Genomic DNA, 120450 nt, shown 5'->3' with positions numbered 1-120450 from the left:
AGCACAGATGGCAGTGTCGTGTGTTTATTTTCTTCATGATGTTGTAGGTTTAGGTCGCAAGAGTGTTGCTTTGAGCTCATCGCTGCGAATCCACGGAGAATCGTAGTTCATTTACAGATTTCAAAATGGTGCCAAAAGACGAGAGATGACGACTCGTTGCAGTAAAAGATTGTTTACAAAAAAAAAAGTAAAAAAAAACCCTGAAAATATATTATAAGGCTAAAAGTTTCCTCTGGATCAGATGATGATAAAATAAGATTTGTAAATATTGATAGTTTCTATCAAATTCTGTATCATTTCATGATGTACTGTACTTCTGAAATATTGGGACCTGAGGCAATTTTGTTTTATTTTGTATGGTTTTTGTGTTTGCTTTCATTTCTCAGCTGTATAAAATAAAGACCATACTGTGAGGAGACGTGTGTGTGTGTGTGTGTCAGTGCCTGCAATCACACACTTTCCATCGAAGAGGTATAAATTATGAAACTCCATTTCAACAAATTATCAGTGTTTAACCTTTAGGAAGTTGTTTGGTCACCTTAAGCTAATATTAGATACATGGATTTATTTTTATTTTTTTGCTCTGTGTGGTTTGAAATTATTTTTTTTTATAAATTAAAAATATTATTCATTTTTTTTTACAAATTGGCCATGTAGCAGCAACAGTCTAAATTGGTGGTAATTAAAATGAATCATTACATTTATATCAGCACTGAAAACAGTGCTGCTTAACATTTCTGTGGAAACATTTTTTGTCCAGATTTTTAAAGAACAGGAAGTTCAAAAGAACAGCATTTATTTGAAACATTAATATTTGTAACATCTTTATTGTCACTTTGATCAATTGAATGTATCCTTTCTGAATAAAAGTGTCACTTTCTTTTTTTCTCACCCCATATATTAAACTACAAAAAAGTTGGGGTTTCACAGTTTTTAAATATTAAATGTTACAAAATATGAAACGGAACAATCAGAAAATCTGCATATTAGAATGAATTCTGAAGATCATGTGACACGGAAGACTGTAAATCTAGCTTTATGTCACGGGAATAAACAACATTTTAAAATATAAAACAATTGTTTTAAATTGTAATATTTGGACATTTTACAGTATTTTTCAAATAAATGTAGCCTTGGTGATTATTCCAAACACTAGAAAAAAACATTTACACACAGGTGTAATAATTATTAAAGTTTTATTGCTTTATTAAAACTATTACAAATTCAGAAAAGCAATTGTGAAGTGCATTGTGAAGTGCACGCCTAAAAAAATACATACTTTTGCAAAGGAATGTGTTGAAAACACCGTCTGGGTAAATATTCAAATGTAGAGAAGTGCTGCTCTTTAAGATCTTTCTGTCTTGCGTCTCTTCGAGGGCTTTTCATCGGCCGTCTTCCTCTTCCCTGGCTTCTGATTGGCCACTGTGTGGGTTGCATCCATCAGACTGAGCTCCTGTAATAATGAGGGCTGAATCTGATTGGCCACGGCCCAGGCCCATAAACACTGCTCCACCCTGTGAGGAGTCCAGTCCCGCTGGCCGTCCACTGAAACCACAAACATCAGGGTCGGATCACGAGGAAGAGTGCTTTAAGCTAAACGTGCATCTTAAATGTCTTACCTTTATTAAGCCGGGACGATTTGTTCAGGATTTTCTGGAGGAAAAGTGCATAATGTTTGGCTGTGTACTCGACCGGTCTGAGCTCAGCGATGCTCTCCACTGCTTCATCAGCCATGAAGGCCACTTCGCCCGGAGCTCCGGCCACCAACACGGCTGATAGAGACCATTTGGATGCATGTTAATGCAGTCAGTGCATGCATGCATGATCTGATGGGTGTGTGTGTGTGTGTGTGTGTGTACCTGATGCCGTCGCTGGCCCGACACCTTTGAGTTTGCACAGCTCAGTAATCGCCGCTTGGACGTCAGGCATCAAACCAAAAGCTTTGCTGGTCGAGCTTTGAACCGCCTCCTCGCTGTTTGAGCCAATCAGCTGCTGCAAACGAGGCCTGAACTTCCCCTTCTGGGAGAGAGTATCCATCATCAGTCATCGGAGAGAGAAACGCACTCGTGCACGCAGCTGAACCGATGTCATAACCGCATGCAACCAACTGAGCAACTCGCCTGTTTCCAGCATCATGATTCTTGTTAATTACGCAGGGTGTGTGAATCTATGTCTGTTGTGCTTACAGTCAGTTTCCACTCCATGATCTTGACGAGCTCAGCGTGTGTGAGGGAACGCTCGGATCGAGCGGAGATCGCTGCAGGCAGCTCCTCCTGAAACCTGACAGAAGACAGAGACTGCCATTAAGATACTCTGCATCTAGAATTATATTCTATTCTGATGCAACTAAAATAATAAACATGAAAAAACATGCAAATCTTTTTATTTTCTTTTTCATCTGTCAGTTCATCTGAGTATTTAAATTGTGGCCCATATCAAATACAGGGCAATGCTAGAAAAGCTCTATTTAAGGTTGTGTCAAATTACATGTTAGATGCTAGTTGTGATAAATAGGCAAAAATATATTAATTAAAATTAAATGAATACATTTATATAATTTAAAAGTATTTTAATGTTATAATTTCATTTGTTATTTTAAATATATATATTTTGGTCATTTTATTTACATTTATATGATTATTAATACATTAATATTAAAATGTAAATACAATAATGAACATAAAATGTGTTTGAGAGCCAGTGCTAGTGAAGCTGCATTTTCAGTTGCTTTGAATTGCAAGTTAAAGCTAATTATGAGTAGGCAAAAATTATTATGTAAAAATATCTAGTTAAATGTATATAATTTATGATTTAAAAATATTTCACATTTGATAATTATTTTAAATGCATGTTTTAGTTTTATAGTGTTTAGTTGTGTTATATAAATAATATGATCTGTAATTATTTTAAATGCATATACTTTACTATTTAGATTTGCAAATTTATGATTATTAGTATTTGAATTAAAATTCAATTCTTTTTTGTGATGCAAGTACTATAATGAACATAAAAATTTAATTCAGCAAAATGCTAAATTAAAATTAAATTAATGCATTTATATAATGTAAAAGTATTTTAATGTTATAATTTAATTTATTATTCTAAATATATATTTTGGTCATTTATATTTACATTTGTACGATTATTAATTTATAAATTAATATTACATTCTGATAAAAATACAATAATGAACATAAAATGTGTTTTAGAGCCAGTGCTAGTGAAGCTGCATTTACGGTTGTGTCAAATTGCAAGTTAAAGATAATTATGAGTAGGCAAAAATTATTCATTAAAACAATCTAATTACATTTATTTAAATTTATGATTTGACAATATTTCAAATTTTATAATTATTTTAAATGCATGTTTTAGTTGTATAATGTTTAGTTAGTTTATTTAAATTGCAAATTTATGATTATTAGTAGGGGTGCTCCGATCATAGTTATGCGCATCTCGTCAGTAAAGCTTGCTCTCTAATCAGCGGTAAATTCCATCAGGTGCCTGATTTCACATAGAGCAGCTGTTACTACACAGAGCCTTTGTTAACGGAGAAGATGCACAAATAAACGCTGAAAATGAACATGGATTTGAGCAGCTTCTTGGTTAACAACGGCTCTGTGTAGTAACAGCTGCTCTATGTGAAATCATGCACCTGAGGGAATTTACTACTGATTAGAGAACCTGCTTTACTGACGAGATGCACATAACGATCGGGGACCCCTAATTATTAGTATATTAATTAATATTTAATTATTTTTGTGATGCAACTAATATAATGAATATAAAAACAAAATTCAGCAAAATGCTAAATTAAAATGATGAAATTATTAAAATAATTTCACATTAATTAATTTGATAATTATTAGTTTTAAAGTATTTATATGATTCTTAAAATAAAAATACATTTTTATGTGTGGATTTGTAAGTACTCAAACCATTTGTCCAGTTGCAAGAGTTTTCCGGCGTTTTTCCCCTTCACGGCTGCCTTTGCTTCCAGCACACTCCAGTATTTGGCATGTAGTGCCCTCCATACAGCTGGATCCTCACAGTGATACAGTCTCTCCTTCACAGACATGACTGTTAGAGAGAGAGAGAGAGATTACAACACTTAAGAACAACTTAATAAAGCAAGCGTAATAGCTGCACCAGAATGTGTTATGATAAATAACTTCTTCCGTGAACTCTCAAGAGCGTTGTTAACAGATCTCACTGCGCGCCACGCGAGTCATGCGACGGGAGGTGACGTCAGCCGCGAACGTAAACAACAATTCTACATCCGCTTCTCCTGAAAGGACACGTTTGTTTTTAAAAGGGTAAGTTTAGCGTGGTTATTTCACTAATTTCTAAACTCATATTACAGTTGAACATTCATGCTCGGAAACCAAGCATGGACTCGTGCTGCACCGAACTGTTTTAAAGCAGGTTTGATGTGGCACGTGACTGAAACGCTAATTTACAGCACATATAATATTCCAGGCATAAGATGATACATCTGTAATATCAACGTGTTTGCAAAATAATACATGCATTTGAATAATCTCAAAGCACCTTTGGGCAAGTATACATATGTTGAATATGTATTACATGTATTGGTCTTTCTGTGCGTTACAGTAAGAGACTAAACACTGCGCTCATGTTATTAATGCTAATAAGGAAATTATATTTATAAATCGATATTGGAGTGAAGTTGAAGGCCGACACAAAAGTGGTGTAAAGCGTACCTGAAAACCATACTTGAGTGAAAAACAGTATTTTACTTGTACTGAAAATATGTTCAAAGATGCACTTGAGCATATATAAAATATGCTCAGGGTTGCCTTGTCTTATTTATTTTCTAAAACCAAATTAAAACTGAAGAAAAAATCTTCAGTATAATAGATTAATAAAATAAAGTAATTTATTTATTGCCGAATTTTCTTATTGACCTTTTACAATAATATCAGGTTGTGCTGTCAAACGATTAACCGCGATTAATCTAATCCAAAATAAAAGTTTTTGTTTATGTAATATATGCATGTGTATTGTGTTAATTTATTATGCATATCTAAATACAAACACATCCAGTATATGTTTTGAAAATATTTACATATGTATATACATTTATATATTTATATGATTACATTTTATATTATATATAAATATATTTAATATATAAACATAAAATATTTTCTTAAATATATACACATAAATGTTTTAATTTATATAAACATGATAAATATGCACAGTTCACACTCATATATCATGTAGACAAAAACGTTTATTTTGCATGCGATTAATCAATATTAATCGTTTGACAGCACTAACACAGGATAATAATACATGACAATAGTAAAAAATAAATATGTTAAGTAAAATTACAATTAAAAGCATTCTTGACATTGTTAAGATACTCGCGTTCATATAAAGTAACCTTGTTGAAAAGTGAAAGGACAAAATGCTCGAGAATTACTACTTTCAGTGCCATATCACTGTAGAAATAGTTAGGTGCCATGCAACAATGCAATGTGTAATCGCAACACTCGTTAAAAATGTAGTGAAGTAGAGTAAAAGCTGCTAATATCTTTGATACACGTAAAATTACAGAGCATCCAAAAAGATACTCAAGTACAGTAATTACATTTACTCAAAATACCTCTGTTACATGCACTGTAATAATAAATATAATAATAACAATAATATATATTACTTGTATGTCTACATTGTATCTGTTTGTTTATCTATAGACATAATAATAATAATATCTGATAATTATAATAAACTATCACTTTTACGTTTCACGTAATTTTTATTTAATTGTATTTATTTATTTTTTGCTTGCATGTTTTCTAATGATTACTGATATGGATTCTCTGCTGTCTTGTTTCTGTTTTGCAGGTCGGTGTGTAATCTCGTGTGAAGATGTTAAAGGCGATCACGTGAACGAGGTGCAATTTTTATTTGGAAACACAGACGGTGAGATGAAAAAAAAACAAAAACACAAACAAACAAGAATCGTGTTGCAAACGCAGTAATATTCCCTTAGAAAGTTTGTACAGTATCTTACCTGTTCAAATACGATCTATAGTGAATCCTATGATTATTTATATCTAATGTTATTGTGAACGTGTTTGCCGTTTCTGGCCTGTTTTCCCCACAGGTAAAAGACTCTAGACGTAAAGCGTAAGTCTGAACATCTCGCTTTATTCTTGTATGTTTTTGCATATATTGTTTGTGATATAAATGCTCATAACATTGCCACCATGAGAAGTTGATCTGAATGAATCTGTCCTCCATCTGCTGGCCCGAGGAGGACCTGCAGCAGCATCTCTCTCCTGCTCTCATCTTTCTCCTGATTTTGCAGCTTGAGATGGAGAAGATGACCAGGGTCAGCACCGTCAGTGGTCATACCATGTTTTGTCACCTGGATGCACCTGCCAACGCCATCAGTGTGTGTCGGGATGCTACGCAGGTGAAAATGAGATGAACATTATATTCATGACACATGCCAAAGTGGCCAATTAGATTTTTCTACTTCTGTTATGGTTCACATGGCAAAAGTATATATATATATATATATATATATATATATATATATATATATATATATGTATATGTGTATATATATATATGTATATATATATATATATATATATATATATATATATATATATATATATATATATATATATATGTATATGTATATGTGTATATATATATATATGTATATATATATATATATATATATATATATATATATATATATATATATATATATATATATATGTATATGTGTGTGTGTATATATATATATATATATATATATATATATATATATATATATATATATATATATATATATATATATATATATATTATAATTTAACAATCTTTACATTTTTATAATTTGTGAATAAATTAACTTATTATTATTTTAAATGTATATATTTTGGTAATTTATATTTCTAATTTATTTTATTATTGATATTTAATTCAATATTCAGTCTGTCAATGACTAATATCAATACATTATAATTAAAACAATTATTGTCAATAATATTTATATTTAAAATACTGTTTTTAGCTACAGTTTATATGTGATTAATCACAATTTGTTTCTGGTGGTGTTTACTCGGTGAAATATTTTAATTTGTATAATTTATTATATTTTTATTTATTTTTTATGTTTATGTATTTTAATTATTTATATTTGGAATTTATATGATTATTGATATTTAAGTAAATTATCAATCTGTCAATGGCTAATATCAATAAATAGCAATTACAAAATTCATTGTCAATAATATTTATATTTAAAATACTGTTTTTAGCTACAGTTAATATGTGATTAATCACAACTTGTTTCTGGTGGTGTTTGTTGGGTGAAATATTTTAATTTATACTTTTTTTATTATTATTATTATTATTTGAAATGTATATGATGATTAATATGTAATTAAATATTCAGTCTGTCAGTGACTACCATTAATATCAATAATTAATTCAATTATTATTTACACTTTTATTAACACTTCTTAATACAGTGAATAATTATATATTACAAATTATTCATAATTGGAATGCATTTTAAGAATACTTTTCCCATCAACTGGTCAAAATGCACAACACTGCTGTATGCTGCATGAAAGACTCTGTGTGCTCTGATGTAAACAAGCACATATGAGAAGCACATGGAGGAACACATTACAGACACGCTGAATGAAAGCACATTCACTCTCTGACAGCAGATGGCGCTAAACTGCAGAAATGCAGCCCTTACCCTGGAAACCCCATAAATAAAGCAGCAGCTACTTTCTAAAATGTATTTAAATAGCCATTCAGATTTGTGGATTTGCTATGTTATTCATCACAGCGCCAAATACTTACATATTTAGTCTTTATAGGCTATTTATTTTAAAAATTTTATATATTTTAATCTGGACTACAATATGACCAAGATATTGTTTGAAAGTGTTTTGATTCTTTAAATTGTCCATCACACATTACATCAGGGCTTCATTAGTTAACATTAGTTAATTCATTAGTTAACATAAACTGCAAATGAATAATTCTTCTGAACATTCATTAATCTTAAGTATTCGGATATTTAATAACACGTTGTTAAAATCGAAAGTTGCAACTGTGTTGTTTAATGAGCTAACACGTATATTTTAACAAAGATTAGTAACTTTTGTAGCAAATGTAGCTATTGTGAATGTTAATGCATTAACTTAAGTTAACTAATGAGATTTTACTGTAAAGTGATACCTATACTTCTTTTACATCTTTGTAAAACTTTTAACTTTATGTATTTTTCTGTATTGCTTTATTGTACTTAAATGTACAGTTATTTTTGTAATAAGAAAAAAGTTATTTAACCTGTTATACTGTATTATGACCATGTCTAATGTCACTAAATGTCAATACTGTATGAGCAATTAATGGCAACATGAAAATTGTATACCGGCATATCCCTAATCACGTTATGTTTCAGGTGGTGGTTGCCGGGCGAAATATCTTCAAGATATACGGTCTGGAGGAAGACGGTTTCACTGAGCGGCTGAACCTGCGTGTGGGCCGCAAACCCTCGCTGAACTTCAGCTGTGCGGACGTCATGTGGCATCAGATGGAGGAGAACCTGCTGGCCACCGCCGCCACTAACGGAGCCGTGGTGACGTGGAACCTGGCCCGGTCCTGCCGTAACAAACAAGAGCAGCTGTTCACCGAACACAAGCGCACGGTCAACAAAGTCTGTTTTCACCCCACTGAGGTCTACATGCTGCTGTCTGGCTCTCAGGACGGGTTCATGAAGTGCTTCGACCTGCGCAAGAAGGAGAGCGTCAGCACCTTTTCTGGTATGTGCATCTCTGACGTTATCATGACCTCATTCACATCCACACATCTGGAGCGCTTTAGACACTCAGTCTGAGGATTTCGAAATACACCATGTGAACAGCAGTGTTTGTGCAGGTCAGTCCGAGAGCGTGAGAGATGTGCAGTTCAGTATTAAGGATTATTTCACGTTCGCCGCATCATTCGAGAATGGAAACGTGCAGCTGTGGGACATTCGTAGACCGGACCGTTACGAGAGGATGTTCACCGCACACACAGGACCCGTCTTCTGCTGTGACTGGCATCCTGAGGACAGGTGTGTGCACACACAGCTAAACTAATAATAATAATAAAACTGTTGTATAAAATTTCACATGCACAATGTGCTTTACAGGTCAGCACAATCAAAATACAAAACAATGATAAATTAAATAAAAATAGGAAGATAAAATGAGAAGGAATTAAAAATAATAATAATACAATAATAATGACTTAAGGGAACAATAAAAAAGAAAAAAAAGAAATATAATAATATGAGCTCAGAATTTAATAAGAATTAGTATACTATTATAATTTTTATTATAGTATAATTCTAAATAATGACTTAAGAAAAAAGTGAAAGCTGAAAATTAAAAAAGGACGATAAATGAAAATAAAAATAAAAGTGACTTTAAAAACTTAATAAATGTGAACCTTTTTAAAAGAAATAGAATATTATAAATATTACAATAGAATATTACTATTATAATAGAAATTCACTATTATAATAGTAATAATAATTTTAGTTGTAAAATTCCAATCGTAAACATTCACTTAAAGTATACATTTAAAAAAGGAAAATAAAATGAGTTCTATAATAATTTTATAAGAATAATAGAATAATTTATAAATTATTATTATGAGAAGAGCATATCTAAAGAAACATAAAAAAAAGGAGAAAATGAGACTGAAATAATTGTTGTTGTTTTTTTATTCTAAATAATGAGTGAAGAAACTTTAAAAGTCCAAATTAAAAAAAGGAAGATGAAATAAGAAGAAGTAATACAAATAGTAAAATTCTAAATAATTTTATCTACTAATTAATACTCAAATATAACTTTTTTTTTTTTGTTGCCTAATTTTAGTTGGCAAAAGTCTCCACACTTTTTATCCTTCTGGATTTTAACCTCAACCCGTCTGGCTCTGTTTTTGTGTATATAACGTCTTGCAGGGGTTGGCTGGCCACAGGCGGACGTGACAAGATGGTGAAAGTCTGGGACATGTCGACCAACCGCGTGAAGGAGATCTACTGCGTTCAGACCATAGCGTCGGTGGCCAGGGTCAAGTGGCGTCCGGAGCGCAGATATCACCTGGCCACCTGCTCCATGATGGTGGACCACAACATCTACGTGTGGGACGTCCGCCGGCCGTTCATCCCCTTCGCAACCTTCGAGGAGCACAAAGACGTGACCACGGGAATCGTGTGGCGGCACCAGCACGACCCTTACTACCTGCTGTCGGGGTCCAAGGACAGTACGCTGTACCAGCACATGTTTAAAGATGCCAGCAGACCCGTCGACCGCGCCAATCCGGAGGGACTCTGCTTCGGGCTGTTCGGGGACCTGGCGTTCGCTGCTAAAGAGAGTCTGATGAGCGGTGAGCGATCGAACCACGCTGGTTTCCATGCAATTTGACAAAAACCGACACTGAACACCAAAATGCATGCATGAAATCTCTAGCTTGTTAGAGATATGTGATAAAAATTATAATTCCCATCGGTTTTTATTGTGTTAGAAGTCAATTTGAGCCACATATTTTATCTGCACAGACACAAAATATTTTTCTTTTTTAATTATAGTGGCTATTTGCATCTTAGTGCAAATACTACATGTAAGTATAAATAATGTCTAACATTAAAAGTATTCAGTGTAAGTAGCATTTATTGTTATTTTCACATCGTCTTTCAAAAGCATGATTTAGGAGACGAGTCTCGAGTCTTACATTTCTAATTTATATCTGAATGTTTGACAAGCTACAGTAAAGGTTTACGGTATCTGACCACTCTTTTGTGTTGACCTTTGGCAAATTGCATGGAAATCAGTTTTTCTACAGCCTTTCCAAAACACATCTGTGTGTTAAACATTGCATGCACGTCCATGACTCTTAGTGAGAAACATTTACCACATTTCTAGAAGAAATGATTATTTAAGCAGTAGTTTAAAATCGAGTGTTGGTCAAATGGACCATCAAAATGTTTCTTGATGTTGGTTTCTTATCAGAACATTGTCTTTCTACATAGGTCCCTCTTCTGCAGGAGACGTGGGGCGTAAGACCTACCCGGGGGGCGATCGGAGGTACCCCATCTTCTTCTTTAAGAAGCCGGATGTGAGGGAGCAGTTTGCACAGGTGTCGAGCGCGCTCAGTGTGTTTGAGAGTGAAGCGGGCAGCAGTGTGGGGATGGACTGGTTCATTAACACCGCACAGAGTTACCTGCTGAGCGGGAAACCCTTCGCCGAACTCTGTGAGCACAACGCTCAAGTCGCCAAGAGACTCAACAGACCGCAGGTACAGATGGATTTTAATGGGGCTCTTCTGTATTTTCAACTTTTTTTTTTGTCTTCTTTGACATGCAATATTTTCTTAAAGTCCTCCCTGAGATTTTAAATTAATATTTCAGCGATTGCATGTTCATAGATATTTTTTTTTTAAAAAGACTTAAAAAAAATAATATTCCTGATATGCAAGTTATCTAACTCAGATAAATAAATAATAAATATATTTTTTAATTAACAAATAAAAAAATAAAATTAAAATACAGATGAATTTTTATTTTTAAAAAGTGTAGGAATTTTTATTTTTTTAATTGCATGATTATTTTGATCGATTGATAATTAATTCTGATCTTTTCATTAGTTCACAAACCTGCAGTTTCCTCACAAACCCTAATTTAATTCAGTTTTTGTGTCATACAGGAATCAACCACATGGACGATGCTGCGAATCATGTTTTCAGAGCCGGCTAATCCGTCCTTATCTAGCAATCACAATCTGAATAAATCAGGAAACCTCCCGCTCGTCAACAGGTACTGATAATGTCAGCTGATTTTGGGGATTTCTGACTCCTCTCGTCTAATATACTCTTCATCAGAGCTCAGTTCTGTGTCTTTGTCTGTTTCCTGTACTGCAGCTTCAGTATGAAGGAGATGAGCGCTGCTCTCAATGAGAGAAACAAAGAAAACAGACAAGACAACCTCCACAGCCTGGAGACCAACCTCAACAACAACGACGGTGAGACACACACATATAAACAACAGCTGCATCCTGATCGATGAGAAACTGATGAGAGACCGGTAAAGAGACGGTCAGCTGATTGTTTACAGAGCAAACTTTGAGCTTGCTCTCTCCTCATGAAGCATTGCCTTTTATCAAAAAACCTTTCGTTTACCAGAGAAACTTTGCATTTGCTTTTAAAATCTTTGCATTTGCCAGAGAGACTTTGTTTTCACTCATAAAACCTTTGCGTTTCCCTAATAAACGTTGTGTTTAACTGCAAAACCTTTGCGTTATTCTAAGTAACCTTGCACTTGCTTTAGAAAAACTTTGCTTTGCCTTGCAAAATTTCTGCCTTTCCCAGAGAAACTTTGCTTTCACTTGAAAGATCTCAGCTTTTTCCCAAACTTTGCATTTCCCTGAGAAACTTACATTAGCTTTAAAAATGTGTTTTACCCCAGAAGCTTTGATTGCTTGCAAAACGTTTGAATTTTTCCAAAAACACTTTGCATTTCATCGCGAACCTTTGTGTCATTCATAAAACTGTTGCCTTTTCCAGTTGCATTAACTGAGAAACGTTGCATTGTTCACAAAACCATTCTGTTTGCCCATTACACCTCCCTTGCAGAGTTTCTCAGGAAAATGCAAAAATAAAAATCCTTTCATCATTCAGCTTCATTGAGTTCCAAACATATATGATTGACATTAAGTCATGGATTCAATTTCAGTTTGTTCCTCTAGAAAACCAATAGTATGACTTCAGAAGACATAGACTCCTTCTATAGTGCTTTTTCAACTTGGAGCAATTTGGACATTCTGCTAAACATCTCCTTTTATGTTCCATACAGATTGGGAATGACCTGTAAATGATGACACAATTGTGATTTTATTTTTATTTTTTTCGGTGAATGAACCCTTTAAATGGCTCACTGTTGTAATACAGACGGATAATAATGTATGTATATATGTGACCCTGGAGCACACAAAACCAGTCTTAAGTCTCCGGGGTATATTTGTTGCAATAACCAAAATTACACTGTATGGGGCAAAATTATACATTTTACTTTCATGCTAAAAATCATTGTGATATTAAGTGAAGATTATTTTCCATGAAAATATTTAGTCAATTTCCAACTGTAAATATATCAAAACTTAATTTTTTATTAGTAATATGCATTGCTAATAATTCATTTGGACAACTTTAAAGATTATTTTCTCAATGTTTAGATTTTTTTGCATCCCTCAGATTCCAGATTTTCAAATAGTTGCATCTCAGACAAATATCGTCCGATCCTAACAAACCATGCATCAATGGAAAGCTTCTTTATTCAAAATCTAAATTTTCAAAATTGACACTTCTGACTGGTTTTGTGGTCCAGGGTCTCGTATGTAGTAATTGTGCTTCACTCCTCCTCAGCTGTCAGTCCAGATTTTTAGCTGCCAGGAAACTGCAACACTGGATAAAGAGTGTGTTTCTGTGTGCAGAGAACGAGGAGACGGAGGGCAGCGAGGGTCAGGCGGAGTATCTGTTTGGAGACGCTGAACTGGATGACGATGATCTCTACAGCATGGAGCACGACAACCATGCAGGTTGGTCAGCACATCCAAACACATCTCACAGGTGTATGTGTAAAAAACCCAATGGTAAGCCTCCGTTCTCTCTCCAGCGGAGGAACCCGAGTACCTGCTCCCTCAGGAGGCGTTCCCGTTACGCCACGAGATCATGGACCACCCCTCGGCCCCGGAGCCGGTGCAGGAGAGGCCCGAGTCGCCTCACGTGAGCGGGAGCGAGACCGAGAACACGTGCCTGACTTCCACGGAGTCCTTCAGTCTCATTTCCGTCTCGCAGCTCTTGTTCTCGCCTCACCTGCCGCCCAAGTTCTTCTGCCCCATCGTGAAGGAGATGCTGTGTTTCTACGCCGAGCAGGGCGACGTGCAGATGGCCGTGTCTGTGCTGATCGTACTGGGCGACCGCATCCGCAAGGAGATCGACGAGCTCACACAGGTGAGAAATACCGCCCCGCTTTGACAGGAAGTCTAGGTTTTTTATGTGATGTTTTAATCTGTGTGTTTGTGTGTTTTAGGAGCACTGGTACATGTCCTACATCGACCTCTTGCAGCGCTTCGAGCTGTGGAACGTCAGTAACGAGGTGATCAAACTGAGCACGTGCGGCCCCATCATGTGTCTGAATCAAACCTCCACCACCTTACACATCAACTGCAGCAACTGCAAGCGACCAATGAGCAACAAGGGCTGGATCTGTGACAGGTGCGACCTCCAATCCCTGACTCTTACCTTGTTTTTCTATGAGTTTCAGTCCTTTATCTAATGTAGCCTTTAGCATTAGAGCGTATACATCTGTTACTGTGTTTAAAGGACATTTTAAAGGTGTATTTGTTTTTTATTTTGTAATGTTTATGAAAATGTTTATAAACATGCCTCATAAATAACTACAGGGAATATATTTTTATTATAATTTTTAAGTTGAAATAATAATTCATTATTAATTTATTAGAAGTTATTTGTTTCGATATAATTTATTCATATTAATTTATCTTAAAAATATCATTTGGAAAACAAATGTAAAAGTGTCTATATATATATATATATATATATATATATATATATAATACACACACACACACACACACAATTTGGGTCCACTAAATAAAATTATTATATTTTATTTTAAATTCTTATTCTATATAAATAATAAATATGCTGACTAAATTATACTACATTTATTATGACCATTTTAATGTATGTACTATTATATCATTTATTATATTCTATACATATTTATTTAATTAAATGTATTGTAAATTTAAATATTATAATTTGGAGAAATTGCTAAAGTTTTAGAGAATTTTACACACTTTGGGAGCATTTTATAAATAAATATAATTAATATTTAATTAGAAATTTTAATTATAAATATTTATTATAATATACAAAAAATAATTATAATGTATTATGAATTCAATTATTAAATAAATATATGAATAAAATTTAAATAAAAAATATTACATTTGACACTTTAGGTCCACTTTATAAATTAATAAAATTAATATAATGAAAAAATTATATATATATGTGTGTGTGTGTGTTTTAAAAATATTTAAAATATATTTATGTGTGTGTGTGTGTGTGTATGTATGTATATGTGTATATATATATATATATATATATATGAAAAATATTAACATTTACATTTATTCATTTAGCAGACGCTTTTATCCAAAGTGACTTTGAATGTATTATAAATTAATATATAAATTTTTTTTTTACTAATATATTACTTAACTATTTTTTACAGTTACAATATAATTTAGAAAAAATTTACAAAATTGATTGGTTGATTGATTATTTTGTGCATGTGTTTGAATCTTCCACAGGTGCCACCAGTGTGCGAGTGTGTGTGCAGTGTGTCATCACGTGGTCAAAGGCTTGTTTGTGTGGTGTCAGGGCTGCAGTCACGGAGGACACCTGGAGCATGTGATGGAGTGGCTGAAACAGTCCAAACACTGTCCGGCCGGCTGCGGACACCTGTGCGAATACACCTGACACACACACACACACTCTAGCAGAGGACCAGTCAGGCTGCTACCTATGAGGGACAATAAGTATAACTAATGTTTAGATGATAATCAAACACAAAGGGAATCTGTATCTTTAGCACATATGATTGTGAGCTAAAAAACAATCAGCCAACTTTTTTAAGTTTTTGGAGATTTTGTTTTATAAATATAATCCAATGTGTATAACTGTAGCTGAGATGCACTTGGCTTTGGGAATATGATTTATTCACCTTAAAAATACGCTGGAAAACTGTGTAAATGAAGAACACGTTGGATTGAAATCAGATTTATTTTACCGGAAAAACTGGTGTTTGCCAATAAAGCCAGTCTTTACTAATCATCTGTGTGAGTTTGTGAACATGAAGACACAGAAACACTTTAAAAGTGACCTTTTTGGAAGAAATAAATTAGTATTTATTTTTTAAAAGTGGCATAATGTCATTTACCCGTATTATAAAAATATAAGTGCAAGCATTTCTCAAAAAGAAGGTTTGAAATGTTGAAACCAATAGATGTAGACCTGAGCGTTGAGGTTTCTCAACACGTGTGAGCTGAACTTGAGGAGAACTGACTGAACAATCACCTAAACACTGTCTGAACAAAACGCATCACTCAAACACAACTATTAAAAAGATTCAAACGTTCACCGATGCTCCAGAAGGAAACAAGATGCATTAAGAGCTGGGGGGTGAAATGAAATGTAATTTTTTTTTCTATTTAGTTCTGCCCTTCGTAAGCAACAGAAGATACTTGTATGTTTCCCGTAACACAAATCGAGTACAATTTACCTTGATCTTCAAATTCCAAAAGTTTTTTTTAAACTGAAGAATCTGCAGGACCTTAAAGATTTTTCTGAAGAACAGTTCTCAGTTTAACTGTTCAGATCAAACAAGGGACTCATGAACAACCATCACAAAACAGAAAGACAGTTGTGGATCATCAGGTAACAGAACACAGTATTAAGAACCCAAGGGTTCCCAAACTTTTCAATGGGGTTATTTCAATAATTTCAAAAAATGTTGTGTTGTGGACTAAATGTAAACATCTTTTATGTACAATATCTCACTAAGGACAGTTCTAAATAAAAAGATCTCTCTTGTTTTGTTCAAATTATTCACATTTTCACAGATTCCGCAAGGGGTTTCGCATGCCACTGTATCTTTCTATCTATCTATCTATCTATCTATCTATCTATCTATCTATCTATCTATCTATCTATCTATCTATCTATCTATCTATCTCTTTAAACACTCTGTTTAAAACATGTCAAAAGCGGTTAGTGGGAGACGTGCACGAACAGTAGATTATTCCATCTGACCCAGTGCTTTAAGTGGCCCAAAAGAGGTGCCGGTACTCTATTATAGCCAATTGTTTTATTTTATTTTATTTTCTGTTTTTTTTTTTTTTTTTTTTTGATGAATCTCGAGGTAACCACAACTATGTTGAAGGGGTTTTATATACAGCAGTCAACATATAAATCCTTTTATTAGTTTGTGGATTTGCTTGAGCAGAAAAGAACTACTGAACATAAATAAAATGTGCAAAAGCATTTTGAAAAAATACCCTTAGAAAGAGCTACTGCATTACTTCGTTCAAACTTCCAAACTGACTCAAATGATTCGCGAACCCGCTACGAACTCCCGAACTGACTCAAATGATTCGCGTTCCCCGAACTGACTCAAATGATTCGCGAACCCGCTACGAACTCCCGAACTGACTCAAATGATTCGCGAACCCGCTACGAACTCCCGAACTGATTCAAATGATTCGCGTTCCCCGAACTGACTCAAATGATTCGCGAACCCGCTACGAACTCCCGAACTGACTCAAATGATTCGCGAACCCGCTACGAACTCCCGAACTGATTCAAATGATTCGCGTTCCCCGAACTGACTCAAATGATTCGCGAACCCGCTACGAACTCCCGAACTGACTCAAATGATTCGCGAACCCGCTACGAACTCCCGAACTGACTCAAATGATTCGCGAACCCGCTACGAACTCCCGAACTGATTCAAATGATTCGCGTTTCCCGAACTGACTCAAATGATTCGCGAACCCGCTACGAACTCTCGAATTGATTCAAATGATCCGCAAAGCCACTCCGAACTCCCGAACTCACTCAATTGATTTGCGATCCCCAAACTGTTTCAAATGATTCGCGAACCCGCTACGAACTTCCAAACTGACTCAAATGATTCGCGAGCCCGCTACGAACTCCCGAACTGATTCAAATGATTCGCGTTCCCCGAACTGATTCAAATGATTCGCGAACCCGCTACGAACTCTCGAATTGATTCAAATGATCCGCAAAGCCGCTCCGAACTCCCAAACTAACTCAAATGATTTGCAATCCCCAAACTGTTTCAAATGATTCGAGCTCCATACTCCGAACTGGAAAGAATTAGGAAGCGTGCATTGTGAAGGGCGTTCTGAAAAGCGGCAGCACAGGCAAAGGATTAAAACCTCTATTAAAACAGATTTCCAAATGAACATACCAGTACGCTAACGTTCTGGGCGCACGGAGAGGTGGCGGTACGTTCAAGAGCTATATTTGGAAGTGCCGGTACTGAGTACCGGCCCACTTAACGCACTGATCTGACCTAAACTTTTCAAACTGATAAATCAATGTTTTTTTCATAAGTTGCAACATCAGCAGCAACTCAAAGGACGTTTTGTAATCCAGCCGGGGCGTGTTGTTAAATGTGTTGTTGGAAGTTGTAGTCTTTTGTCTGCTTCTCATTATACAGTTCAAACGGCTAGTGAACAATATAAGACTGCATATCCCATGAGCCACTGCGGCATTGATATCTTAAGTGCCTGACGACATCAAACAGCAACAAGCTTGTTGATAAAATAAAATAAAAAATGCTACACATAATAAAATATCTAAAAATAAAATGCTTGTTTTGTCTTAGAGCATTAACTTGAGGTGAATATAATGTACTTCAGTTATTTGAGAAATAAACTGGCATTTCTTATACAATAATTTTAAATTTGTTACCATAGCAAATCTTAAAGACAAGCTTCATATACACAATTTATGTGTATATTTTAATAAATCATCTGTATTAGTCTGTATAGATCTATAAATCCCATAAATAACATAAAAATGGTTGCATTCACTTTATTTTTATTTTTTCCCCATAAGTGTTTATGATTGCAACACTTTGAACATTACAAAAAGTGAAATCTAGCAATATTGTATGCTTAATAAAATGCAAAGAGAATGTATGGCAAAATTGTGCAATATAAGTATAGTATGTAATAATTGACATCACATCTCCTGCTGGTTGATGTTACCGTGTCGAGTCATAAGTTGAAGTTCGAGTGAAACTCTTCATGTGTTTCAGTGAAAAGAAAAGATTTTGTGTCTCCATCAGTGTTTGTGTGTTCATTTGTCCTTGAAGAGTGTGTGTGTCTTGAGATTTGTCTGTTTTGTTTGTGGGTTGTGTTTTTCAGACACACTGGTGAGCCGGGCGGAGGTCACAGCTGTGGAAAGAGACAGCAATTTTATAAGAATTGTGTAAGCAACTTTTGTCAGAATATTGTAGGGCAGGGGTTTTCAAAATGGGGTCTGTGAGAAAGTTTTTTTTTTGGGGGGGGGGGGGGGGGTATAAAAAAATGTAACGTCTAACCAAATAAATAAACAAATAAAATAATTAAATATAAATACAAATTAATTCAAACTTATAATAAATAAAATAATTATTATTATTTAAAAATATATATAATAATAAGTTTTAAAATAAAAAATATTTAAATAAATAAAACTACTATAATGGACAGGGTAATAAAAAATATAATGTAACAATTTAAACTAAATATTTCAGAAATAATATACAAATTTTAATAATAATTATTATCACAGTATTATTTAAAACTTATACAAGAAAATATATAGCTTCCCTCTTAATTTAAAGGCACATAGAAAATAAAATAAAAATTGTATATATATACTGTATATGACATCATATACTATATACTGACTTGTATGAGTTTGAACAAACCTTTAGAGTGCGGCTCGCTTTTTCCCCTAAATGGACGCATATATGTAGATAGAACAGAAGGTGAGGTTTCTTTTGCCCAGAATGTGTTTAACCTAAAAAGATGTTGTATTTGTTTTGTTGTCTTACTAACACTGTTAACTCAAGGTTTTTTGAGTTCTCAGGCCAAGCTCAAGCTGTTCAATGCACCGATCCAACTCTCAACTCAGCAGCTCATCAGTTATAAAGTCAAATTATTTATTTTTCTTTGTCACAGTTTATACATATAAACACAACACATCCATATTCCATCACCTGTTTTCTTCTTCTTGTGTTTTTTTAGCATAGGCAGGAGTGCCAGCTGTTTGTGCTGCTGTTTTAGTGTTCTCACCACTCCAGCCATCAGTTTTTCTCATTTTCAAGTATTCTGGAAAGTATGATCAAACAATGCATTTCCAAAGCATTTATCTGCCCCCTAGACTGCATATTACTAAGCCACAGAGTACAATGAAATATCAAAGTCTACAAAATGACACGTACATTCAATACATTATGCTGGAATTGTTTTGTTGGGCAATCTTACCTGGTTTCCAGTTGATTTTTTCTGCAATAGCTGAAGCTTCAATATTCTGATATCACAAATACACAGGTAGTCTGCTCTTTTATATGAATAAACAAAGCTGATCACATGTCAAGTTTCCAGAATTAGTACACTACTTCTGCTCGATATGTTGGATTTTCAGATATAATTACAGATTTTTAGCTATGCATGTGTGAATAACCAATGTGTGTGCACTAAACAAAGGATTCCGCCGATAATACATTTAAAGTTTCCTACTGCAGTGCAATAAAATGTGCCCTCCTTTGGCAATGGTGACACAAAGACTGCATTAAAAATATTGGATCTACGAAAGCAACGATTGTTGCAATGCAATAATATACCAAATTCACTGGCTATTATTAAAAAGGACGGTTGTTTTTACATGGTTATGAAATCGGCACCAAACTGGTTCAGGGCTACAAATGGAAGGAGTTTAAAAGCTTCTAACACGGATGTTTTAAGAATATTGTTGATTAAATGTTCATATAACGCCATTTGAAATTTATAAACGGTTTTAGTCTGATTCATCGCAGAAACAGACCAAACAGCCTTTTACAATTACATCAAACCCGCGCAAAAATTATTATAAATAGTAAATATGAAGAATAGTAAATTCTGAACCTCGCTCATCCAGCCAATGAGATTCGACGTGGGCGTGACTTAGTCCGCGCAAAAACGTCACTGACTGTATAAATACAGGGCAGTTCGTTCTGTGCGTGACTGACGTAACGTTCGTTGTTGTGGGTTTGACGGATTAATCGAAACAAAAAAATCGTAAGTATCATTAACGGGTTGCTCTTGTACCAACAAAAAATATTTAAGCCTTTTGTGTCGTTTTTACAAAACATTTGATAATACAGAGAACATCTTCAGTCGGCGTTTTGTGTTTGGATTCGTAAACGGCAGTTTTAGATCTTTTTATGTCGCGGTAGCAACAAGCTAAGCTAGAGAGCTCATATTTAACGTTACTTCTGCTTTACTTCAGAAGTTCGTTCACGGGTTTTAAATCTAATAATTTGTTTTTAACACGTAGTCTCTCAAAAATGTCTCTTTTTACATTTTATTGAATCACTTTCAGGCGACAGATATTGAGTTGTCGGTGTAGACAAAGACAAGGCTGTAATTGGTTCTCTTCGGCGCCATGTTCAACAGAAAGACAGGAACGTGCCTGGGTCTCATCCCGAGATGGTGGACTTCTCTCAGGCGTTTACCGGGTGTTTCTGGTCGATTTTCCCGTAATTGAATGGAACGTGGCTTCTATGTAGTACTAGTGGCTGAATGGGTGACTGAAAGTCGCTGCCTTTGAGGTTTTTTGCCTTCAAGGCTATGTGTGTGTGTGTGTGTGTGTGTGTGTGTGTGTTGAATGGGACTCCGTTATGTGTGTGTGACCCAGTGTCCCACTGTGATCAGGTTACTGATTCGCTTTTCTATTTGCTTCTGTAAGTTACACGTGTGACTTTGTATGCACTTTAATGCTTAAAAATGTTTATAGAATTTACATTGTCTTTACTTTTTTTTTTTTTTTTTTTTTAGGTTTCCGTTTAGATTTAATCTCCTAAATGTTGTAAGCCACTTATTTAGGATATTGTCATGGTTTCTCAAACACTAAATGTAACTGTTATTGGAGCGCGACAGACGCTGGAGTTTTGTCGCGGATGACGTCATGTCGCACGGAATTCCCCCGCGGCTGTTTTTGTTTCTCATCGGTTTTTGTTTCTCTTTAGGCTTCATTAGAGTGCCATGGCACGTACTAAACAGACCGCCCGTAAATCCACCGGTGGTAAAGCCCCCAGGAAGCAGCTGGCCACCAAGGCTGCCAGGAAGAGTGCGCCCTCCACCGGTGGAGTAAAGAAGCCCCACAGATACCGGTGAGAAACACTGAACACGTGTAGTAGGTTTGTTTTCGTGAGCATTCTGCTCAAATTCATTATATGCATGAGATTATATTCAGCTTATACACTAATGTATATACATTATGACTTGGTTTAAAAATGTATACATGCAGTAAATGCAAGAGATAGTGTGCATATAAATTTTATATTTACACAAATGTGCCAGATAAATGAACTGAATATATAATTACTGTATTGTTAAATGTGTTTCTCGTACACGCTATCTTTCTACATGATTTAGTAACATTTATCTACAGTATGCGATACCTGCAGTATATACAAAATATACTGCAAATAGAACACTTTATATTTACAAGAAATTGTGTGTATGCTGAACTTACATTAAGATTGTTTATACTATGTTTATTTTACATGTACTCAGTATATACAGTATAATGAACATTACATGGTGCATATGCTGAATATTGTGGATGCTTTATATTTAGTATATGCATTGTGTAGACACTGCATCATTTCTAAACATTGTCTGTTCAGTGTATAGATGGAGTTATTTTTATATGCATTTAGTATATTCAAAGTACAATGTTATATGCACTTGTTAAATAAACAACAATGTACTTTCTCAATAACGTGAGTCAATTTTTAATCTTTTGCTTGGTTTCCCCCTTAGCCCTGGAACTGTGGCTCTTCGTGAGATCCGCCGGTATCAGAAGTCCACAGAGTTGCTGATCCGCAAGCTTCCTTTCCAGCGTCTGGTTCGTGAGATCGCTCAAGACTTCAAGACTGACTTGCGTTTCCAGAGCGCAGCTATCGGCGCCTTGCAGGTGTGTTTTCTAGTTCTGGCTTGTGTAGATCATCTACACTTTCTGTTTGTTGGTCACTTGTAATGTTTTCTCATTCTGATTTGTAGGAGGCAAGCGAAGCATACCTGGTGGGTCTGTTTGAGGACACTAACTTGTGCGCCATCCACGCCAAACGTGTCACCATTATGCCCAAAGACATCCAGTTGGCCCGACGAATCCGGGGAGAGCGAGCTTAAACTCTTTACTATATACTCAACTTTTTTGTGTGTGTGGAGGAATATATGGGGGTGGGGTTTGATGTGTGGGAGGGGCATCAGGGTTCTTACACTTTGACTATAAATGCCGGTGTAGTTTAAGTTTATTTTTTGTAATTTTTTTTGGTAGTTGAGGTAAGGGAGGGGTATCTTGTGGTTGATTAGTGGGTGGGGTGGGCGGGCGGGCGGGCATCAGAACATTCCGGGAGCTCCTCAGGGTTTTAAAGTTTGTATTTTAGACTTTCATATGCCTCTGGCTAGTCTGCATGATTCATGGGTTAGAATGTGTGTCCATTTTATTTCGATCATTATATTGGGTTTCTCTTCTGTTGTGGCCATTTGGTTGTAAATAAACTTAACACTACCTCAATGTTTCTTGCGGTGTTCATTTTGTCCTCAGGAGGGTTTAAGATGCCATGATGTTTTAACTCTAAGCTGTAAATGGAGTCTTTCCAACACAAACTACTTTATATACAAAGTGTTCTAGATCCTAATAATGACTAAATTCAGTGGCTTGTTGATTCAGAAAAAATCAATACAAGAGCAAACTATCATGTTTTTAATGAGCAGTGCAAAGTACTTCACCCATTTTTAGTTTGACTTTCAGAAGTAATAAAACTTTTCACAGTCTGTTTTTAAACCATAACTTTTACCTGACCTCTTATGTAATGCTAAAATGAGTTTAAATTGATGCTCGAGCTGTAAAATAGTGTTCAACAATAGTTCCCTGATGATATTTATAAACTAGCAGACACCCCACAACTACAATTCAGAATTTTCTACATTATGCTTTCAATGCAATGCTGCTGACCTTACAATCTCCGATTTAAGTCCAGCTGCAGATGATCCATTTCAATACAAAACGCTTTAAAGAGCACAGAGTGTGGACAGTCATTTGGATGATCCTCAGCTTGGAGAGAAAGTTTACTTCTGAACTATAAATAAACATTACAAATCGAAAATGTCCCTTTTAAGCCACTATGATGGTTTGTTTTTGATGCCGACGTCCTCCTGCTCCTCATCGGACAGCAGTCCTGGTAGATGTTCATAGAGGTTTTTCTCCAGAGACTCATCGATCTCGCTCTCTTTCCTGAACATGCACCAGACGAGGAAGCCCACTCCAATGATGCTGATGGGCAGAACTTTCCACCAGGGACGCTGGTATGTGCTGCCCATTGTACGGTCCACTCTCCAGGTTCGGTGGCTGGCTTTGCTGGTTGAGAACTGGATGGGTTTGGATGCTTCATCATCATCTGGAGGTTTTCCGGGCTTTGCATTAAGCGGTGATGTCATGGACAGCATCCTTCTGACACATGGTCTACAGAGATAACAGATTAAATTTAAAATGCCATAAACAACATTACAGAATATCAGGAATAAATGCAATGCTTCTTTATGGCTAAATTTTTTTTTTATTAAAATATGAGTTGCACAGAGATCCCTCTAGCCAAGGTCATCTGACAATTTAAGAGATCATAAAAGAGTGTTTAAAGAAAAATCGGTCAGAAATCTGTTCAAAAACAATTTCAGTTCATTAAAGATTTGTTTTAATTAATGTAGAATACAAAACAATATAGTTTCTTAAATTCTACTGAGGCTATATATAATCTATACAAGGAAAAAATATTAACTTGCCTTAAATTTGCGTGTCTTCGGCTTGTAAAAACACTGTGACCTAAAGAAAACCGTGATAAATGCACGCAGATTTGTGACATCTTGAGGGTTTGTTCATAACAGTCGTTAGTCTCTCAGGTCATATAACGAGTACCACTCTAAACTCTGTCCGGGAGGACAACTACAAACGAATTGTAGTTCCGCTTTGCTATGTAGTCGTTTAAAATAAAATAGCTTGTCTGATCAATCCATATATATTTTAGAGTGGCACGTTATAATACAAATGTTGTTAAAATGGGATTGTATGCAGAAATAGACCTGAACTTTGAACAAAACAACAAAAATTAACCGTTTTTTTGTGCTTGTATGAATTTGTTACTTATACATTTTCATTCATTCAATAAGGAGTCGTATTGGCTGTTATGTCTTTTTTAAATCATGTTTAAAAATGTAACAAGATAGGTCTGCCCTGTGTATAACATTTTTTTTTTTGTATTTCACTAACAGTGTTGGGGAAAGTTACTTTTAAAAGTAAAGTATTAGAATACTGCTTTACTCACTAAAAATGTAACAGTTACCTTTTATGCAAAATAATGTTTTAAATTACTTTTGCATTACTTTTTATTTTATTTAGAGTGCAGCCATTGGTTAATGACATGGGACTAAATACATAAATTATATTAATGTTATTTAACATTTAATCATTGCAGGTTTGCATCATATCGAGAGTTTGCATTTCACCGTTTTTAATCAGAATTGAGAATTACTGAATGTTTTTGTGCAATTCACATTCAGTCTAGAACACAGCACCCTATGCCACCCCTGTAGATCCGCCCCTTGCTGTGTTCTAGACTGAATGTGGTTATGGCCAATTTGAAAATTTACTAGCGCAAATCTTCTGTGATTCGTGATCCCGCTCCGAACTCCCGAACTGATTCAAATGATTTGCGATCCCCAAACTGACTCAAATGATTCGCGAACCCGCTCCGAACACCCGAACTGACTCAAATGATTCGCGATCCCGCTCCGAACTCCCAAACTGACTCAAATGATTCGCAATCCCCATAACTGACTCAAATGATTCGCAATCCCGCTCCGAACTCCCGAATGATTCAAATTATTTGCGATCCCCAAACTGACTCAAATGATTCGCGAACCCGCTTTGAACTCACTGACTCAAATGATTCGCGAACCCGCTACCAACTCCCGAACTGATTCAAATGATTCGCGATCCCGCTCCGAACTCCCGAACTGATTCAAATGATTCGCGATCCCGCTCCGAACTCCCGAACTGATTCAAATGATTTGCGATCCCCAAACTGACTCAAATGATTCGCGAACCCGCTCCGAATTCCCGAACTGACTCAATTGATTCGCGATCCCGCTCCGAACTCCCAAACTGACTCAAATGATTTGCGATCCCCATAACTGACTGAAATGATTCGCGATCCCGCTCCGAACTCCCGAACTGATTCAAATGATTTGCGATCCCCAAACTGACTCAAATGATTCGTGAACCCGTGCCGAACTCTCAAACTGACTCAAATGATTCGCGATCCCCATAACTGACTCAAATGATTTGCGATCCCGCTCCGAACTCCCGAATGATTCAACGACTAAAATTATTATAAACACCACACGCGTAGTGTTTTCAGCTCTTCCCTATATTGATGCATGATGTAAGATACACATGTGCAAGCCAGCACGCTATGAGAGGATTTCACCATTTCATTTGATAAAACTATCATCATTCACTCATATTGTATACACAGACTGACAGAAACTGTCAAAATCTCGGTATGACTTGAAGAAATTTGAACAGAAATATAGTACTATTGCACAGTAGAGTATGCTATACTTCAAGTATGCCTAATAGCTAATAATAATAGTTTATTAATAAACACAGAAACTCTGTCTACAACTCTCCAAAAAAAAAAAAAAAAAAAGGTCTAACTCTAAGAAATTATGTACGAAATTGCACAGTAAAATATAGCCTTCTTTAAAAAAAGATATACTAAAACATTATTTTAAAGGAATATCACACAAGTTTTCATAGAAGTTTTAATTTAAGCTTGCCAAAACAATAACATATTTTTCAAAAACAATTTCTAAAAGTACATTTGTATTTGTACCTATAATGTTTATTTATTTATTATTATTGTGAGCTAATAAAACCTATGCTTCAGGGACCATATTCATATAACATCTAAGGCTAAATGTAGCTCTTGACTGGTTGAGTTAGATGATGATTAACACTAAACAGTAGAAAATCAGTCATTGGCTGTTAAAATCTTGTGTTTCTTATAATAAATTGACATATTGATAACACTGAACCTTTTATAACGCTCTTAATTACATGTCGATGCATACTGTATGCATTAGTGAGTGTGGAGGTGCTTATGGTCACTTATTCCTTATATGAACTGTTTCAAATGCAAGACATTGATTGCATGAGATTAAGTTTGTAAATGATAGCCTGTGCCTTTTGTAGTGTGCACATATATTTATCATCAAACTGTGATAACTGTGACTAAATTCAGTATATATAAGTCTGCCTTATCATTCTGAAGCAGTCAGTGGCCTACTTTTCTTTTAAGCTGTCTCAGAAACATACGCTATGTTTGATTCTTAATCGATAACTTTCTCGGAACATTGTTTATTTATTGAATATAATGTAAAAAGTTTTTGACATATAAAATAAAATAGTTTGTAACTTTTACACTCGGCATCACAGCTAGCGCTAGTACAAGCGGACTACATTTCCCATAATGCCATACGTGGGCTCGTTCGTTTGACGTCACGCATCTCGCCAGGTACAGGAGTCCATCGTGCTAAATGAAAACAACTGTTGCATAAACTTCATTAATTACGCGTGTGCAAACGGAGTCACGTTTTGGGTAAAGTAACTTTATTTCACGTTTTGTTTGGATTTTTTTCTCGCCAGCGCATTGCAAAAATGATGCAAAAAAAGGAGTAACGTTAAAGGGAGAGGTTTCAAAATCACAAATCTAATATTTTTAGTAGATATGGATTTTTAGTTGTCCGACTCTCATTTGCTATTGCGATGTAAGCAAAAGTTGACTTTGCATGCGCATGCACATTACATTTTGGTGGTTTTCATGTCTTTATGTGTTTTTTTTAGAAGGATAATGGCAGAGAAACCTCAGGTGGTCAATAATTTACCAGAGGACATTGAGACTGATGAGTGCATGAGCACATATACACACATCTACAGCCCTGATCTGCTCATGTAAGCACAATACACACTGAAGTTTTCATTCTTTTGCATTTGAAATCCCTGCATCACTCAATATGCATACATGCAATGCACTTCAAAAGTTTGGAATCAGTGAGATTTTGAAGTATGTTTTTCATTTTGAAGAAATTTTTTTTTTCTGCTGATCAAGGCTGCATTTATTTAATCGGGAAAACAAAAAATGTAAATTATTATGATTTCTGAAGATCAAGTGACACTGAAGACTGGAGTAATGATGCTGAAAATACAGCTTTGATCGCATAAATAAATTAATATTTTAAAATATAATAAAATAGAAAACTATTATTTTAAATGGTAAAAATATTTAACAATATTACAGTTTTTTTCTGAATTTTTGGTCAAATAAATGCAGCATTTGCGAGCAGAAGAGACCTTTTTTTAAAAAGACATTAAAAATCTTACTGATTCCAAACAAACAGCAGAGACTTATTTTTGTGTGTGTGCAGTGATCAGGTGGCCTTTATAACCGGTGGCGGATCAGGTATTGGGTTTCGAATAGCAGAAGTTCTGATGAGGTGAGTTCCTCTGTAGTTTCTCGCTCTCAACACTTTGTCCATGACTCAACCTCTCAGCTCCACTTTTTTAAATTTCTTTTTTACTCATGATGCATTTTATAATGACATGCATATAGATCTTAAACCTTTGTGACTTTCAATAGCATGTTGTCTTCTCAGGCCTGCAACTTCAGATTCGTCTGAATAAGTTGATTGGAGCTTCATAATTGTATTTTTATTTATATTTTTACTGTTTTCGTGCAGGCATGGGTGTGACACGGTCATCGCCAGCAGAAATCTGGAGAAACTCACAGAGGTACTGTCTCTACAAATCTGATTTCCTTATTCTGAATAGCTCATCTCTATGTGTTTGTGTGGTTTAGGCTGCAAAAAAGTTAAGCAGCACTACAAGCAGACGATGTTTGCCGATTGGCATGGATGTACGTCAGCCAGAGACGATTTCTGCTGCCATGGATGAAACCTTGAAGACTTTTGGACGTGTTGACATACTTATAAACAGTAAGGCTTGAGTTAGTTGGCCAAACACAGTGCATTTTTCTTTGATTAAAACATGTTTTCATGTCCCAAACATACAGAGATCTTGATTCTGTTGATATGATTTTGATAATCAGATAAATCCCCTCTGACTACGTTTTTCTTTTTATTGTCTAATGTGCGGTTACATATTATGCGAGCACATGTGTTTTTGAAAATAGTCGTACAGTTTTGTGCTTTTTCACAGATGCTGCAGGTAATTTCTTGTGTCCAGCAACATCGCTGTCATTTAACGCTTTCAAGACCGTAATGGAGATCGACACTATGGGAACCTTCAACACCAGTAAAGTCATCTATGACAAATGGTTCAAGGTACAGATAGACGTACATTTCAAGAATTTTATTACTAAAATATGTCACTTCTCTGTTTTTTTTCTCACATGTAGAGAGCCGTCTGTATGAAGCAGTGGTTTATATTCAGTCTCATATAGTTTGCGGCTTTATTTCTTTATCTCAGGATCATGGCGGCTCCATTGTCAACATTTCTGCCACGCTGGGATACAGAGGTCAGGCTCTCCAGGTGCATGCTGGGTCAGCGAAGGCTGCAAACGGTTAGTGTTCATTTTGGTTTATGTTCTGCATATTTTTTATCAAGTCATATGTTTGTATTTAAAATGTTAATAATAAGTATTTATATGAGTAACAATGGTGCATGACGATACATAAGATAATAGTATGCTTATTATTAAATCTAAAACTTGTATGAAGACTGTTTCTCATTTGTAAGTCGAATGAAAACATGGAGTTGGATGAAAGAGGGGAATACATCATATTGCATCTGGTTTGTAAAGATGGAATGAAATCAACATCCTCTTATTTATTTATTTAAATTCATGTTGCCGATCTAATTGTTAATGATTTATTCAAGTATATATTTCATTTAATGTATTTATTCATGCATTTTGACCATATAATGCCAGATGCAATTTATTTTTCAAGTTAACTGTGAGGATATGATATGTCCTAAATCCTGAAAAGATAGATTTGACACAATGAACTATATTTAAAATAAATGGTTATTGAAATAAATTCTAAATCTATATCAGCTAGTTGCCATGTCTTAATAAAATTAGACATATTTAACAATAAATAAATAAATATATACTAGTAAAATGGCAAAAACAAACAAACAAAATTACATGAAAAAATTATAAATATCAACAAAAAAAAACTAGTGTATCAAGTATACTAAAATAGGAACTAATAATTATCTACACATGTACACATGTATTTATATATTATTATTTTCATTTTAATTTGACCCTCTAACTTTAGCACTCACTATTCTAATTCTATTCTTAAAAAAAACGAATCTAACTACCATTGTAAACTTTTTTGTATTCTATCTATTTTCTTTTCATTTATTATACAATTATAAAAAAGACCTAGCTTGAACTAGAACTAGCTTGCTCTATTCTTTTTCTATTCTATCTGTATTTTTTTTCTTTATTATTTTATTTAAAAGCCATTGCTATGTGTACTGTGTTAACCTAACTGTGACTTGTTATAGCACTTATATATCATTGCTCTTTTGTTGTTTTTGATTGCTTCCACTGTCTTCATCTGTAAGTCGCTTTGGATAAAAGCATCTGCTAAATGAATAAATGTAAATGTGTTTGTAGATGCCATGACGAGGCACTTGGCGGTCGAGTGGGGCCCCAGTGGTGTGAGGGTGAACACAGTGGCTCCGGGGCCCATCTCTGGCACAGAGGGATACCGTAGACTGGGTAAGACCGGTTGTGTGTGTGTGTTGCCTAACTGTAATGTCACTATGCCTTTCTCTTTCACCATCACTTGTTGTTTCAGGTGGTTCACATGCCGAGTCAGCGGGGGTTTTCCGCAGCATCCCGCTGCAAAGAGCCGGCAATAAGACGGAGATCGCACATGCGGTTCTTTTCCTGGCCAGCCGTGCAGCTTCATACATCACCGGCGCGATACTGGTCTCCGACGGAGGGGCGTGGCTTACCTCGGCCAATGACGTGGAGCGGCTGCTGGGTATTTTCTCATCTCGCTCTGCAAAACTATGAACAGACGACACCACACACAGGTGTGTGTGCCTGTGCTAGAAGACAGGTGTTTCATAGTTATAAAGGACTGAACTGATTAACATAAATCCGTAATTAGAATAATGATTTAAATTTTCAACACACTTTTTTATTCTACTACTGTGTGATTGACCTTTGAATATGTGGGTAACGCTTTGGTATATAAAATCTCATTCTAACTTCATTTCTCTTATGTTTCTAGGTTTTTGGTCTGCAGAGAAAAGAAAGGACAAATAATAGCACGAATATAAGATTAAATCAACAGCAATGGACCAGTTGATCATACCAGCGTCTGTATGATTGTTGAATGCTACAAAAACGCCCATTTTATTCTTCACCCCAAAAGTAAAGAACAAAATAACTGATTATATTCTGTGTTAAGAAAATTAAACCTAATTTTAGGACTTCCACCCAAATGATACTTTTAACATTTTCCAATTCTCATTGGATTATCAGCATAAATTAATCTCAGTACAAAGAACAAGTTACAATTATAATCATATTAAAATTTTTCCCACTTTATGATAATGAGTATATTTTGTCTCATAGTAATGACTGCATTTTAAATGCAGATATATTTTCTCATTTTCTTCCTTTGATTTTGAGGTTAAATGTGACACATATTTTGATAATATTTGATTTTTGACCCTATAACGCCAGATACAATTTATTTTTCAAGATAACTGTGAGGAACTGATTTGGCACAATTAACAATTTACAAAAAGATTTATAAAAAAACTAAATGTAAATAAATAAATGGTAACTGAAATAAATGATATATATATATAGATATAAAATGTGTCTGTGTGTGTGTGTATATATATATTCAGGTAGTTGTCATGTCTTAATAAATCTAGTAAAATGGCATAAACAAACAACAAAATTACTAAAAAGAAATTAAATCAAGGTTCACCTGGTAAGATATTTATACAAGACACCCTTAAACTGTCTTCTCATTACATGACAGTTATATTGATATTTCAAGCATGTTTAACCACAAGGTTTTAGTAATTATAATGTATATTTTCATTATGGTAACATAACTGACCATTTTAGCACTACATTAGTAGCGTTTTTTTTTTCAATTTCATCCACAGTACATGTATAAAATTTTACGTTTTCATAATAAATATTTTATAATTCTGGTATTACCTTTTACGAATTATGTTTTTAGCTGTAATATCGTTGTTCTTACACATGGGGGCGCAAGAAAATCACAGTAAATAACGGAAAATAACACTATTTGGTTAACAAATCAGCATTTCTTCTAAGTAGACGGTTGTGTTAGCAACTATTTTACTTCTAGAAATAGCAAATGATAGTATCGTCAGTTAACTGGAACAGAGACGCGGGAATGTGACGTTTAAAAAATACCGTTATAAATCTGCGTTCTATCATCACCATCGCAATCAACCGCGCGGGAATGATTCTTGACGCCTGTGGTTAAAGCGCTGGACTGCGGCGCCGGCGCTGCGCATGCGTGTTGCTGACGTCGCTGACGTCACTTTCTGTGTTTGTGTGAGTGAGTAAGAGAAGACGGCAGAGGTTGTGGATTGCTGCTGATGAGAGAGAGAGAGAGAGATCGAGAGACTGAAACATCACCCGTCGACTAAGAAAACAGGACATCACAAGCTCATCCTAAATCTCGGATTTCAGGTTAACTGATATATCGCAGACGAGGAATTAAAATAAAAGGGATTCGCGCTTTATGTGTGGGAATGCCGGTGGTCTCGCGCTGATTTGATCCCGCTAACGGGCTAATAACAAGCGCAGGTGGATGACTCGTGAGACCTGGATGTTGGCCTGTTTTTACGAAAGACAAACTGAGGAATAAAACACCTAGCATCAAACCAAATAAAGGGATTAAATCAAGTCTGACGGGAACCAGAAACATCACGGGTCTTTTTTATTTTCAGATGAGAAGGGCTAACGTTAGTCTTCTGATGGGTTTACCTCAGATGTGGATGATGCTGATGCTAACCGCGCTAGAATAATCTAACGTTATAATTTAAGGGGTTTCCTTTTTTTATATATAGTCTAATGACAGCTGTTTAAAACTATGTTGTGCTTAATATATGAAACATAAAAAAATGACATCTATGTTAAGAGCGAGAGGATCCGAGTAAACTGATTGAATATACTGCTTCGTGTTTATACATCATAACCAGACTTTAATAATGAGTAGCTAATCCAGGGTCAAGCGTGTTATAAGTGTACCATTAATGTGAAATTAAAATGATTTACTTACTGAGGAGTAGTATTTTAACACTAGGAAGTTAAAAGTTAATGAACTGCGGATATACAGTTTTATATTGGGTTTGATAAAGCTCTCTATTTTATGTAATGCAGTTTATTCTCTTATACATGTATATATTCTAATATTGTAATTTTTATAAGAGATGTTTTAGTACTGTAGATCCACGTGTTTTTAGAAGACTTGTGTAAAGTGGATTATATGTGACTGAATTCAGAACAGACAAACTGCCAACATTTTTATTTTATTTTTTTTCTCCATGGAGAGGTTTGCATATTGGAAAAATATCTCAGTCCATATGAGCTGTATTACGGCGATGAAACATTATCCCTGTGTCTGCAAAAGTAAACAGTAGTTGATCATTTACAGGGAGGTGGATGCTTACGCATGGGTCTCCACAGGGATATTTCTTTTGGTGCATATGCTGGAAGAGGCCACCATTTGGACATTATTACCTTGTGGGATCATAAAGGATTAACATTTCTGGAATATTTCCATTTGTCAGAGGAGAGAACTCATCTTTTCAATGGAGCAAGTTCTCTCCAGCCCACAGGGGTGTTCTGAGTGGGAAGTGAGTGGGAAAGCGGAGTGGGAATCCGAGCAGAATCCCCTAGGATTTCTCCTTATGGATAAAGACAACAGTTCTGTTGGTGAATCTACTAATGACATTTTTCAGGAGAACGCCATAAACCTAGACGACCTATTTTGGTCTTCTCCGTATTCTGGGCAGACATATTCCTGGGAAAATGGTTTGGAATGTATCTATCCCGATTGGAAGGCTCCGCCTCCTCCTTCCCAAGATCTCAAAGGAGAGGGTTCTCCTGAAAGTTTGAAATTTGTTGATGGAGATCTCATCTGTTTTAATTCTAGATCTACTAGTCCTACGGTCTCAAATATTCAAGTGCAGAATCAAAACAACTTTTATGGCTGTCCTGAACAGGTTCCCGATTTCCTGCAACCAGTGGAGGTTACTGCCACTTCAAACCATCTAGATGTGTACACAGGCGAGCTGGGTATTATTGACCCACTACTACAAGAAACCAAGCTCTTTGAGGAGACACATTTAACAAACTGTGCGTTCGGCCATGATTTCCTAGAGGAAAGAACATTTGTTAACAATGATAGTCATAGCTTGCCTCCACATGGGATTCATCTCACTCTGGATTCTGAAGTTTTGTTGCCCGTTTCGTTGACATGTACAGATACGAACTCCAATCCCAAGCCTTCAGTTATATTTCAGACACCTCTATCTACACCAGAACACATTTACCTCCCATCCTCAGCCCTTTCCTGTGAGCTCACCCCTTTAGAGATACCACCACCTATTCTGTCATATAACGAGAGTAGTGCATCCCTTCCAATGGATGAGATAGAGATGTTGTTACCCGGGCTGCTCGTTGAAGATCTGTACTTTGAACAGGAGAGTCGTAAGCCGCCAGCTATTAACAAAACCCATGACGATGATCAACAGAGCCAAGAGATGACCGACACTAACACGGAAACAACACAGCTATCATCTGAAGCAGAGACTGTTTGTAGGAGTCCATTAGGGGAGTCTTGCATATCATCTGAACTCTGTGAAGAAATGTTGTGCGTTTTATCCACCGAATGCACATTTGATGTACCATTGGAAACAGCTGGAGAAGAGTTAGAAGAGGAGGTCTTGTCCAATGCTACAACTGATAAAAAATGTTCAGAACCTGAAACAGTACTCGCACCAATTGCTTTGGTTGATTTACAATCGGAAGATCCTTCAACTGAAAGTCTGCTTGACAAAGACGAACATAAGGAGTCCACAACAGCCTTGCCACTCAGCACATCCGAGTATAATGCCTTAATTGAGCTCTCGCCTGCAGATGACATCTTACCGGAGGACCACATCCAGCCCACTCATTCACCGGAGGCTGAAGCCTTATCCGAGGAGTCCCACGATGGAGATATTCCTGATTCAGTGTTTGAAATCTTAACAGACAGCATCTCTTGCAAAGCTGTGCCATCTTTAGACCGTGTTATTCCACCTGTGACAGATGCTATTGAGCTAACAGAACAGGAGAAATGTGAAGCAGACTCACCCGGTCTTGAATCTAAATCACTCACCCTTGAATTTCAGGACAGTGCAACAAATGTAGAAACCGACAATGTAGACGATGACCCCGAGGCTATGGAGACCCAGCAAGCTAATTATACACCCACAATAGCTAACAAAGAGGATTTAGACACACTCAAAGTTTTAGACATCTCAGATTTGCATCAAAATCGAGAGACAACCAATTTGGAAATTAAGTTGGACAGTTTGCAAACTACTTATTTAAACCTAGATGACAGTAAAGCTGACAACAATCAAGAACTGATTGCAATGAGTGAAACCTGTCGGGAGCTAGTCAGTGCTCAGCAAAAAGAGGAAAGTCTCACATCTTTGGACCAACTGAATGACAGCGTAACTGCAAACTCAAGTGCAATTGTAATAGACACACCTGAAGGAAATGCAACAGCTCACAATGACGGTCTCAATGCACAGCTGAATGCTGAAGAGAAACTTCCCAGTGATTCTCCACCAGGAAGGGAGAGATCAGGTTGCAGTATGCAGTCTGCTAAGAATCAAGTCATACCTCATTGTGCAAGTAATCCTAATTCTTTAGAGTCCAGTCCCTTTACCTGTGCAGGTAATCAGCTGATTGTGACGGGTGAACTAGGGGGGCGGGATCTTTCAGAGACTCCCAGCCAATTGCATGAAGCTACAGAAGAGGGAAAGGCGGGGTTTCCTGCTCAGCTTACACATCAGGAAGATTTCCATCAGCTGACACCATCACAGATAGACCTGGCACAAGAGCAACAAGTGAGCTCAGTCGCCCCCAGCTCTCCTCCCTCACATAGAAATGTCTTTCCCTGTAGAGCGAGCCTGGATGGGGAGGCCTGCCTGACCTTGATGGAGATTAATCCTGATACTCCCAACATTCCCAAACATGCAGAAATGACTCTGGATCTGTGCAAGGCCACAGATGCTCTGCCAGCCGTATCGCTCCATGACCACATGGTCCCGGTGGATTTGATAAACGTGCCTATAGTTTCCGCAACAGCACATAAAAGCGAGGAGCAGTCGGCTCTCAGAGCGGTTTTCCAGGCTTTGGATCGGGACGGGGATGGATTTGTCCATATTGAGGAGTTCATCGAGTTTGCAAAAGCATATGGAGCCGAACAGGTCAGTTTTTGGTGTATCCGTGTCTATTTGTGTGAGTTTGTGGTGGGTTAATGTGAACATAGTGAAACTTGATCATGGTGACACCCAAGAACTGCTCTTTTATTATTCAAACCCTCGAAAGACTGAGAATACCACTCTTGACCTGCATCTCTCGCGCTTTCTTTCACGGTTTCTGTCTTTCCTTTTTTAACTATCGGCAGTTTTGCATCAGTTTTAATGAGCTATGCAAGTATAAAAACAATTGTCACTGTCTTTTAATGATGTCTGAATCTTTATACCGAAGTTTGTTTATGTTTACATATTTAATTAGATGGGAGCTTGTAATAATTGCTCTCTTTATCTTAAATTGGACATCAGCTTTTTAAAAAAACGTTCCAGGTTTAATATGATTTTCAGATTGAGGTTATGGTGAGATATTTACCATGGAAATAAACGGGGCCTTTTTTCGAGTCTTTAAAAATAGAAATGTGAAATTCATTTTTTTTTTTTTTGACCACTTTCATTGTTTTCTTTTCAAATTTGTTTATTATTTGAGCTTTCAAGTTTTTTAAAACTCCCTTTTTACAGCTGTTTGATGGCATTGCATTTTATGCAAATAACTTTGCATAGAAATAGTATAACTATTTTATATTTATAAATAGTTGGAATATTTTTTTACACAAATCATGTTGAAACATTTTTTAAACCGACTACTAATGAATCAAGTTTTTTTGCTCATTTTAACGAAAAAGAGGGACAAGCTTTTGTTGTTATCAATAATATGTTGGAGGTTCTGTGAGATTTTAGCTTACTTTGTTCTAAAACAGGAATATTCTTGATAGTAAAAAAATGGTTTTAGTTTAGTAAGTCATGGAATTGACACATAAGGGTAGATTAATAATAGATAATGCATGGCTGAAATGTATGCATTGGTCTGTGTTTTAAATTCATGAGTTCATCTAACACAATCCGATCCTCTGTATTGTTTGACGAGCATTAACGATGTTGCACTAGTGTTTATATTTGGCAGGTCAGTAGATATTCAAGAGGAGGATGTATTTATCAAACTGCTTTTGAGACCTAGCATTAAGCACTGGATGTATCGAATCCCTCTGTGGTTATTTTGCTGTTCAGATGAGAATAAAGATTTGTGTTCCTGTTAACTCCCGATCCCACAGACACGCGCCATTGTGCATTTAAGAGAGGATGGATTTGATTCCGGAAGTCTGGCTCTTTTGTGACTGTTAAAACTGCTGATACAATCAGCTGGAAGGTTAAACGGGCAGATAGAGACGATAGAGAGGGATGCATGTCTTTTCATCATTGTTATTCATCTTTTCTCACATGCACTTGCACTGTACATAGGTAATGATGAAACATATGACTTATTTTGAAACACATGTCTTTGAGGTCAGTATAATTTCGCAGTGTGCTTGTGACAGTGTGGTAGGTTTAAACTTTAACCGCCTTGTCATGAGAAAAGCATCACATATTTGCAACACTAAGCAAGTTTGTGTGTTTTTTTTAAGGTAGTTTATGGTTTCAGGAATGAAGCCTCGAGGGACATTCCTTTGTCTGCGTGACTGTGATTGGACTCAGATTTGCACTGGTTTCTTCTCATTATAAGAGCTTGCTCAGCTGGTTGCCTCACTGAAATGGTTTATGACTAAAAGGATGGAGAGAAATAAACTTGATGAAGAATCAGGGAGACAGAAAGTGGTATGATGTAAAAAGAAATGCTGAGTGTGTGTGTGGATTGCATTGGTCTCGTATAGTTTCATGACACACTGGAGAGAGACTGTGTCTGTGTGGATGTGTCTTTCATTATGATGTCATTTCCATGTCTTTTTTATCTGTGTGATACAGCCGCTATGAGATTGTATGACGTTAGATGCAAATTCTTACCCAGAAGTAGCGTTTGCCAGGAAGGAACTGGTAACAGAGCAAAACTGTCCATGTGTGAGTCTGACTCTGAGAAAGCTGTTACTGTGCTTTTTAAAGTGTAAGAAAGTAGAAATAAGAAAAACTAATAATTTATTTGTATGGGGTGAATTCGCTTGTGAAGACCGAAAAACCTAGTGTTTTTGATTAGTCTGCTTAGTCAGTTTTTCATGTAACTGATTCGTGACTCGCCGGTTTTCAATCTTTGACATGAGATGCTTTTAAATACTGTACAGGTGTGAAACAGCGCCTCGACTGCCCCACATTACAGTCATTACCTAAAGCAGTCATTTGATTAATTAAAGGAAATTTGATTGTACAGCTGATAAAATACCAGGAATAATCTTTACATGATCTGTTAGTAATGTATTGATAAACAAACATGTATTATATAGTTATTTTATTATTTTTATTATTTATTTATTTATTTATTTATTTATTTTTATTATATTTTTATTCATATTTTGAATTGAAGGAAACATGTAGTATCCTATTTTTCTTTATGGTTATTTTATGCATTTTATATTATATTAAGATTAGTTTTAAAATAAAAGCCAAATGTTTACAATTCTGATTATCTTTATGACTTAAAGGAGAAGTTGCTTCCACTGTTAAAAGGGAAAAAATCAAGTGATGCACTGCCAGCACGCACATAGTTAACCTTTGATACTTTGACTATGCAGTCTGTCAAACATATGGAAATAAACACACTGCTCAGTTTAAAAATGTAATATAATCTGTGCTGTTAAGTGTTATCATCGTACCACCATGATGTTATGCAAAACATTTTATTTTACGTGAATATTGGAACAGAAGTGAAGTAGGATAAAATAAATAATAATTTGGCATTCAAATACATAGCCAATACGGAAACATTTGATTTTGTGTCGAATGAGAGACCCAACGTTGGTTTCAGTTTTGTTTTGGCTTGTCGTTTATTATGCTGCTTTTTATAGGGTATTTTTTTATTCTTGTTATTTTTAAAATAGGCTTCTGTTAATTAAAATGATTGTTGTGGAGTGAGGGGAACTAAAATAGCAAAGCTATGTTTACAGTGTTTATTATAACATTTTGCGTCTGCATTAGGCCTATTTCTGAATGAAAGATGCGACTCGCGTTTTTTTTTTTTCTCTAAAAACAATTGTTTTTAATACACATAGCATATTTTACCAATGCAGCAAATTTATGCAAATAAATAACTTTTAAAACCATTTAACTGATTGTATCAATCGGTCAAAGTTCTTAACGGTTGGTTAACAGTTAATCGGTTAAAATTAACATCTCTAATTTTCTGTTTTTAGTTTTCTGAAGATGAGTTTTGGTACATTTTATTTATTTGTAACTACATATTTAGTTGTAATCAATTTTATTCTCAGTTTAAATTTTATTATTTTTATTTATTGCATAGTAGTTTTTGTTTGTAACACAGTAATCTGAAGTCATCATTGACCTGTATGACTGACTTTCTTTTGTTAAGCACAAAAGAAGATATTTTGAAGAATGTTGACGGTAGCCATTGACTTGCATATAATTATTTTTTTTGTATGTGTAAATCAGTGCCTTCAAGAGCTAAAATATCACACACACAAACAGAGTTTAATGTTTAGACGACAGTTTGATGTTTGATCTCTCGATTGGAGGTATTTGAACATGTTTGGTGTTTTTCTTTAAGAACTCTGATTCTGTAACTCACGAATGTCCTGCTGGTTATCAGTCCTGCTGTTGCCTGGTTACTTACTGTGTGTGTGTGTGTGTGTGTGTGAGAGAGAGAGAGAGAGAGAGAGAGAGAGAGAGAGGGAGAGAATGTGTGTTTTACCACCATATCTCAGAGATGGACAGACTCTTTTCTGTGTTTTGTTTATCCTTGAGTTACAAATAAGTTTATGTAATGTTTTGTTCTTGGAATAGAAGATCTTAGATCAGATAAGAAAAATGCTAAAATGAGCTCATGTCACTTTTGAGTCTCTTATTCTCACTTTAAATTATTTTTTTTAATTTATGCAGGGTAAAATCATGTCTTTAACCTGTTAACTGTCACTCACGTTTTTGAAGATAGACTTGAATGTGCATGATACAAACCTAAATTTTTATAATTCATGACTGAAAACATTTTGTAACATGATTTTGATGTGCCATTTACATGGTAATGCAATGTCTGATTTTAAAATGGGTTTTAAAGGATGAATTTTGAGATTTTATGTTTTCAAGTGATATATAACTTCTGATGATTTCTAAAATGTGATAGAGAAAAAGGCAACGAGGAAGTCTTTTTTTTTAAACAAAGGTAAAGCTCCTTTTGTAATGTAGATTTCTGAGGGTGCACTCTTGTCATAAATTGATCTATTACTTTTCCTACATAATTTTTAACAAAAAATATTGGTATAATATATATTTGGGAGACTTAGACCTTTCCAACGATATATAGTTTGTCAAGATTAGTTTAGATTTGATTGTAATATAGTATAGTCAACGTAGGTGTCCCGTATACGGGACGGGTTGACATTTTAACAGGTTGATAAAAAGACTTTTAAGATCGCATTCTTTACCCATTTTTGAGTGAGAATCAGTTTGGTGTGTTTTGTTGTCATTAAATGTATGATAATGTGTTCCATGATGCAGCTCTGATTGTGGAATGTTGATCGTGTTTGTTTGTGCTTTCAGGTGAAGGATCTGACACGGTTCTTGGATCCCAGCGGTCTGGGGGTGATCAGTTTTGAGGATTTCCACAGAGGCATCAGCGCAATCAGTAATGAAGGTACAGCAGCACATACAAACTCACTCAAGGCATGCTTTAAATCATGCTAATTAGAGATCATTTATACTATAGACTTCTAAAAAATTTGTCAATTTCGGAACAAAATAAAAAATATTATTTAAATCCTTGAAGCAGCATTTTTTTAATCTTTAAGAACATCTCCAAAAGGATTTTTCTCAGGTTTGGCTAGAGTTCCCATCATCAGTTTTGCCCTCAAAAGAATAGCCAAGTTAGAAACACAAACATCTTGTTTTCCTGATGACTGTGTGATAATCTGACACTATTTAGTAATCATTTTTTTCTGATTGAGAATTCACATCTCCTGAAATACAAATTGCAGAAAAACAAATGAGTCAGAGCGCTTGTGAATTACTCAGTGAATCACACCGCTGAAATGGAAATTAAGAGATTTTATATTTCCTCACAGGAATATTAAAATGACTGATATATTGAGTTATAGCCAGATAAAACTAAGTGAATTCACACCATAATACACTACTGAACCTGATCTTAAATGCAAAAATGATGTAGAAAAGCACATATGATAATCCTCAGATATCTGTTTTCATAGTTTTCTTGAAGACACCTGCTAGACAAAGATGCTTTACACGTTTTAATCTTACCTCTAAACCAAATGCATCGTTTTCCTTTCTGGTCTGGACCAAATGAATCAAACAAACCGAACTACAAGATTGCATCACTTGCTCATCAATGGATCCTCTGCAGTGAATGGGTGCCGTCAGAATGAGAGTCCAAACAGCTGATAAAATTAACATCTTGTGGAGTGTCAAACTGTTGCTTCTGGCTAAAATACAAAATATGAGGATATATTTCGAATCCTCATGAATCCTCCAGAGAAAGCGTGATCTCGTCTGAATCTCAGGAGAGAAATATGCACAGATAAAGCATTGGTAACAGATCTAAACAAATATATGGTTGTATTTTGATGTGAGAGGACAACAGGAGTTTTTAACTTCAACACATTAACTAATGGACTGGAGTGGTGTGGATTATTGTGATGTTTCTATCAGCTGTTTGCACTCTCATTCTCACGGCACCCATTCACTGCAGAGCATCCATTGCTGAGTAAGTGATGCTATGCCAAATATTGTTTATTTAGCTAAAAATGTGGTTTATGTTAGCTATATTTCAAGAAAATCCATACAATAGCAGTCTCATACACTCCCCATCTCTCTTTAAATCTATTATGATGATGCAGGAATAGCTTAAAGTGCTCTGCTTGGGTTTTCTACTGATAATACTTCAGTAATGAGGATGGTCATGTTTCTAATGGCCTGCAGGGTGCTCAGATTTCTCTTTTAGTAATGGATGAGTGACTGGAGCATCTCCCTCTCCCCGTCTGTCTATTTGTACTCCATAGCATTTACCAGATTCAAGGAAACATTTTTTCATTAGGAAAGTATTCTAGCTATCTGAAACAAGACTATTACATAAATATTGTTTCCTGGACTCCAGACAGCCCAGTCGCTCAGTGCAATGTATTCCATTACAATATAAAGTTTTCAGTAGTCATTTGTCATAATCCTGTTTGAAGATGTTGTTCTTTATCAGGTTCTGATCCATATCTCTACAAGACTCCTCTCGGTGCGGGGGAAGCCAGTGGACCTCCAGAGGAATATGACGAGGTATATAACACACCAACATCTCCTCCGCTCTTGTCTTAACAAACATAATAAATCAGAACTTCAGGACCACATTTTGCTGAATCGTGGATTCTAGACCAGCACATTCCACAAATTCCCCAAAAGCCTGAAAGCCCACAGAAGAGGAGAAACAGAGCATGTTCATTGCTCCGCTACAGCGCCTCCTGCTGGCTCAGTGCTGAAATGTGCATTCAGCTCATTCATTATTTACTAACTACATATACAGTAGTATTTCAGAAGGACATATAATAATATTGTAGTTATTGTAGAATATGTAGTTAGTCCTGTTACCACAGTTCTTCTGGATTCAGTTTCTTCATATCGGCTGCTTTATTAGGTACACCTGTTTAATTGCTTGGTAACTCAAATTGCTCATCAGCCAGTCAGATGGCAGCAACTCAATGCATTTAGGCATCTAGGTGTGTTGAAGACGCATCAGAATGGGGAAGAAAGATGATTTAAGTGACTTTGAACATGTGTGGTTAACTACTCTTTTTGTTGCTGTTTTATATTTTAAGCTAGCTTTAATAACCACTTTAATAAATGATGGTTAGTTTGGTTTGTATACCTCAGTGTCGACAGTGGTTATGGCCTCATCTATCAAAAGCTTTAATTATAAGTTATTATAAGTATTGAGCATATTCATTTTGTAAATACAGAAATGTGCAATGTGCTGCTTTCCTCATTTCTGTTTCCTGTCACTTCTAATGAAACACACACACACACACACACGTGTGTTTTCCTGTGGGTCATGAATGGCTGTGCTGTTTCAGTGTATGCACAACGCTACACAAACACACCGGTTGAGGTGGTTTGTGTAGCATTTCATCCAGAGGAACAAACACACTTACACACACACACACACACACACATTGTTGACAATATACAGGACAGGCTGGTGATAGATTTTTTTTTTATAACACACACATGCTCACACCTGTCAGTCATCAGAACATATGACTGTTGCAGCACGTGCAGTCATGAATAAGTGTTTTGTGCATGTTGGGTGTGAATTGTTAATGCTTTGCTACATAAAAAGAGATTGAAACGAAAAACATAAATAGTGTTAAAACCTAGTGAGCTGCCTACCTAGACAGCATTTTTGGCTATCACAGATACACTAAAAATGCTGTCTAATTAGACAGGACACTGAGAAGTTCTGTTGGCACATGAGTGTAATGTTAATTAAAGGGGCGTGGTAAGGGCGCAGACTCCGCCTCCTCCTGGTCCTGGTGTCCTTCAGACTTTGGTCCTTATTTTCCAAGGCAGCACACTAGGAGTAATTTCTCTCTTGGTGACTCGATGTGGGGGCTGTGCGAGAGACAGGAAGTAGCTGTTGTTAGTTAGTGAACCTGTTTTTCCCGTGTGACGGTACTCGAGTAGGAAGAATGGTTTTGGGAATGGCCTCTCCTGTTTTAAGAGCTCCTCACAGACTCACACAGGTACGTTGGGCACTGAGATGCAGGTTTTCTGATGGAGTTTGTACTTTTGGTTCGAGCTGACTGATCGACTGAAGGTTTGAGGTTTACTTTGGCCATTGTGTTTTTAAAAGACTAAAACGTTTCTCACTTGTAACTTTTCTAATTATTAAATTAATTTATGTTGTAAAGAGTATAGAAAGGGAAAATAAACAGCGGGACAAGGTTAATACATTTTATTCCTTTATTTGTAGTTGTTTTTTTTTAAGAGAATGTATTACATAAGCAAAGGGGGAAATAAACATTAGGACATTTATTTTTTTGGACATATTTTTTATTTATTTATTTTTTAACAAGAAAATGTTTTAAATTATATAAAAATGAAAACAAAGAGAAAAAAAATAGAACAAGGAGTGTACTTTTGTTTTTGTATCTTTTTAATTAGGAATTAAGAAAATGTTTTACATGGAATAAAAAAAAAAAAGAGAAAAAATGGAAGAAAATAAACATTAGATTAAGGGATATACATTATGTGTATTATATATATTTTATTTTAAAAATAAAAATAAAATACCTAGTAGAAAAAGTGATATTACATACGTTTGCATTTTTTTTTCTTTATTGTGCCCAGATCGTTTCCCTTTCATTATTAATATTTAATCATTGATGTATTGTTTATGTAAATAACATATGCACCTTCATTGTACATTTAAACTTGGCAGTAAATAACAACAAAGCAACAGTTTTTCTTGTGAGAGTCTTTTAAAGTTTAAACGCTTTGTTTTTGTGCAGTGGATGATTGACAGGTGAGTAGGCTGAACTCACTCCTGAATACATCGGATCATTTTGTTCTGTAAACATTCGTTGCAAACATCAATAACCTCCCGTCCATGTGTGTTTGCATGTTGTTGCTTATAAAAAGCGTGAGCTGGTGAAATTACTAAAAATGCTTTTCAAAATCTGCTTTGTAAAGTATAAACTTAAAGCTGTTATCCACATTCATTTTATAGCTCTGTATCATTACAGCATGTCAATCATTGATTCAGTTGTTTTTAGGAGAAACCTCTGAGATGAGGTTGCTTCGTGCAGCATAAGGGGAAACGCCTTTATGTATTCAAAAGCAATAAAAGTTTTCTAATCTGTGTGTGTGTGTGTGTGTGTGTGTGTGTGTTTGCAGCAGGCGGAGGTCTCCGACAGCGCCTATCTCGGGTCGGAGAGCGCCTACAGTGAGTGTGAAACCTTCACAGACGAGGACACGACGGCTCTGGTCCATCCTGAACTCCATGAGGACGTGGAGACTGACAGCGGCATTGAAAACACACTCACGGATGGAGACGACCACAACAGGTAACACACCGACACACGGGTGTGAAATGACATGAACAAAGAGACTGGATTCATCAGTCACCCAAAATCATGCCATAAATGCAAATGTACAAATTCTCAGGTCATCCAGAATGTAGATGAGATTTTCTTCATCAGAACAGGTTTGAAGAAATGTAGCATTACATCACTTGCTCACTGATGGATGCTCTGTAGTGAATGGGTGCCGTCAGAATGAGAGTCCAAACAGCTGATAAAAACATCACAATAATCCACACCTCTCCAGTCCGTCAGTTAACATCTTGTGAACGTGAATACTATAATATGTATTTAAATAACGCTGAAACTTAAGAAGCTTAAACGAAAAGTAAAAATGTTTTAGAAATTAGCTTACATTGAATAAGTACTGAAACTGAATTTAAATCACCCATAACAAAATTAAAAGCAAAAGATAATTCAGAAAAACTAAAATAACTGCAGAAATGATGATGACATCATGTTGACCTGTAAACAGTGTTGTTTCGTTAGCCTTGAATCTCAGCAATAATCTCACAAAATAATACAACTTCCTGATACTGTGTATCAGCTTTGGACACCGTGTTCTCTAGAAAAACACGTTTTGGTTTTTAACTTATTTTAGTTTTATTAGGCAGGCGACACAAAAACAGTCCTTGCCATGTAATGCCACATAAGTGTTGAGCAAAGGTGACTGGTTATGACAGAAAATAAGGTTGTTGGTTTTTGAAATTGCATTGGATTGCATTTCTTTAAAATTTAGTGCAGTAAGTGTGCAGTGTTGTTGTGCGCTGTTGTGTTTGTGCAAGAATCTGCTGACTAGCGTTTCTTATTTCCCAAGAGCCACTAACATCAGCTCAGCTGACCGAGGTGTTCCTGTTTCCTGTGTTATCATCAGTGTCAGTCTTTATTTTCCTGTCGCCCGGGTGCAGGAAGTGTGGAGTTTGCTCTTTCTGCCTTCCTGCGGCCCATTTTACCCATCACTCTAACTCTCTTCTGTCATTGTAAAATGTCCTGTATCTCTGTCTTCTCATGTGTTTCTCTTGATTTTTACATTCCTGCCGTGTCAGGGTCACGCCGTGTCGCCTTCCAGAAGCTCACAGTCTGAGTTACGGAAAATACATAGTCATATTTTACGATAACTTGCAGATTTTTCTCTAGATCTTTGACTTCTGGTCTCAGTTATCAGTGCTTAGCTTTTAGATTTTGTTCAGATCCCACAGACTAGCCTTAGTTTACCTGCCTACCAAGGTTCACTCAGTCGATTTTGTTGCATTATTAATGCAACGTGTTTCTGTGTTAAATACGTGTTTTCGTGTGAACATAAGTTCATGCATACAGATATTAATCTGATTGCAGATCATGTTAGCACACACACTGGGTCACCGTCACTGAGCTCTAAATCAGATTAAGACGCACACACATCGTACGTCTTAAGCATATGTAACTGTGATTTTCCGGGTCACAAACGTTTGGCAGGAATGTCCAGCAGATTAAACTCTACAGGGACAACTGCATGTTACCTCACAGAAAGCTAGATCGTTCTGAGTAAGCAGTGTTATTATCGATCGTGGGAGTTTGGTTTCACTGACACGCTGTGTGCCCAGTTGCTCAGAATCTCTAAAGAAAGGCCGAATCGCTTTAAGATGCGGACGCCTCCTTCACGGGTGCTTTGTGTGACCAATCGCAATGTTATAGTGAAACGAGGGTGAGTATATGACAGGTTTATGTAACCTAGTTCTCTTGTTAATTTGTGATGTCTGTTGTGTGTGATCCTTTACGTACACAACCATTCAAAGCTTTGGAAAGTTTTTTTTTTTTATGTTTTCGATTCTTGTGCTGGTCAAGACTCCATTAATTTGCTCAGAAATACAGTGAAAACAGTAATGTTGTGTAAAATTTTAAATAGCTGTTTTCTATGTGAATATATTTTAAGATGTAATTTATTCCTGTGATCAAAGCTGTATTTTCAGCATCATTCCTTCAGTCTTCAGTGTCACATGATCTTCAGAAATCATTCTGATATGCTGATTTGCTGCTCGAGAAACATTTCAAATTATTATGAGTGTTGAAAAATATTTTTATAGAAACTGTGATCTTTTTTTTTCATGATTCTTTGATTTTAAAACATTCTGACCCTAAACCTTTGAATGTTTTTTGCACTTAATGCATGGAATGTACTTTAAAAGCGTTGTTTGTGATGTTTTCATCATTAGTGGGGAGTTTTTGTGAATCACTGTCCTACTTTGAGTCTGTTCGTCTTCACGAGCACTTCTGAAAACACTGGCATTGGGCTGTTTTTATGTGGATTCTTTAGGGTTTGTGCTTTTTTTTTTGTATAATCTATCTGGTGTTCTTCAGCCATTTTTAGGGCTGCTGAGAGATTAAAGTGAATTATCAGATTATCATCTTTAAAAAAAACTGTTCAAGTTCTGCCTTACACACAAGAATGATTTTCAAGTTTTTTTTATTTTTAATAGTAGGAATAAAAAAGCAAACATGAATATCTTCAGAATTTCAATTTATTGTTCCGAGACACTGTAAACATGTTTACATTTTAAAGTTGTATGATTTTTCCTTAAGACTGTTAATCTAAAACTTGTGCTAAATTATGTGAATTAAGGGTAAATTAGACATAAATTAAGCTTAATGTCTTTTTTGATGTTATTTATATGTTTATTTAGCAAGAGAGCATTAAATTAATGCATTAAAATGTGAAAGACATTTGTCATAAAATATGCTGTTCTTTTGAACTTTCTATTAATTAAAGAATCCAGGAAAAATGCATCATCATCATTTCCACAAAAATTTTAAACTTTTCAACATTTAATAAAAGAAAAAAATTTCTTGAGCAGTGTATTAGAATGATTTCTGAAGATCATGTGACACTGAAGACTGGAGGAATGATGCTGACAAATCAGCTTTGCAATCACAGAAATAAATTCAATTTTAAAACCTATTCAACAGACAACATAGTAATAATATTCTAAAATATCACTATATTTAAATGCAACTTTGGTGAGCTTTGAATTCAATAAAATAAAATCTTATCAACCCCAAACACTTGAGATTCATTTTTACATTCATGTCCAGAGAACTAAAAATGTATTTTAATTTATTAATTTGCTACAAGCTTTTGCCATTGTTTCTGGTATTTTCAATAGCATTTAATGAAATATGTTTTCGATAACACATTATATTCCATGTGTTTCTGTGATAGGTTCACATTGGGCTCTGATTTGAATGGCCACACCCTCGTGGCCGTGATTGGAGGAGAGGAGGAGCACTTTGAGGACTTCGGTGAGAGCCACAACACTTCAGACCTGCTGCTGGCCAATCAGGAGGATAGAGGGGTGGAGCCAGAGGGGGAGGGAACTACAGAGCCACTCCCACACCCTGACAGCCCACTGCCCCGCCCCCTGATGCTGCTCACGCCTAGGTAACACACAAGTTTATCCAACAAATACCTGGATTATTTAAAGCATAAAAACATTCTCAAACGGTTTAAGTATTGTATAGCTTACACACTCCATACATCGAAGACAGTGTGACATTATTCTTTATCCCCAAGCTAAACTTGGACGGTATAAATAGGCACTGTAAATGTTTATCTGGGCACAAATAGAAATACACTGTTTCTAGTTTCCACACAGTGAGAAGTGAGTCAGCACAGCAGCAAAGGTCAGGTGCACAATGAGACCATTCCTGACCACATACCACTTCTCTCATTTACAAAGAGTGTGTGATAGACAAAACCAAACCTGTGTGTGTGTCTGTGAGACAGATGGAGATGTTATGATCCCTCTGAGCAGTGTGTGCATGTGTTAAAAGGTGAACCGCCTGATGTCCTGCTGACTGCTCTAGTATTTCTCTGATCAGTGGGTAAAGGTGGAGTTACTGTGGCTAGTGTTTTACTGCGGTGCTGATGTGGTCATGTGATCCAGCACACACCTCGACACTAGAGAAGAGAGCATGGAAACACAACACACTCTCAGACCTGTTCAGATAAACCCACGCACACTTCTCCTTCACTGTAGATCCTCCTCCGTCCTTCACTTTACCTCAATGATCCTCGTTCTCTCACTCCCTCTCTTTATTAATCACTCAAACACTCTCCTCTCCTCATTTCTCCCGTCATATCTTATCCTCTCCCCTTCACATGTCTTCTGTTTTCTTTCATATATCTATTTCTACTGTCGTTTCTTCCCAATTTCTCATTTCTCCTGTCCTCTCCTCATTTCTTCTCCTCCTCCTATTCGTCTTTACTTATTTCTCCCATATCCTCTCCTCTCTCACGACTTCTCATCTGCTCATCTTTTCATTTATCCTCTACTAATGTCTCCTGTCATGTCTTCTCTCTCCGAATTTCTCCTCTGCTCGTTTCTCCTGATTTCTGTTCTGTTTCTCCTGTCATATCTTCTCTCTTAATTTCTCTTCTCTACTCATTTCTATTCTTCTCCCCTGTTCTTTACTCCTAATTTCTCCTGTCTCCTGCTCATTTCTCCTCTTACTACTCGTATCTTCTCCTCTCCTCTCATTACTCCCTTTGTTTCCTCTCCGTTTCTCCTCTGTTCTCCTCAGCCCCAGCTCTTTTCCTGCTAGTTTCCAGAGTTTCCTTCAGTCGGAGGCGCTGGAGTTTTTCTGCACTCACTGTCATAAGCAGATCAGTCGTCTGGAGGATCTGTCCACGCGCCTGCAGTTACTAGAGATGAATAGGTAACGCTCCCGCAGCATGTGCACGCCTCCCCTGCGTGTGTGTGTTGAGTTTGGCCACTGTATACACACACACACACACACGCCCTCATTTACTGTCTGCATGTGTGTACAGTGTCACATGACTCGTGTTGGTTTTGATGTGAAGACTCAGTGTTTGTACATTCTGTGGATGAGGTTTGTGGTGAACATGAATGCTCTGCTGTTGATGCTGTGTGTGTGTGTGTTTTATGCATGAACAATAGTCTTTAAGTGCTTTTTATGTACATTTTATACAAATAATATAGGCTACATCATACAAATATAAGTTGGCAGGCTTGATGGTTTAAAACACATAGGTAAGCAAATTTCTTAAAGAGAAGGAAGCTTAAAAATTACAATCCTGTCATCATTTGCTCACCCTCATGTAGTTCAAAACCTACAGTACATGACTGTATTTAACTACACTATTGTACAGACAAGAAAAACATCTTTTTTATTTTATTAACTCGTAAGGGCATGAGTTTTTATTATTGGGTGTACTGTACCTTTAAGAACTGTATAACATTGTGTTACCATTAAACCTGGGTATGCATACAATTTTCAATTTTGTGTTGCACTGGTCAGTTTTTCCCAATAAATTTTGCCTAGGAAACTTTAATTTAACATATTAATATATGGTATTTTGTTTAAAAGATCAAGGATATTCCTAAGCGGCAGTAGGGAACCATGATGAGGTTGTTTTCTGACTATGAATAGAATAGACAAAGCCGTTTCTCTTCAGACTTGTGCAACAGGAACAGAATCTCCTTTCACGCATCCATGTTACACCTCCATAAATAAATACAGAGTTTATTTCCGTGTGCCGTGAGGTCATTACCATTGAAAGAAGAGCATTGATTCAGCCTTCAACCTGCAGAAAGAGCTGACAGCCCCAAACTTCAGCGCTTCGCTGGGTGTTTTTTGATCTGCGGTTCACAGGTCACGGATGGAAAGAGTTTTTCCTCTTTGCCGTTCTTTCTTCCTGACCCGTTTCCTGTTTGTTCTCTCTTTCATAGTTCCAGCAAGAGGTTGTCCAGTAAGAAAGCAGCAAGGTGAGATCCTGCCTCTCAATGCACCAAACGTCTCTTTTTAAGGATGAAAGGAATCTTTTGTGAGATGTGTTTGCATGTAATTTCAGATGTTTTTTCGTGTTTTCAGCAAAAACTCACTTATGTTTGATAAATGTTCCAGAAAACAAGACCTATATCTGAAGTAATTTTGCAAAATTAGCAAGACTTTATTTCAGTGTCTTTAAGGCGAGACACTGCAGGTGAATAGGGCAAAAAAAAATAACTAATAGTTATCACCTTACTTACCCAGTTGATTGATAACATTGATTATTGCAAACATTTTTTGTATTACAAGTTTAAAAAAATGTTATTTTTAAATATGCAAATGAGGCATTATTTAATGAAATATGTGCTAATTTGCATAAACGTCTAGTACAAAAATCAGATTCAAAATTTTTGTTACTTTTTTTGACATATTAGAGTCAAATATTTTTACAGAGGGAATTCTGGTTATCTTTTTTTGTCACTCCATAATTCAGAAAATACTTGGAACAGCCAGAAAACAATATATCTTCACAATTTTGGGGGGAATAAAATGTTGTATATAATCAAGGAAAATATATATGAACAAATCCCTCTGTAAAAACCTTCAGAATATAGACAGGAATAAAAAATGTCAAGTTTGGTGCGTGTAAGTGCTACTGAAGTGGAGATTTATGGCTCAGTGTTGAAGAAAAAACTCATTTTGAGAAAACGGCCTTTAAAAATATGTATTGTAATTGAAATCTATCGACACAAACAGATAAAGTGCTATAAAAGAAACACTTAACAGTGTCTTTTGGATGTTTTCCGTCCACTAGTTTGAAAAAGCACTTTATGAAAAACCAAAAAGCCCAAAATCTCAAAATTGACAGGTGCTTGAACAGTGTTTTTTACACCTTAAGTAAATGTGTTTTCAATTAAGAACGTTTAGAAAACAAAACATAAATACAGAGAAGGAACATCATTTTTTTTTTTACAGTGTTCTTGATCGACTATGTCTAAGTTTGCTGGTCCAGTAACAAAAAAAACCCATGGAAATTCATGGTGGTTTACAGATCAGTAGGGAACACGTTGAAATGTTTGCGTGTGTTTTTCAGACACTTGCAGCACTCTGGCACTCTGGATGTCATGGGAGATCTGACTCGAGACATTTTGGACCTTGCAGATCGTGACATCACAGACAAGGTTCGGAAACACGTAAAGACATTTTGCATGGAACTGGCTGAAATGGTGCATTTGATGTGAATTGAATTGTTTTCATAATCACCATCAAAGTGCAACAAGTAACCAAGATCTTAATAAAAAGTTAATATTACCATGATAGTTTTATTTTTTCCCCTTGATATTTCAAATCAGCCTCACAGTGATAGACAGGAAAATAACAATCAATGATGCAAACCTTTTAAAAAATGAGACTAATTAACAGTCTGTTCAATGTTGATTGAGTTCAATAACTGTGTAAAGTTCATTGATTATGAAACAAGCTCAGTTCAGTTATAAGTATCTCAACAGAAGCCCGTAGTGTTTATGTTGAGTCAGTTCACTTGTTGCAGAAGTAATTAGTTAAAAATGTTTCTGCTATAATTGCCGTTTCTTAAATTATATTTAGCCACATGTTTTTTAATATGCAGTAACACTTGGATATTATGTCAGTTTAAATTCATAAAACTTTTTTTTTTTTGGAATAAGTTGTCATTCAAAGCAAAACATTACTGGTGGATTAGTGCATTTTGATCGATTTCAGCAGATGATTCCAAGATTATCTTTCTATTTTTACATGCCTTCATTCGTGTCATGAAATTAGCAATTAATTTTGCAACAACTATATTTAAGCAGTTCACACCTAAAGCATCATCTGCTTTTCATCTGACTGTGAGAGTGCAGTTAAAAATGCACCCATGACATGGACGGAATAGAAAAACGGATAGTTTTGTGAATGCATGAGGAACGAAGGCTGTGTCTATGCTGCAGGTGTTGCTTTTGGAGAAGCGTGTGTGTGAGCTGGAGAAGGACTCGTTGGAGAGCGAAGAGCAGCATGCACGTCTGCGGCAGGAGAACCTCACTCTCGTCCACCGTGCAAACGCTCTGGAGGAACAGCTGAAGGAGCAGGAGCTGCATGCAGAGGAGAACTTACTCACACACACACGTAAACACAGAGATGCTCTGAACAAACTCCAGAGAGAGAGAGACCTGGAGATCGAGAACCTCCAGGCCAGGTGAGGACCCACACAATACATCTTTAATGATCAGTGTAGAATGGCTTTTTGAGAAATTTAGTTGTGGGCGACCAACATGTTTTACGCAGATGAAGTCAGATCTAGTTTGGACTGAATTCAGGGTTATGTCAGGGTTAAACAACAAGATTTTATTTTTTTTTTGCATTGCATTGCACTTTCCCTGACACATAAATTATGCATTTCAATTATTTTATGTACCAGAAAAATATTTGTTAATTATATTTTTAAGATCTACAAAAACAGATTATATCATGACTGTTAAAATGCACAATACACTTTAGCTGGAATATGATGTCACATGAAGCATCTGGTGGGTTAGTCATTTTTGACCCATTTTAACTGATGATTCCAAGATTATTCTTTTTTCCAATTATGATGAATCTTCATTTATATTATGCATTTATATAATGTTACTTTTTAAACAATTTGCATCAACAGAATTTGTGGGCTGTGTATGTCATGAGTCTTGCACCACGTATTGTTAAGCACATTTGGAGAGGTGCGATTTTATTAACAGTCCTGAGAAAGAATAAGAAATATGTAGACATTCATCATATGCAGTTAAAACTATTTCTCACTTTTCACATATTCAAGGATGATTATAGTGTTGTTATTGTTATCTAACACTATTAAAATGTTTATGTAAATTGAAGTAAAGCCTTTGCAACTAACTGAAAAAAAAAATTATTTTTCTTTTTTTATCAATTAAAGCTACATAGAAGTATTTCTTTAAAAACATACATTTACTAAACTTTAACTAGGCAATTAAAAAATGTTATGCAATAATACTATATAAATAATACTAGTTAAGAACTTTTATCTGTTATTTTGTCAAGCTCTGCCATCTTTGATGACTTTTGATTTCTCTCACCCAGTATTGCGTTTGAATGTTTTCATTGTGCACTCTGCCCAAAAAGAAAATCTCATAGTGTATCATTTTTGTCTGTGTGTTCAGGTTGCATCAGTTGGATGAGGAGAACAGTGAGCTGAGGTCATGTGTTCCCTGTCTAAGAGCCAACATCGAGAGACTGGAGGAGGTACCAACACATAAACGTCTGTAGATCACATACAGAGCCAAATCATGAGTGAAAATCTATTTACATTTATTTTAGTCGCTTTTTTACTCTTATTTGTTGCCGAGTGTCCAAAAGAAAGTCCAAACGGTCTCTAACAGGACGTCATTTTTTGCAGGAAAAGAGGAAACTTCAGGATCAGATGGACGACGTCACAGATCGATTGAACGAAGAAGTCGAATCTCGCAGAAAAATGGCCGACAAACTGAGCCATGAACGCCACACGACCCAGAAAGAGAAGGAGTGCACTCAGGGGGTGAGAGGTCACCTCTTTGGCTTTATAGCAGGTGTCACATGGTTGTTCGTCTCTGTTAATGGCTTCTCGATGTGTGTGTAGTTGATAGAGGACTTGAGAAAGCAGCTGGAACACCTGCAGCTGTTTAAGTTGGAGGCTGAAGCGAGACGAGGCCGATCGGCCAGCTCCGGCCTGCAGGAATACAACACTCACATGAGAGAGAGCGAACTGGAGCAGGAGATACGCAGACTCAAAGAGGTACAAACTGACTTAAACTGGTCAACATAGAAAAGACACAAGGCAAGAATAGACTCGAAAAACTGTAAAAAGCAGACTTTCACTGGTAACAACTGACTCAAATCTGTAAAAACCCAGACTCAAACAACTAAAGACAGACTTAAATGCACACTCAGACTAGTAAACAGACTAAAAACAGGCCCAGATATTTTAAAAGGTAAGCCTTAACTAAACTAAGGAAACACAAACACGAAAGGTACTGTATTTTCCGGACTATACGTCGCACTATTTTTCTTAGTTTGGCTGGTCATGCGACTTATAGTCAGGTGCGACTTATTTATCAAAATTAATTTGACTTGAACCAAGAGAAATTAACTCATAGAGCGCCCTCTGGTGGCTGTAGACGGTAATGTTTTCTCTTGGTTCTAAATAAATGCGACTTATAGTCCAGTGCGACTTATATATGTTTTTTTCCTTGTCATTACGTATTTTTGGACTGATGCGACTTATACTCAGGTGCGACTTATAGTCCGAAAAATACAGTATACAGAGACAAAAAGGACTGGTACTGGTAAAAACAGACTTAAATGCAAACTTAAACTGGTCAGCATAGACCAAAAAATAAAATAACAAAGACAGGACGGGTACAGACTTGTCCAAGACTCAAACTGATAAACTCATACTAGTTAAGAAAGACTTAAAACAGATAAACATAAACCCAGAAGTCTCAGACCGGTTAACACAGACTCATAACGGTCAACATACATTAAAAAACTTGTATGCGGACTTAAATTAGTCAACAGATAACTACACCCTCAAACAGGTACACAAACTTAAACTAGTCCGCACAGACTGAATAAACCCGCTAACGACAGTCCCAAGACTCAAACAGGTCAAATATCTGTGTGTGTGTGTGTGTGTGTGCAGGATAACCGCGGTCTGAAGGAGCAGAACGACGAGCTGAACGGACAGATCATTAATCTGAGCATCCAGGGGGCGAAGAGCTTGTTCACCGAGTCTCTGTCCGAGTCGCTCGCCACCGAGATCAACAATGTGTCTCGCTCTGAGGTCAGTATCACACTATTGTGCTTGTTTCTGCTTTTAATATGAACACTTTGTGATGTGTAATGTGTGTGAGCAGCTGATGGAGGCCGTGCACAAACAGGAGGATATCAACTTCCGTCTGCAGGACTACATCGACCGCATCATCGTCGCCATCATGGAGTCCAACCCCTCCATCCTGGAGGTCAAATAATCACCATAGCTGAAGTGAAACAGGAGGCGAGAGATGCATAAAGAGATGCATCGTTATGTTGATCCAATAACTGAATCATTCAGAGCACTGTTTGTTTTGTGTGTGTGTGTGTGTGTGTGTGTGTGTGTGAATGGCCCCGTCCTTCGGTTCCTGTGACTTCCCTGTGTTTTGGGATTGAGGTGCCCGTTCCCTCTGTGTACACAATTCACGGATTGAATTTCAGTGTAAGAATCTTGTTTAAGTCTGGTTTAACCCATGTGAGGGACATTAGCTGGCCTGAGGGTTGAGCGTGTGTGTAACATTTAACTCGTGAACGAGTTTTTGCTGAATCTCAGTGTTTATACTTGCGTTTTTCTTTTTATTGTTATTTATTACGATGAAGCGTCAGGGGAGACTGACACCCACCAAGGGAGTCCGCAGTGTTGCATTGTGGGTAAGGTCATGGATCCCGTGCGATTTGATTTCTCGCTGAGAATATTCGTCTGCTTGCTCCTGTCCTGGATTCTTTTCCTAAAGAATTTTATTTTCTGTACAAAAGACTCTGGAAATGTTCTTTGCACTTCAAGCAATTTCATTTAGAGAAATTACTGATTGCTATTTAAATAGTTTGAAGGATAAATAAAGTGAAGCTGTTTTATCAGCGTTGGCGGGAAATCGAAGCGGACACTCGAAGCGAAAAAAGAAAAACTTCTGCTTCATTTCTGCGTTTCAGAACTCTTTCTGTCTCTGATGAATTTGGGTGTAAATATTGATCTAGAACGTCTGGTTCTTGGACTCGTATTTTTATGGAGATTAAGTTTTAGTTTCATGTTGTCTTCCACTGTTCGACTGTTCCAGCGCACCATTATGGATCGACATCCCTCTCATCCGGGAAAAGCATGTTTGAGTTTCACTTTCAACTTTTTTTGACTGGGAAAATCCGGTGGAAAATGCATATGTATTTATGTATGGCTGTTTTATAGCTACTATAATGATACCGATGGACATTAAAGTGCGGGAACATTGCTTCTTTAAACTTCTGAGGATGTACGCTTGTGCGTTTGCCGCCGACTGTCTCCTTAATTTCCTTACAGAGACGATTAGGGAAGATCTGAATCTACTGCTCTTGATGTTATACAGCTGCTGTATATGATTTAAGACACATTTCCAGTGTCCAAAGACAACATTTCACCGCTTAGGAGTTCTGCTTGCCACTTAGACTTTAATAATAGTTATAAACACATGTTAATACAAGAAAACGGACTCCTTGTAATGAAGGATACAATTGTAAAAAATGATGTTTACTTTAATTGTCAAAGTTGCTGTATAAATGAAAGATATCAGTATTGTCTTCTGGTTGAATGTTTGGCTTTCTTTTAAAGATACCCCCCATAAGATGTATCTTTTACTGTTTGGGGTCTTATAGATTTTCAAAAAATTGTATGAAGGTGATTAAAAGAAAAATGAAATAAAATTAGTTACCAATAAATTAAGTGCAAATAAGTTCTGTGTGAATGTTTCTTCTTTATGTATCAGATCTATGAGTGTGCACATACTTTAAACTCCAAACAAGAGTCAAATAGAATAGAATTGATCCGTGCAAATGCAAGGATAAACATCATTAGAGAAACAGGCCTAGTTTTACAGCTTTTTGTACTTTGAGATTGAACAGCGAATTAATGAAAAACCTGATGCAGTTATTGAAACCCAACCGTTAACCTTTGACCTATGTTATTTATCCACCTTATTTTGCTAAATAAAGTGCCATTAACCGTAAAACTATTTATGCTCAAACCAGTGTTTAAGATTATAAATTAAAACAAATTTAATTTAGTAATATTCAGCATAACAGGCTGTTTTCGTACAGGTAAAATAACTGGATGTAAATGACAAGAAGTCTGGCACATTCAAGTTACAAATGACAGTCTGTTTTTTTTTATCATAAAATTACACAGACAATTGAGAGGCCACACATAGAAAAGAAAAAGGATTTATTTAAAACTTTTTAGAGGTTACAAATGCTTTTATAATGATTAATTAACTTATTCTTGATGAATCTAGTAAATTAATTAATTAAAAAGTAACAAACCTAAGAAAGTTAGCGCCATCTAGTGGACTGTTATGGAATATGGTTATGATAGTCACAGGGAGTTTTGTCCATAAAACACGAAAGATGCTGCTATTTGTTTCTTGATTTACCATCTTGGAATGACTTTAAAATCAGATGTGATGTGGGCTGAGCCCGTTCAGACTCTCCCCATCATCGGCCACCTTGCAACTTTACCCTCCATCCCTGCAGCCATCTGCACAGACACACCTGACGCCTTCCTACCACAGCAGTACTACCCAGTGCTGGCCCCCAGCCTACTGGACACATTGGAGAAGACATGCTGCGCTCTCAGAGGTACACACATTCAGGACTCAAATACTTATAAATAAAGAAACCAACACATGCTTAAAACATCATTGCAAGTTGCAACCACTTCATATTTTAATGCATAACTGCAACTACCACGTATGTAAATCATGCATGTATATCATTATTCATAATCACTGCATATTTTAATGCATCATTCATTGCAGCGATTGTGTATTTTAATGCACTGATGCTTCCACTGGATTTTTTAATGCACTGATTCATCCACCGCATATTTTAATGCATCATTGCAATGACTGTGTATTTTAATGCACTGATTCATCCACTGAATATTTGAATGCATCATTGCAACATCTGTGTATTTTAATCCATTGATGCATCCTCTGGATTTTTTAATGCACTGATGCAACCACTGTATATTTTAATGCACTGAATATTTTAATTCACTGATGCATCCACTGAATATTTTAATTCACTGATGCATCCACTGAATATTTTAATTCACTGATGCATCCACTGCATATTGTAATGCATTGATGCATCCACTGAATATTTTAATTCACTGATGCATCCACTGCATATTGTAATGCATTAATGCATCCACTGAATATTTTAATTCACTGATGCATCCACTGCATATTGTAATGCATTGATGCATCCACTGTATATTTTAATGCATTGATGTATCCAATGTATATTTCATTAAGTACTTCATATTAAAGCATCAATGCAGCCACAGAATGTTTTATGTATAATTACAACCAAAACATTCTTTAATGCATCATAATAGCCACTTTATATTTGCATGCATCATTACAACCGCTACATATTTAATGCATTGATGCATATACTACATAATTTAATATATATTTAGTGTCCATCTGTCTTATTTTGCCTCGTTCATGTGTAACTTTCTGATATAGCGAGACAGGACTGCTCTCTTGGGTTTGTGGCTCAGGTTTTAGGAAAAGTGTGTATCCAAGGATACTGCTGTAAGTTTCATTTTTAAGTTACTAATGTATTTTTTCTTCATTGATTGCAATCTGTCTCCTGCATTAGTATCTGTGTGTATGTCTGTGTAGCTCAGGTTTTTGAGACTCTGGCATCCCGGCTCTCATCCCTGACCCATGTGGACCCGCTGTGGCAGAGTGTGACCCAGAGACTGCTGGAGAAGGTTCCAGAAAGATGCACCGAGTGTGTCATCACAGGACTCATACGCAGCCTCAGACGGTACGAGATCCAGCAGAGCTCGGCCCATCTGAGACGCAACCTGAGAAAAAAAAAACATCAATGATTATATAAAGTGTGTGTTATTCCTAACAGGGCTGCACCATTTGAGGAATAAATCAAATTGCAGTTTTTCTGATAGAAATTAATTTAAGTTTAATCTCAATTTATATATATGCCAAATTGTGCATCCCTGCAAACACAAATTTTAAATCGCAATTGCATTAAAAATATATATTTTCTTAAATATCCTTTTTATTTTGCAGTGAAATATTACAAGCACACAACAATACAACAAGCACAGCAACCTTGGAATTTTTAATTGCATTTCTGTAAAAATTGCAATTTTATTTATTCCTCAAGTGGTGCAGCCCTATTAGGAATAACACACACGTCATATAATCATTGATGTTTTTATTTCTCAGGTTGCGTCTCAGATGGGCCGAGCTCTGCTGGATTTTGTTTAGGCCATGCGCTTCCACACTGACCAGTAAGCTTGTGTTTTAGGATGCATTATATTACATGCATATTCATGTTACTAATGTTTTAGTGACTGTACAATAAAGAGCTTTTGGGGGGCATTGAAGACTTTTGTTCACAAAACAAAGTTCTTTACATTTTATGCTGTGCTTTTAGGGGGGGGGGGGGGGGGGAATGTATGCATAATGTTGTCTTAGAAAGTATTTTAGTCTGAAATGAACAGCTACAGATTTACAGCAAGGTCAGCAAATCCGAAATCTGTTACTCGCCTTTATTTAATCCAGAATATTAGAAAAATTATTGCTCTAATGTGAAAAGCAAAATAATTTCACCAAATCTGACAAGGCCTTAATAAAAGTTACGAAATCGGTTACTCTGCTTTTTTCCCCAGACCAAACTATGTTTGAATTCTAAAAAAAAATACAAATGGGTTCGTTGTCGACGGATAATTTATATTATCAAGCTGCGATTGCACTAATGCCCCAGTTCATACCTAAATGTGATGGAAACACAATAACAAAACTCACCTTATTAGCTATTCCACTCGCTTCCACCTCATTGGTTGAAACGCAGCTCCCGTGTTTTAGCTCCGCCCCACCGCCTCTCGTCTCTTTTTTACGTTGTCTGGGCAACCGAAAAAGACGCTTCACAGCTAAAGGCACGTCGTAAATATCTAAGGGCTAATTTAATCTTTTTATGGTGTAAATCATACATATGCTGCGCGAAAAACACGCGGTCATAACGGCAGTGCTGAATGGGAGAGCTCTCATGTAAGTTAAATTCTTTAAACAGTCGTTATTTGAAAGGTTTTTTAAAGCGGCAGGCCTCGGTGTGGATTAGCTAACAGAGCTAGCGACAGATTCACTAACGCTAAAAACAAATGTAAACAGATTTTCACATTACATTTCGCCACTGACGCCGAAAAAGCTCAATATAGCATGGTACTGGTTTTAAAAGATTTAGAAATACATCTTATCTACAACTTTATCAGCGCACCAAACCGTTAACTTTGAGGAGTCACGCTAAACGTTAACGTTACATGAAATATCATGGGACTAGCATGTTTTTTGTTTTTTCATAGTAGCGCCGTGTTTTTGGACACTTGGCTATGTGAAGTACCTTGAAATGTCGTTTAAATATCACTGTATAATCATAGAGTTTATCAAAATACCATGGGACTATCATATGACTCCTTCATTGTAATGCAGTAAGCCACATTAAACCATTAAACAAAGTTATTTTTTATATTGTAGTTGTCATATTTAGGTTCTCAATCAATATTGTCAGTGTTAGATTGTTGGTATAAGATGTGTCTTATATTAATACAGTCTAATAATAATTCGCTAACACTTTCTATGAAGCCCTTATTTATAATACATTATAATGGTATTTTTAAGGCTTTATAATAAATCTATAATGCATTATACAAATTATAATATTTTATATTGATTCATGAACAACAACAATTATAATAGCTCATAATGCTTACATGTGGTTATACGTTTAAGGATATGATTATTTATAACACACAATGAACACTATATTAAATCTACTTCATTTACAGTATATTGGACTGTATCATATCTTGACATTCTTTATTTAGGATCTGGACACATTTGTGAGTGGTTAGATTTTGAGTGTTTCTGTGGAGCTTATGTTAATTAATTGATGTGAGATTAATAAAAAATGCAATTGAATATAAGCAACTTTGCAACTACATGCCAACTAACTCTCATTAGAGTATTAGTATGCTCAAGAATGGTAGTTGACGTACTTGCAAAGACACGTAAAGTCAGTTTATCTGTTGGACGACCACCAAAATAAAGTGTTAGCATATATTTACAGTAGCAGACATACTAATACTCGAATGACCACTAGTTGATATGTAGTTGCAGAGTTACTTATCAACAGCTGCCATCAAAATAACCAAACTGATATTACAATAAAAATAGTTGAAAGCAAATGTGTCGTATTGTACATTCATCTGATCTGATATCTGATCTTATGGCTATTTGAGATGAAAAAAAAGTATTATTATTACTACTTATAAGTGGTCTTTGACCGCTTTAAGTAAAGCAGCATAAGAAAAATGGCAAGATATGAGACTTATAACACATTATAACTATGAGAAATATAATACATTGTAAAAGTGGATGCAACATGTTCATTGTGATATAAATCATCATACTCTTAAAAAGCTATAACAACAAATAAGTAAATATTATAATATTTTAAAACTGTTCTTAAGAATAATCATGGGATGATACAACATATTATACCTTTTTTTTTATAATGCATTCATTTTAATGCCTTAAGAATACCCTTATAATGTTTTATAAATACGGGCTTTATAGAAAGTGTTACCAATGATTCTTATAGTTTTGTAGGTCATGGCTGTGTATTTTGATCATCGCGTGGAGGCCCCTGACACCAATGGAGTGGCCCTCCTGATCTCGTGGCACTCCAGCTTGTGTGTGTTGGCCGTGGGCTCCGTGAATGCCTCCACTGGGGGCTGCGTGGATCTTTACCTGCAACAGGTGAGGGATGATTCTGTACACATGTCACTGCTTGTTAATGTAGTTATACATTAATATACATTTTAAGCAACACAATACACTACCGTTCAAAAGTTTGGGGCTGTAGGTTTTTTGTTTTACATGTTTTTGAAAGTATTTACATACATAATCATAATTATTCCAGTCTTCAGTGTCACATGATCTTCAAGAAATCATTCTAATATGCTGATTTGCTGCTCAAGAAACATTTCTGATTATTATCAATGTTGAAAATGGATGTTGCTTCATATTTTTGTTCAAACTTTGATGCACTACTATTTAAAAGTTTGCGGTTAGTAAGTAAAAAAAAGAATTGCACACATACATAATGTTATTATTCAACAAAGATGCATTAAATTTGGTTAAAAGCAACATTTTAACTTTCTGTTCGTCAAAGAATAATGAAAAAAAGTTTCCACAAAAATATGATGCAGCTTGATAATATGAAAATATTCGCATATTAGAATAATTTCTGAAGATCACATGGAACTGAAGACTGGAGTAATGATGCTGAAAATTCAGCTTTAAATAGCAGGAATCAATTACATTTGAAAGTATATTCAAAAATAAGACGGGTATTTTCAATTATAATTATATTTCATAACTTTTAACAGTATTTTTGATCAAATGAATGCTGCGTTGGTGTAAGCATGAGAGACATCATTCAGAAACATTAAAAATAATTCCAACTTTTGAATGGTAGTGTATGTATTGTTTTATCATTTCAACAAACTTAATAGTTCACTTAACATTTTAACAGTTATCTGAATGTTATTTTATGATAAAGATCCAGTATTCTGTCATGAAATAATGTCAGTGGTTATGTTGAGTTTTAATGTGTTCTGTAATTTGTGTGTGTTTCAGGGGGAGCATGTCGAGCTCTGTCATGTGGAACGGGGATTCAGCCCCTCGTTATTACTGTGGCACCCGACTAAACCCCTGCTGGCGGTGGGATGGGAGACGGGCGAGACCATGCTCCTCTCACACCCCTCCGGTGAACTCACACCCCTGCCCAACAACACACATGCCTCCTGCATCACAGTGCTGGAGTGGAGCAATAACGGCAGCCGACTGGTTACAGGAGATCAGGTTACACACACTGCATACATGTATACTGCTGTCCAAAGGCAAAGCGCAGTAACTACACATCTGGTCAAAATTGAGTTAAGTCCTGAAATGGGCTTTGTGACATCTGTTCTGTCTTGTGACAAAGTCTCCTGGTCCAATTCTGTCCCATTTCAGAGAAACTAGAGTGTCAGAATTGCAGTAACTGCAAAATCCAAACTAATACCAAGGCAAACCGCAGTAAGTGAAGTTACTGCATTCTGGTTTTGTTTTCCCATGAGCCGCCACAGATACTGCGTGGTCTGCCTTGGTATCACATGGTAAATGATGGAAGAAATCGCATTTAAAACGCAAATAGATAGCAAAATATTAACTCCTAGCAAGGCAAATTACAGTTTTATAAACAGTTAACATTAACTAGCCAACCGCTAGCAAATTAAACAGCCTACCTGCATTGCTTCATATTCACTCTGACTACGTAATAATAATCTGATTTATAATATTATTATTATTTATTTGTGTATTTTATTCTGGGAAAATGTTATACACCTTTTATATACTTAACTGCAGATATGGACGTGGTACAGTACAAATATTTTGAGCATCCTTTATTCTGTCCCTTATTTTCCTATAAAGAATCACAATTATCCCTTATTTTCCTTTACGGCATCCCTAATTATATTGTCAGGAAAATTTTTAAATGTGTGGATTTTAACTACTTGGTCTGTAAGTAATTACTTTTTAAATAAAATGAGCAAAATTCATTGTGGTGAAAGGAGCATTGCGATAAGATGATCTTGAGGCTTACTACGGAGTAATTTTAACGTTCACAACATGAAAACACCAATAAAACGAAAGTTATTAAAAACAATCAGCATGTAGTAAGAAACACAGAAAGAAAGCTGGATGAACTTTTTATTTTTTAATCTGATTTAGTTTGTAGATACTGTACTTTGCTTTTGCGATAGTGTTTTAGTTGTATAAGGTCATACCAAGTCAGAGTGCAGTATCTGCATTTTAGCGGTCAAAGGTCAATCAATGGTCATGGTTTTTATCTATAATAAAAATCCATCCTAAAAAGGCTTTAAATGAATGCATTGCCACTAATCTCCCCACACCATGTTTGACTGGCTGATGTAAAAACTTTAAAGGCATTTTTCTCAGTTTCAGTGTTTTCGCAGTTACTGTACTTTGCCTTTGTAGGGCAGTATATTTCTCTGTATTATATAATAAATGCTGATGTTCAGGCTTTACATGCACAGAGTTGAAATGGTGTGTGTGTGTTACAGGCAGGTGTAATGGCAGTATGGAGGGTGGACGCTAGAGGGAAACTTCAGGGATCTCCTCTGATAAAACATGACTACAGTAAACCACTGACGTGTTGCATCTTCAGACCTCCACCACCTGCTGAGTGAGTCTCATTTAACCACCACATCAATAACATAAACCCCCCCCCCCAAAAAAACACAAAATTTGCTGCTCTTTATATGCTTATATCGTGTTTATATCTGTAGGGATGTGGCGACGCTGGCTCGTGCTGCTGTTAGCGGGGACGAAAGCGCTCTGGACATGTTTAACTGGAAGAAGAGCAATAAAGGAGCAGCGTTTGCGCTGGGTTCACAGGAAGCACTGACGTTCTTCATCAGTACTGCTGACGGTGAGAGACGGCTGGATGAATACTAATGATGTTCAGTCGCTGTGGTTCGCTCTAACCCTGAGTGTGTGGGTTATTTAGGGAGTGTGTACAGCGTGGATGAGCAGGCACGGAGTGTGCCATTGGTTTCCGTCGAGAGCGCTGTACAGACGATGTGGTACTCCAAAAGAAGAGATGTTCTCGCCGTGGTTACAGACTCACTGCTGCTCTCTCAGTTCAGTCTTGGACCGGAAGGAATCGCTCAGGAGATCAGTAAGGTAACAACCAATCAGATCGCACCTCATATGTCAAGGCCAATAAGAAAGTTTTCGGAATTCTGTGTGTTTTTGCATATAAAATGGTTTTTTTTTTAATGTCTTAATGTTTTAGTTGTTTGGGTACATCAAGATATGTCATTTATTATTATTATTTTTTTTATATGTCTACATAGTTCTTATTAAATGTATTTTATTTGAGTTATTTTAGTACACCAAGTTACATTAAATAGAAATGAGAAATTTTACCTTGGCAACTAGCTGAAATAAAGTAATTAAAAAAGGTTATTTTATTTTACTTAACAAAAAGTTCTTTTTTTAATGTTTAAGTTCTAGTTTGTATAATAACCCTGGTGTGTGTACAGGTGAAGCTCAGTGGCAGAGGTGTGCAGCACGCAGACATTGTGTGGACAGAAAGCGGTTTGCTCATCACCGCATCAGGAGAACAACACATCAGGTTAATAACTCATTTTAGTCCTCCGTGTTTTTTTTTATTTATTAAACCTTGAATACTACAGTGTTGTATAGTTTCTCAGCAGTTGCCCTGAGATGTTGCATGTGTGTGTGTGTGTGTGTGTATAGGTTGTGGGATGTGGAGCTGGATGATCATTACGCTCTGTCACTGGATGAGTCTCTGGGCTTTGAAAAAGGAGAACTTCTCAACTGTGTGTCTTTTTGCACTTCTAAACGTAAGACTTCCACTGTTACTTGCTCAAATACGGCCTGAGTTTCTGTGGTGTATTACTTCAGTTTACAACCGCACTACCGTTTGGAATCACTAAGATTTTATGTTGCTGAAATAAATCTTTTATTCTCACCAAGACTGTATTTAAAAAAGTAAAATCTAATGTATCTTTTTTTAAATTCTTATTGAGAAGACAAAAAAGCTAATAGGTTTGCTTCCCAGAGCAATGCACATGTCGATTAACTGTATACCTTGAATACAGTTTAGCTCATTTTGTATAAAAGCATCTGCCAAAACACAAATGTAAGTGTTTTTATAAGTGTTATTTTGTTAAAAAAATAAATTCTGTGTTTTATTTCTGCAGAAGTTCTTGCGGGCGGTACCAGCAAAGGCCGTGTTGCTCTGTGGCACATGGTGACTGTGAGCGATCAGAAGGGGGACACGAAAATACACTGGAAACTCCAGACACCAGCAGAGGTGGAAGGAAACATCTCACAGCTAAAAGTGAGCAGTCGCTTTAGATATTTAGGGATATATCCAACATCACGTATGAAATGCAATTGGTTACTACAGACAGTTATTCTGAATCTTGCTTCGGTTTGTTGAAGTCTGTCTCGTGTGTCTGTCTGTGTGTCTGCAGTGGGGTTCGAGCTCTCATCTGTTGGCCGTCTGCAGCAGCAGCTGTGTGGTGATTCTGTCAGAGCATGTGATGTGTTCTCATTACAGCCAGCAGATGGCAGCAGTGCAGCTCACACCAACACAGCTCAGCCTGGCCAACTTCAACACCAACACACACACCACCTTCAGCACAGACACACACATCAGAGCCGTGCAAGTCACCAAGGTAAGAGATGTTTAATGTGGCACATTCATAAACCCTAAATATCATAAACTCCACAAGTCAGCATCACTGTTCACCACATGATATGATGAATCCAGACTGAATGCACAATATTTTTTTATCACCACATGACCAGAAACACTGGAATTTATTTCCAAAACAGTGCTAAAACTATGCTAAATGTTAAACTAGGCAGTGCTAAAACTTGCTTATATATATATATATATATATATATATATATATACACGTTTTCAGTAATTTATTCAGCAAAATATGTATGTATATGTAATAAAATAATTATTAAAAGTTCTAATTTTGAAAATTGTGTATTTTTCTACATTTTTTTCTGCATCTGCTTGTACAGGATATGGTCGTGGTGTGGAATGGGAAATATATCACTGTGTACGAGCCATCAGGACAAACCCTACATAGCACAGGTATCATGAACACGAGATATTTCAAGACAACAGATTAATGATGTATAATATGCCTTGAGTCATTTTATGATGAATTCTGTTGTTTTTATCATCAGGTTCTTTCCAGTGTGAGTCTCCTGCTCTTGTGGTACATGAAGAAAACATTTATACTGTCGAACCTAACCGCGTCCAGATCCGCACACCACAGGTACACACACGTGTGCAAACTCTACATACACCAAATTTTATCATATGAAAATACACATAGTTCACAAAGTACACAGTGAATGTTTACATTTCCAGGTTTGTGTTTCATAAGTGTATGTTTGTGTGTGTGTGTGTGTGTGTGTGTGTGTGTCTGTGTGTGTGTGAATGTCCAGGGCACCGTGAAGCAGTTGTTGGCGTTTTCTGAAGCGGAAGGAAACCCGACCCTGCTGAGTGTGTGTGGATCTTACCTGGCTGTGGGAACAGATACATGTCACGTCAGAGTCTTTGACCTCACACGAAGGTAAACAAACACTAATCTACTCAAGCGTGTGTAAATGTATATATATGTGTATAATGCATGTGTGTTTGTGTGCACAGGGAGGCCAAAGCCCTAGGAGTCACGAAGAACCTCTCTGAGCTCATTCCTGACCTGGGCGCTCTGAGATCAGTCAAATGCAATGCGAGCGGCAGTCAGTTGAGCATCCTCATTGCACAGGTACAAAAACACCAAACTGTTCTTAAAGGGATTTTGTACAATGCCGTTTTAGTGCCACGTTGAAAAAAAAAAATCTTAAGATTAAGAGATTAAAGTTGAAATATTCAGAGAATAAAGTTGAAATGTTTCGAGAATAAAATCGAAATATTACTTAAATAAAGTCGAAATACCTTGATAATAAAGTCAAAATATTATGAAAATAAAGTGGAAATACTTCGAGAAGTAAATCAAAATTACGAGAATAAAGTCAAAATGTTTTGAAAATTTAAATCGTAGAAATTGAAGTTCTAATATTTTGAGAGTAGGCCTTTATTGCGGATTGCTTCATTTTGACTTTATTCTCAAAAAAATTCTACTTTATTGTCATAGTATTACGACTATTCTCATAATATTTTGACTTTATTCTTGTAATGTTTCGACTTTATTCTTGAAACATTTAGGCTTTATTCTTGTTATATTTCAACTTCATAATATTTCGATTTTATTCTAGTAGTAGGCCTATTACAACTTTATTCTCAAAACATTTTGACTTTATTCTCGTAATATTTCGACTTTATTCTCGTAGTAGGCCTATTACGACTTTATTCCCGTAATATTTCGACTTTATTCTTGTAATTTCTACATTTTTCTCAAAATATTAAGACTTTAATATCGTAATCTTAGAATTTTTTTCCGTAATATAGCTTTTTTGAAATATGAGTTTGATGCATGATAATGTTCACAATGCAAAAGCCTCTTTCCTAGCCGACCAAGATAGAATATTAAAACTGAACTGCAGCAATGTAGCTGGAGGAAAATTGAATGAAAAACTGAATTATGACTCTTTTTATTTTCAAATATGAAGAGAAATAACAAAATTATAAGGCATCATGAAATATAACAAAACAGTAACATATCATATTAGCTTTATCGACATAAATCCGTCAAAGCAGATATAACAGATAAATGTGTTTTGTGCTTTGTAGGTGAACGGGCGGCCGGATAACAAAGTGTATTTCTATGACATCGAGCTGGACACGCTGTCTCACTTCGACTTCTTCACAGGGAGGCCAGAGAGCAGTCTCGCACAGTCCGAGGACAGTCAAAGGTACCTGTGTTTCTTCTTTGTGTGGTCTCTCAGGAACAGAGATAAAGAGAAGCGAACGTTCATTGTGAACAATTGTATTTGTATTTAAGAACTCAATGTGAGGGGGAGTTGGCCGCCCGGTGCCCTGTTTCTCAGTTCTGGGACGAGAACGAGCCACGTATGTTTGTGTGTGAAACAGTTCCAGTGAACTCTGACCTCCTCTGCAGCAGCCAATCACAAACAGAGAAGGTAAAACACAATCTAATAAAAATAAAATTATTTGTTTTAATTTGTTTTTATATACGTATTTAACTTATTAATTATAAATTAGATATGATTTAATCACCTATTTTATTATATTTTTTTGTTCTAGCACCATAGCTTATAGCTTTAAGTTTTATTTTATTTTTTGTCAATCTTGATTCAGCTTATAGCTTTGTTTTCTTTTTTTTGACTAGCAATAGTTAAATATGCATTTTGTGTATATATATATATATATATATATATATATATATATATATATATATATATATATATATTCTTACATTATATATAATATATTCTTTCATAAATTTCGGTCCAAAAAGTGTATGTGAGTTATGGTAAAATGCTTAAATAATTTACAAAAGGATTTTCAAGACAAATCTAACTCGAAGTTGAAAAAAATCATAGAATCAAGAATCATACTTTTTTAAAATCAGTTTTTACCTGGCTCAAAACAGAAACAAATGCAAAATGTAAAGCAGTTTGTTGCATTTGTCTCTCTCTTTTTTTGTATTCTTGGCTCTTTTTGGTTTCCATACTACAAACTATGCGTTTTATTTTGTATGTATCTCTTCCGGGTCAGAATAGACCCGAATACATGAACTGAGTCAAAGTGTGTATAAAAGTTTTTTGTCTTTCCTGGCAGGAGGACGTGTTGGTGGTGACGTTCTTTGTGACACAGGAACACGGTGTCCTCCTGCAGGACTCACAGCCTAAACCTGCTACGCTGCTCTCTCTACTGGCTTTAGATACACCGTATTACTATTATATCTGCAAGGTACAGACACACAAGATACAGACACCCTTCATTCCCCTTTCTCCATGCTTGTCTGTTAATCTGGATGCATCTCTGTTTCTCATCCCTTTCATTTTTCTATATTTGTTGCATGCGTTGTTTTATTTTTCTCATTCTGATTTTATTCTGATTGTCCTGTCACTGCTAAGCTCTTATTTCGGAGGGGAGGCCTCTTTCTCCCTGATGTGAGTACCTCACAGTTACCCAGCGGTCATTTGGGAGAAGAATCATCTTGCATCACTCTTTCAATAATCTTTTGCTTAAGGTGTAAGGTTAATAAATGTTTCTCTCTGTCCTCTCAGCTGGGTGAGGGTGGAGATCAGGGGGTCTCGACTCCCGCCACTGCGCCCCAGGTGCCTTCATCCCCTCAGATGGTGGTACGACGAGCCCTTCGAGATTTTGTGGGGTTGGAGAGCTGCGAGAAGCAGACCCGAGACGCCATGCTGAACTTCAGCTTCTACCTCACTATAGGGGACATGGATGAAGCATTTAAAGCCATCAAACTCATCAAGAGGTACATGCACACAGACTCCAGAGCAATGAGGATAATAATAAGTGAATGTGCAAGGAATAAATCAGACTGGTAAAACATTTAAAAAGTGATTTTAGGGCCACTTTTGCCTTCACCTGCACTGCTTTTTAGCAGTTTTTCTATTCAAGCGGGTGCTAGCTAGTTACTGTGCTAGGTAGGTTTTAAAACACAAGTTATATTTGGCCTGTGTTTGACTGAGTCACAGTGAGTGAGCGAAACATTCTCTGTGTCCTGGCTGTCTGCGGTCTGGGTGGATGTGGAGGACGTGCGAGATGGCATGATTACCATTTAGCATCCATTCCAGTGAAAAGGGAGGTTTTAAGTCAAGTGATCTTTATCATAAAAATTATTTCCTAGTGATAAATGAGGTAACAGTGAGCCCGGACGTTTGTATTGTATGATTTCAGACGCAAAATGCATTCCCTGTCATATTTCCAAAGAGGATACAGTGATCTGAGGAGACACACACACACACACACACACACACACACTGCCTTCTCCCTGTTAGAATGAAATACTCAGAAGTGGCTTTTGGGAAGGGTGTGTGTTTCATGTTTGTAAAGGGAATTGTAATTGTCCTTTGCGTGCTTGTAAGGTTACTGATGTTTTGATGTAGGTGTGTGTAGCAGCTTCCCGAAAGACGCCAGAGTGTATGTGAGTGAGCACTAGTGTAGATGACACAGACCTCCATGACGGCACGGGGTGTGTACCGCACGTTCCTGCTGTATTGTTTTAGCAACAGATGAAACGGCGAGGAGAGGAGAGGAAAAGAGCTCGAGTTGAGTGATCTATTGATGCTTATCTTTAACAGAACTGTGACGGATCCCTGTAGGGTTTGTCTGTGGCACAGACTGTCGGATATGTTTATATGACCTTTAACCTCTCACTTTTTAAGGTTAGTAATTTCCTTTGATCAAAGCTGTATTTTCAGCATCATTCCTCCAGTCTTCAGTGTCACATGATCTTCAGAAATCATTCTGATAGGCTGATTTCTGCTCATGAAACAGTTCTTACTATGAATAATACAGTTGTGCTGCTTCCTATTTTTGTCAAATACATATTTTTCATGATTCCTTGACCATTTTGGAGTGAGCTGTCCCTTATTCATGCCAATAGTTTCTGTGCATGTAGTAAGATTAATTACTCTCATGTTATCATCGCTCAAGTGTCAGTCTGGAATCAGGGGTCACAGTGGAGCATTATGTGTCTTCGTTCATTTCCTGTCATTCAGACTGTCCTTGACTCTCTTCTGTGCTCACCGATCTCTCTCTCTCTCACACACACACACACACACACACACACGCACACACACACGCACAGAGTCAAACCCAGAAAATCCCCTTTGAGTGTTGAATGGCTTAATGTTTATTTCTTTAATAGTATTATACCAGTCCAGCTCAGAGTGAAATGTGACATTTTAATAATATAATTAATATAGCTCTATATTATACTCATAAATGGGTACCACAGGCACAGGTAAGCAAATATTAATGACTAGTGTTTACTGAACTTACATAGTTCCAGTCTATCATAAAATGATGATCCGTTTCAGATCATCTCTTTCTGAACTGTTGCAGAATGTCCTCATTGGGCTTCTTGTAGATTATGTCATATCAGATGAATGCACAGGCATTAGTCATTATAATAATTTTGGTACCAAATGACACGACCTGCACAGAATCTGCTCCTCTAAATATCCGTCTTGTTGCCTTCACATATTCATAGAATGATTATTTTGGATTAATTTGACAATACTTCCAGCTCTGCTTAACACATTTTACCATATTTGACTGTCATATATCTCTCCATGATGAAAAAAACAAAACAATTATAATTATAATTTTCATAAACAGAATGAAGAAATTAAGCAAATGTTCTTTGTATTTAAGCATAATAACCGAAAAATCAACAACTATTTCTCCTTGATTTCTATCTTGTTCCTTCTCCTATTGAATTTTAATAATAATAATAATAATAATAATAATAATAATAATAAACAATTGCACATTTTTATGGAAATTAAGCAATTTTCCCCCCCAGAGTTCTCATTACATTATTCAACGGTTTTAAGTTTTGTATATTTGTTTTACTGTTTTATGGTTATTTTAATTTAAAAAATAAAAATAAATAAAAAGAAGCTCTCTAAAAAGTGTAATGTCATAATGCAAAATATTGCAATGTTTCTAAAAACAGACTTGATTTCTTAATGCAAAACACACACACACAGACAAACTGTATTAAATAAAATGTAGTGTATTTTAGAGTAAAATGTGATTTGACATGTTTTTGTCAAATTTTCTTATTAAAACCTATTCATATTTTTTCCCCTCAATTAGCAGAAAACATGTATAAACAAGCAGATTCCATGCCGGCCTGTAAAGGACTGTATTCAATTGACCTGGGAACAATATTCAATGCCTGGACTCCTTTTAAAATCTGAAGTTTCATAGAATTATAACTGATACATGTGCATAGAATGTGCTTCTACTTTCTCTTAAGTGCAGCTATGAATATAAACGTGTCAAGATCCAGCTTGATCTTTCTCTGTCAGTTTTATTCTCCGTAATCCACAGTCCTTCCTCTGTGTTTAATGAGTCTCAAAAGTCTTCCATTCAGTCTGGTCACAGGATCACTCACATCCTTAAGCATGAAGTCCAGGAGATCAGTTTCAGATGAAACGATAGAAATCCTCTCCATGTGTATTGCGTCCGTCCGTCTGTGTTTTGTCTCAGGTGAGATGTGTCTGTGTGTGTCAGCATGGTGACTCTACGTAGTCATTGTCTAGACGCGGCCTGAAGGGTGTGGTCAGAGATCGGCTGATGACGATGACCGACGGAGACATGCAGTCATCACGCCGATGCAGAATATTCCAGATTAGCATGGCGGCCGCTAGCGTGGCAAACAGGCAAGCAGCGATGTTAGCATAGCAGGCGTGTGACAGGTGAGTGTAGGGGCCGATCCTGTAGAACGTCACCAGACCGATCACCAGCACAAAACCTGCAGAGAGAGAAGGAGACACGACTTAGCTTCAGAAGATGGTGTTGTGCTCAAATTTCTTTAGCCAGTTTATCTCTCATAATGCTTTATTATCACCATATCTTGGATTCAATGTTTTAGTCCAATAATTGGTCATTTATATAGCTTAACGAGAAGGATTTTGTAGGAAAGTTATTTTTGAACTCAAGTGTAAAAAAAAAAAAAAAAAAAAAAAAATCCCCCCAAAAATAAAAAAAAAAAATCATAAAAAAAAAAAAAACATTTTGGGGAGGGGGTTGATTCTTCTATTCAGAAATATATATAATATATATATTTTTTAATTATTTATTTATTTATTTTTGTAGTACCGTATTTTCCGGACTATAAGTCACACTTTTTTCATAGTTTGGCTGGTCCTGCGACTTATAGTCAGGTGCGACTTATTTATCAAAATTAATTTGACATGAACCAAGAGAAAACATTACCGTCTCCAGCCGCCAGAGGGCGCTCTATGCTGCTCAGTTCTCCTGTAGTCTACACTGAGCAGCATAGAGCGCCCTCTCGCGCCTGTAGATGGTAATGTTTTCTCTTGGTTCTTGGTTCTAAATAAATGCGACTTGTAGTCTAGTGCGACTTATGTTTTTTTCCTCATCATGACGTATTTTTGGACTGATGCGACTTATACTCAGGTGCGACTTATAGTCCGAAAAATACGGTACATCATTGTCATTTTAAGAGATACATGCATTTAGTAATACATTTCATGCAGTTTTTAAGCAGGTTTAATTATGCATCTGATAGATTGCTAGATTTTGTAATGTGACGCTTTTATAAACTTTTAAAATAAAGCATTAATTTAATTTAGCATTTTCTATTTCATTAAAATATATCAATTTAATGTCCCAATATAGAATAAAACTAATCTAATTATAAATGGCTTTTACTGAATTTAGCCAATTGAAATGTCCAAATTTAAAATGATCTTTGTGCCATAAATTTTAAGGACGTAATTTAGAATTTCTTTTTCTAGTTTTTTGGGGTTTAGATTGTTGAATTTGCCTAAATTTATCTTATTTCTCCTTATTTCTTATTACATTTTTAATCTTTTAAAATTTAGACAAGTTTACTTGCCAGCATGAAATCAATACTGACCTTATTTATACTCACAGTATAATGTATGATACTGGTTCAGTTGGGAATAGTTAGTCTATGCTCTTTTATATTATTATATAAAAATAGTATTGTTAATTGTTATTATATCATAATATTATTGAAATGGCTATCATGACCAAGCTTTTTAAAGCGTAATATAATTGAGTTTTTCTAAAAAGCTTTATATTTGGTTGCGATGAAAATGAGAAATAAGAGCAGTATTTGTTAGTTTTAAAATCATGAGCTGTACATTTTGTTTTTAAACCCTCCCGAAGCTCTTTCCTGATTCATTGGAATTGAAATGAGATTTCTCTAGAAATTGTCTTTGGTTTTTGAAAGCATGCCACATAGCTGACCACAGAGCCTGAAGCCGAAACATTCCTCTAATTCATCACAACCATAATAATAGCTCAATCTTCTTCCCTTTCGACTGATACGAGTTGGTTTTGGCTGGTTTGACTAATAGGAGTAGTACGTCTCCCACTTCCTGTAAAGACTCCGACTCCGAGCACATGTGTTATTAATAACTGCGGCCTGAAAACACAACAGCAGATTCCCAGAAATACAGAACGCAGAGGATGTGAGATGAATTCAGAACAGGAGAGCAACGAAAATGGAAAAAGTTACAGTATTCAGATCGCGTTACACATGCGTGTTTTATTTAGGCAGGAACAAGAGCGGACGAGGCGTTCATTCGTTCTGTTTTTATTCTGAATGAAGCTTTTTTTGGCCCAGTGTCATCCTTTTTCCTTCCTTTTCTCCTCTATCCTTCTATTCCTCCTTCCTTCACTCCTTTTCATTCAGTTTCATCTTAAAAAACTTCTTACTCACACACACTTGTACAATTGAACTGAAACATAGTGTACAATAACAGGCTTCATTCAGTTTATCCATCTCTCTCTCTCTCTGACTTTCTCATGGACTGTTTATTCTTGATCATTTTTGTTTATTAGAAGTTTAATTTTAGTATATCCCGAAAAAAAAAAAAAAAACCCTCTCAGATATATAGTTGTTTGTAATCTAACAGAAAAACACACATGAAATGCATGACATCTGCAGACCTGATCCAAATTAAATCCATATGTCTCTTGTCCCTTTTTAGAAATGCGCTTCAGTCAGATTCTATTTCATTTTTTAGTAAAATTACACATGATTGTAAAAACATACAGTGTTCAGTCATGTCTACAGCTGTCTGAATTCACTCTTTTACATTTGAGGCTAAATTGCCGCTACAGCCAGACAGATGCAATTATGTTCAATAAATAATCATATTATTATTTTTTTATTTGTTGAAAATCTTTTTAAACATTATATATAAGGTGCTAAAAAAGATGCTAATATTCAGCAATTACTTTTTATATTTTATTATATTTTTTAATTGAATTAATTGTAGAAAATTAGTGTATAATAAATGCAACGTTATTATTTAAAAAATTTAAATAGATTATTTAATGTTCATTAGCCTCATAGTAGGCTGTTTACAGTTGCCAGATATTGTGAATTTGGTTGGGATCATTAATCTAGAATTCAAAATGTTTAGTCTGTGTATATTGCCCTTTTTCAAGTGGCTTAATCAGAATTCAGAGCCCAAACTATTAATTATATCATTTAAAGGGTCAATTCTCCCCAAAATTAACATTCTGTCATCACACATCGACTTTATAGTATGAAACAAATATCACGTAAGGCAAAGGCAGCAACTGTTTGGTTACCCATATTCTTCAAATGATGTGTTCAGCAGAAGAGTAAAACTGAAAAACCTTACTTTTTTGGGTAAACTCTATCACTTTAAGCTTTCACTCTCATTAACACACAGTAATCTAGAATGAAAATGAAATTAAATGGCCCAAAAACCTAGCTTTGAGCCATCATCACTGTGTCCGTGAGTGAGATGATGTAAGGTGTCTGTGGGAAAGTCCCTGTTCAGTAGTGCCCTTGTGTTAATGTCTTGTGAGTGCACTTAAACCGTGAGAATAAAGTAGGAAAGCCTGATGTACATATGAAGGTTTATAAGGAGTTGATGATTTGCCTGCATCTGATTGGTTTTCACTGTTTATAATTAATAGTGCAGTATGAGGAGGACATCATTGTTTGCATTTTGTCGGACATAGTCAGTCCCTAGAGATTGTGTAAATAGATGCAGTATTGTGGGGACAGTTAATCAGGACACTTGTTTCCTCCACCCATCAAACACACACACACACACACACACACACACACACACACACACATTGTGGGAGATTCTAGACCCGTCCCGATGAAACATGCTCCTCTGTGGCGTCACATACATCCACTTCTCTTTCTCCCCGATTGCTCTGCGCTTCTTAAAATATCATCAATTCCCGTTGAAGTCGATGTCTAATAACTCTGACACTCATTGGCCCCCTCCGTACTGTCACACTCCCCCTCCTCGTCTTTCCTCTGCGGCTCTGGGTTTGCATAACAGGTAGTTACAGACACTTCCTCGTCCTGAGCAGGGATATCCTGGCGCCTGACTGTCGCTCTCTGGAGCTGCCGCTGGTGCTCTGGACCCCCGTTAGCTAAATATAACTATTGTCACACTTAAAACGACGCACACATTGTGCACTGTTAGCTGGACTGATATACTTCACTTGTGACACACCACCATCGTAGTGCAAGCACAGCCATGGATGGCTTTGACGAAACTGAAAAGAACTTTTTATAAAACGAGTGTCTAGAGCTCATAAACGTACACAGGAAATGATCAGGGTGTCTATAAAAAATGACCTGAGGTTAAGAAAACAACTGCTGTGATCAGAGTGGATAAATAACATTTGAGTGGATACTATGACACTGCTAAGGTGTTTTAGGGATTTCTTATGGTCCTGTGGGCAATTGAAAGAGTGGTTACTAGGGTTTTGCAAAGGTTTTTTTTACTCGCACACCAGACAAGAAGCACAGTGCCGCATCGTGTCACTTCTAGAACAATTCGTACAAAAGTACAACAGTTGCTAGGGTGTTGCTAGGATGTTCTGGGTAATTCTATAATAACTACCATCATCAGTTTGCAGATTATTACCTACAACACCCATACACTCACACAAGCTGTCCATTCTCTAATAGTCCATCAACGAGCATGTGTTTAAAGGTCACATGATGTAGACTATTGTCTTTTTTTGATATCGCGATGTACGAATCCACGATAGTCACATCGCAGGATGTGCGATGTAGGCTGTCTTAGTTGATCCGTTATTCATTAATTGTACGGGCCAGCTGCTCGACGAATGTGATTCGTGGAGAGCGCGAGAGAGAGAGAGAGAGAGAGAGAGAGAGAGAGAGAGAGAGATAGCGAGAGAGAGAGAGAGACAGAGGGAGAGAGAGAGAGCGCGCTCGAGAGAGAGAGAGAGAGCGCGTGAGAGAGAGAGACAAAGAGAGAGAGAGAGAGAGAGAGAGACAGAGAGAGAGAGACAGAGAGAGAGAGACAGAGCGAGATAGACAGAGAGAGAGAGAGAGAGAGAGACAGAGAGAGAGAGACAGAGAGAGAGAGACAGAGAGACAGAGAGAGAGAGAGAGATAGAGAGAGAGATAAAGGGAGAGAGAGAGCGCTTCAAACAACACGAGCGCTGTCTTGCTCTCTCTCCCTCGCGCATATTAATCAATTGACACGATGTTGTCGATGTTTAAATAATTTAAAATGAGAATTTAAATCTGCTCATCCCATTTTTGCTTGTAAGAAAAAATTCGATTTTCATATCGCAATATATCTCGATATGAAAAATAAAATATCGCAATGTAATTTTTTTTCCCAAAATCGTGCAGCCCTAATTGTTATTATGATTTTTACGCTTAAAATTTTGAAATAAAATGCATTTTATGTCCTGATTTTAGTCCTCTGGCTTGAGTGCTCTGTTTGAAGGGGCGTGTCTGCTGTGAGACAGCTGTTGTGATTGGCTGACATCTTGCATTTGAAATGCGTATTACTTGTGGAACCCCTCTTATGTAATACTTACATTTTTTGTTACAATTTTTTTTTTTTACTATTACAGCTGTCGAGATTAACACATTTTTTTTACTGACAGTATTAAACGATTTAGAAAGAAATGCCTTGGTTTACACCTATCAATGTCTAGCCACTGAAGGGCCATAGACAGGCTAGGGGAACTCATATTAATGTTATAAAACCTCATAAAGTGACATTTTCATGTCATGGGACCTTTAAGCATGCAAGTTAGCGTTTAAACATCTATGCAGATAGTAAAAGTATGCAGAAAGCATGCAAAATAAAACAAGATAACATCACAGCCAGCACACTTTCATCGGACATCAACAGTGAGTTTTAAAGAGACTTTCCCAAATGGGAGCTGATTTAATTTGTGAACGGGCCTCTGGCCAGGACTCTGTTGTTTCCTGTTGAATTGTGTAGCTTCAGGCCGCTGTGCTTTGTTGACTTTTGTTCTGTTATAGATCCTCAAAGCTCCATCTTTCCTTTCCCGAAATGCAGAACAACAAACACGGGACAATAGAGACCGTATCTCTGTGAACAGACGGCTTGATATTGAAGAATTAATTTGTTGGTGTGTGGCATTTGTGTGTCAGTGTTATTGAAGCTCCTCAAAGGGACGGTTAGTGTTTGCTAGCGACTGTAGAAGCGGGTTTAAACACTCACTGGCTAACTGGAACAGGGCAGCGATGGCTTCCTCCCACCACTGAGAATCCTGGGTAATGTGGGTTATCTCCAGTAACCCAAACAGGAAGATTAGCTGACCCACGGTCAGAGCCACCGTAGCCATCAGGTTACATGCCCGCATCATGTCAAACTGAACTGCAAGCAGAACAATAGAAGTAACTCTTAAATGGTTTGTCAATGATTCAATGACTTATTTAAATCACATATGCATGTACGAGCAGAGGAGTGTGTGTGTGTGTGTGTGTGTGTGTGTGTGTGTGTGTGTGTGTGTGTGTGTGCGTGTGTAGGTAGAGGATCTGAATCATTGTGAGGAAGATCCAGCTGCAGATGTCCATAAGACACAACTGTGCCAATGTGGGTGTCACTTCCTGAAAGACAATCCTTCACTGTCTATCCGTTTCCCATTTCTAAATCAGGAAAGATGGACAGACGTGCCATGCTGCATGATCTCTGCTTACTTGTTCTTCCAGTGATAGATACTAGCCAGACATTAAAGGGACACTTTCTACCCCAAAATAACATTTTGTCATTAATCACTTTCCCCCATGTCGTTCCAAACCCGTAAAAGCTTTGTCTTCGTAACACAGTTTAAGATATTTTGGATGAAAACCAGAGTAAATAACAGTGTCGAGGTCCAAAAAAGTATGAAAAGCGTCGTCAGAATAGTCCACCTGCCATCAGTGGTTCAACTGTAATATTATGAAGCGACGAGAATAATTTTTGTACATGAAGAAAACAAAAATAATGACTTTATTCAACAGTTCATCTCCTCTGTATCTCTCCACATAAAAACAGAAACAGAGGAGACGAATTGTTGAATAAAGTCTTAATATTTGTAATAAGTATTCACGTCGCTTCATAACGTTACAGTTGAACCACTGATGGCAGGTGGACTATTCTCACGATGTCTTTCATACTTTTCTGGTTCTTGACACTGTTATTTACTTGGCAATCTATTGGACAGCCACAAGCCTCCCGGGTTTCATCCAAAATATCTTAAATTATGTTCCGAAGACGAATGAAGCTTTTACCGGTTTTGAATGACATGGTGATTAGACAAAATTTTCATTTCATTTCAACCTTTTAAATTGATGCCAAATTAAATCAAATGAACTCTAGATGTCTAGAACTCGCATTTAAAGAAAAAAATTATTCTATAAAATTTTGTGACCAATTCATGTGGAAGCGGTTCATTAAAAGTTGGTAAAAAAAAATTACATTTATTTTTTCTACTTTTATTTTCCTGAGTTATCACAGGCTCCTGCAGTGACTTTTTTATTTAATTATTATATTTTTATAATTATATTATAATAAATATACAATTTATAAAATTTTATATTAATTAGTACATTTATTTAGTTATAAACTATAAATTTTTGTATTATTTTTTATTCATTTAATTCAAAATGTATTATGGGGAGGGGTTAATGCTTCAAAATTATAGAAAGTAACCTTATATGAAACATTATATTAGGGAATCCTTTGTTGGTGTGCACTTGAAATATATATATTTACAATACATAGTTATAAAAATATGATTATTAGAGTTTAATTACAAGTATTCCAGTGTAATCAAAAATTATCTACTAAATTGTCACATTTTAAGTTTTTTAAACTTCATAAAATAACTTTCGCCCTTAGATATTATGCTTACAAAATCACTCATAGCACTGAAATTATAAATATAAATAAATTGAATATATTTTATATATTATAATATATTTTACAAAATATATTTTTGAACGAATTACCTAATGATCCCATTAAATTGACAATATATTAATATAATAATATTCAAATGTTATCTTTTTCTGTTCCATCAGTAATATAAAGGGGGTGTCTATTCTCTCACGCTCAGTTGTGTGATGAAGAGACTCACGTTTGACAGTGCTGCGTGACTCCTGATACCCTGCGAGCTCCGACCCCCAGCTGAGTCTCTGGCAGACTGTGGGCTCGTGAGTGTGTGTGTCCTCGTGCGTACACACTCTCCAGAGCCCCACGCTCCTCCGCCGTCCGTCCTCCAGCGCCTGCAGCACCCAGCTGGAGCTGAACGTGGCAATGTTGTTAAGCACCAGAGACAGCAGGGCCACCGCCGAGGCCACTGCCACCAGCCTGCGCGCGGCCATACACCCGACGTCCACTAGTGCACGATGAACGGTGTGAGAGGTTAGCTAGAGGACATCGCCACTCATTCTTGTGTCTTGAGGGACGTTGGGGTGATGGCAGTCTCTAACCCTCTTCCTCGAAGTCGGGGGTCACTGCTTCTCGTAAGGCTGGACACGGGACCTCCAGGGCCATCACATAAACACACACGCTTTCGTTAAATCACTCCGTTCTTCTGCGGCTCTGCTCGTCCCTTCCTCCTCTTGTCTCCTCCAGATGTGCGCTGGGTGTTTTTTTTCTCTTCGTCTCCCTGCTGAGGAATGATGCAGTCTCGTGTGTTTCTCGTTCTTTCCCACACTCGTCTATCTCCGATTACTCAGTTTCCCATGTCCATGTGCAAGCATGTGTGTGCTTTATCCCTGAAAAGCTCAGAAGGACTGGGATGAGAGGGCAGCAGAGCTTGGGAATAAGTTCACTCTCTCTCTCTCTCGGTCGGTGACAAACACGTAACTCCAGCTACAGGATGTGTTTCCTGGAAGGAAAGCAGACCGAACAGAATGCAACACCCGTCCTCTTTCTCTCTTTGACTTAGTGAACTGGTTATTAATGGAGCAGGAGATTAAATATCATATAAAGGTTATTTACATCCATGGAACATCAATGGAATCTTTCCATTCTCCACAGTCTTATATTTCCAAAATACTATTTTCACAGCGATGCCATAAGAATCTTCCAGTGAACATTTCTTAAAATATCTTTGTTTTGCTTATTTTAATAATCTGAAGAACATCTTTCCACTATAAAGAATCTTTTATTAAAGGAATTGTTCTATGATTCCTCAAGCAACCATCGATGCCAGTAAAAACCCTTTATTTGAAAGAAAGCTCTGTTTTTGGAATCTTTGTTTAAAGTGTTCTTCAGACTAAGAAAAACGGTTCTTTTTAAGAATTGTCCACTGAAAGGTTCTTTGAGGAACTCAAAAAGGTTTTTCTACAGCATCACTGCGAAATATACCTTTATGAACCTTTATTTTTAAGAGTGTTGTGCTTTGTGTCACGTACTGGACCATAAAACAAGTGACAAAACCCTGCACACTGAAGGAGACTAGAGACTAGAAGATCATAGAGACTTTAGCGTTTTTTGACTTGCAGCCACACAGAGCAATGTAAAAATGAACTTTATTATCAAAAAAATTGAAATCATAATTCATTCTGGTTGGATTTGCTTCTCTTTCTACTTTTCAGTTGTTTCTTTTCCAGTTCTGGGCCCCAAAAGATTGAGGGAATTTCCTGTTGCTTCGCTCTAATAAACAGCCCACATCTGTATCTACAAAAATCCTAACCGAGCGAAAAAATGAGAGAAAGGGGGGGATTTTGGATAAATAAAGACCAGATGGCAGTGGATGAAAAAGGAGGGAGGGCACAAAGGGCCAAGCTAGTGGGAGAGAGGGAATGTGGGCGAGAGAGTGTTTGGTGTTGATGGGGTCATTCCATGCATAGCTGAGATGGAACGAAGAGAGAAACAAATTTCATCTTTAAAACATCCTCTCACCCTTTAAAGACAGATTTGTTACTTTGTTATGTTCCTCTACATGTATCCACACTTTAAAAAGTTTACAAATTGAACCTTATTGTAACGTTTTACCAAGAATTCCTAGAAAGTCATACTCATTTCCATTGTGAATATACATCTTTAATGTTATGCTATTGCTATGATTGTTAGTTTATGTAGAGTAAGTATTGCTAGTAAGCCATAACAATGTCTGAATCATGAGATAATGGATATCGCTGGGTTTACAAATTGGAGTGAACCATTACATCTGAATCTTGTTTAGGAATCGCAAAAGATTAGAGAAGTCATGGACGTTTGTAAATCAAAAAGTGTGGTAGCACTATTTTTTTTTTTCTTTCTTGTCTTCTCTGAGACATCTTTGGCTTTTGAAGTGAACTGAATCTTTTGTCTTTTGTGTGTATGTGTGTATCCGCATCTCCAGTGAGGCAGTGTGGGAGAACATGGCACGGATGTGTGTGAAGAGTCGTCGTCTGGACGTGGCACGTGTGTGTCTGGGGAACATGGGTAATGCACGGGCCGCTCGTGCACTCAGGGAAGCCGAAAAAGAGCCGGAGGTGGAGGCACAGGTGGCTGTACTGGCTACACAGCTGGGCATGCTGGTAAGACACAGAAACACTTTCCTAAAGATGCACAAAATCACATTTTATGATATATGCCATAGATGTATGGTTTATAAGCATCAGACAATATTTGGCAGAGATGCAACTATTTGAAAATCTGAGGGTGCAAAAAAAAATTGATCTTTACTTAATATCCTAATGATTTTTGGCATAAAAGACAAATCGTAAATTTTGACCCATACAATGTTTATTTGGCTGTTGCTACAAATACACCCCAGAGACTCAAGACTGCTGTTGTGCTCCAGGGTCACATATATATGTCTCACTCGATAATGGAAGCTGGATACATTGCGAATGAGGTTTGCTGTCGTGTTTAAAGCACACTAGCAGAAACACAGCGTTGTCTAAATAAACCTAGAGCACTCGGAGCCTCTCGGTCTCATTCAGTACAATAACAAGAACTAAACATTTGGATTTAAACGTTTGGGCTTATCGCAGCATCTGGCTCTTTTTTTCGCAGGAGGATGCAGAGCGTTTGTATAAGTCATGCGGGAGGTTTGATTTATTGAATAAGTTTTATCAGGCGGCAGGGCAGTGGCAGCAGGCGGTGGAGACGGCAGAAACACACGACCGCATCCACCTCCGAACCACTTACTACAGCTACGCCAAACACCTGGAGGCCATGGGAGACAAGAACCTAGCGCTGGTGTAGTGAGTGTCACGTCCACACACAATCACATCCAGCAAATATCCTTAGCGTTTTCATTCAATATATTATTATATGTTACTACATTTTTTTCCTAGTTTATTATAGTATTGACATTATTGCTCAAGTTTGGGGTTGCCACATTTTTAAAAATGTTTTTGCTCACCAAGGCTGCATTTATTTGGTCAAAAATACAGAAAAAAACAATTATATTGGGATACATTGTAAAATAAATGTTTATTATTTTCATTTATATTAAAATGTAATTTATTCCTGTGATTAGAGCTGTATTTTCAGCATTTGATGATGAATAGAATGTTGAAAAGAATTCTAATTTTTTTTTGTAACAGTAATATATTTTATCGTCATATTTTATCAATTTGTATATTTATTTAAGAAAAAAAAACTAAACTAATTTATCACTACCAATCAGATGTTTGGAATAAATTAAGATGTTTTTAAATCAAATTAGATTGATTTCTAAAGGGATCACGTAACACTGAAGACTGGAATAATGATGCTGCTTTGCATCACAGGAATAAATTACATTTTAAAATATATTAAATTTTTAATTCTAATAATAGTTCACAATATTTTTCATTATATTTTTCATTAAATAAACACATCCTTGGTGAGCGTAAGAAATGTAAAAAAATATATTATTGTAATTGGTTTTGTATCTGATTAAAAAGTGAAAGTAAAAAAGTCTGTTTATGTGTATATTTGACCTCTTTCCTGTCTCGTTCTGTAGTTTTGAGAAGTCAGACACACATCGGTTTGAAGTGCCCAGGATGCTGATGGAGGACAATCTTTCACTGGAGATCTACATCAATAAGATGAAGGACAAGTGAGTTTGAGTTTTCACTGACTCATGTTTCCGGTCCTTGATATCCTCTGATGTCTGGTGTGTGATTGGACAGGGATCTGTATAAGTGGTGGGGTCACTATCTAGAGAGCCAATCAGACATGGAGGCTGCGCTGCATTACTACGACCTCGCTCAGGACTATCTGTCTCAAGTGCGCGTGTACTGTTATCTAGGAAACATTCAAAAGGTACGCTGCCTTAAGCTTCATTTGTGTCTGAAATACAATCAACTGAATGCCTCACAATGATCCGTATATTTGACAGGCGAGTGAGATAGCCAATGAGACGGGCAACAGAGCGGCGTCTTATCACGTCGCACGCCAGTACGAGGGACAAGATGAGATCAGCCAATCGGTGCACTTCTACACACGAGCGCAAGCCTATAACAACGCCATACGACTGTGTAAAGAGAATAACCTGGACGAGCAGCTCATGAATCTGGCGCTGCTTAGCAATCCAGAGGACATGATGGACACAGCCATGTATTATGAAGAGAAAGGAACGCACATGGACCGAGCTGTTATGCTTTATCATAAGGTACACACCCAAACACAAAGATGCACTTTGAGCTTCACCACTAGGTGGTGCTGATCACTAATATATGACGTCTCCATCCCACCTTTCCAGGCAGGTCATGTGTCCAAGGCTTTAGAGCTAGCTTTTGCCACAGAGCAGTTTGGAGCGCTGCAGCTGATCGCAGAGGACCTGAATGAAAACAGTGACCCTGCCTTACTAGCACGCTGCTCTGATTTCTTCATAAAGCACGCTCAGTACCAGAAAGCTGTGGAACTGCTGGTGGCTGCCAAAAAGGTGAACGCACCATCCAGCCAATCGTTTAATATTCATAACCGAACAAAAAGCCATTCACACCAAAAACACTAACTATAACTCATTTTATCATAGTTCTCACACCACAATCATTCATCAGCTAGAAAATTGTTTCTGTACTATTGTTCGTTCTTCTTTCATCAGTGTTATAGTCGGTCGACTTTCCTATTTTCAAAACCTATCGCAGTTATCGTCCCCTAATAGTAGAATTCTATACGAATCACAACGGTGTTTTGTAACTGTATGCATATGGATTTGTGGGATTTGTGTTTGTAGTACCATGAGGCGCTCCAGTTGTGTTTGGACCAGAGTTTGACCATCACAGAAGATCTGGCCGAAAGCCTGACGGTGCCAAAAGACTCGTCCCATCTGTCTGAGGCCGGCCGGAGGGAGCTGCTGGAGAAAATCGCAGACTGCTGCATGCGGCAGGGCAACTATCACTTAGCCACTAAGAAATACACACAAGCTGGAAACAAGATCAAGGTTTGCCCTGTGCACAAATCAGTCAGTGACCCGAGAAAATCAAACCGCTTTCATTTTGCTCTTACAGAAAGATTTCATTAAAATTCTTATGGCGTGGCTCTCACGAGTACTTGATTCTGATTGGCCAATCATAGCAAATGCAGTCAAATATTTATGCATATTGATGCTAAACAAAATAACTGATGGTTATCTCATAAATTTTCTTCTCTGAGCTCATGCACTTTTTTTCCTCACTTAAAATAATTGAAACTCAGATAGCACTATAAATCTTGCACAAAACATGTACACATTTATTTCACGTTTATTTGTTCATCGTCATTGTATTGCATTGCATTATATGAATTTAAAATTACAGAGAGTTTTGATCATAAAATTAAGCCATATTATTGGGAGCTGTAGAGTGATATGTATTTTATCTGTTAATATGTCTGCTATACTCTTAGAAATGTCTCATGAATCCATATAAATGCAGCAGCAGCCTGAACAAAGTTTGTGGCTCTGAAAAAAATGCATGTGATTTCACCAGATATTTTGTTTTCTGTTTTATAGTTATTTATTCCCCATTTATATTTATTTATTTATTTAGTCATTAATCAGACGCTTTTATCTAAAGCGACTTACAAATGAGGACAACAGAAGCAATCAATTGTAGTATTAAATAACTAAAAACAGATCCTAAACTAAAAGCTAAAACTCTATAAATAATACCTATACACATTTTCAAAATAATGAAATTAAATAAAAATGTCAAATGCATACAACAAAATTTTGAACACTTAACATTTAAATGAAAAATAAAGCTAAAAACAATTCAAAATATTAAAGAACAAAAGGTGTGAGTATAATAATGATTCTAACATAACACCAAAAAAAAACACACACACATGCATATATATATATACACATTTATACATTTAATATATATATTTCACATTTACATTTAGTTTAAGTATTAAAATAACTCAAATACATCTAGAACCTAATAAAAAACCTATACAGACATAAATTCTGACATAACGTAAACTAAAATTCAAATAAATAACAAAACGACAGTAGTTTATCAGTAATCCTAAAACATAACACTGCTGAAAATCAACACATAGTAAGAGATGGTTATAAAAACTGTAACGGAAATTATTAGTATTAGTAGAAGTATTATATCTTCACTCTGACCAGCCTCTTCAGAAAGAAAAGATATCAAGCTTTTCTTTTCTGTTCCGATCTTTGACAGGCGATGCGAGCGCTGTTGAAATCCGGGGATACAGAGAAAATAGTGTTTTTCGCAGGCGTTTCCAGACAGAAGGAAATTTACGTAATGGCAGCCAACTACCTGCAGTCACTGGACTGGAGGAACGACCCGGAGATCATGAAGAACATCATCAGCTTCTACACCAAAGGACGAGCTCTTGATCTGCTCGCCGGCTTCTATGAAGCCTGTGCTGAGGTACTGAGAGCGCGTGTCCATGCACTAATCAGTATCCTACAGTATCCTAGTGGTTCCAATCACTCACATTCTTTATAGTGAAACAATAGGTTCTTTAAACTATCAAAATGTTCACACCAAAAAAATTGGTTATTTTTCTAAGGCACTGCTGTGAAAATGTTATTTTTGTGTATGTGCACAGGTGGAAATTGATGATTTTCAGAATTATGAGAAGGCATATGGCGCTCTTACGGAGGCCTGCAAGTGTCTGACTAAAGCGAAGGCTGACAGCAAACTCCTCATGCTGACACACAGACTCAACCTTGTCAAGAGATTCATTCAGGCACGAAGGTACTGATGAAATATGCAGAATGTGCATTCTGCAAACACCTGTGCATGCATTCATTAAGGTTTTTTTGTGTGTGTGTGTGTGTCTAGGATGCATGAGGAGGATCCAGTGGAAGCGGTGCGTGTGTGTGAGTCTCTGCTGGATGAGAAGGATCTGGACCCTGCGGTGCGTGTTGGAGATGTGTATGGGTTCCTGGTGGAGCACTACTGCAATCATGGTAACTTCCAGCAGGTATGTCGAGGTTTGCTTTTAGAAAGCTTTCACACTGGACACGTTTGGTCCAGTCTGAATCCAAGTGTGATTGTTCCCAGGGCTCCCGCAATATTAGTTTCAAACTTACTTGATTCAGCACCCAATATATTAAGTGAGAAAGATTGACAACACAACTTGGGGAAATGATGTTGTGCATTGCTTGAAAGCTTGCAAACAGACTATTTTGAGTCGAAAACCGACTCTGATTGCACTTGATCTATGTGAAGCTTAAAACTGTGGATGTACCAATTCCACTTTTTCCAGGACCGGTACGATACTTTAAGTAAATGAGAGATTACTAATGCTTTGTGTTTTCATTGCATTTGCAAGTTTTTAATATTGTGTAGAGAAACCAAAAGAATATGAATCGTATTAGATGTTTCCTTTAGTCATCATCACACTTAATTATACCTGTTTAAATGCATTGCACAAGCTCTTATTTTCACTGTTAATTTTATTGCTGTATATTAATCCTGTAATAATTCAGTAGTGGGTCTAAATGTCTGAATTTCTTACATGAACCAATCTGTTATCAGTAAAATGCCAGTGTGAAGACTCTTTTAGTGTTTAATATAAACCATAAGCATGCTATACTCTCAATGCCCTCATGTCATTCAAATCCTTCTCAATGCTTTTATTTACTGTATTTTCCGGACTATAAGTCGCACTTTTTTTCATAGTTTGGCTGGTCCTGCGACTTATAGTCAGGTGCGACTTATTTATCAAAATTAATTTGAAATGAACCAAGAGAAATGATGAATCAATAGAAAACACTACCGTCTCCAGCCGCCAGAGGGCGCTCTATGCTGCTCACTGCTCCTGTATACACTGAAAACACAGAGCGCCCTCTCGCGGCTGGAGACGGTAGTGTTTTCTCTTGGTTCTTGGTTCTAAATAAATGCGACTTATATGTTTTTTTCCTCATCATGACGTATTTTTGGACTGATGCGACTTATACTCAGGTACGACTTATAGTCTGAAAAATACGGTATATAGAAAACAAAAGGAGTTAGAAGACTCTTTATGCAGATCTAAAAACCTAAATTTCAGTCTGTTCCTCGTAGAATGGACCCAAAGTATTCAAAAAAGTTTTTGGAATGACATAAAGCTCAATGCATGGCAAACTATTCCTTTAACATCTGTTTCCCGTTATATTTTGATTGGTTCTGTTTTTGTATGTGTATTAGGCTTGGAGTAAAATCGAGGACTTGAGATCAACGCGTCCCAACATAAACTTGAGCTTGTACGTGAGTCAGACCAGTCTGGAGGCTCTACAGAACGCTGCTGGAGTCCGTCTGGTCTACAGAGACACAGACACCCATGCTGCCGAGGACGAGGAAGAGGTGGAGGAAGATGAGAACATCACTCATTAAGAGAACGATCTGCTGAGGAGGTGGTCTTCGAAATAACAGGAGAAAATCACATACATCACACACGACTAGCCTACAGAAGTCTGCCTGCCCGAGTACTGGTTATTTGTAAAATGTGCCATATTTCTATGGGTCTAGTAAACGAGGCGTCTTTGATAGTTGTGTGATTTTGTTCAAGCCACTTTGCAGGTTGCCTTAAGTAGATTAGTTTGTGTGCGTGGCCTTTTGAACAGAAATGCCATTGGACCACTATACTGAAGTCATTTTGTACAAATTACGAATTATTTAATGGCCAGACTTGTCCTGCTCTCTTTGTATCATATATCTTATACATTTTAATAAATTTTTCTATGTTTCCTTAATCATATCGAGTGAATCGCATCTCTCAAAGTTAGATGTGCGAGTGTATTTTGTGGAAGATATAAGGTGTTTTAATTCTTCGTGATATGTTTTATTCGTTCCTGATCCTCGCTGATTCTGCTGTTCAGTTAATTGATTCAAAGAGTCAGTATGCAAAGGTAATGGCACAGTTCATTGACGAGGCAAGATGTTCAAAGGAGTCACGGTTAATCAAATGCATCATGATTCAGTTGATCATAAATGCTCTGGATTTACAACCCGTTTGTATTGTAGAGGACAAAGGGGTTTTGATATTTACCAAACAGAAGGAACAATTCAGCAAAACTGTTTCCACAACAAAAGCGATCTGCTTCTCAGGCTGTGTATGTCTTATATGTGCTGAGACCTGATGTTGTTGGTAATGATTCATTTGTTTAGAAAGCATTTGTCGAGCAGATGCAGCACAAATCATATCTCAGGATATATTTTTCTATTCAGTGTTTTCTGTATTTCTAATATGTAATGTGTTCATGAATGCTGATTGATATAAACAGGATTTGAATAAGTGCGCATCACTGATGATTCATTCAACCGAATCATCAGAAAGAATCGTTTAATGTGATTCATTTGTCAAATGGAGCTCTCTTTCACAAGTTTGCGGTTTATGAATGTCACGGAGACTCGTGTTCATAGAGAAACCAAACACAAATCACACACCTCTGACCGCTGTAGTTCACTCGATGAATAAACCCAGCTCAGTAAACCAACTTCAGAAACAAATTCCCTCTCTGACTGAATACATTTCCTAGTTTATCAAGTCACGTCAAATTCTTTAATTGCTCATTTGTTTTTCACAATGCATAGACTTAAAGAAAATCCTGATGTTAATGTTTATAACACTGTAGTCAAATCTAACAGATTGGAGCTGGCTGATAATGTAGTCATATTTTGTGACTAAATGAACAATTACACAGTTCAGATATGCCACATATATTGCTTTATGTGAGTATACTATACCAAATTTGTAGCTGGGCGATAATATTTTTATATTTTGCAACATTATAAACAGTCAAACTGATTAGATTTGCATTCTAGTATATATAGCTTTATGTGAGTGCTGTATTCATTTGTAATTATTTCTCCAACATTTAATATACAGCCGGGGTATAATATAGTTCACAAAAAAGTAAAAGTCATGACATTTGCCAACTATGGTAACCCATAATTAGAATTAAATTAAAGCAATATAGAAGTATTTAAAAGAAAAAGCAAACACTATTATAATTACAATACCACTGAATGTTAAATGTAAAATAAAAATGGATTGTAATGAAAGCTAGATAATAAAAAATAGTGTATAGTCAAATGATTAATCGCGATTAATTTTGTTTACATAATAAATGTATGTGTGTGTTTATTTATTATGTATGTATATGTACATTCTGAAAATATTTATATGTATATACATTTATATTATATATAAATATATTTAATAAATAAACAACATAATTTGCTTAGATATATACATGCATGTGTTTGCATTTATATATTACATAATAAATATACAAAGGAAACACATACAGTATTGTTCAAAATAATAGCAGTACAATGTGACTAACCAGAATAATCAAGGTTTTTCGTATATTTTTTTATTGCTACGTGGCAAACAAGTTACCAGTAGGTTCAGTAGATTCTCAGAAAACAAATGAGACCCAGCATTCATGATATGCACGCTCTTAAGGCTGTGCAATTGGGCAATTAGTTGAATTAGTTGAAAGGGGTGTGTTCAAAAAAATAGCAGTGTGGCATTCAATCACTGAGGTCATCAATTTTGTGAAGAAACAGGTGTGAATCAGGTGGCCCCTATTTAAGGATGAAGCCAACACTTGTTGAACATGCATTTGAAAGCTGAGGAAAATGGGTCGTTCAAGACATTGTTCAGAAGAACAGCGTACTTTGATTAAAAAGTTGATTAGAGAGGGGAAAACCTATAAAGAGGTGCAAAAAATGATAGGCTGTTCAGCTAAAATGATCTCCAATGCCTTAAAATGGAGAGCAAAACCAGAGAGACGTGGAAGAAAACGGAAGACAACCATCAAAATGGATAGAAGAATAACCAGAATGGCAAAGGCTCAGCCAATGATCACCTCCAGGATGATCAAAGACAGTCTGGAGTTACCTGTAAGTACTGTGACAGTTAGAAGACGTCTGTGTGAAGCTAATCTATTTTCAAGAATCCCCCGCAAAGTCCCTCTGTTAAAAAAAAGGCATGTGCAGAAGAGGTTACAATTTGCCAAAGAACACATCAACTGGCCTAAAGAGAAATGGAGGAACATTTTGTGGACTGATGAGAGTAAAATTGTTCTTTTTGGGTCCAAGGGCCACAGGCAGTTTGTGAGACGACCCCCAAACTCTGAATTCAAGCCACAGTACACAGTGAAGACAGTGAAGCATGGAGGTGCAAGCATCATGATATGGGCATGTTTCTCCTACTATGGTGTTGGGCCTATTTATCGCATACCAGGGATCATGGATCAGTTTGCATATGTTAAAATACTTGAAGAGGTCATGTTGCCCTATGCTGAAGAGGACATGCCCTTGAAATGGTTGTTTCAACAAGACAATGACCCAAAACACACTAGTAAACGGGCAAAGTCTTGGTTCCAAACCAAGAAAATTAATGTTATGGAGTGGCCAGCCCAATCTCCAGACCTTAATCCAATTGAGAACTTGTGGGGTGATATCAAAAATGCTGTTTCTGAAGCAAAACCAAGAAATGTGAATGAATTGTGGAATGTTGTTAAAGAATCATGGAGTGGAATAACAACTGAGAGGTGCCACAAGTTGGTTGACTCCATGCCACACAGATGTCAAGCAGTTTTAAAAAACTGTGGTCATACAACTAAATATTAGTTTAGTGATTCACAGGATTGCTAAATCCCAGAAAAAAAAAAATGTTTGTACAAAATAGTTTTGAGTTTGTACAGTCAAAGGTAGACACTGCTATTTTTTTGAACACACCCCTTTCAACTAATTGCCCAATTGCACAGCCTTAAGAGCGTGCATATCATGAATGCTGGGTCTCATTTGTTTTCTGAGAATCTACTGAACATACTGGTAACTTGTTTGCCACGTAGCAATAAAAAATATACTAAAAACCTTGATTATTCTGGTTAGTCACATTGTACTGCTATTATTTTGAACAATACTGTATATCATGTACACCAAAAATTAAATTTTGAATGCGATTAATTGTTTGACAGCAGTACTATAATAGCATATAAATAATATTAAAATAAAAGTCATAAAATCATAGGCCCTCCCCTCGAAATCTGATCACAGATGATCACAGGAGATGGATGTTAATAGCATCTGTCTCACCTGACTACGATGATGACCTCAGTGAAAGCAGACTCTGTGCACCTGCTACATCAGGATTGACGTGGTGGAGCTTTAATCTTTCTGATTCATGTGAGGACTGGTTTAGTCATGAAGGTCAGCTGATGTTTGTATGTGTGTGTTATCTTCCTCTCATAGTGTGGTCATGGGGAGGGAACAGCAGGAGAATAAGACACAAGCTTTCCCAGCAGTCTGCAGTGAGTTTATTATCAGCCTCTCTCACACAGAAATGTTTCTGGCTGCTGATTTGTTTCCCTTCCACATGCAGACGCTCGTTATTTCTCAACATCAGCTGAAAGAGACCCTAACCTACAAAATCATCTGAAGGAACTCAACAGAGAGTACAGGGCACGACTTGCATGCTTTATTCAGAACGTGATGGTACATGTACAAGACAGCAGACATACGGTTAACACCAATGTGACCCTGGAGCACAAAATCAGTCTTAAGTGGGAGTATTTCAAAATTGAAGTTTATATATCAGCAACTATTTGAAAATCTGGAATATGAGGGTGCAAAAGAAATCAAAATACTGAAAAAATCACCTTTACATTTGCTCAAATTAATTCTTAGCAATGCATATTACTAATCAAAAATCAAGTTTTGATATATTTACGGTAGGAAATTTACAAAATATCTTCATGGAACATGATCTTCACTTAATATCCTAATGATTTTTGGCATAAAAGAAAAATTTATAATTTTGACCCATACAGTGCATTTTTGTTTATTTCTACAAAATATACCCCAGAGACTGCTTTTGTGCTCCAGACTACCTTTACAAATTATGTTTTTATTTATTTGAATGATTTAAGTTTAGTTGAAGCTAATAACCCTGACTTTAACTAGGAAATTAACCTAAAATTTAATCAAATACTAATGAAAAAAAAAATTAAACATGCTAGCTGATCAGTAAAATTATTATTCTAGGCTTAATGTAAAATACAAAGCTTGGTGTTTTGGATGTGAATTCAAATCATTTTTGTCCTATTATGAAACTTTTTTTTTTGTCTGTACAGACATTTTAAGACATTTCGGTCCCTTTTTAAAGCGAAACCTGCTTCCACACAAACTAGATCTGATTTGGTCTGATAAATAGTGTCTCTGTATCCCAGACTGCAACGTGAGATGATCCTGGCCCTCCCTGAACACACTTTAAAGGCCGGACCCCTTGAGGGCCACTTCAGTCCCGCAGGGGCCGAACTGAGAGAGAGCTACACAGACTGAGAGAGGACAAAGCCTGCCTGAGGAGGGCAAACTCAAACTGGCTCGGGAACAGGTGTGTGTGTGTGTGTTATTTAACGGCTTAGTTCTGTGACTTGATCATGTGCTTGGTATTTCAGATGGCTGTTTTAAAAATGGACAATGTATGTGGACAATCATCTGTGCAGGTATTTGAAGCCCCCATCTGTGATATTAAGGAAATTACTTTCTATGTTGGATGTGATCTTCAAGTGTGGCATCTTTGTGCAAGAACCCATAAGCCCCGCCCACAAATCACTGAAAACGAAGCAGTTCTGAAATATAGTGCAGCAGTGCATAAGCCCCACCCACTCCACAAATCAATCACAGACACAAGAGTTAATGAAGGACATAATAAGCCCCGCCCACTCTGTAAATCAAACACAGCAGTTTTATTAGTACAGTGAAGGACATAATAAGCCCCCCCCACTCTGTAAATCAACCAGCAGCAACATTTACAAGACAAACAACTGAAATGCTGATGCTGTTAGACATTTTTACAGCCTGCAATAATAATAATAATAATAATACTTGATTCAGATTGAATTTTTTTACTCTTGTGTAATCCTAAACTCTCAAATGTCTCATTTTATGACATTTGATTATTGGTGATTCAGATTAAATAGTTGTTATTTAGTTGTTAATCATTTGTTATTGATTTATCAAAATGAAACAACACACCAATATGACTTTTACTGCTGTGTTTTATAATCCTTTAGAAACACATGCATGTGTGTGTGTGAGTGTGTGTGTGTGTGTGTGTGTGTGTGCGTGTTTGTGTAATTGAATTTGCTCTTCCTGAGAAACTATGTGAGGAATGTTTGTAAAGCTTATGTCAATTTTACGGGCTGTGAGAATGAAAGGCGGCTGATAATGAATTGTCTGATGTGTTAAGATCATTTCATGACCGAGCGTGTAGTTCACACTCTTGCTGATCCCTGAGAAGCATACGACAAACATGATATTTGCACACGTAATAAATAAATTGCAGTTAATTCACGGGGCAGTCACATCACTGTTCTTCAGATTGAGAAGCACTTCATACACTTGTTTTAGTTCAGTGATATTAGAATCTAAAATTATTTTTTTATAAATGGATATGTAAAAATCTAAGTGTGTGTTGGTGTATTTATATATATATATATATAAAGTGTTTTAAGATTATAAATAAAATAAAAATACACATTTCATAGAATTTTCCATCTGCTTTCTATCTAATACTTGTTTTACATAAAAAAAAAAAAAACTTTTAAAAACTGCCCTGTACCTCAATTTTTGAAAAGAAAGTTAAACGTGAATGAGAAGCGAATTCATCCTAGGAATTTAAAGTTGGGAATACTGCAGGGCAAACTTGAAAGCATATTACTGGAAAGAAAAAAATAGCACGGATTATCCATGAAAAAGAGAGCGTGGAAAAGACAGACAGAGAGCGAGCGAGACAGAAAGAGGCTGTGGGCTTGGCAGATAAAGGGAGAGTGTTTGGGAAATGGGCTGCAGACTGAGGGGCTTCGAGAGCCTCTTTATGAGCCGGGGGGAAAAAAAAATCAAGATTATGCGTATGGGAAACGGGGTGCAGTGAGTACAGTGGCCCCTGAACCCCTGGGAAAGGAGCCGGGCCGGGGAGGGGCTTATATTTAGAGAGGGTAATTGCTGGGGCTTCGGGGGTGTGCCAGCTCACACTGGGTGGCATCCGCACAGACACGCTGACATCATGAGAACAGAACAGAGAGAGAACGAGAGAGAAAGAAGAACTAAGTGGATTCAACTCCTCACCTCACGGTTCTAGGCAAATTTTAATGCATATTATGATTTATAGATTATATTATATTATATTATATTATATTATATTATATTATATTATATTATATTATATTATATTATATTATATTATATTATATTATATATTTCCAAACACAATTGATTAATATTTAAAATATACTATTTTAAAAATTACAACATTACAAACAATACTAATAAATATTAGAATTTGAAATTCTATGTAATTAAATCCATATATAATTTATTATAGATTTAAATATTTTGTTAGATAATTTTCTATATGACATATACAGTAACATTATTATAAACATTATATTCACATACGTACATGCGCCAAAATATATTACAGTATGGTATATTTTAAATATGAATCAATTTTGTGTGCATATATATATATATATATATATATATATATATATATATATATATATATAAATTCATTAAACTGTTATGATAAAAACTTTTAATGTTATTTATTACAATTATTATTTGTATTATAATGTAAGCTGAGGTATTTTCATATAAATTAATATTTTAAATATATTGTTATATTTAATAAAATCAGATAGAGATAATGTGTTATATTATATTAAGACTTACATTTATTTTAAATAATACTTAATACTGTGCATAGAAATATGATATGTATTAATTATATTATCAATGTTGTTTATAACAATATTTTACATTTTATGTTCAAATGTTTACATATTATTTATACATTATTTATTAGTATTATATAATTATAATTATTTGTAATATTATTTTATATTTGCATCATCAGTCAAACATCAGTACAGTTTAACATAGTAGTTTTCACCATGCTTTACAGCAGTCATTCATGAATCATCTGACCCCATAGTGACACTGAGATCATCTCAGGAATGTGTGTGTGATAATACGAGCAGTCGGGAACATTTAGAATTCCTAACAATATTCCAAACCTGCATGCAGTCTGAACATGAGAACCGCTGCTTTAGTCGTTTGTTTGGACTTTAACGCTCAGTCGATATGTGCATAATACACTCCGGCAGGCCGTGTGTGTGTGTGTGTGTGTGTGTATGGGACAAGCCTTGTGAATGGCAGTAATTTATGAGAACAGGCTGGCGGAGGGGATGGGGGGGTGAGACGGAGAAAAGAAAAAAAAGTTACAAAAGCGAAAGAATGTGGGACGCGTGAGAGAGGAATTTGAGCAGAACTCAACTCTCAAATTAATGAGTGTGAATTCAGACAGAACGACTGAGAGCAAGTGAAAATGAGTGGACCTTTACCTTTCAAGAATGCATATTATTTATATTTCTATAGTCTTCGTTTTAAATGGCATGCAGTAATTGTCATGCTAGCTTGAGCATTTCATAGTTCCCATGGTCATTTGGTTTGTTTTTCACTGCTTTAAGTTATTAGAATCATAAAAATGCATGCAAATATCCATAGTTGATTCATATTTTCTAGTTACGCTCAGCTGGAAACTGCTCTTTTGCTTTTTAAAACATATGTTCAGCAGTCATGTATAGTCTTAAGGTACATTTCTCTGTCAGAAGCACCTGTTGGCTGATTTCAGGAGTTCGGAGAGATTTTCTGGAGATTGAGAGAGAGAGAGAGAGACGGGAGTTGAGTGGGAAAAGGGCCTGAGGAGAGGAGAGAAAAAAAGCACAAGAGTTTGAGAGAAACATCAAGAGATTGAGCCGAGAGATAGAGAGAAACGACACGCTGAGCGGTGGAAGGGAACTAGAGGAAAATAACCTGAAGGAAAGTTTGAGAGAGGGAGAGGAGGGGTCCCGGGAGTTTTTCCCACACTCTGTTCTCCGCTTTAATCCGTCAGGAATGGGACAATATTCCGATGCCCTCCTGTAGCTGCTCAACACAAAGAACAGGCGTTTCTCTCTCTCTCTCACAGGCTCTGGACCTGTCCTCGTGTTTTGGCTCGGTTTCTGTTCTCACAGTCTGTTCGCATGTGTTCACACATACTTCCCATTATCACAGGAGTTTAGCAGCGCCCCTGATTGTACCTCCGGGAAACTCTCGAACACCTGTAACCTAGATCTGCCTCTGTCTGTCACTGAGGGCTTTCAGATGCCGGCTCATACAGCGATGTTGAATCTCGGGAGTTATCGTAGTAACACTTCGGTAGAGTCAGGTCACATTTCCCATCAGTGTCCATGTTTCAGAGCGATCACTGTATTTACTACATCATTTGGGTGATTTAAAAATCATATGAGGTATAAATTGCTTGTTTCATCTGTGCACCAAACTAACTAGCAAATATAATGACTGTTTTCCGACAGGTTTCTAAACTCGTCCCTCTTTAGTTAAGCTATTTTGGGCTTGCGAGTTCAATGTTTGGTAAGTCTGTGCATATCATGTTTTATTTATTTATTCATTCTTTGATTCATTAAATCAAAAAGCTTTCATTATACATTATTATAATATAATATTTCACACTAATATCATATTAATTTTAATTACGTAATATTATATCAATAATAAAAAAGTGTGTGTCGGTGTGTATATATGCACAGGCTTATTTATTTATTTATTTATTTATGATAATAATAATACATTTTATTTATAATGCACTTTAAGTTTAAACAAAATCTCAAAGTGCTACAAAAAAACTATTTATTATTCATTAGTCCATTTAGTCACAAATATTTTATTTTATTATTAACCCTAACCATAATTTATATTATAGTTTATTTTTTATCCAAAACATAATGATCTCATCTTTGTGCTACAAAAGAACACAGTAATATAAATATTTATTAAATAATTTGTTATTGTTATTTGTTATGTATATATGTGTGTGTATATTTGTATATGATTTTATTATATCAATTGTTTTTTTTTTGTTTTTTTTTTACCAAAACCCGCTAGTCCCATTTCTGTGCTAATAAGTAACACACTATTTCCAATATTTATTTACTTATTCATTCATTAAATCACAAATATTATTTCCAATATTTATTTACTTATTCATTCATTAAATCACAAATATTAACCCTAACTCTAAATTATTTTGTAGTATATTTTTTACCCAAAACACAATAATCTCAACTTTCTAAACAATAATATCAATACTTATTCATTAATTGTCTATATTAAGTGTATATGATTATATATGTGCATGATTTATTATATCATAGTAGTTTTTTTACGAAAATTTAAAGCACTAATATCACTAATTGCTTATTTATTTGTTAAATCACCAAAATTTCATTGAGTTACAGTACATTTTTGCAACTGATATGTGTGCGTTGTGCAAGCTGGAAGATGTGACAGCATGTGTTGTTTTTAATATGAGGAGAAGGTAATTGCATTTTGGAACGAATTCAATTTCAATTTCATGGCTTAAAACCAGTTTTGAGTGAACACAGTAGAAGAGGAGAGGGAATGTGTTTATCATTTCACAGTTATTATGAAAATGAAGTGGAAAAGTGTGAATGTAAAGGTTTAGTGGTTGGGATGTTGGTCTGTTCACGCTGTTAATGTTGAGATTTTAGGATTATATGATCAGGTTTTTGATGTTGACATGTTTTCTATGTAACTGCACTTGTTTTTGTTTGAGGTGATAATTAGGGTCATCTTGGCGGGAAATAAGAAAGACACTGCCCTCCCCGACCTGAGGAGCTCAGCTCACACACTTGGGCTTCCCTCCAAATTTTAATGAGATTACGGCCATCTGCAGACTCTTAAGGAACAAAAGTGTGTGTTTCTGTTGAAGTCCTAAAGCTAAATCATGTTTATTCTCAATCCAACTGTTGCAACCAATAACACTATATAGAGTTTAAAAGTGAACTTTGGGGTCTGTAAGATTTTTTTAAATGTCTCTTCTGCTCACCAAAGCTGCATTTATTTAATCAAAAATACAGTAAAAACAGCAATATTGTGAAATATTATTACAATTTAAAATAACTGTTTTCTATGCCAATATATTGTAAACAGTAATTTATTTCTGTGATGCACAGCTGTATTTTCAGCATCATTCCTCCAGTCTTCAGTGTCACATGATCTTCAGAAATCATTGTAATATACTGATTTACTGCTCAAGAAACATTTCTGATTACTATCAATGTTGAAAACAGTTGAGCTGCTTCATATTTTTGTGGAAACCATGATAAATATTTTCCAGGATTTACTAATTAATAGAAAGTTCAAAAGAAGACCTTTTGTGTGAAAAAGAAATATTTTGCAACATTATAAATGCCTTTACTTGATCAATTTAATCATTGCATTTTTGCTTAATAAAAGTATTAATTTCTATTTTTTTTTTTTATCACTCAGGACTTGATAGTGAATTTCACACACACACACAAAAAAAAACAATAATTACAAAAAATAAAAATAAAAAACCAGCAGGTAACAAGATAAATTGAATGAGAAATTTTAAAGTAAAGACTGAAATAGTATTTCTTTTCTTTTCTTTTACAAAAAAAAATCTTTTTTTTTATTTACAAACTTGAAAATATATATATTTTTTGCAGTGCTCTAAGACCTAGTTTGTGAATGTGTAAAACATCTTTTGACTATTTTATATTATAAGCGCTCTTTTATATTTGTAGTTTTAGAAATGTATCGCATAGCTATTTCGCGTGTGATTTTGTTTTAATGCTAACAAAAATAGATTGAGCTGAATTACGAGGTTTTGGGTCGAAATGCAGTTTGTGATCCTGTATGAATCGGTGTGTGTGTGTGTGTGTGTGTGTGTGTGTGGATATAAATGGACACAATCCAGGTCAGAGAGCTCCTGTCAGTGTTTGGGTCGTGCTCATTTCCTCTTCTATCTCTGGAGCTCTTGGAAGACCAAACATATACACACTGTATACCTGAAAACACACACACACAGACACACAAAGACACACACACCCTCAGCAGCTCACCAACACCCTTCCTCATTTTCCTGTTATTCACCTCAGAAACACAGTATAGGTTTACCTATGCTAATAATAATAATAAAGTTAAATATGGCCTGTATGATCTATATATATATATATTCACACTGCATGCTAAATAAAAATGATCCATTTAATATTTGAAAATGATTTTTAACAGTGTCGCACCTTGTTTTCATTTAATAAGTAATTCAGAAACCAGACAAACACAAATCAGATGATTTTTTGTTCTTTATAATTGTATATTTTTCATACAAACTCTAGAATGTTAACAGAATATTTCGCCATCCAGTTTTAAATCTCTAAAACATCTTATATACACCGATATCTACATAAACACACATTTACATGTATTTTACACCCAGCATTCACATTGGTTCATGAAGACATTAATAACAAACATAAAATATGGCAGTTTTGCATGTCGGCTGGCTCTCAGTGTTTGGTTGATCTGTTCAATTGTTTAGTGCATGTACATCGCTGACAAAAAATAGATATGAAGCACAAAATAAAGAGAAAAGCAATAGCAGATAACCAGAATTAGATGGAGGACAGTGTTGGCAGTCCAGCTTTTAATGTTTTGGTACACAAGTCCACAATATGAGAGAGAAATAGAGTAATTTTATGAACAATAAATTCTCTTTACAGATTATATCGGATGTACATTTATCTAAACTACAAATAAAATCCAGATTTGTGAGGATACCCTGTTAATGTGCGTTCACACTGACACCAGATTAAAGCAATTACATATTCAGCATCACATGACTGTCTGCACTCCCATTGGCTATTCCGCCACTGCTCATTTGCATAAAGTAAAACTTTGTCAAGATGCAAAAGTCGTTCGGTTGCAATCGTTGTCAGTCTGAACGCAATTAATAAAAACATCTTTCATCAGAGTTAAAGTGCTCTGAACGTGTGACAGTACGTTTATAACATTAGCAACATCAAGGGCAAACTAGTGGTGATGTTAAGCATGTTAACTACTTAACCAGGAGGTAATCAGCACATGCTATCCCAATAATTAATATACTATTGCTATTCTGTCTGTTTTCATTACTTCATGTTAGCTGCATGCTATCCTCAGCCTGTTAGCATATAAACCATAGCTGATTCCATATTATAGAAATATATATTTATATAAAACATCTTTTGCTATGCTACATATAGGTTGGTTTTGGTTCTCAGTGCTTGCAGCATCCAGGTATCGCCATCGTTCCCTTTCTTTCACCAGTGCAAATTTAGAAAATAGACTTGACATTTAAAGAAGAAAAATGAAAATATATACTCTCAATGCAACAACAGTTTAAAAACGTTTTCTGTTCATATACAGACTGACAAATCAATGTTTTTCTGTGGCGTCGAATACTGCAAAAGACGACTGTGCTACATGCATTGCGTTCAGCTTATTTACCGACTCAACATCATGAGGACTTTGGATATTTCAGTGATATGATGCTCATATCAAAGCGTCCAAAGACAGGATTTCCTGAGGTTAAAAAGAGGCTCAGTTTAGGCCTCCGAATCTGAGAGGAATTAGACAGACATGACGCACAAACACCCTTCGGCAGAATCCATCTTGATCCATCTTAATAAGTGTTTCAGTGTCACAGTGTCTGTTTCGCTGCTCTCCTAAACGTCTCTCTCTTTCTTCTGTTCAGGAGTTTCTCAGACACTGTGAATCCCGAGTTTGGTCCACACATGAGCGTGTTTTCCCGTCAGTCGTTGATCAGAGTGCAGGGGATCGTCAGAGATTGTTTGGCCTGCTCGTACACCTTTAGGAAGTCTTTATAGCGTGGAGCGCAGCCGAGCCATGCCTCCCCAAAGTGCACGCGGCCGGTAAACAGGAAGCTGCCCGCGCCGGGCCGAACGCCACACAGCAGAGCCGTACGGATCTCGCCCGACCGCGTCAGACGCCCCGATTCAGGGAACAGCGCAAACTTCTGACGGAAAACCCGCGTCGCGCTCACTTTGATCACTGCCGCTTTCAGATGTGAGTCTGTATCCACTGAACGGATGTTTCCTCGGACCACTACAAACACAGAAAGCTCTGTTAGTAAGGATAGACTGTTGATAAAGATTATGAACATCAAACTTGAGCTTTTGCTACTTTTTGGTAGATTTACGATTTCCTTCTAAACAAGAAAATTCTATTTGAAGGCCTCAATCGAAACCACTGGGTTTGATGAGAATAAGTGTACAGTCGAACTTTGCGAGGAGTGACTTGGTGTAACGAAAACTAAAACCATGAATAAAACATTTTCATAACTTGAAATAAAATAAATGTTATTTTATTCCAGCTAGCTGAAAAGGCAACATTTTCATTTAGTTTAAATCGATGTACTAATTTAAATAAAACTAAATCTGATTTTTTTTATAATAATAAATAAATAAATAAATATATTTTCTTCTCTTTATTTAAATGCAAACAAATGAATAAAAATTACAAAAGCAAAAAAAAAAAAAAAAAACTAAGATTCCAAATAAAATTAAATGGAAAGAATAAAACAAAAACAAAAAAAGATCTAAATCTGAAATTAAAATTATTTTGGGAAAAAAATCTAGCTATCTATACACACACATATATAGACATTTAAAAAATGAATAACAATAAAAAAAAAACACAAAAAAAATGAATCCAACTTTTATCATTTAGTTTTACTTGATGCACTTAAACAACTAAAACTAAAACTGAAATAAAAAAATTATAAAAAACTATATGGAATTTAAAAAAAAAACCTGGTAAAAATAAATAAATAAATAAATTGACCAAAATTAAAAATAAAAAAAAATCTTATTCAAAATATATTAATAAAAACATAATGATATCTTAATGATACTAAAATAACACTGGTGGTTTGTAATACCTTGCAGACAAAAGGTCTGACCCTTACTTGGACCTTCAAGGTTGCCAAAGTTCAACTCCTTAACTAAAAACCACCAGAAAGTCATGCATTGAGGTTCAAGATCGGGATTGGTGGCTGAAAGTTGTAGGTTTGAGGCTCTTGCTATCCAGGATCCAGTCCCATTACAGGAAACACCCTGCTTATTGCTTTGGATGAAAGCGGATTTACCCTTAAAACTACAACGAAAAAGTAAATCCAGATACTCACCAAAGTCACTAGTGCACACAGCCATCAGGATCTCAGTGTTATTGCACGGCCTGCAGACTCCTGTGAGAGAGAGAAGAGAAGAACATGAACACCACAAGATGAGGCGTAACGCACAGCTGTTGCTCTAACAGCTCTTCGCTGGAGGTGTGAAGATGTAAATGAGCAGCTGATAGACATGTGTGAGCCATGTCACCTGATCAGAGCTCATGAGAGAGGTGTGTGTCCCCTCAGTCAAGACCCTAACACTTCGCTCTTCCTCTGTAACGTTCATCTGGATGATCTACATGAGCTGCTAAAGCAATAAAACTGAACAGCTGACCTCACAAAACCCTCCCACACAGAAACCAAACAGACTCATTCTTCAACTTTGTGTCATTTTGAAGATGCCAGATGTTTGTTTATATACCTTTACAAAAATGTACCATGTTAACTACAGTTTATAAGCTTTAAGTCAAGGTTAGATGGCTTCATTAATTTGAAATGAATGAAAATGAGGCTTTGGTGGAAAGACAAAAGGTTGCATTAATCTGAATGTCCTAGATCATGTCTAAGCTTTTTGTTTGTGCCTCTTTTTGGTTTATTATGTTTGTTCAATTAAATGTAGAAATTAAAATATGTCATATTAAATATGTAAATAAACGAGATTCAGAAAGTGACTAAAGATTTTGAATTAATTTGTTAAGATTAGTTAATTAAGATTATATTTTTTTTCTATTTTTCATTTTAGCTAGTTTTAGTAATTTTGTTGTATTTTTATGTCACTCTTATTTTTGTTTTATCAGTTTTTATTTAATTTGAGTTATTTTAGTACATGACGTTAAACTGAATGAAAATGAAAAGTTTTCATATTTTGTTTCTGTTAACTTTATTCAGTTTATTTTAAGTAACGATTTATGATTTTAGTTTGCTGTTTTCACATTTAGTGAATAGTAAATAAAAACTGTTAGAAATGTAAAAATGTATGTCTATCGCATTCATTTGTAGAAACATTGATTATATTGCCCATTCTGCACTCTAGATGTCGGCCATATTGGTTGAGCATTACGTAAAGTAGAGCACTTATTTAAACTCAGCGCTACTGAGAGTTCATCGAATGCATCTCCATCTGATTTCTGCAAGCTGTGCGATGTCAAACAGCGACAGGTGTCTGTGTGGGTGTGAGAGAAAGTTGTTGGCTCTTTAAAACTTTTAAACGTCCTTCCCTGTCTCCTCTCTGCTCCCAAAACTCCCAACAAAAGATCCGCTTTCCAGTTGCATGGTCCCCCCAACCCCTCCTTTACCATGGTGATTGTGCTCTCATGCAGGTCTCTGAAACGGCTCACTATGGAGACAAACCCCGTCCCATACCAAGCTTTTGTCTTTCTCTCCCTCCCCCTCCGCTCTTGGCTTTTCCGCTCTTCAGATCCGAACGCTCCCTCCCCCCGTTTCTCACTACTGGCTGGAAGGAGCTTTGACCTAAAACTATTACTCAAACCTATTGCATTTAAATAACTGCAGTGCTACAATTGCAGATCGCAATTAAAAGTGAAGAATTAGAGCTCGAGAAGCACAAGTCTTGGATCTATGCTGAAATGCATCACTCCAAAGTTTAAGTCTTGTTAAAGTTTGAATGAATGCTGTGTTCATGACTGGTTTTGTCTGTCTGGTGCTCCTCGTTCTGCACCCCCATCCACCCAGAGGTCACTCGTCTCCAACTTTGCATAGTTTCATAGTATTTGGCAATTTAATTTTTTTTTTTGCAGGTTTGGAGAAACATTCAGGACTCAGCTGGAGCTAAGTGCACAGAAACAAATCCACAAAGATGATCTTAAAAGTTGCAAGTAGTGATTTTTGGCAATTTTAGATTATTTTGGGGATATTAAAAAATTATAAATGTTAGTTCCCAGTTATATGCATTCCAAGATCATTCTTTGTTCAATATTTTAAGCAATGTTTTTAAATAAGTATTTGTTTTGCATAGTTTGTTATCGTTGCAATTGGCTCTCACAGGTTTGCATAAATGTTCAGGATTCTCCTGTAGGCTAATTATCAGACACACAAAAAAAGTGATTTTTGGCAATAAGAGGTTATTTTTGGGCAATATTAAATTATAAATGTTATTCACGACTGCTTAATATTTTAAATGTTTTTTTTTTGCATTGTTTCATAGCTTTGCATTGCACTTTATTGCAGAACCATCAACTCAGGACTCGTTTGCAGTTCTCCAAATCTCAGAAACTAACCCTTATTGATGACCTTAAAAGTCCAGAAGATTTGGTAGTAGTAATTTTTAATTAATTTGAGATTTTTTGTTTCTTAAAATAGGTGCTAATTTTCTTTGAACTGCTGTCTCTTCTAGAATATTCACCTTCGCTGCTGATTGGGTCTGTGTTGACTGACGGCTGTGCTGTCCAATCCCCTCTCAGCTCGTAGTGAAATGCGGCGATGCGTCTGCTTATGTCCTGGTGCGGTGTGGCTTGCAGGAAGAGAGCCGGTCGTTCTCCAGGCATGGCACTGAAGCAGCGCACATGGGCCGGGCCGGACGGCTCGGACGTCTCGTCTCCCACCAGAAGCTCCAGGACCCCGTCCCGCTCCAGGTAGAGCTGAGCCCCGCCCCAGTGCTGATCCGGCTTGATGCAGGCCGACACCGGGCTCCTGCTGGACTCGCCGGGACCCATGGCGCTCCACTGCAGTCTGGGGGACAGGGTGAGACGCAGCGCTCCAGCGGGGTACAGCCACTCCACAGAGCCCTCCGCACACCTCAACCAAACCTGCTCCACGTTCTTCACCGCCTGAGAGAGACCACTGCACAGATGCAAACCAGCAGAAGTTAACCAGAGAAATCTGAGCAGGCCAAACCACTATGAGTCACCTTATCCACATTAAATCTGCTGCAAGCAGAAAAACAGTCATTCCCTGTGTTGTGATTTCTCAAAATTTGAGTTTTGAGTCATTTGACCAGTGCATAAAGTTGCAGGGAAAGTTCAACGCCCCCTATGGTTACTGGTTACTTTAAGTGCAGCCATTTAAAATGTTTTGCACTAGTGGAAACATCCTTCCATGACCATTAGACCTGCTCATATCACAGCTTTCATCCTCTAATATTTCAAATTTTCCTTATATTTTACAAGCAAAGTGCTTTATTTAACCTTTTCTGGTTTGGCTTTTAAGCATATTTGAGTAAACATTAACTATTCTACAACTAAAAATATCCACAAACTGTATAAGATAGATAGATGGATGTGCAATGCAATACTAGCACGTATAGCCTACACGTATAGCCTATATATAACAGATGGGTAATGCATATTTTGCACAACAAAATTCAAATACATCATGCAAGGTAGAAGAAAATGCATCAATGCATTCCAGGATAAATCGTGAACGATATTAAAAACGAACATATATAACGCATTTAACTCATGCATTTTGATGATATGTACCTTCCCCTCCAACTGCACTGGTCTTCCGAGTAACTGGCCATCGTGAAACCCGTCAGGAATGAAATCCAAAGCGCAACATCCCTAAAGCCCCAAACCTCCATCACAGCGCAGAGAGACACTGCGGTTATCCAGAGACGAGTGCGGGAAGTCCTTCCTCCGCTGCGTTTCCAAATCTATAATTAAACCAAACGAAAACCTGCTGATTCCATGCTGTTGTCGGTTCTAAAAGACTGATCTGTTCTTAACTAAACCTCCCCTTTATTTCTGTAGATCAGTCCGTGTCGCGCGAGCAGTGAGCTGCTGACTGACCGCATGCGCAAGAGTTTCAGAACTGAACTGAACTTTAAACCCCGCCCACAACAGGAGGCGTGGCTTCACCGGTAATAAAATCCAATCCTGGATAAAAAAAAAAAGGACAGAAGAAAGTTTAATCAGCCTTGAATCGATGTGAAGGATTTTGAAACATAACACGTTGTTGGCAATAGCTGTCCGAATCAGTTTAGTGAATCAATTGATTCGGACGAACCTAATAAATGATTCACCAGAAGTCAAATCACTGTTTATGTCTGTTTTTAAATTAGGTTATATAAATTGCGTCGAATTTGTGTTGTTTAATGTTTCAAAATAAACCTAACAATACAGGCTAACTGTAACATTTTCCAAATATTATTAATATTATTAATACAGAAAGTTATTGTTACTACTAAAAACATCGTTTCAACTCACAATGTTAATAAGAAAATAACAATAAATCACTGATCTACAAAACAAAAACAAAAAAATCCAAACGGTTCTAAGAGAATCATTTCAAAGAGTCGGTTCAAAAGAACTTTCGAGTTCATTGTTGAATCAATCAATTTTAGCATTCACTCTCCAGCTTTCAGAGAGAAATGCGAGAAAGTTGGTTTTTAACACCTTTCAGTTAGCTTTATTAACATGGTTAAAATATTTACATTTCCATTTAGTCAAAGCTTAAATTTTAATGCAATCTATCTTAATTAGGCCTATAATATAATTTATAATCCATTTTTAGATGGCTGATGATTGATTTATGTTTGTGATGCAATATTAGTCTAAAATTAAGGGACAAAGTCAGTGCTTGAAAACTGAATCGTAAGCTGCAAAAGCTGAAGTTAAAATAAAGTTGAAAAGAACTAGGATGAAAGATCACATGATAACATGCCATTATCACAGGGCTGTTTCATCTTACTGCATTATAAGCAAATCAAATATTCTTTTGCATTACCATTGTGATCTATCTTTATGGATGTGCATGTGTGCGTGGGCGATGTGACTTTGATGTGGTTATGACAGGACCTTTGACATATTCAAAGCCTGATGTCCAGTAGCCCTGCTGAGGTGTGTGTGTGTGTGTGTGTGTGTGTGTATGTGTGTGTGTTCCCTGCTGATCTGCTGTTCATAAAGTGAGGCTTTTGTTCTCTGGTGGCCACTTCAAAGAATATACACATAAAAGCAAATGTGAACATGCATGTATGTGCGTGCGCATGTGTGCATGTTAAGTGTTGCATAGCAAGAGAATTGACTTTTCTTTTTCCAATATTTGCTCACCAAAACAATAAACATTGTAAATGAAAAAATAAGATGATGCTATGTTTGGATTGTCAGTGCAATGTAGTGAAAAACAGCTTATGATCCTATTTGGACTGATGTTGAGGCATGACACAGCCCTGCATTTTAAAATATATTTTTTTGTTGCTGTTTTGCAAACAAGGCCCAATATTACCTAATTTGATGATGCTGAGTTAAAAAAAAATTATATCATGTATGTTTTTCAAAAAATAAGGATGAAGTTTTTTTTTAACATTATATCATCTTTAATGTGCTCATCAAAATAACAAAAGCAGCCAAATATCAAATGTTTTAATCACAAAAAGAAGTATTCAGAATGAACTTACATTTAACACTGTAAAGAAGTGGAAATCTGAATTTGGCACAACAATAATGTCTTTAAAAATTGTTCATAAACAAAAAAGTAAAAATTAAAATTAAATTAAATAAAATAAAGAAAAAAATTTAAGATAGTAGTCACTTTTTTTCTTGCAATTGTGAGATATGATCTCAACATTTTGCAAAAAAAAATAAAAAAAAAAAAAAAAAAATCAGAATTGTGATATAAAAAGTAGCAATATAAATTTTATTCCATGGCGGAAAAAAGGAAAATTCTGAATTGTTCAATAAAATGTCGCATTTTTTTAATTGTTTTATTTGTGGCAGAAACATGCTTCCATAAAAGAGCAATTATGCCTCTGTTGTAGTTTTTCTGGGATAGTGTTGGTCTCCTCAGATCTTGATCCAGCTGTGTTTGCAGTCTTTCCCGGGACACACACACACACACACACACACACACACACACACACACACACACACGAGAAAAAGGCAATGAGAACAACAGTGTCATTTTTCACAGTTCTCTCATAGGGGCTTGCCGGCAAATACAGCATTGTGTGTGTTTCCTCAATGAAGACACTTCTTACGCAGTTATAATGGAAAGATTAAAGGACATGGAGAGACAGTGAGATCAGAAGAAGGGTCACACACTATTAGAAAGGGCGGAAAGATTGTGTTTTAAGCTTCACTTCCATTGGGTGTAAAGTTACAAAGGATTCAACTCAAATTCATCTTGTCAAGTTTTTTATTCATTTGTTGAAAACCATAAGTGCCCTTATGAAAAAGTAGTATACTTCAAGTTTATTTGACTAAGTACTATTATATTTAAGTAAAGTTAAAGTATATTTTAAGTATACTTTTATGAAGCAAGTATACAAATATCAGTGTTCTAGTAGTATACTTGTAAGAGTACTGTTTCAATACTCCTTGGGACTAAATTGGCCCACTTTCTAGTATATTAAAGTATACTTTAAGTATAACAGCAGCAAACTTTGAGTACACGACTAGTTTACCTCTATGTTTGTTGTTTGCAATTATACTAAAAGTGATTTTATAGTTAAACATTAAATACTTTGTACACTTTGAAGTATAGTCTCAGTAAACTATTAGTTTAGTAGTTTTATACTGCAAGTATACTCATACGTTTTCTTTAACTGAACTTTACATCATACTTTAAGTATACTACTATGTCCCTATTATGTGTAATATATTTTGTTACATTAATATCTGAACATACAAAACAATGTATTAGAATTTTTGATTAATAGAAAGTTCAAAAGAATAGCTTTTATTTGAAATATAAATATTTTATAAACTTCTTTACTGTCACTTTACTTGCATCCTTGCTGAATAAAAGCATTCATTTTTTAAAATAATAATAATGATAATAATACTGCCCCCCAAATTTTGATTGATAGCTTAAGTAAAAATTCAACATTATTTAAAATATATTTAAAATGAGTGCATTAATGCTGTGCCACAATTTAAAATTAGAAATCTTTTTTTATTATTAATGAATTAATAAATTTATTTATTTAAAAAAGAATTAAGAAAATATCTGATGTTTGCATGTTCAAAAATGATACTATGATGATTTAAGAAGGTTAATTGTGTTACTATGTAGATGTAAAAAGTGTGTTGATTTGTGTTTGCTAGGGTATTCTGGGTAGTTGCTATGACTGTCCTTCATTGTAAGTCAATGTAACAATCAAGTTCAATACTTAGTGTTAGCAGTTTGAATCACTAACTCGAAGTAAGAGCAATAGGAAAAGTGATGCAAAGCACATTTAGATCAGTGTGTTTGAGAGCTCCTGTGACCTTGTGATGTTTCGGGAAAATGAGCGAGTGTGTAAACGAGAGCTCGGGAGAGACACAGAAGCGAATCCTCCGTACACACAACTGACAGTAAACACACACACACTCAGACTGACACATATGTAACAGTGCATGTTTCTTTACTCTTTTTTTCTCTTAAATGTTGTAGGAATATTTAACCTTGCTTTAGCGCATCACTGTCAATCATGAAGAAACGACTTCACACACAGCTACAGGAAAGGGAATTATTTCTTTCTTTCTTTCTTTCTTTCTTTCTTTCTTTCTTTCTTTCTTTCTTTCTTTCTTTCTTTCTTTCTTTCTTTCTTTTTAATTTATTAGGTTTTGATACTGGACCAAAGTTGCCCAGTTATAATATATATATATATATATATATATATATATATATATATATATATATATATATATATATATATATATAAAAAATACCAGAAATATAAAATAAAAATATTATATATTTTTTATATAATTTTAATTTTAATTTTTTTTTACAATGTGCTTTATAATGTTATAATATTTTATAGTTGAATGACACTGGCATTCAAAAGTCTGGGGTAAGATTTATTAATGTTAAAAAGTCTCTCATTTATTTCATCATAAATACATTAAAAATAGTGAAATATTATTACAAATCAAAATAACAGTTTTCTATCTGAATGTATTTTAAAATGTAATTTATTCCTGCGATCAACGCTGTATTTTCAGCATCACTCCTCTAGTTCTCAGTGTCACATGATCAGATCAGATTCAGAAATCATTCTAATATTCTGATTTGCTGCTCCTGAAACATTTCTGATTAATATCAATGTTTAAAACAGTTGTGCTGCTTCATATTTCTAAGGAAACTGCGATACATTTAATTTTTCAGGATTCTTTGATGCAAAGAAAGTTCAGTTTCCTTCAGTTTAATTGCATGTCTCATCATTCTCTCCCTCCATCTCTCCCCTCTCACCCTTTCGCTGCAGACGTATTTCTGCATCTCATCAGTTTAAGTGTGTCCACCCATCCTCCCATCCTCTCTCCCTCCATTCACTCATTTTCTTCTTCATTGCCTCAGATGGATCTCTCTCTCTCTCTCTCTCATTGTGTGTCGGTTCACATTAAGCGTGATTAGCTCACACCCTCTCACAGCCGTATTCACGGACAATGAGCACATGCCAGTGCAGTTTGACCCCTGAGAGCCTTTTCTCCTCCCCCTGCCGTCAACATCGCCGTCTAAAATATCTTCAGTCCTTTCAGACCAAAGTCAGTCAGGAATCTTTAAGCAGAGCACATCAGCATGATGCACAGATGAGGGCTTTTCAATTTCTCAGTTGTTTCTCCTAGACACATTTGTGCATAAGTGTCCTGCTTGTTCCTGCTGAGCAAAAGACTCACATGCATCCCATTTAAGAGATTTCAATGATATGCTCAGATTTCCCTAACTGTAGAATCAAAAGTCAGAGATCTCAATATGAGCTCGAACATTTGTCATTTTTTTATCTCTATACTCCTACTGTAAGTTTTTATGTCTTGGAAACTGTGACTTTAGATGCTAAAACATACTATTACTAAGAGAAAAACATACTGTTAGATGTTTTTTGAATATTTTAAATTTAAATAATTTATATATATAAATATGTTTATATATAATTTAAATTGTGAATTATATATATATATATATATATATATATATATATATATATATATATATATATATAATTTTAAATTTTTATTAAATGTTTTTTATTAAAATTTTAGATTTTATTTTATTTAAAAATATTTGTAATTTTGCTGTTTTTGTAATTTGTATTAGTTTTTTTTCATAATTTTTTATTTAAATTTTAGTTATAGTGCATCAGGTTAAACTAAATTAAAATTAGATATTTTGCTTTGGCAATAGCTTAAAATAAGTTAATACATTTTTTTATTTATTTATAAATTTTCAGTTTACATTTCAGGTAACAAAAACTTATTTTTTATGGTTTTAGTTTAAGTTTCAGTTAACTATAATAGCCCTGGTTGTAACACTATAGGAAATGTATTACATTATATTATTTGCTTTTTAAAAGATTCATTCAAATTATTATCTATGAATAATGCATTATGTACGTGAGAGTTTTCTTAGCTGTTGTTATGTAATTTGGTGCTCTTTCACACAAACAGAGCAGAAATAGACCATAAGGTGTTGCATAAGCTCTAAAGGACCTCTGTGAAACCAGTAATCATGTGATTATAGAATTAGTAATTTTCAGCAGTATTAGTATTTATGAAAGTGTGTTGACTGTGTGTCGTCCTGCAGCGTTTGTGAATGATTCCTCACATCATGTGTGTAGTTGAGGAAAGATGTGCTATTACTTAATTGATAAACGCAACGTTTTCATCTGGTGTCTCCGAACTGAAACCCTCACTGGTGTGTGTGTGTGTGTGTGTGTGTGTGTTTTCTAATCGGGCGTCTTATTTTACCCGTGCATTTGGGACAGAGGTCAGCAAGGTTCTGATGTTTGTGATGGTAATGTGAATCAGAGACAAAGACGGGTCGCTGAAAGAGTCAGTCTGAGTCAGTACATGCCCAAAACACGATTTTACCGCCATTTCTTGAGTTCCTGAGGAATCCTGGAATAGATTGACTGGGATTCCCCTGGGATTTGAGTGTGTTTCTGTGTGTGAAAGTTGATCAATAACATCACAAAAGCTAAAATGATTGGCTAAAATGCAGGAGCTGGGATTAAACGAAAGGAATTAGAGGATGCACGATGAACTGCAATAAGACAAAACAAGCCGATGAGCGAAAACTATACAAAAATCATACTTATGGAAAGGTAAATGGTAGCATGTCACAATTTATTGATAGTGCAACTGAGTGTTTCTGAAAAGCTGCCCTTTGACCTCCTGCCTTGACCCCAAATGACCCGAGTCTGTGTTGTTAGAGATCATTAGTCAAACACACACACACACAAAGATCGCTTGCCAGTGCGTTTCATTTATCTAATCATCAGCCAATCAGAAAGCAGACTCTCTGCTCGGACTGGCTTGTGTTTGTGGACAGAAGATAAACAGTTAAAGAAGCAATCAACTACATCCCAAGATAACTCTGTATTTTCCTTAACACTATTACTTTTCATTTGTGTTCATTTTAAATTTTTTTGTTCAATCTAAGCAACACTAACAGATTTTTTTTGTGATTTTTTTTTATGTTGGAGGTCTTTATTCTGGAGATTTAGACTCAGATGAGTCAATAGTGTCCTACAGTTTGAGTAAAGAGCAATAAAGTGAATATTCACAACGGTTCAGTTCAACTGATCTTGGGTAAACGTTATGAGAAATCATTGAGCTCGATTTGATGACATTTGATTCCAGATATCTCGACAAATTGTAAGACACTTGTAAGAACTTTAGAAAAGACATATGAGATAACTATAATCTCCTTTTTTGTTTGAAGAAAAAGCATCTGAGAAACATTAAGTCCTCATTAGATTTTTGTCTAGAAGAAACAATTAAGGTGAAGGAAACTTAAACTGACATTTTTTTTTTTTTTTTTTTTCAGTTTTACTCTGCTGTCTTAATTTTTGCACTATTAGAAAATTTGTTCTTGGAGAGTTTTAAAAAGACTCATTTAAGAGCAATTACCTGGATCTTCACCAATAGTTTTGGGTTACAGATGTGGATGGGTGACAGTAAAACACTAAATATCCCCATCATTTGAGTGTCCAGTATTTTCGTCTGCTGTTGTAAGTTGTCAAGACTTTGAAATAAAGCTAATATTAGTTTAGCATTCAGGTTATTAAAAATTGAAAGAAAAAAGTGCAGTTTTCCACTTGTAAAAGCTGAGATGATCCTAATGGAGCAGCTGGAGAGACAGAGAGGTTTTCAGATGTCCTTGTGTTCTGCCTGTTACTCGTTCATTTGGTCTCTTGTGCGACTGACTGACTATTGTCATCGATACATTGTAAATCAGTAGTTTTTGGAGGGAAAGCGATAGCACATCTGTGACACACACACACTGCGCCCTCAGGGTCAAACCCCTGTCTGACCAGACACAACAGTGTGTGTGTGTGTGTGTGTGTGTGTGAGGGTGTGTTTTGTGTTTCTGACTCGACAAGAAGTTCCCTCCAAAATGTCTTTTCTCATTCATCAGCCTCTCCGCCTCAGGGGCTAAACACACAATTTAGACAGCGGTGTGTGTGTGTGTGTGTGTGTGTGTGTTTAGCTCCACAGGAGCTCACCGCTGTAGACCCAGCGGGGGAGAGATGCCTCCCTTAAAACACCACTGAGAAGATTGAAAACTGAAGAAGTCTCCCTTTTGTCACATTTACAATGTACAAGAGTAGAAACTCAATTGACTCGACTACGAACAGCTGATACACAAATAAATCAGGAAACCTTGGTTTAAATGATGTCCTGTGCAGGACTGGATGTGGTCTCAAAGTCTAAATGTATTAGAAATTTGGATTTTTTTGACCCATTAACTCTACTACCACTTCAGTTTATTGATTATATGCAGTTATTACTTTATAAAATTTATTTGTCATTAAAAATTTTAAAAAACCTAAAATGATATAGACATTACTCTAAACAAAGTTGCTTGTCAACTTCTTATTTATACACTCGTCTTACAGTATGTGTCATTCTGCATCTCTGTGTGTGTGTGTGTGTGTTGGAGGTGGGCTCATGTTTTAGAGGGAATTTCCTTCACTTATTATAGTAAATGAACTCCACCATCTTTTGTGTTCATGCATTTTAATTCTAATATCCAGTTGTAATGATTTGATTGCATGTTTGAGGACATTTGGAAAAAAAATTTTTTTTATGCCACAGATTTAAAATGACAATTGCAACTTTCTATTTCACAGTTCTGACTTTTTTTTCCTTACAGTTTCTCACAACTTTTCTTTTCAGAATTGTGAATTGCAATTTTTGAATGCATTTTGGAAAAAAAAAGTGAAGAATTGAGATGATTCTAACTTATCACATAATAGTGAGTCTATGTTTTGCAATTCTGAGAATAATGTGAAAGAAATTTAGTTGTTAGATCTAAATATTTTTTTTTTTATTGTGAGAAGAATGTCCCTTATTGTTTTATCCAGTCAAAGAAACACGTTTCCATAGATAAATTATGTTATTCATTTTAATTATTAAATTTTTTTAACACTAACCCTAAATATCAGCACTAATAAAAGGACAGCAGTGTGAATGCTTGAGCGGCGTGACGGAAAGCTTCTCCCCAGGGCAGGGAGTTTTTATACACCTCCTTAAACAGGAAACATTAATTAGAGGGTGTGTGTGACCTTTGACCCTGCAGCTGATGGGCAAGAGTGACCCCTCGCTAGTACAGGAAGGATAAAGCCTTGCCTGAACGTGCACACAAACTCACATGACTGATGCATGCTAACACGCCGTCCTTCAGTGAATTAACACTTGATTTGATGAAACACTCTGATACTTCTGAATGAGTGCCAGTGAATGAGGCGCTTGTCACATTCTGTCATGCTGCCAATGCCCAAACACAGTGTAATTGTGGGACGTTTTGGTCTTTTGTGTGTCCTGCTCAGTGAAGTGGCACCTCTTGTTCAGATTAGCAGGATTACCTGAAACTGTGCCAACCGGACAGAAACAGACTTCTCTTTTCCCTTCCTCCAGGTTTGTGTGTGCACAAGTTCAAAAGTATGAATGCAGCAGGGTTGCGGATGTTATTGTGTGTGCTTATGCAGATTAGGCACACATCATTGTCCAGTATGGTACTGTCGGCAATTTATTATAATTGTAACATACATATTTACATACACTACACACTGACTAAAATTCAGAAAGTCAAAAAGCATAAGAAAAAAAAAAGCTTCTTCATCGGAATGGTATGAAACTTGACTTTTATGGCAGTCACTCTATGTGACTACAAAAAAAAGAAAAAAACTTAAAATAAATAAAACAGAAACCATGGAAAGGGTCTGAAACACTCTAAAACAGGGGTGTGCAAACTTTTTGACTCGAGGGTCACAAGATTTTTATATAATTTTCTTAAAAGTAAAAAAAAAAAAAAAACATTTCAGATTTTCGGTCACTTTTGAACAATACCAGAGAGTCATTTTATGCACACTTTTCAGTTTTGTATGAAATAGTCTTGCAGTGTTATTTTATAAACACTAGTTCACATGCTACGATCTCTGGTATCATCTGTTAATTAGCTTATAAAAACTGCAATGACGGTTTTTTTGTAATGAGGTTCAGGATATCATTGATTCAAGGACTTGATTAGCAGGATCAGGTGTGTTTAATTAAAGCTGCGGTAGGGAACTTTTGACGCTCTAGCGGTTAATAAACAGAACTGCTTGCGTCTTGCGGAAGAACATCGTAGCCGGAACTACTTCTCTCTGTTTATGTCTATGAAGAATCACAAAGGTACTGGGTTACTCCGCCGCGGTACCCCCGAAGCAATCTAAAATAGTCCGTATATAAACACTTACCACAGGTGCACCCTAGTGATTCAGGACAAGCTAAAAACACGGTTTGGAAAATGGATTCAAGGTGTACTCGCTTATTATATACATTTGTCTACATTTTGAACACAAACAAAGTTACGGACCGCAGCTCTGATTGGTTGTTTTTTTACCGGGAGCGCATGACTTTCTGCAAATGGCAATAGGACACTGGGAGGAGCCAGAGGAGCTTGATTTTTTCACAGATTATCTGTCTCATATTCTACTGTCAGGGCATAATGACAGGTTTAAGATATATGTAAAAATTATATTTTTACAAAAGTTATCTACTTCAGTTTTAAGGATGAAGCTTAATTCTGCAGGGCTGTGGCTCTCCAAAGGTTAAGGTTTATTTGAGTTTGAGCAAATGCTGGAGCGCTTCACTGTCTGTCCACTAGAGGTCGCGATTGAGCCTCACATTCACCAGCTGCAATGATGATTCATATTTACCTCACTTTACCCCGAATGAAGGTTGTGAGGGCTAATTATTCATAACATAGACTGTTACAATATGATCAAACATTAAAACATTACAGAGGCGGATAAACAGCCTGTTGAAATATTATTGTGCCATGTATTTACATGTTCACTATTAATACTTGTTATTATTATTATTATCCCATCCAGTCATATATAGTTTGATGACTTCACAATAATGTGAGATTAGCAGTATCTTTCCTTCTGAAACAATCTCTTTAGAGTGTCTTATTTGAAATATTGAATATAAGTGAATAAATGCAAAATAAATAATTGTGACAAATATGTCAGAAAATTCAATTCATATATTACAAACAAATTAAATAATTACAGTTGTAGGTACTTAACCCTTAAAAAAAATCAGTGTTTTATTCATCCTGTAACTGGATTCATTATGTAAGATTTCAAATTAATGATCAGGCATGTATTTTGTCCTTCATATTTTTATTTTCTCCATCTCTTTTTGGCATAAGGTGCTTCATTTTGATCTGTACTTGTTTCTCCATATCTGTATCATCTTTAATGCAGTTCATTTAGTAAATCGTATAGTGTTTTAATATAGTGTTATATCGTATTCCACAGTATAAAGACAAGGACGTGAGGATGAGTGCTTCCTCTCTCATCCTCCCTCCTCACAGCATCAGAGAATCACACATCTTCATTGGGGTAAGATGTGTCAGCGTGGAAATGCTGACAAAATCTTGAAAACACAGAGTAAAGGCTGAGATGTTCATTTAATACTGGCTAATAAATGACCGACTGTCAAACAGTGAAATCTAAATTAATCTAATTCTGTAGCTAATGGGACATAAATGGAAATCACATCTTGGTAACATCTCATCAATCATGTTCCAACAAGTCATTATTTAAACCCTGGCGACAGACGTACAATGTAAGTTCATGATGTGACTGTGAATGAACAAATGCC

At 36.0% G+C, this 120450-nt stretch overlaps 9 protein-coding genes and 1 long non-coding RNA gene across 16 annotated transcripts; 6 read left to right on the top strand and 4 right to left on the bottom strand.

Moving 5' to 3' along the window:
* Positions 1-1179: 1179 nt before the first annotated feature.
* LOC113092646 (uncharacterized) lies at positions 1180-4268 on the bottom strand. Of its 2 annotated transcripts, none has more exons than XM_026258314.1 (6): positions 4170-4268; positions 3936-4077; positions 2187-2280; positions 1860-2019; positions 1620-1772; positions 1180-1545 (listed from the first exon to the last, which is right to left on the bottom strand). In XM_026258314.1, exons 2-6 carry the CDS (start codon positions 4073-4075, stop codon positions 1346-1348), a joined length of 747 nt encoding a protein of 248 aa, XP_026114099.1. In that variant the 5' UTR covers positions 4076-4077; positions 4170-4268; the 3' UTR covers positions 1180-1345. The 2 variants fall into 2 exon arrangements, with proteins under 2 accessions (XP_026114099.1, XP_026114098.1); XM_026258313.1 differs by having other exon boundaries at positions 4211-4244.
* On the top strand, positions 4233-15973 carry LOC113092645 (GATOR complex protein WDR24-like). Its single transcript, XM_026258311.1, has 14 exons — positions 4233-4313; positions 5875-5952; positions 6137-6159; positions 6341-6448; positions 8471-8831; positions 8947-9124; positions 10019-10443; positions 11087-11352; positions 11760-11869; positions 11974-12074; positions 13542-13646; positions 13724-14061; positions 14141-14325; positions 15453-15973. The coding sequence occupies exons 4-14, from the start codon at positions 6347-6349 to the stop codon at positions 15619-15621; spliced, it is 2340 nt and encodes a 779-aa protein (XP_026114096.1). The 5' UTR covers positions 4233-4313; positions 5875-5952; positions 6137-6159; positions 6341-6346; the 3' UTR covers positions 15622-15973.
* Positions 15974-20875: 4902 nt separating this feature from the next.
* Positions 20876-23502, top strand: LOC113092718 (histone H3.3). Its single transcript, XM_026258414.1, has 4 exons — positions 20876-20996; positions 21947-22090; positions 22746-22899; positions 22986-23502. The coding sequence occupies exons 2-4, from the start codon at positions 21963-21965 to the stop codon at positions 23112-23114; spliced, it is 411 nt and encodes a 136-aa protein (XP_026114199.1). The 5' UTR covers positions 20876-20996; positions 21947-21962; the 3' UTR covers positions 23115-23502.
* LOC113092717 (protein ccsmst1) lies at positions 23346-24914 on the bottom strand. The gene is made up of 2 exons (XM_026258413.1): positions 24768-24914; positions 23346-24450 (listed from the first exon to the last, which is right to left on the bottom strand). Exons 1-2 carry the CDS (start codon positions 24845-24847, stop codon positions 24111-24113), a joined length of 420 nt encoding a protein of 139 aa, XP_026114198.1. The 5' UTR covers positions 24848-24914; the 3' UTR covers positions 23346-24110.
* Positions 24915-27536: 2622 nt separating this feature from the next.
* Positions 27537-31898, top strand: decr2 (2,4-dienoyl CoA reductase 2, peroxisomal). Of its 5 annotated transcripts, none has more exons than XM_026258553.1 (10): positions 27537-27643; positions 27892-27996; positions 28470-28538; positions 28782-28833; positions 28901-29036; positions 29260-29384; positions 29530-29623; positions 30695-30799; positions 30879-31067; positions 31320-31897. In XM_026258553.1, the coding sequence occupies exons 2-10, from the start codon at positions 27896-27898 to the stop codon at positions 31352-31354; spliced, it is 906 nt and encodes a 301-aa protein (XP_026114338.1). In that variant the 5' UTR covers positions 27537-27643; positions 27892-27895; the 3' UTR covers positions 31355-31897. The 5 variants fall into 5 exon arrangements, with proteins under 5 accessions (XP_026114338.1, XP_026114339.1, XP_026114340.1 ...); XM_026258554.1 differs by having other exon boundaries at positions 27538-27559; positions 27889-27996; positions 31320-31898; XM_026258555.1 differs by having other exon boundaries at positions 27628-27643; positions 27889-27996; positions 31320-31898.
* A 640-nt stretch (positions 31899-32538) lies between these two features.
* Positions 32539-57960, top strand: LOC113092805 (rab11 family-interacting protein 3-like). Of its 2 annotated transcripts, XM_026258549.1 has the most exons (14): positions 32539-36570; positions 41152-41245; positions 42818-42891; positions 45505-45674; positions 48886-49104; positions 50247-50381; positions 51416-51451; positions 52549-52636; positions 53423-53667; positions 54644-54725; positions 54880-55017; positions 55099-55254; positions 56161-56301; positions 56375-57960. In XM_026258549.1, the coding sequence occupies exons 1-14, from the start codon at positions 33898-33900 to the stop codon at positions 56486-56488; spliced, it is 4365 nt and encodes a 1454-aa protein (XP_026114334.1). In that variant the 5' UTR covers positions 32539-33897; the 3' UTR covers positions 56489-57960. The 2 variants fall into 2 exon arrangements, with proteins under 2 accessions (XP_026114334.1, XP_026114335.1); XM_026258550.1 differs by lacking the exon at positions 50247-50381 and having other exon boundaries at positions 32541-36570.
* Positions 57961-61161: 3201 nt separating this feature from the next.
* On the top strand, positions 61162-91571 carry ift140 (intraflagellar transport 140 homolog (Chlamydomonas)). The gene is made up of 29 exons (XM_026258561.1): positions 61162-61321; positions 62931-63088; positions 63971-64195; positions 65461-65582; positions 65686-65828; positions 65907-66082; positions 66445-66536; positions 66662-66768; positions 67129-67268; positions 67405-67608; positions 67970-68042; positions 68138-68229; positions 68402-68529; positions 68607-68724; positions 69690-69811; positions 69901-70039; positions 70701-70832; positions 71153-71364; positions 84255-84432; positions 84914-85104; positions 85851-85946; positions 86020-86152; positions 86229-86501; positions 86592-86774; positions 87069-87275; positions 88507-88719; positions 88901-89049; positions 89137-89278; positions 90487-91571. The coding sequence occupies exons 2-29, from the start codon at positions 62942-62944 to the stop codon at positions 90670-90672; spliced, it is 4323 nt and encodes a 1440-aa protein (XP_026114346.1). The 5' UTR covers positions 61162-61321; positions 62931-62941; the 3' UTR covers positions 90673-91571.
* LOC113092812 (transmembrane protein 204-like) lies at positions 72729-82840 on the bottom strand. The gene is made up of 3 exons (XM_026258562.1): positions 82038-82840; positions 80138-80293; positions 72729-74379 (listed from the first exon to the last, which is right to left on the bottom strand). Exons 1-3 carry the CDS (start codon positions 82282-82284, stop codon positions 74135-74137), a joined length of 648 nt encoding a protein of 215 aa, XP_026114347.1. The 5' UTR covers positions 82285-82840; the 3' UTR covers positions 72729-74134.
* A 2972-nt stretch (positions 91572-94543) lies between the features above and the next one.
* Positions 94544-107770, top strand: LOC113092787 (uncharacterized). Its single transcript, XR_003287620.1, has 4 exons — positions 94544-94604; positions 94676-94788; positions 95523-95686; positions 107603-107770. It is a non-coding gene; the product is annotated as an uncharacterized LOC113092787 (long non-coding RNA).
* Positions 102536-109179, bottom strand: metrn (meteorin, glial cell differentiation regulator). The gene is made up of 4 exons (XM_026258527.1): positions 108853-109179; positions 107778-108214; positions 105431-105490; positions 102536-104349 (listed from the first exon to the last, which is right to left on the bottom strand). The coding sequence occupies exons 1-4, from the start codon at positions 108951-108953 to the stop codon at positions 104036-104038; spliced, it is 912 nt and encodes a 303-aa protein (XP_026114312.1). The 5' UTR covers positions 108954-109179; the 3' UTR covers positions 102536-104035.
* Between the last annotated feature and the right edge of the window lie 11271 nt (positions 109180-120450).

Source organism: Carassius auratus, unplaced genomic scaffold, assembly GCF_003368295.1.
Source record: "Carassius auratus strain Wakin unplaced genomic scaffold, ASM336829v1 scaf_tig00214714_1_2670353, whole genome shotgun sequence".
In the NCBI taxonomy this organism is placed as follows: Eukaryota; Metazoa; Chordata; class Actinopteri; order Cypriniformes; family Cyprinidae; genus Carassius; species Carassius auratus.
Note: the sequence above shows the minus strand (reverse complement) of the source record. Positions and strands in the feature narration are given on the sequence as shown.

Coding starts and splice junctions, on each gene's coding strand:
- decr2 (XM_026258551.1), top strand. Junction 29,385..29,529: donor TCTATGACAAATGGTTCAAG/GTACAGATAGAC, acceptor TCTTTATCTCAG/GATCATGGCGGCTCCATTGT. Junction 31,068..31,319: donor TGACGTGGAGCGGCTGCTGG/GTATTTTCTCAT, acceptor TTATGTTTCTAG/GTTTTTGGTCTGCAGAGAAA.
- metrn (XM_026258527.1), bottom strand. CDS start 108,953: ATGGAGGTTTGGGGCTTTAGGGATGTTGCGCTTTGGATTTCATTCCTG. Junction 108,215..108,852: donor CAGTGCAGTTGGAGGGGAAG/GTACATATCATC, acceptor GCATCTGTGCAG/TGGTCTCTCTCAGGCGGTGA. Junction 104,350..105,430: donor TGTGTGCACTAGTGACTTTG/GTGAGTATCTGG, acceptor CTGTGTTTGTAG/TGGTCCGAGGAAACATCCGT.
- LOC113092812 (XM_026258562.1), bottom strand. CDS start 82,284: ATGGCCGCGCGCAGGCTGGTGGCAGTGGCCTCGGCGGTGGCCCTGCTG. Junction 80,294..82,037: donor GTCACGCAGCACTGTCAAAC/GTGAGTCTCTTC, acceptor TTCTGCTTGCAG/TTCAGTTTGACATGATGCGG. Junction 74,380..80,137: donor TGCCCTGTTCCAGTTAGCCA/GTGAGTGTTTAA, acceptor CTCTCTCTGCAG/GTTTTGTGCTGGTGATCGGT.
- LOC113092805 (XM_026258549.1), top strand. CDS start 33,898: ATGGAGCAAGTTCTCTCCAGCCCACAGGGGTGTTCTGAGTGGGAAGTG. Junction 45,675..48,885: donor GATGGAGACGACCACAACAG/GTAACACACCGA, acceptor TTTCTGTGATAG/GTTCACATTGGGCTCTGATT. Junction 55,018..55,098: donor AGAAGGAGTGCACTCAGGGG/GTGAGAGGTCAC, acceptor ATGTGTGTGTAG/TTGATAGAGGACTTGAGAAA.
- LOC113092645 (XM_026258311.1), top strand. CDS start 6,347: ATGGAGAAGATGACCAGGGTCAGCACCGTCAGTGGTCATACCATGTTT. Junction 11,870..11,973: donor AACCTCCCGCTCGTCAACAG/GTACTGATAATG, acceptor CCTGTACTGCAG/CTTCAGTATGAAGGAGATGA. Junction 12,075..13,541: donor CAACCTCAACAACAACGACG/GTGAGACACACA, acceptor TTCTGTGTGCAG/AGAACGAGGAGACGGAGGGC.
- LOC113092717 (XM_026258413.1), bottom strand. CDS start 24,847: ATGTCACAAATCTGCGTGCATTTATCACGGTTTTCTTTAGGTCACAGT. Junction 24,451..24,767: donor CGAAGACACGCAAATTTAAG/GCAAGTTAATAT, acceptor TTATCTCTGTAG/ACCATGTGTCAGAAGGATGC.
- ift140 (XM_026258561.1), top strand. CDS start 62,942: ATGGCTGTGTATTTTGATCATCGCGTGGAGGCCCCTGACACCAATGGA. Junction 68,043..68,137: donor ACAAACCCTACATAGCACAG/GTATCATGAACA, acceptor TTTTATCATCAG/GTTCTTTCCAGTGTGAGTCT. Junction 71,365..84,254: donor GCCATCAAACTCATCAAGAG/GTACATGCACAC, acceptor CCGCATCTCCAG/TGAGGCAGTGTGGGAGAACA.
- LOC113092646 (XM_026258313.1), bottom strand. Junction 1,773..1,859: donor CGGGCCAGCGACGGCATCAG/GTACACACACAC, acceptor GGTCTCTATCAG/CCGTGTTGGTGGCCGGAGCT. Junction 1,546..1,619: donor ATCGTCCCGGCTTAATAAAG/GTAAGACATTTA, acceptor TTGTGGTTTCAG/TGGACGGCCAGCGGGACTGG.
- LOC113092718 (XM_026258414.1), top strand. CDS start 21,963: ATGGCACGTACTAAACAGACCGCCCGTAAATCCACCGGTGGTAAAGCC. Junction 22,091..22,745: donor AAGAAGCCCCACAGATACCG/GTGAGAAACACT, acceptor TTTCCCCCTTAG/CCCTGGAACTGTGGCTCTTC. Junction 22,900..22,985: donor CAGCTATCGGCGCCTTGCAG/GTGTGTTTTCTA, acceptor TCTGATTTGTAG/GAGGCAAGCGAAGCATACCT.